The following is a 121,896-nucleotide window of genomic DNA, read 5'->3' as shown; positions in this document are numbered from 1 at the left end:
TTTAAATCTATAGATGGTGTAGTAATATTTTAAAATATTGCATGTATTCATAATTAAATATTGGATAAATTAAATCTTTTTATTTTATTATTGTTTTTATGTGAATAGATTTCATGCTGTGGCAAAAGCGACGGTTGTCATTATGCGGGTTGGCTTTTCTCTCTCTCACACACACTCCCTCTCCTTCTTTGTGTTCGTGTCTTTTATGTGCATTTTGTTTTTAAATCCATATTGGGTTGCCACATTTATCAAACGCCATAGCTTACCTCTATATATCCCCAAGCCATTTCTCCTATCTTTAAGGGAACGGAATCAAGATTATTAGAGTCACAAACAAAATGACATCGTTGTCATGGCAACCGATCTGTGTGTCTCCCATCACCACACACACACACACAGACACACACAGACACACCATATTGCTTAGCCAGCCATAATCGTGGCAAGGATGAGAAGTAGTTTGAGAAACGAAACACTTGAAGCGGTCGGGAATCAACGTATCAAACCCTCATCAACGCCGTCTCGCGAAACCAATAAACGCACTATTCAGCGCAGCGGACCTGTGTGAGAACACCCGCCTCATTCCACCGGTGTTTCGTGACAGGGTCGGAATGTTCTTGTGTGCACACTTTGCAGGCGGCGTCGATTAACGGCAACGTTGAGGAGCAACAATTCATGGCATCGGTCATTCTGCGCGCCATTAAAAACACACGAGGGACCTAGACAAAGGTGATCTCACCTGGAATACTTTCACAGCACATAACGTTACACGCAAATAAGTTGCACTGAAGGGGCAAAAATTGATGGTCTAATCTGTAGTACGAACATGGAAACGAGCGGGGTTGGTGAGAGAAAATCCTGGGAAGAAATGAGTGACTATAACAGTTGTTTTGTTATCAAAAAACGAGGCTGTCATCAGTAGGGGAGCGCTGCAACAGTTTGTGGGAATAATTCCTCAGCCATCATCGTCGCTCAGGTTGAATAAGATGTGAGACTGCTGCTGTTTGTCGTGAGGATCAGTGCAATTCAGTTCAGGTAAGTCTTTTAAGTTCAGCTACACAGCTGCATGTCATCTAAATGTCTTTATTAATGCGCGTTTTTCTGCGCCATGCTTCTGTTCTCATGGAAGTTTCGTGGCTTACGCTTGCAAAGGTGTTAGGCGAGACTATGTTCGTGTCACATCTTGTGTTTTGAGTGAGTTTCGGGCGTCCAGAGGAAGATGTTCACACATATGTAAGTGTAAGGTGGCTCCACATCAGCCTTCGTGCAAACATGCATTCACGCCTACGCAGACGGCCATTCATTGCGCTCGCGCTGCTTGTCATGTCCTCCTACTCACCCTCGTGCGAAGTACAGCTCCACAATCCGCAAGAGACACGTCGATACACGATACTTTCACCTTCGACTATCAGAAATGTATCAAAAGCTGTTGTTATTGAGGAACATGAGTGTAGCGAGAGCGTCTAAAGTCAGCTTTGCGCAGAGGAGTTTTCGCACGGTGTGTTTCTCCACAGGTATGACGCTCGCTCATTCTGCATGTGTTAAATTGACACAATCACAGATTGGGGGGATTTTTGCGGCCTACACATAATTAAACAACTTCTAAAATAACTATATATATATATATATATATATATATATATATATATATATATATATATATATATATATATATAGTTATTTTAGAAGTTGTTTAATTATGTGTATATATATATATATATATATATATATATATATATATATATATATATATATATATATATATATATATATATATATATGCTATTAATAAAGACATATATATATATATATATATATATATATATATATATATATATATATATATATATATATATATATATATATATATATATATATATATATATATAAAACTGTAAGGCATGATGTTATCAAGATGGCATCTCTGTAAAAAATGATGACAAATATGAGTTAACTTGAAAATACTTGAAGAAAGCACCTGCAATATTTGTTGTGTGTCATTATTTCTATATTCAAACTGATATGTCATTATTACAGCTCATACAAATAAAGCTGTTTGTCCTGTTTAGAAATCTGTGAAATTAGCTGTCATGGAGAACCAAGCAGAATTTGTTCTTGCTAAATGGCACATTTTGATGTTTTGCAACACGTTTTCCACTGAAGTCAGATTGTGCTTGGGGGGGGAGAGGACTGTCCATTAATGTGATAATTCCTCACCTTATTGCTTTAGTTCTGCAAAGCTGCACAAAAAAGTGGGTTTGTTTGGTTCCTTTTACCTTTCGCAACATTCATTTAACAGAGATTAAAAGTATTTTATTATCTAGCCTGTGGCATTATTCCAGCTCATGTAAATAAAGCTGGATTTCTTTCATATGACACATTTTGCAGCTCACAGCATTATCTTTTACTCATGAAATCATTTTCATGGGCCGTCTGCACCTACCTGATCTGAGTAAAATGCAACAAAAAAAGAAATGAGATTTCTATAATGTCATTTGTACTAAAATAGACAATTTCTAAAAGCAAGGCACATCCTCCCAAAAACTAATAAAATGCGTACCACTGGGACCTGAGCAGATCATCCCCAAAGTACAATTGAGATCAGACTGATTCATATAAATTAGCCAATAATGCAGTATCTGAAGAGTTCAGATGCAATAACCTGAACTTTTCCTCTAAATCTTGCACTTCTCTTAACCTCCTATGTTTATGTTCAGTTATTTCACGTTAAAGGCGATGAAAATAACCTATTCTTTGCACTAAGAGTAAAATGACTAAAACTACACACAATAGCCTGTGAAAATGCTGATTTTAGCTGAAAATTTCAGACGGCACTTGAAGGTTTTTCATTTAAACTTTTCATATATACAAAAAGCTGTGAGATTGTATTAATCTTTACCACTGACAAGAATTTTAACTTACAAAAAAAAATATTTTTTGATGCTTTCTAAAGCATTTTACTCATTAAACCAACCTGAAATCACCGAAAAAAAAAAATATACATGCTTTGGAGAATTGAGAGTCTCAGAAACTACGTTTTCTATAAAGAAGGCCCATCCCTAAACATGTGCGTCACTATGACGTGAGCAGATCATCCCAAAACATGCAAATTAATACAAATATCAGAATGTGGTCAACTTATTACAAACTGCCATGAGACTATGTTGGTTTGCATCTCTGACAGAAATGCTTCACGATGCGCACAAAGTGTATTTCTTTGGTCTCTTTCACTTTTCATTTTGTGCATTCTAACAAATTTTCCTTCATGCAGATTGGAAAAGTATTTGAAGCTCCAAGCAGAATTTAGTTTTTGAGACATTTTGATAATGCAAGCCCACAACTATTTAGATTCTGTAGCTCTACAGACCCTTACATTGTCCACGATGCAAACAAAGTGGGTTTTTAAGTCTCTTTCACTTCTGATTTCATCCATTTGACAGCCGAGCCTTTTAACAACATCAAGAACAAGGCGATTCATTTTATAAATATGCATTTTTAATAGGAGTCGATGGAATGTTTTAGGGCGATGGACTGCTAGTCGAGTCCGCAAATAGCCCGGAGCATCACAGGGGTATGAGGCGAAAAGGACAAACTCTTTGTCTTTCAAGAGGAGGGCAGCTTTTGGAGGGGAGAAGAAGGTTTATTCATCCTATCTATCATTCTCTTTCTCCTTCTTTCCTTCTATACAAGTCTGAACTACTGCAGTGCTATTCTGAGAGAGAGTGAGCTGCCTCAACCCACGCACAGAATATCACAGAGAGAGAGAGAGATAAAGAGAAGTCGACAGAATGGCCAAAACAGACATGTTTTGCAACAGGAATACAATGAAATCGAAGCAGAACGGCACGATTTCCTAAGATCAGATTAAAGGCAGGTGAAGCGTCCACGATTTTCTCAGCGAACTCATGTTTCCGTCAGATTTTGAAGCTGTTTGTGAATGCGCCACATCTTCAGTCGCACATCTCTTTAGAAGTCGCCCACAGTGCCTTGCTGATTGGATGCCGCGTTCTGGAAAAAAAGAGAAGCTAATCCAGTTTGTAGAGGCGCATACTGTTTCGCATAGACAAGAAGGTGTCGAAATGGCCTACGCTTTATTATAGATATGCAAATGAGAGGTTACTGTTTTTAATGTTGAAGACTGGAAACGGCCCACATGGATCACCTGCTCAGATCAAAGTCGCAGTTTTAAAACGTCTTCTCAGGTTGCTTCTTGCAGAACTTCATGACAAGTGTGAGGAAAGTACTGAAAAACAATAACAAAAACAACAACAAAAAACAACCCTAGTCTTCCCACGTAGGTCTCGCTGGTTGCTCTGTATGTGCAAAATCTGTAATTGAATCTGTCCTTTTAAAAGCTTGGCTATTAAATTCATCCATATTAATCATGCCTTAATTAAGGGGCAAACCCATCAGCAGGTTCTGTTCTGCTAATCATGAAGACTTCGTTAACAGGGGCAGTTCACGCATCCAGTGTTACACCGATAAGTCATTAAACAGTTGAGGCCAGAATTATTAGCCCACAGTAGAGTTTTTCTCTTTTTTAAAATATTTCCCAAATTATGTTTAACAGAGCAAGGAAATTTTTACAGTCTGTCTGATAATGTTTTTTTTTTCTGGGGAAAGACTTATTTGTTTTATTTCGGCTAGAGTAAAAGCAGTTTTTTTTTATTTTTTAAACACTATTTTAAGGTCAAAATTATTAGCCCCTTTAAGCTATATATTTTTTCAATAGTCTACAGAATAAACCATCATTATACATTAACTTGCCTAATTACCCTATTCTGCCTAGTTAACCTAATTAACCTAGTTAAGCATTTAAATGTCACTTTAAGATGTATAGAAGTGTCTTGAAAAATATCTAGTCAAATAATATTTACTGTCATCATGACAAAGATAAAATAAGTCAGTTATTAGAGATGAGTTATTAAAACTATGTTTAGAAATGTGTAAAAAAAAATCTTCTCTCCGTTAAACAGAAATTGGGGGAAAAATAAATGGATAAATAATTCTGACTTCGACTGTATGAATATATAATAATATGAATTATTATAATTTAGTTAAAGTCAGAATTAGGGCTGCATAATATTGAAAAAATCTGATATTACGATATTTTATTTTTTGCAGTATATATTGCAATATAAATATAATTCACAAGATAGTTTGAATTGCTGTATTTGACAATTTTCTGGGCAATCTGAAAGTATTCAGGTACAGAAATTGAATAATCACAATTCTTAAAATGCATATAATTTCTAGTGAAAATATCGAAAAATGTCTTAAATCAAGTAAAAAATATTGTTTAGCTTTCACCTTTAGAAGAAACTAAGAGTTTTTCCTTAAAACAAGCTAAATTCTCTGCCAATAGGGTAAGTAAAGGACTCAGTTTTCAGTCACTCGGTTTTCAGTTTGAATTCAGTTGAATGCCATATAAATAACTTAAATACAAGTAATCTTTGTTACACTTTCCAACATTATAATATTTTTGTGCCCAGATTTTTAAAACTCTCTTGAATTGTGCAATCAAAGGCAATAAAAACACATGCAGAGGATAAAGTTTCCCTCTATTATGTTTAAACTTACAAATCACATGTGTTCTGTAGCTCCTGGTCAACTACGATTCAGACTCAACATTGCAGATCCTGCGATGTGACTATTTCAGATGTGCACATTGCGATATCGATGCTGAAACGATATGATGTGCAGCCCTAGTCAGAATTATTAGCCCTCCTAAATTATTAACCACCCCCCGCCCCCGTATATCTTCCCCCCAATTTTCATTTAACGAAAGGAAGCACATATCTAAACACAATAGTTTTTATAATTAATAAACTAATTTCTTTGATATTTTCTATGATGGCAGTAAATAATGTTTTAGTGGATATTTTTCAAGGTACTATATTCAGTTTAAAGTGACATTTAAAGGTTTAACTAGGTTAATAAGGTTAATTATGCAGATTAGGGTAATTAGACAGGCCATTATATAACAATGGTTTATTCTGTGGACAGTGGAAGAAAATTGCTTAAGGGGGGTAATCATTTTAACCTTAAATCAACCATTTTGATTTTAAAGAATGATTTATTTAGCTGAAATAAAACAAATTAGACTTTCTCTAGAAAAAAAAAAGTATTATCAGATAAACTGTGAACATTTCCTTGCTCTGTTAAACATAATTTGGGAAATATTTAAAAAAGATTAAAAAAAAATCACAGAGGGCAAATAATTTTGACTTCAGGTGTATATACACAGTTAAAAGCACAGTTTTTAGACCCTTGTTTAATTAGATTTTAAAAAAAAATGTATTTTCCAAGTGGTGCTTAAAGGAGCAAGAAATTAGGAACTATTTCCTATATGTATTTCTTCTTGAGAAAGTCTAATTTCTTTTATTTTGGCTAGAATAAAAGCAGTTCTTAAAGAAGTAAGGTCAATATTATTACTCCCCTTAAGAAATACTATCTTTCAATTAGCTACAGAACAAACCACTGTTGTCAGATGCTTTGCCTAATTAACCTAGTTATAAACTAGCCTACTTAAACTAATTAACCCAGTTAAATTGCACATTAAACTGAATACTGGTATATTGCAAAATAACTAGTAAAGTATTATGTACTGTAATCATGGCAAAGACAAAAATATGAGTTATGCAAGCAAGCTTTTGTTTATGTAGCACTATTTAAATAAATAATGCAGTTTAAAGTGCTTTACAAGTGAGGCAAAAATGTTACATTCAATGATATACAATGGGACATTCTAAAAATCCTTTCATAAAAGATCTAATTTACATACAAATAAAACAGACAAAACGCGAAAAATGTATACATTACAAGGAAGTCAGACTGAAAGATGTTCCAGAGACGTGTGCATATCGGCTAAAAGCAGTGTGACCAGCAGTATCAGAAAATGGCTATTAAAACTATAATGTTAAAACTGCATTAAATTTTTCTGTTACACAGCACTTGACTAATAATAGAATATAATAGAATATAAAATCTTTATGTTTTTAAAATTTTGGATTTTACAAATGTCAATACTTTATTTAATGTAATATTTAATTTTATATAATATTAATATGCAAATTTTTTACATTAAATTGATTTGTAAGTGTTAGTATTAAAGATACAGTCCTGAAAGTAATCAAAGCACTTCACTTTTTTCACATTTTTTATGTTAAAGCCTTATTCCAAAATGGATTAAATTCATTTATTTCCTCAAAATTCCACACAAAATACCCCATAATGACAATGTGAAAAACGATTTTTTGAAATGGTTGCAAATTTATTAAAAATAAAAAACACGAGAAATCACATGTACCCAAGTATTCACAGCCTTTGCTTAATAATTTGTTGATGCACCTTTGGCAGCAATTACAGCCTCAAGTCTTTATAATTATGATGCCACAAGCTTGACACACCTGCCTTTGGGAATGTTTGCCCATTCCTCTTTGCAGTACCTCTCAAGCTCTATCAAGTTGGATGGGAAGTGACAGTGTACAGCCAGTCATTTTCAGATCTGTCCAAAGATGTTCAATAGGATTTTGGTCTGGGCTCTGGCTGGGCCACTCCATTTATATTTTGGCAGTGTGCTTTGAGTCATTGTACTGCTGGAAGATGAACCATCGCCCCAGTCTGAGGTCAAGAGCACTCTGAAGCAGGTTTTCATCCGGGATGTCTCTGTACACTGCTGCATTCATCTTTCCCTCTATCCTGACTAGTCTTCCAGTTCCTGCTACAGAAAAACATCCCCACAGCATGATGCTGCCACCACCATGTCTCACTGTAGGGATGGTATTAGCCTGGTGATGAGCAGTGCCTGTTTTTCTCCAAACGTAACGCCTGGCATTCATTCCAAAGAGTTCAATTTTAGTCTCATCACACCAGAGAATTTTGTTTCTTAATGTCTGAGAGTCCTTCAGATGCCTTTTGGAAAATCCCAGGTGGGGAGTGGCTTCCGTCTGGCCACACTACCACACAGACCTGATTGGTGGATTGCTGCACAGATGGTTGTCCTACTGTAAGGTTCTCCTCCACAGAAGTACGCTGGAGCTCAGACAGAGTGACCATCGGGTTATTGATCTTCTTCCTGACTAAGGCCCTTCCCTCCCGATCACTCAGCTTAGATGGTCGGCCAGCTCTAGGAAGAGTCCTGGTGGTTCCAAACATCTTCCACTTACGAATGATGGAGGCAACTGTGCTCATTGGAACTGTCAAAGCAGCAGATATTTTTCTGTAACCTTCCCCAGCCTTGTGCCTACAGACGATTCCTTTGTCTTTATGCTTGGTTTGTGCTTTGACATGCACCGTCAACACTGGGACCTTATATAGATGTGTATGCCTTTTCAAATCACGTCCAATCAACTGAATTTACCACAGGTGAACTCCAGTGAAGCAGCTGAAACATCTCAAGAATGATGAGTGGAATCAGAATGTACCTGAGCTCAATTTAGAGCTTCACGACAAAGGCTGTGAATACTCATGTACATGTGATTTTTCAGGTTTTTAATTTTGAATAAATTTGCAACAATTTCTAAAAACCTTTTGTTCACATTGTCATTATGGGGTATTGTGTGTAGAATTTTGAGGAATTAAATTAATCCATTTTGGAATAAGGCTGTAAATTAAAAAATGTCGAAAAAGTAAAGTGCTATGAATACTTTCCAGATGCACTGTATAATATAATATAATATAATATAATATAATATAATATAATATAATATAATATAATATAATATAATATAATATAATCTTTTAATGCATAATTTGAATTAAATTTTACAAATATTTGATTTTACAAATGTCAATAAATATAATAAAATTTTATTTTTTTATAATATTAATTTAATATTTTTTTGCATTAAATAGATTTGTAAGTGTGTGTATTAAAAGATATAATATAATATAATATAATATAATATAATATAATATAATATAATATAATATAATATAATATAATATAATATAATATAATTAATATAATATAATTAATATAATATAATGTGAAATAATTTACAATCTACATTCAATGGCAAGATTTTTGGTCTTTTATTACGTTTATTACTTTTAGTAAGAATAATTATATAGTGTTGTAATATTTTTATTAAACATTTCTGTTAAATTATTGGAAGGATTTCCCCCTATATTTTAAATAAAATTAATTTTTGCTATTATAAATTAATGTGTGTGTGTGTGTGTGTGTGTCCTTTGCATGTGTCTGTGTATATATTTTGTATTATTAAAGATTGCAGCTTTTGTCACAACGTCACAGTAGACACGATGCACAAGCATTATAGCTATGATGAATCCGCAGCAAGCAGCTTTATTTTTTGGCCATCCCCGTATCCCCTGCACATTCTGATGGTCAGTTTCCTTTGGTCACACCTGCGCCTCATTACATCAAACACATGCCGTCAGCCTCTCTCACACCATTAACCTGTTGATCTGCCACAACAGACATTTGGAGGGCTGCCGCATTTTAGAGGTGTTAAAAAAGAAGCACATTTTGTCAGCGTTTACTGTCTGCATGCATTGCAGTTTGGTGTTAGCACTGTATGTTCCTGCTGTTGTGTATTGTGTGTACTGTGCGCGCGTGTGTGTGTTAGTAAGTGGTGTCACTGAACGCTCTCCATTCTCTTCCACCCACACACTGCACTCCCACATACACACACACAGCACACAGCACCTCTCCGCTGTCATACCTCTGGCTCTGTGCACTTCTGCTTTGCTGTGCTCATATTTAAATCTCTACCCTGCATTTATCTCGCTTTTCTCTCGCACGTCTTTCATCTGCTCCATGGTTTTCCACAGGCCCTTGCAATTGTGAAAAATCAAAGCATCTAGGTATTTATTAGAGAATACTTTTTTTTTTCACAACATGGTCTCTTTCACTTCCTGTGACACATAGACCTACAGAGTCAGGAAAGCAGGATCTTTCGCTCTCTCTCTTTCGTTTCCCCTCCTCCTCCGTGTCGTGCATCGTGCTACGCTCTCTGAAAAGGACTGATCACTATTTGTTCAGATCATTGCCACTATTCACTTTTCTCAATGCTTCTGATTCATAGTGACTTGTTGTAACGCAGTAGACAAACGGTCATCACATCATCTCTCTCAACTCTGTGAGTGGGAATTTTGCAGCTGTACTGCATTTAATGAGTACAAATGACAGACTTAAAGGGATAGTTCTTGCAGAAATGACAATTTGCAGTTTACTTACCTTCAAGCCATCCAAAATAAGAGCGAGTTTTGTTTTTTCTTCAGTGAGGAGGACATTATAGAAGATTCAGGATGCTAAAATTCCTGGAAAAGGCTTGAATTTGAATGTAGTGTTTGAAAAACGGCTAGGATTTTGGATAAAGCTCTTAAACTGGATGAAGGTTTAATTGAATTGTTTTTAGAATAATCTAGATCACCAAATAGGTAATAGGGGGTTCATTCCACTGTGGTGACCCCTGAAAAAATAAAGGGACTAAGCTGAAAAGAAAGAAGAAATAGGTAATAAGGATTATTCATTCATTCATTTTCCTTCGGCTTAGTCTCTTATTTATCAGGGGTCACCACAGCGGAATGAACCACCAACTATTCCAGCATGTGTTTTATGCAGTAGATGCCCTTCCAGCCACAGCCCAGTATTATCAAACACTACAGGCTAATTTTCATTCATTCATTCATTTCCTTTTCGGCTTAGTCCCTTTATTTATCTGGGGACGCCACAGCGGAATGAACCGCCAACTTATCTAGGATATGTTTTATGCAGCAGATGCCCTTCCAGCTGCAACCCAGTACTGGAAAACATCCATACAAACTCATTCACACAGGAAACCCACAGGAACAGGGGGAAAACATTCAAACTTCACACAGAAATGCCAACTGAGCCAGCAAAGGCTCAAATCAGCAACCATCTTGCTGTGAGGCGATTGTGCTACCCACCCATCGCGTCACCCATGGCAAATTTTGTTTACCCAATTTTCCAATAGCGCATGTGTTTGGACTGTCGGAGAATCCGGAGAACTTGGAGGAAACCCATGCAAACATAGGGAGAACATGCAAACTCCACACAGAAATGTTAACTGGTTCAGCGGGGACTTTAACCAGCAAACTTCTTGCTGTAAAGCAACAGTGCTAACCACTAAGCCACCATGCCTATTAACTATCTGAAATAAAAACAATATTGTTGCGTAAAATTTAAAGCTTTTTTGTTTGTACCATTTGCTTAAACTGTGGAAGAAGACAAATTGCATGGTGGAGACCGGTTTATGAATGAACAAAGCATTAAATGAAAATAAATATCAATTTAAAGGTGAACTGTTTTCCCCGAATCCCTTTTATAAGGGGTTTAAACACAGCTGTGTGGTGACTGTGTTACTGTAATCAGCCAATAATGGTAAAAATGCATTAGTTTTATTTTTTATAATCACACTTCATAAAAACCGCCTGCAGAAACACTTTGACTTCTTCTGTTAGATGCGTCATTAAAGAGAGAAAGCCCCACCCGTTAGTGTTGATCTCTCCATCATCAGCATAGACAGCCCTGAGTGAGAAGCAGTCACCCACCAAATCAAAAAGATCATAGCCCCTTTCACACAGTTATACCGATAAATATCTGGAAAATTTCCGGACCGACTTTACCGGTAAATTCTAAAAAGTGCTGTTTACACAGGCGAAGACGTTACGAGATTTTCCCGGAAAAGAGCATTCACACATCTATTCCAAAATACCGGTAAATTCTGACGCTCTAAACGGCTGTGTTTGTATCTGTAAACATTTGACTACATTACAAACTCTGTGGATGGATTGTTGAGTATTGTGAACAACTTCAATGAAAACATATGGAGGAACACTTTCGCATGTCGAGATGTACATAATATGTGTGTGTGCTGGCGCTCACCGGCTGCTTTACGTGAACACGCCTCATAGCTTGAAGGTAAACAAACAGCGGTTTGTCATAAGCATTTTATCAGTATTTTTTTACACAGTTGGCATTAAGAAGGAACATAGAAGTGTTATCTGACTAACATCCAGCAGCTAACTGTGTCTGGAAATATATTCACAGGCTTTTATTCTCATAAACCGCGCGGACGTGAATGCATTCAGTGTTCTGAATGAATGAGTGTTCTGATTGGCTAAGTAGACGTCTTACGTCAGCGTGTTCTAGACATCCTTCTGCGTTCACACATGCGTTACAACTTCATTTTCCAGAAAATAGCCAGAACGAATTTACCGGTATTTTTAAAAAGGGCCTGTTCACACATGCAAACCTTTCCGGTAATTTTCCAGAAAGGTCTGTATGTGTGAAAGGGGCTAATGTCAATGACCAAAAGGATTTTTAAATGTTGATTTATAGGATGCACAGATGACCATCATAGTCTTCTTCCTGGACAATTAAAAAATTTTCACAGAGATAACATTAGTCCTGTTTTGAATTCGCCGCTATGAGGACACACAGGCATTTGTAGTTCCGTCCTCTTTTGATAAGAGGGCTGGGAACACAATCTCAATTGTATTTAAAGCAACAGTTCCCAAAACGACACAATTTGGATCAAAACCCTTAATGGGCAGATTCAAAGAGTTGTAAAAGTATACTTTAAACTGAAACTTCTCATTCACATTATATTAACATCAAATAATAATTCTGTACCTCTTGTAGAAAGGAGCATAATAGGTCTCTTTTAAGGTGACACATTTAAGTGAGTAAATTACGTTTAGTAGAGCAAATGACAGTAATTCAATGCTGGGCTTGGGGCAAACATGCCATCAAATCTTCCTAATAATATTCTATAGTATAGTATTAGTAATTCTAACAAATAGTAATTCTAACAAATAGCATCTGATTTATTGTGATGAAGAAGCATCTATTTGTATGTAAATATGTAATTTACCACACAATTTTAAAATGTTGTAAAAGTTTGAAAATGCACCTGGAAAGTGCTTGAAAAGTGCTTAAATTTGACTTTGAAATATGTGTAAGAAGAACCCTGAAGGTTTTTAGCTAAAACTAGTTCCTTGGTGATTTATAAAATGTAAGTCAACAACTTGCAGCACTTTTCAGTTTTAATTAGTATAGTTAGATGATAGTTTAGATCAGGGGTCACCAATCTTGGTCCTGGAGGGCCGGTGTCCCTCCAGGGTTTAGCTCCAACTTGCCTCAACACACCTGCTTGGTTGTTTCAAGTATACCTAGTGAGGCCTTGATTAGCTTGTTCAGCTGTGTTTGATTAGGGTTGGAGCTAAAATCTGCAGGACACCGGCCCTCCAGGAACAAGTTTGGTGATCCCTGGTTTAGATGATAGTTTTCTGAAATAAAACGAGTGGCATCAGCTCATGCACGAGTTTGCTGGCTCAAAACAACCCAGTCTCATTGAAAATAAATGTCTCAGCCTACATTTTTGCAAAAATACGTTGCACCAGGTACAATTTGTTGCACATTCCAGATGACAAATCTACTAGAGGGCACTGTGTAGAATTTTCCAAATGTGAAATACGTTACTTAGGTTACATATTGTTATAGGTTTCACAAACATGTCCTGTACACATCCACAAGATGGTGCAGCTTGTCCTACAGATCATCTAATGAACTACTGAACTAAACCCAACCAGTAGTGTTTTTAAAAGCAAACATAAGATAAAAGTGCTCTGCGACAAAATGGTTTTACCTTGATTATACATTGCTTTTATCTCACCAGACTTGAATCCAAGCATTCTGCATCACGAGGACAACATCGTATAAACACTTCTTGAAAGTTATCTATATGGAGATAGATATGTGAGGGAAATGTATTCAATCACAATTTATGGACATTGTTAAAATGTTTGGTGGTATTTATTAAGTATTGTGCAAAGAAATGCATGAAGAAAATGCTTTAATCACTTATAATATTTCCCTGTAAATATTATCAGTGAAGAAACAAAGGTTGTTGGCATCATACTGTTCTTGCAGTTTGACAATGTAGTAGGCTAAAGCCTGTATTTCCAATGAGCCTCTGTTGGCTCGTCATTATGCAAGAAGAAGATTGTGCTCCAGACTGTTATGAACAAGCTCATTTGCATACCGACATAGTTGGACGCTGCTAATGCACATCACTGTTGTAGCTAGATTAACTGTAATCCTGTGTAAGATGTTCATCTAAATAAATAGGAAACTTTCAGGCGTTGTGCTGTCAGTTTCAGGGCACAGTGAATATAGCCACAGTTTATTTACTCCTGTTTACTTAAGTCTCTTAAATCACCCTTCTTCCCCATTTTGATGCACGGTTTGAACTGCAGCAGATCGTCTTGACCACGTCTACATGCTTAATTCCATTGAGTTGCCGCCATATGATTGGCTGATTAGGAATTAGCGTTAACAAGCATTAGGATTGTACCTAATAAAGTGGCCGGTGAGTGTATATTGTCATAAATAACTTTGTACTCTGGATCACAGTGTGAATAGTCTAATTAGTGATGAATAATTCATTTCAATTATATTTTACTTTTCAATTAATCTTTTAAACTATTTCTGGAATAGCATAGAAGGTTTTTCAGAATTTGTGAGTCTGAACAGATGCGACAGTAGCCGTACTGAAACATCACAGATTCAATGTTCCATTCTGATTCAGTATGAATCAAAAAACCAGAGCTAATATGGTCCTCAGGGCATGTGTGGGTATTTATTTAACTGTAACGGCGAGTTTTGCTGCTGTTTATTGGAATGTACATTTAGGCCATAAGCTAATTTTAAGATTTTGATTTATGAGTTGGTATATTTATCTCATTTATTTTGCAGTGTTACCACATACTTTTTAGTAACTCTTATTGATTTTGAACATTGCTGAAACTGGCAAAGCATTGCTAGTAAGTATTAAAAATTATTACAATTTGAATATTTTTTGAGGAAAACTAACAATGATGTAAATATTAGTATTGTATTATTTTAATAAAAAAACAGAAGAATGTGCAATATTACTATTTTAAAATAATAAGATCAAATATGAATTTTTTATTCATTTTTATTTGTTATATTTAATTATCCATATGATGTACACCAAAGCAAATCTGATTTTCTGGTAGATATATCTGCACCCAAGGTGTAATGTTGTAACTAATGCTCAGTTTGTTCAGCACAGACCAATCGTTACATTTCATAAGTCAATTTCAGGAGACCAAGGTATTTATTTAGTTTAAACTCTATTTCTGGCTCTCAAAGTACTGATAATCACTGACTTTTGAATTACCAAGGAGCGCAGTTTCAGCTCAAACTCCTTTTTAAATATTACAGTAGAGAAAAAGTCACCTACATCCTAAATTGCCTGAGGGTAGAAATTAATAGCACATTTGCATTTTGGGGTGAACATATCCTTGTAAGCACAGATCTTGAGGGATAAATATTAAATTGAATCTTAATTTTGCTCAGTAATAATGTAGATAATGTTACATTTATTTTTTAACTGTAACCTCACTACATTTTAGTGCATAAAAATATGGATTATAACTACACACACCGGTCACTTTATTAGGTACACCCGCTAGTACTGGGTTGGACCCACTTTTGCCTTCAGAACTGCCTTAATCCTTAATGGCATATATTCAACAATGTACTGGAAATATTCCTGAGATTTTGGTCCATATTTTCATGATAGCATCACGCAGTTGCTGCAGATTTGTTGGATTCACATCTTTGATGTGAATCTCCCGTTCTAACACATCTCAAAGGTGCTCTTTTAGATTGAGTTCTGGTGACTGTGGAGGCCATTTAAGTACAGTGAACTCATTGTCATGTTCAAGAAACCAGTCTGACATGATTTGCGCTTTATGACATAGTGCATTATCCTGCTGGAAGTAGTCATCAGAAGATGGTTACACTGTGGACATAAAGAGATGGACGTGGTCAGCAACAAAACACAGGTGGGCTGTGGTGTTGACACGGTGCTCTGTTGGAACCAATGGGCCCAAAGTGTGCCAAGAAAACATCTCCCACACCATTACACCACCACCAGCAGCCTGAACCGTTGATACAAGGCAGGATGGATGCATGCTTTCTTATGTTCATGCCAAATTCTGACCCTACCATCCAAATGTCGCAGCAGAAATCTGGACTCATTGGAGCAGGCAACACTTTTCCAATCTTCCATTGTCCAATTTTGGTGAGCCTGTGTGAATCGTAGCTTCAGTTTCCTGTTCTTAGCTGTCTGGAGTGGCACCCGGTGTGGTCTTCTGTTGCTGTAGCCCATCCGCCTCAAGGTTGGACGTGTTCAGAGATGCTCTTCTGCAGACCTTTATTGTAGCGAGTGGTTATTTGAATTACTGTTGCCTTTCTATCAGCTCAAACCAGTCTGGCCATTCTCCTCTGACATCAACATGGCATTTGTGCCCACAGAACTGCCGCTCACAGGATATTTTCTCTTTTTCTGACCATTCTCTGTAAATCCTAGAGATAGTTGTGCGTGAAAATCCCAGTAGATCAGCAGTTTCTGAAATACTCAGACCAGGCCGTCTGGCACCAACAACCATACCACATTCAAAGCCTCCTAAATCAGTGTTTCTCAACCACGTTCATGGAGGACCATCAGCTCTGCATATTTCCATGTCTCTTAACCAAACGCACCTGATTCAGATCATCAGCTCATTAGCAGAGACCGAAAGACCTGTAATAGGTATGAAAGACAAAGGAGACATCCAAAACATGCAGTGCTGGTGGTCCTCCAGCAGTCTTAAATCACATTTCTAACCCCATTCTGATGCTCGGTTTGAACTGCAGCAGATCGTCTTGACCATGTCTACATGCCTAAATGCATTGAGTCGCTGCCATGTGATTGGCTGATTAGAAATTTGCGTTAACAAGCAGCTACCGGTGAGTGTATATTGTCATAAATAAATAACTTTGTACTCTGAAACAGTGTGAATAGTCTGATTAGTGATGAATCATTCTTTTAAAAATTTTTATTTTCAATTAATCTTTTAAAATAGTTCAAGAATAGCAAGGAAGGTTTTTCAGAATTTGTGAGTTCGAACAGACTGTAGCCGTACTGAAATCTCACAGATTCAATGTTCCATTCTGATTCAGTATGAATTAAAGAACCAGAGTTAATATGGTCTTCAGGGCACGTGTGGGTATTTATTTAACTGTAACGGCGAGTTTTGCTGCTGTTTATTGGAATGCACATCACATTTAGGCCATAAGCTAATTTTAAGATGTTGATTTATAAGTTGGTATATTTGTTGCATTTATTTTGCAGTGTTGCCACATACTTTTTAGCAACTCTTATTGATTTTGAACATTGTTAAAACGGAATGATTGCTTTTTTGCAGATATGCATATTTAATGTGTTCATACACTAATATTTCTGATTCTGGCATAGTTTCTTTGAACTGAAATATATTCTTGCTGTAGCTTTAATGTGTTTAAACATGCAGTCGTACCCCATAAAAAATCTCTTTTGTGCTGAATTCTATATTGATCGCATTAGTTGCTGCATACCTTATTTGTCTGTCACATCACATGCCATATGTGTCGCAATGAAAATAATAGGCTGCCATGCAGATGACAAGCTAACTATGATCTTTCAAAAACTTTCACAGATGTCTCTCTCTCTCTCTGTCTCTCTCTCTCTCTCTCTGTGTGTGTATGTAGGCAGTAACATCAGTGTGTTGATTTCTTTTCAGAGACACGTCGCTTGACAACCGACCACTTCATAACCGCCAACAGATTTCAAGATCAACCCTGCAAAAAACCAGAGGAAACAGCCATGTCCACACCATGGGACTTTAAAGCATTTCTCCAAGAGCTCCAGCAAATGGTTTCAAATGTTTCATCATTTCAATGAAAAGTGGGCTTATCTTTAAAGCTAATCTTCTGCGTGTATCTTAAGAAACTGGAAAGAGACTGGCAGGTTTACACACGTCCTTCTTTATTGTGAAGACAATCAGCCTTGAAAACGTTGTACGTCTTTACTGCCATTTACTTTTTTGCGTATGTCTGTCACAACTTTATTGAACACTCTTTAATAGACGTCTAAAATCTGCATAGGTAGGGCATAGTTTTGTTTTTATTCAACATGACAGACGGATCAATTCACACTTGATTCCTATTGTAAATTTGCACACAGAATTATCTTGGTAATTCTTCCCATGCCGAATGAGGAAATGCACATTCACATTGGTTCAGTAATGTAGAGGTTTATAAGACCAGGATGCTGAACGAAAACAAAATGATTCCTCATCACACCACCCTCAAACCCTTACAGGAGTCCGCCGTCCTGAGTAGTCCTGTTAACACGTAAACGAGATTAGCTCGATTTCTTTTTCACCAAGTGTATGGACGTTGTTTATACTAGTTAATAATAGTAACTTTCAGGGAGCATCACAGGTCAGGGAAATCTGCTTAAAGACTAAGTGCCATTGCTGAATGTAAGGAGTGCCCAAATACAACAAAAAATATATGTTAGCAAAACATTAGTTTACATTTTTAATGATGTTTACAGTTGCCCCTATCTCTTAGACGAATCTTTCATCCTGATAAGTGCCAAAACAAAGAGTTAAACCTGAATACTTTTAATGTACACAGCTGTACAACTTAATTGCCTTGATGTGTCCGTGAAAACACAGGATATTGAAATAATCGGACAGAAACGAGAAGCCATTTTGTTTGTCACTTGCTATGAAAATGTCTATTTTTGAAGGAAGCCACAAAAGGGAACATTTGCCTTGTTAATATCTGACAGTTTTTTTAATTTCCTGTTTACACAATTGTATGTTGCCTGCATTGTCAGCTTTTGGATTGTTTAACGTATTGTTCAGGTTTTCCAGCTGTATTCTGGACACAAGCGCTGCATGTTGAGAAAATATGTGTTGTATAACTCACCTTGAAGCTGAAAGCACATCAAGATAGTTATTCTCCCCCCTCTCTCTCTCTCTCTCTCTCTCGCCATCTCAGAGTGCGACCGTTCACTTTAGCAGACTTTGTAAACAGATTTCACTTTCGAGACTGTTTTAATATAGACTCAGATTTCATACGTCGGAGGGCTGCTACAAGATTATTTGACAGCGCTGAGCAAGCTGCTTTTACAAAATTCGGCATTGTGCGGTGGGTTGAGTCAGCGTGAAAAAAATAGCAGTGTTAGTCATGTAAAGATGATGCCCACCTTGGAAGCTCGAGTCCGTGTCATCATTCTCTTCCTGCTAATCGCTGTCCCACTTAACGCTTCCGCTGCGAGCGTCCCGGGCCCCTCCAGAAATGGGCCCATCACTATCACCCCGACTCCCAACCCAAGATCTCAGGGCAGGAGCTTTATGTACCCCCTTGCTAAAAACAGCGGTAGCATGCGAGGGAAGTCCATGAATCGTCGGCCAAAGCAGCCAGCTGGAGTGGCAGAAATGCCCCTCAGGCCGCTGCCTCAAATAATGCTGCCAAAGAATGTAACGACTGATAAACTGAAGGCCCCTTTTGGAGCGGCTCAGGTAGCTCCGCCTCCTCGCAAGCTGGTGGAAGTGGACGTGTGTCGAGGTTATTATGATGTCATGGGGCAGTATGACCTCACCTTTAACTGCTCCAAGGACGACTTCATCTACTGCTGTGGGACCTGCCATTATCGATTCTGCTGTCCCGACCGCTCCCGAAGGCTGGACCAGAGCATCTGCCACAACTACCAATCCCCGGTGTGGGCCAATACAGCGCCCCCTGTGACCAGGTCCCCAGCACCAGGCCTGCCTGACCAGAGCCGCATCGAACAGAGCAACAACACCGTCTACGTCATTGGTGGAGTCATATCGTTTACAGTAGCGGTGGCGGTGGCCATTAAGGTGGCGTTTCACAAGGCATCACGGCAGCCCAGGAACAGGGAACTGAACATGCCCAGGTGAGATGTTTCATCAAAAAAGGGATAGTTGACCACAAAATGAAAATTATCACATTGTGGTAAAGATGTGTAATTAGAAAAAAAACACAAAAAAACTTGTTCCTGGCACCTCCTAATCTCCAGGACCCAAATTACAAATTACAGGGTGGTTGACTACCCTGGTGGCACCTTAGTCACCCTCTCTGAATTTTATCACCTGAATTAATGGCCGATTGATGACGCGGCGGAGCAGTAGGCAGTGCTGTTGTCTCACAGCAAGAAGGTCGCTGGTTCGAGCCTTGGTTGGGCCAGTTGGCATTTCTGTGTGGAGTTTGCATGTTCTTCTCACATTTAGATTAATAGAGATTTAGATTAATAAAGAGACTAAGCCGAAAGGAAAATGAATGAATGAATGAATGAATGGCCGTCCTCAGTGGTTATCAGCTAATAGATATGGGCCAGTAGGGGCCTTCTGCGCCTACTAGTAGGCTTAGAATGCTGCTATCATCCATCCACATAGTTAATCAGCTATACTTATAGAGAAGACTTCAGTTTTTACATTACTCTGATAGTTGGATTTGGTTTTAGGTAGGGTTAATCAAATAAAATTAATGGGAAATTAAATAAATATAGTTGATTAATTATGTGGATGGATGATAACAGCCATCTGAGCCTACCAGTTTGCGCAGAAGGCCCATACTGGCCGATATCTATCAGCCGATAACCACTGAGAGTGCCCATTTAATCGTCAGATGACATTTGAATTGGCTGCCTTAGTGATGTTAAAACGAGAAATGTGTTTTAAATTGGAATTGATTAAATTGTGGAATTAGTTCAAAATACTTTAATCTGTATCCTAAATAACATTAATAATTAAAATATTACATAATATAAATATATATTTTACCAACCCTATGCTGGTTCATACCATAGTGGATGCATAATCATGTCCACCAGGCTATGCTTGAATTATTAGCCCCCTTAGATTTTTTTTCTTCTTTTTTAAATATTTTCCAAATGATGTTTAACAGAGCAAGGACATTTTCACAGTATGTCTGATAATATTTTTTCTTCTGGACAAAGTCTTATTTGTTTTATTTCGGCTAGAATAAAAGCAGTTATGATTTTTTTATGAACCATTTTAGGGACAAAATTATAAGCCCCTTTCAACTATATTTTTTCTCGATAATCTACAGAACAACCCATCATTATACAATAACTTGCCTAATTACCCTAACCTGCCTAGTTAACTTTATTAAACTAGTTGAGCCTTTAAATGTCACTTTAAGCTGTATAGAAGTGTCTTGAAAAATATCTAGTAAAATATTATTTACAGACATCATGGTAAAGATAAAATAAATCGGTTATTAGAAATGAGCTATTAAAATTATTATGTTTAGAAATGTGTTGAAAAAATATTCTCTCGGTTAAACAGAAATTGTGGAAAAAATAAACAAGCGGTCTAATAATTTAGGGGGGCTAATAATTCTGACATATATACATATATATATTAGGGATGCTCCGATTCCTTGTCATAGTGATCGGCTGATAGAGTACTGATTCTGATGCTTTAAGCTTTATAATGCATAAAGCACATTTTCCCCTCTAAGTATGATACTTAATGGAGATTTCGTCTTACTTAAGACAATAAATGAAGAATGTTGCATATAATCCCTTAAACACGTCTCTTATAACCATTTAGTGTTGACATGTCATGGTCCAGCCTGATCTCCCGAGAAAATGTAAGTATTTTACGTTTTGCCAGTTTAGTGGCTAATTCGTATGAGTTCAGTCGTACGAAATTGAACGATTTTAAAAAGGAGGCGTGGAACCTAACCCCACCCCTAAACCCAACCGTCATTGGGGGATGAGCAAATCGTACTAAATTGTGCGTGTTAGATCATACAAATTCATACGAATTAGCCACTAAAACAAAATGTTACGAACTGTCATGAGATTGTGTTGCATGGTCAGAAGCAGCTTTACAGAAAATAATAGATAAAACGGATAAAAACATTGGCTAGAAAAATGACTGACGATGGAGTTTAGAAACATTGCAAATGATGGAAGAATTCAACATGTTTCTATGAAGAAAAAGTTTGGAGTGTATATTTGATGCATAAGACATTAAAACGCACACCTATATGAATACATATTTGTTTATGGGAAAAAGTATATAAAAAAGGTGTATTATTAAATATTCAAGTTTTTAAAATATTGTTTTATATAAATCATTAAAATTTTCTATCAGGGTTTAGTCATCTTGCAATATTGTCAAAACACAGAACGCATCTTCCTCTGTGCGTAAAGCCGTAAACAAACCACTGCAATCTTTATATGAGATCGGCCAGATTGGTGAGTACCGATCGAGTCAAAAAATATGATTATAAGCTGATACCGATCTTTGGCCAATCGATCTGAGCATCCTTAATATATATAATTCATATAACAGTATAGTATGTATATTTTACACCGCTCTAAACCTTATGTACTCTGTCCCAGCTATTGGCTAATTTAAAGAAAGTAAAGGGAAAAAAGCTGCACAGATTCTTGCAGAAGCTCGTTATTTGTGACAAGAATGAATTGCTTTAGTTCAAGTTTATATGCAAATAAAAATGCAAATAAATTCTGTTCATCAGAAGACTTGGGTTAACCTCCCAATTTAAATGGAAGAATTTTTGTTTATCTCTTTATGAATGGTGAATAAAGTTTCAATGGAGGGACGGAAATCTCTCAGATTTAATTCAAAATCTTCATGTGTGTTCCAAAGATGAATACATTTCTTAAGGCTTTGGAATGACATGTCAGTGAATAATAAAATAGTGAGAAGTGGTTTTGTTTTTTAGGTGAACTAACACTTTTTAGATTGTATTCTCTTGACTAATGTTTACATACTAACCTGCAGGGCTCTTGTGGAAATGTTGCGTCACCAGTCGAGTCCAGTACAGGAAGGAGAGAGAAACAACAGTGTAGCTTTGGGAACTGGAGGAGGAGAAGGGACGCTTGGACGACCCCCGAAAAATCTCTATCCCACACTACAGAAAGATAACCGACGTAAGTTGGAAACTCGCATGATCTCCATATACATTCACTACGGTCTATATAAGAGTAAGATGAGACAAGCATATTTAGAATTATGATGTGTCATCTAATGTATGTTTGTAAGCTAAATTAATGTAAATATTAAAAAATTAATTTAATTCATCATATGGGACCAATTAGTGTCACAAGTCAAATACTCATCTATATTGAATGATCTTATGAATCTGAAATAATGTTCATGCTCCTGGTTGCAGCTGGAGGATGCGTCTGTCATACAGAGATCCTTTCATGTTCCCATCTGAGCTTGAGTCTTGTGAACTGTATAAATTCAGGACAAGAAAGAAACACGGAGAAGAAGCAATAGCCAAATGATGACAGGGCATTTGTGAATTATTTAGCACGGAGCTGTATATGATGGCATTAGAATGAACAGACGGTGTAAAATTCTCAGCACAGAAAGAGCTTAACAGGGCAACATTTGTAGTAGAAGATGGAATGCATTTACTTTGTTAATTCACTACATGTAAAATATCCTTAAAGATATACTTTAAAAACACACCTTATGTTCTGCTTAACAGTGGGGAATCTGCAGCATAACTTCATCCACACCACAGGCTCCAGTCCCAAACACACTGCCACAATCGGTAGGTAAAACCCACAGTTTTAAACCTTTTTTACACCTGGTATTGAGATATGGAGATGATCACGAATTGACTCTAAAAACAGGTGTAAATGGGGTCTGGAACATTTTGCGGTTGTCCACATTCGACCACTTTCAGAGGTAGTTAGATTGGATGGCTTTAGTGTAAACGCTCATGTGGTTGAATGTCTACAAACAGCCACAAACGACCTAATCCTTCAACATTATGTGACGTGTTTTTAAAGCACGCTAGCCAGATGCTATGATTTTTTAATGGGGTGGCACAGCTTTCATAAATGTTTTTTCCCATGTGGCCCTTTCACTGGTTCTTGGCCCTCCCAAGAACCAGTTAAAAGGCCCCAAGGGAAAAAGGCATTTTTAAATATTTAATAGGCTTATTCTCAGATGACAAAATCATTTAAATGTGATGCTGTTCTTAAACATTGCAAACTAAAGCAGAAATATGTAAGACTACCATGCATAAACTGTCTGTATTCAATACATGTTTACCATTCTAGATGTTAAAAGTGTAAAACCGTTATTAAAACACCACGTTTTAGCTTACCTACTTGGGAAAGTCAATGGCTATGTTTCCATCCACCTATTTTATGTGGATTTTCTTATTCCATAAGAAAAGATGCGCATAAACTACGACGGAACCACTTTTCCCTATAGGAAACTTCAGTATGCGCATTAAAGTCATTATTTTGTTATAAGAGTGCCTTTGAAAAAATCTCAGTGTGATGTCACATTGTAATCGTTTTAAGCCTGCAAATGTCATTACTCATTGCAGATACATCCCAATGGGTTAATGAATGATGATGATGTCATAGGATGTATCTTGTGATGGTAGAAATGTGTGTGAATGGATAAACCAGCAGGCCGAGCACATTGTAAAGCATCTGAAATGTTGTTTTGGTCATTCTAAAACGCCTTAACCATTTCAGTATTATTGTTATTATCCCCCTGAGACCCAAAGAATTTTTGTATTTTTTTTTCTTCTGTGATTTCCAACATCCTCTGGGTTAAAAAAAAATCTACAATTTAGAGTTTTTACAATTTGTTTTTATTTTTAATTTTACAGCATGTCCATTTTAGTTCGAAACGACCGCCACTCAGACAACAAACCTGTACAGGATATGGCTGTAAAGGAATATTAATCCAATATTAATGTAATAAAAACTAAACACAAGCCATTTTTGCCTTTTGTATTGAAATTCCTGAAACAGTTTTGTCTGAAAGAGAGCCGAACAAGAAGTGATGTTTAATCCAAAACAAATTTTACATAAAAGCAATTTAAAACTGATTGTCATTCTTTGTCTCTAATTCTCTAATTGTCTGATTGTTAGGCTCAAAATCAGAGTCTCCCTCAACTATCCTATAAAGATTCCTCTCTGCTTCAGTTCTGCCTCCTACAACATGCAATCATTAATTACATTAAGATGGTCCTGGTGTCCACTATAGTGGACATTTAAAAAAGGATGCTATTTTAAAACACAAACAAGTTAACAGCTTTGAAAGCTAAATGTATTGCTCCTGACACTTTAATAAACACATGTAATAACAGAAAAAAAACTTTTGAAAAGCTAAATTTTACATACCTCTCTCCTTACCATAAAATGTGCTTTTTTGTATGTCGGCCATGTTGGATGTGGTGTAAGAAGTGGTTCCTAGCATGCCAGCCAATCAAATGACATATCACTAGAAAGCCCAAGATGTCCTCTGAACAGTACAACAGGACTTGACAGAGCAGCTCAAAAAAATTCTAAGAAAATTCATGAAAACCTAATGTCCACTACAGAGGACACAAGTCAGGGTCTCCGGAGGTTAAATTACTTTTTACCTCCAGAACTGTCAAGAGCATCTGTGCTCAGCGTCTCATGCCTTCAAACACCACCATGTTCATTGCTCGTCAGCATTGTCTTCTAAGGCGCAAGTCATTTATTAAGTTTTTTACTTTTGATTTTTGCTGCCAGGTAATCAGGAAGCGGTGATATTGTTCACTTTGACTCATTGGATGGAAACGCTGCTTTATTCGCATGTCTTTTATGCTATATTTCAGTTTTGCACATATATTTTATTTACATCTGTGGATGAAAACATAGCTAGTGTGCCTTTATTCTTTTGAACAACAGAAAAAAAAGCTAACCACAGTTTTTATTTTAAGATGTCCTGGTGCATGTTGAATAATTAAGAACGAACTGGAGCTTTCAACATGCATAACGTATTTCAATATTTATAGGCCTATTATTATAATATATTACTTGGTGGTCTGCAGCTTCTACTGTGTTTGATCTGAGAAATTGACAGTGCTCTAATCCAATGGCGCTGTACTGGATAAAGGAATTGTCAGCGAGACAGTGAGTAGGTGTGTTCAAGTAGTGCTAGTTGTAAGATATTAAACGCACTAGAATTGCTCCCTTACAACAGATATACTCTGCGGTCAGGACAGATTTGCCCCTGATGTTATCCAGATGGGAAATACATTTTTAAGTTTTGTTTATAGGTGAAAAATGTTAAAGCAAATGTTCTCCTCAAAAGTATTAATGGATAAAAAAAACCATCTGGCATAGTTTTGTGGCCGTCAAAGCAGAAATGAAAGCTGATCCACTCTGCATTTTCTGCTGTGTTTTCTCCATTCATTTGTAAATTTCGCAACACTAGATTGAAAGATCAGAAAAGGTCCATACATAGACCATCTCCTCAGAAAGTGGTCAAAAGTGCGCAAAGGAGACGGATTAAAACCCCAGATGGAAACAGAAATCTACTTGTGATCCCATCAACCAAAATATGTTAATAATGAGTAAAATGGGTCTTACTTACAATGTAGAAGTAGTTTGAAATAACCAGAATTCATTTGATGTGTCTTTAAAGAGCGTGCACCACGTATGAACAACATGCAGCTGGCCATGGGTGGCACACTGAAGCCCAGTAAGCATACTAACGCCATGAAGCCCCAGCCGTCCTTCCATCAATCCCTACATAACCTGGCTCAGCTGCCGCCCTCGTACGAAGCCGCCATGAAGCCTGAAATCAACAGATACTCGTCTCTCAAGCGTCTCGGTAAGTGCTTTATTACCTGTGGAGAGGAAGATTCTTATCTTGAGAAAAGCATGTTTTGTAAGAATAACATAAAAGCTTGGCATGATTGCTTTCTAATTTTAGCCTTCGTCATTTCAAAGAATAATTCAAATTTATGAGCAATAAGGAGGAAAAATGGACAGATATCAAAAGCAGTGTGACATTTAGTACAGTTGTGTTTTAAAAAAGAAATTACCTGCTCTGTGATGAGGACATAGTCTCATGCAGGGTTTAGAACATTGCGTAAAAATGATTTATTTTATTTTTTTATTTAAACAGTGTGAGTGTTTCACTGGTACACTTGGGAGATATAAATGTTTGCTAAGGTCATTTTAATGAGGGCAAACCATTGCAAAGCGCCCGCAATCTTGCACAGACGCATACAGCCTTAAGGCCTTTCTCTCAGCTAGACATCAAACCTCCTGGGAAGTGTGAGTTACAGTTGGAGGACAAGAAAGTTCTGCACAGGCGAAGGTTATACAGGCTGATATGATGACTCAGAGTTAATCAGCTGAAAGATGAAATAATTCTGGGTTCAGATGAAATAGGATTGGATTAATATTGTTAAATTAATGAAATCAGGCTTTACGCAATAATCCTGGGACATAAAGGTTGAGGAATGTATATGTGCTAAGCAGCTGGTTGTGGTGAAGGTTTGATTTTTATGTGTGAGTCAAAAACACAACCAAAAAAAAGTATACCACATATTTGACCTAAAATTTTAAATAGTCAACTATTGTCAGCTATATGCAATAGTCAGCTATAGGCAACTTTCACTTGATAGATGAAGACAAAATATGAACATTATTGGAAAAATATTGGAAATATTCAATTCTAGGAAATACCAAAATGGAGAAAAAGATTTGGAATAGGGAGTCAGTGGCGCATAGTTTGAGACTTGTAGAGCTGCCCATCAATGGATTACTCTTCAGTGTTTGGACTCTCATCAGTAAATATTAAAACACACTGAACTGAACTAAACTAAACTGAACTTAAACTCTGAAAACTGAACTAACACTGTTTCAATTCACTATAATATTCTATGTGAAGCTGCTTTGACACAATCTACATTGTAAAAGCGCTATACAAATAAAGAAGAATTTAATTTAATTAAATATTTCCCAAATGATGTTTAACAGAGCAAGGACATTTTTTAAGAGTATGTCTGATAATAATTTTTCTTCTGGAGAAAGTCTTTTGTTTTATTTCGGTTAGAATAAAAGCAGTTTTTTTATTTTTTTAAAAACATTTTAAGGTCACAATTATTAGCCCCTTTAAGCTAATTGTTTTTTTTTTCAATAGTCTGCAGAACAAACCACCATTAAACAATAACTTGCTGTATAGAAGAGTCTTGGAAAAATATCTAGTCCAATATTATTTACAGTCATCATGGCAAAGATAAAATAAATCCGCTATTAGAAATGAGTTATTAAAACTATAATGTTTAGAAATGTGTTAAAAAAATATTTTCTTCGTTAAAGACAAATTGGGGAAAAAATAAACAGGGGGGCTAATATGTATGTGATAAATGTATATGCAACATTCTTCATTTATTCTCTTAGGAAAGGCGAGATCTCCCTTTAAGTATCATACGTAGAGGGAAATGGTGCTTTATGCATTATAAAGCTTGAAGCATTAGAATTGGTACTCTGTATCGGCCGATCACCATAACAGAGACCGTCCAAAGGGCATGTGCAGGATACATATTTTTGAAAAGCGGGCGGGGGGGTTGTCGCGCGCGTACTGAAGAGCGGTGTTGTTGCGCGCGTACTGTAAAGCGGGGGAGGGGGGGTTGAACGCACGTACTCAAGATCAATGTTGTCGTGCGCCTACTGAAGGGCGGGACTGAGGGTGTGTCGCGTCGCGGGGGCACTTTTGATCATTTTGGAAGGGCACTTTCTATCTAAGACTAAAAAGGGCATGCGCATTGCACAGGTTGAGCCCTATGTGTGCACGTGCCTGGTACTAGGTATCAGCTATAAAAATCCTGATCGGAGCATCACTATTTTAGAACCCCATTTTTCCTCTTTAAATTTGTTTCATTTTAAGATAAAGTCTTATCGGTTTTGTACAGAAATCTGATTAAGATCTTTTATTGGTAATTTGCCATTACATAAAAACTGATAAGTTGTTGAATTGATATATTAAAATGACACTGATTGCATAAAAATGTAATGTACAATAATCAACTCATGATTATATTGAACAGATTTTAAGATTGGAGAATTCCTAATGTGTATTTTGTTCTCATCCAATTTTCTGATTTCTTCAAACATGTTTTCCTGCGTCTACAGAAAAAGGAGGATTGGAGGAATATTCAGGTTACTGTACCACCAAGCGAAGGCCCAACAACGCCCGTCCTGACTTTCATTCCTCTCAGCATCACCTTCCCTGGGGTGGTGACTACACTCTGGGTGGAAGAGGCACGCTTCCTACCCATGCCCCCCGTCCTCGAATACCTCACCCACAGTCAGCCCCAAGCCATACCCCCAATCCTTACCCTCTGGATCCACCAGAGTCAAAGAAAAACCCAAATTATGATACGTTGTCTAAACCGCCACGACGCGTCAAGTCAACGGACCAACTTCTTGCCCTTGCTGATGGCAGCACCTTATCAAGGGTCCCGAAAAACCAGCAGCACCAGTACTACAAAGGCACATCATCCAAGAACTCCAACAACCAGAACACCTTGAAGAAGTCCAAGGAGAGGCTGCTCATGTCGCCAGAACACCTCGAGGAAGAGATTGGCGGGGTTGATTATGACGGAAGCACGATGGGTATGGGAATGAGCGACTACCAGGGTGGAGGAGGAGGCGGAATGGTGCCCACCCTTCCCCGTGTTAGCCATCAGAAAGCTCAGTCGCAGCAGAATGTTTGCGCTACGCCATCACTCGACCGTCACCACATGATCAAGATGAACTCGCACCCAACATCGGGGCGAGAGCAAGAGCGGAATTCAGCGGCAATGTCAGGCCACCTGGGTGGAGGTGGGGCTGGAGGAGTGGGATGGGGCGACATGCCAGGAACGGGGGTGGTTATGGGAACAGGGACTCTTGGTGGACACAGTGCCAGGAGGCTTGCATTTGCAGCTAAAAGGCAAAATACCATTGAACAACTTCACTTCATCCCCGGCGGAGGGGGAAGTGGAGGAGTGGCATCGAATCAAGGGGTTAGAACAGGAAGCAAGAATGAGGTTACTGTGTGAGCAAGAGGAGGGAATGGAGAAGATGGCTGAGGGATAGACTGTGTGAAGAGTTGGAGGATGGTAGAGGAACTGTGGGAGAGAGAGAGAGAGTTAGAGTGGGCGGAAGAGGGAGAGGAATAACGAGAGAAGAGAGAAAAGGAGTAGGAGGATGGTAAAGGAATCAGAGAAACAGATTTTGAAGTCGGGGGGCCATGAAGTGGGAGAAACTAGACAGAGAGCGAAGTGGCGCCATATTTTTACAGATATATATTGTATATAGTGGCAAATGCTCGAGATAAGATTAGATAACAGCAGTTATAAGTCAGGTTTGATAGAGCTTCAACGTTGTTGTGCTTTTTATGTTCATGAAATTGCCGCTACAATTATGATCAAAGCTGCCATATTATACAACTATTTATTTGTGTAAAGTTTGCCTATAAACCTACCGCATAGAATATCAATAGTGTAATATAAATTCCACATGATGTGACTGACATTTTTCATATCTTTACGTCATATGTTTTTAATCCTCAGATATTTCACATTATTACATATATATAGCTGCTATGGAGCCATATATTTTAGAGAACGACTTTCATCTTCTTACTATGGGAGACAATAATTAGAGGAACTAGTTGAAGGAGGAGCGCTCATCCCAATTGAAGAAGTGTAAAGCTACTTACAGTTGGACAAATGTAATGCTGGATCTTATCTCTTTTTAAACCCTAATCCACTTTGACATAATGAGGAAGTGCAGCAGGGTTTTTACAATATACGTCAAAATGAACAATGATGGGAGCACATTCATAAACTCGAAAGAATTTGATGAACTCATTTTGTACGCTGCGAGACAGAGAAAGCAAGCCTTATCATACGTTTATTCGCCTGCATCTTATTCCGTGTGAATTTAACACAGATGTACCAAGTGAGTATCTGTTCAGTTTGTTTTGTTGGGAAATATTACACAATGAGTTTTAAATCCTCAAGTTTGCCCTTCAGTACATAACTGGAGATCGCTTTGAACTATCGACGAAAGCCATTCTGGGACACTATCGGACAGAAAAGCCCAAATGAAAACCAAGAGAAATGTCTGACAATCATCTTTCTTCTCCATCTTAAAAAGACTCATTAATGATCAATGGCACCTTGTTTGGATTCTGAGCCACCACTTTCTACAAAGTCCAAGTGCTAGGATTTGTAAGGGAGATTCAACATGAGGGACGCTGGACTACCAAAAGCACAAAAATAATACATTTGATTCCAGTGATGCTGGGTATTTTTGCCCCTAGGTATACTGTGTAGACAAACGGTTCACCTTAAGCTATTAAATACGGATCTGAGATGAAGAAACTAACTCAAGAGTAAGGGCACTCATCAATATATTTGTACGTAATAATATTCTGGCATAAAATGTGCGCATAACATGGCAGTATCATTATCTCGCTCAGGTGTGGGTTGGCATTTGCATAAAGACAAACCTCCTGGACTGCTTTTTGAATCTCCATGATGAAGCCATGTGTATATGCTGTTAAAACTGAGACTCTCTCTGCGAACAGTCTTGAGGATACGAGCATGCCAAAACAGTTAACCTGTATGTTTTGAATCTGTTATTACCCAGATATGAGCACAACACTTCATACCTGGTCTCTTCATAACCAATAACGCTTATCAATATTAAGGGCTATACAACACACATGCGTTAGTGGTGCAGATGTTACAGACAGCTTACACATTATATAATGATAATAACAGCATTATTTACAACAACAACAACAAAAGATGTTAATGTAGTAAGTAAATAGTACAATTAAAAGTGTGAGATTGTTCGCAAAAGAGCCAGATATTTAATTATTCTATGGTTCTGACCTCTGGGAAATAACGCAGGTGTCGGGAACTCATTTTACCAATGAAAAGGAATTTATTTACATTGTAAAACCACCAACTTCATTTTTTTTTTTGGTCATATACTTTATACCTCTTGGTTGATTTTTCAGTGTAATGAACTTGAATAGTATACCCTACGGACTATTTATGCCTCCCAGTTAAAGTGTAAAGGAGTAGTTTATATCACATCAGCATCCGGAGGATTGGTGGTAACACATTCATTTACCTTTTCACTGGAACTAGTGTGTATCTTAATGAAATATGAATACAACTTAAAGACAATCTTCCTAACAGCTCTGTAATACATTGGTGTTTGTTATTGTCATTACTATGACAGTTAATATTATGGTTATTGGTGAAAATTTCTTCTTGTTGTTATGGTTCTCTTATGATTATGATGGTGATTTTTTTCCTCTGTGGTTTTAGTGTTAACTTGTTTTAGATATCTTTCTCATGAAATTCTTTTGGAAATTATGAGTAGAAAAATAGAAGCACAAACTTTAAAGCCACTCATTGTGTGCCGATTCTTCATGCATTCCTAATGATGAGGAGTGCCTTTGAAAAAAATCTCAGTGTGATGTCACATTGTAATCGTTTTAAGCCTGCAAATGTCATTACTCATTGCAGATACATCACAATGGGTTTATAAATGATGATGATGTCATAGGATGTATGTTGTATGTGTGTAACCGAATGTCTTCTTCTTCTTTTCTTTTTTTGTTGATTAAGTGAAATTTCAACTTCTTAATGTTTCTTTCAGGGACAGTTAGAACAGATGAATTGATTTAGTATTTTCTTTGTCATAAAAAGTCTGTAGCAATGTCTGTTTTGTATCCACAAGCCATAATTATGAAAATGTTTATGAAATCTATTCACAAGGCATATTACTGCAGAAAATATCAAACATTGGATGTGCAAATAAAGCCCTGAAGCATTTTAAAAGTTTGGTAGCTTACAATGGAATGTGCAATTGTTGCACAAGCAAAGCGGGACGATGAAGACTGAAACCCTTTGGGAAAACAGCACTGAGCTCATGTCTTGAAACGCTCGAGCACAGAAGCAGAACGGATGTTTGGGTAAATCGCTTCAGATCAAGCATTACCCCCATGATGTTTACACACACTTTCTATTATATCAAATCCCCTCAAGTCAGAAATATTTAAATACTGCATCCTCCACATAATTTCACCTTTGTAAAATAAAGTCAACTGATGAAACTGATATGCCTCGAATGTCTGATACACTGCAGAAAACACAGACTGTTTAAATTATGTTATAGTGTTTAATGTTAGCATTTAGTATCCTTTTTTACACGAAGACTGGAAAAGATTCCAGGCAGCCATTTTGATAAGGACCTGCCTTTGAATTTGAGCTGTCAGTATGTAATAAAATGGCCACTATAAGAGCTTCTTAGACACAAACATGATGCTAAAGGAGTCCTAAAATAAACGAATAGCGACTTTAGGACATTATGTCAGATTTATATTCGCCGATTTGTAATTCGGATTTAACGTTGCCTCATAAACAGCTCGTGTTGCGAACTTGCAAACATGTCAAATTCGACTACACAACAACAATGCTTACTTGAAAGCTAAACGCAGCTAAAAGCCGGACGAATGCTGTCTTATTACTAGCGCTACATTTATGAATATTAGCATTAGAAGTGCGCTCGCTTCTCCCGAAAGCAACCATAATAAATACAGAAACATAACGGACGGGGTAGCCGGAAGTGTTCCAAGGTCCGGAAACGACCAATGTTAAAATCTCACACGTCACTCGTACCTCTCTAAAACACCAACATAGACCGTCCAAAATATTATAGCCGAAAAATAAGCAAACGCTAAATAAAAAAGACAATCGGTCTTAAAGCCGTTTGATGCATTTTCCACAGGATATAACTTAAAAGTGAATCTGTCCTGCAATATAAGGGACCCTCGGTCTCATGCTATCAGCTCGGTTGCAATGGAAACAGAGTCTGCTTACTAGCTGTAGCTAGAAGGCTAACCACTGGAAAACAGCGCAGAGCTGCTGGGGTACATGAACGAGGGGGGCAGGGTGGGAGAGAGAATAGCAGGCCCTGTTCATCTTGACCAGGCTAAAAGATGGATGCGTAGGTAAAAAGGCCTATTTTATTGTTTCGTCTTTGATTTAATTATGATTAATTTCCGTGCTAAATGAGACAGATTTGCTCCCGGTTTGCTTTTGTTTGGTCGCGCATCATGCTAGGCTGCGTCCATTTGCTGAATGTGTAGTATTAGCCAGCTGTTTTGCATGCTAACATGTTACTCGTAGCCACAGCGCTAAAATATTTCGTGTCCGTTAATACGCCAGAGCAAGTTTTAGTGCACTATTGATATTCGGGGTGCGTTTTCCAGTCGTTGACTATTTTGCAAACACTCCCTGGAGTCTGTCGACATGGATTTTTTTTCTCTCTTCTCCTTTAGCGATACGCGATGCAATCGGAAGATAATAATTGCATGAAATTCACCTCTAGCCCTGACGATTCACTCTGCACTCAGCATCTTTTCTGCACAATGCCAACTGCATAGAATGTAAGATAAAGTCGTAGAAAACACTCGCTTATATTGAGAAATGAGAAAACTGTATAAATATCTTGACATGAGTCTTATCTTGCTGTTTTTCATTGCGCATATCATACGAGAACGTATTTTACGATACTTTTGGTTAGTGTCGTGTTGTGACTGTATAATGACATTCGGGAAATGCATCAGTACTACACAGAGAGTATCGGTTGAATATGCATGTTTATAATTTAGATGATGCTGATGGATACGACGAACAAATCTGATTAGTCCTAAATTCCACATGTTATTACAGAATACATTATGACCATTGTAGTGAGGATACATTTTAGGGTTCACCAGAAATAAACAGGCATTCAGTTTTTGTGTTATTACTGTTCATGCCATTATAAGGTACGTTCTTTTTGCTGCTGAAGAATACAAATGCACAACAGTTACAATTTGGTGCCAAACATATGTGCATTACATGTGTTTTTTTCTGTGTATTAAATATAAACAAACATTAAATGCTTACTGTAATAAGCTGTCTCTCTCTCTGTTGTAGTTTTTATAATAAGTTACATTTAAGGTTGTTTTTAGAACTGCATTTATTTTCTTGAAAGCAATAATTTAACATGTTGCTGATTTTTTGTCCTCTTACAGTGAGAAAAGGAGTGGCAGAAAGAGCACCTTTACAAGAATGGTAGTGGAGGATGTTGCTTCCAACTGTGGAAAAAAGAAGAATATATTAATGGAAACTTGGAAACGGAGATGTAAGCCATTTATACCAGAGTGGATTTAGAATGAATAAATATTCAATGAAATGAAATCGGGCCATGGGATTTGGAGGGATCCATCTTGCTGTGGGACTGTCATGAAATGAAAAAAAAAATGTAACCAAGCAAGTTTTTCAATGAATTTGAACCACATTGATCACATTTTTTACAGCACTTTCCAAAATGTGAATGCATAATTGCATCAAGTGGCATTTTTTCTGCCAGTTCATACATCTTTGCACTCTGATGGAACATTCAAACTGAAATTACAGTATCAGAGGTGAATTGTACAAAAACTGTGATTACATGGAATCCAGTGTGCAGCCAAAAGGAGTTGATTTTTATAATCCCATGAATGAAACATCCATGGAAAATGATTTTTTTGCAGAAATCAAAAATTCAAGTTACAATCAAAGCAAAATGTCCTTTTTAAATATTCACCAGAATATTAAAAAACATGGTGCGTGTTTAAGTGAAACAACATAAACATAAGGAACATGTTAGAAAGCACCATTTTGCACTGAAACTGCTGAAACTCAGTTGGAAAGCTTCAAACAAACATTGTTGCTGCTCATAGAGCAGAAGGTGTTGCCACTGCGCACCCATGTTTCAGTAACTGGGAGATGTTCCAGTTTGGAAAATACAATGTGGACATCATAGAGATGCTGAGTGGACACCAGTCCCATCAGTTTAAAAGTCTTGGATTAGAGCGACAACTTCAACACCAGCAACAAGTGCAGCTTCACCAACACCAGTTACAGCAGCAGCAACAGCAGCAGCAGAGTGAGACGTCTGGGTCAATTTTGTCTGGACTTGGCTTAGGCCCACTACAAGGATCTAGAGGCAGTGCGTTTACAGATTCCACATCAATTTTTGCAAAAATGAGTGCACCTCCCCCACCTCTACAACAACAGTCCTTGTCTTCATCTCAAAGTTTAAGGAAGTCAAGCAAAATGTCTGGAAGCAGTGGCAGTGGTGGAAGTCATGTGAGTGGGTACCCTCAGTTTTTGCGCACATTCCACCCAACTGAGACCACCCTTGCACAAGAGCAGTTGCATCCAGGAGTAGGGCGATTCGATCATTTTGCCAGCAGTAGTGGAAGTGGAGGATTAGTTTCATCTGTTCCACCGCCACCACCCCCACTGCATCCTGGCCTGTCAGTACCTCAAGCCGCCCCTGGTCCATCAACCTCCTCCCCGTCTTCCAGTTCTGTTTCAACGTCCAATAACCCTCCCAGCAGTAGTGCAGTAACCACCTTGAGCCATCAATTAGCAGGATCTCAGTCTGATGCCCGAAGCCTACATCAACAGTTTAGCTGCATGTTGGCAGCAAATCAGTATTTTCTTTCTGGAGTACCAGCCAATTCCAGTCTAGAACAATTTTTAGTTCAGCAAGGAAGTCATAACCACCTTGGGCTTGGACTGGGCCAAGCTGCAGGAGAGGCAAGTTCGGCTCTCGCTCCTCCCCCCGCTCTTCATTCTTCACACACTCATAGTCACCCCAGCACTCTATCACAGCCTCAACAGCCACCAACACAACAGCAGCAACTACCACCACACACTTTGTCTCACCCCCACCCACATCCACACCATCCACTGCACTCCTCCTCACAGCCTTCCTCACTCGGGGGCTTTGACTTTCAAGGAATCCCAGTTCTTTCATCCAACCAGCTAGCATCTCTAATGCAGCAGGAAGCTGGGCTGCCACTTCCTCTTCCACTACATCTTTCTTTATCAAAAGAGGAGGGAAAGGGCGATGGCGCTGCTGGAGGAGGTGGCTCCTCTGGTGGTAGGAGAAAAAAAGCTATGGCTGGCTACCTGCCACAGAGAAAGACTGAAAACAACAACAATAATAGCAGCAACAATCATAGCTCTACAAACCCCAACAGTAGCACTTTAAGAGCACTGAACCAAGAGAACACAGCAGGCTTGGATGGAGGTGGGGGTGTTGGTTTGTCAGGTATTGCTGGAGACCCTTCCTCGCACTTAACTTCTTCATCCTCTACTTCTGTTGTGTCATCTTCTGTAGCCTCTTCTACATCAGTCTTAGTGACAAACGGCTCGAAAACGGGCAGTCATGGTGTCATGCCACCACAATCCGAGACAGAACAAGAAGCCCTTTATCATTGTGGTGAGTGTGGCAAAACATTCACACAGCTCTCTAGTCTGCGCAGGCACCTACGTAGTCATGAATTAACCACAGCAGGCACAAGTGGCACAAGAAGTAACATTTTAAACCCAGTCTTGCATCCTTCTGATCCATGTATTCCGCACTCTACTCAAGAAAGCTCAGCCTCATCCTCATGTGGCAGTCCTGACAAGACTTTTCATTGTTCTGACTGTGGCAAGTGTTTTAAGAAAAAAGGACATCTCCTTCAACATGGTGTTATTCACTCAGGGGCTCGGCCCTATGCCTGCAGTACTTGTAGTCGTGCTTTCAATCGGCGTGAGTCACTCACCCGCCATGAAAAAATTCATGAAGAGAAACCATTCCGCTGTCCAGCTTGTGGCCGCTGTTTTCGTGAAAGTACGTCCCTATTGAACCATGCAGCCTCTGGCACCTGTGGCAAGTCGGGACGTACACCGAGATCTAAGCATGAAAGTAATATAGTTCAAGGCAAGAGCAATAAAGCTGGGGGCTCCCAAGATGGAATAGCGGCTAATGCAGCGGGTGAGTAACGTCTAGAGTAGTTTTTTTAGTAAACCCAATCAAGTCAAAATTTTTCATAGGCACTGTGAAATGTGTGTGCATAGCATTATTACTGTTTAGTCTGTTGTGCAGGTTCTTACCGGGGTGATGGTTTCAGTGATGACTACAAGGACCAGCGCTCTCAAGGTAACATGTATTCTGGAACAACCCCATGTGGTGGCAGCCTGACAGGGACTGCACTTAGGAAGGCACCATTAGCTCCTACTTTGCATCCACACTCACAAAACCCAGGCCAGCAGCATCACCAACAGCCACATCTCCCACTTTCATCTCTGTTAGAAGACTCTGAAGATGATGTCACTAGCTCCGTCAACAATGCCATTTCTGCTATCACTGCTGCAGCTGCAAATTGTATGAGTGGTGATCTTGCCCATGGTGGAGGCAGAGGGGAGGATCGAAGGGATATCATTGGTGGATTGCTTGGAGGTCTGGGTCTAGGGCCTCTTGCCTCACCTAGTGGTCAGTTATCAACATCTGGACTGGATAAGTCCTATAGAGGTAGTGCTGTGGTCCATAACCAGCAACCAAATCAGCTTACACCTGGTGGAAAGCCCAAGCGCCCTCGTAAGCCCCGCAAAAAAAAGGAACCCGGAGAGGTTGGTGCTGAGCCTCCTAAAAGAAGGCCTAACAGACTAGGAATGCCTGGTGGGGATATCAGACCATATTTGTGCAGTGTCTGTGGTCGAGGATTTGCACGAAGAGAAACTTTGCGAAGGCATGACAGAATACACACTGGGGAAAAGCCTCACCATTGTAGTGTATGTGGCAAGTACTTCAGAGAGGCATTTCATCTTAGCAAGCACCACACAGTGCATTCGGGAGAGAAGAACTACAAATGTATTCTGTGTGGAAAGGACTTTGGATATGCCCAGAGCCTTAAAAGACATGGCAAACTACACCAGAAAGGAGAACTGGAGGAAGTGCCAACAACGCCAGGCATAGAAAACCTTAACAGCTATCCATCCTCTGGTGGCAACTTGATTCAAGGGGGCCAAAGCAGCACTTCTTCTTTCTATCCATACTCTCAAGATGTCAAACCACATGCATCAAACACACAGCCCCCACCTAGACTGTACACTTGCGCTATATGCTGGAAATCATTCCGGCATCACTTTCATTTGACTGCGCATCACCAAACGGTTCACGAGGGTGGTGGAGAAAAACTGTTTTCCTGTGAAGTCTGTGGAAAGGCTTTTGCATACTCAAACAGCCTTACACGACACAGGCTTTCTCAGCATGGCTTAACACGGACTGGTCAGCCAGTTGCTCAAAGGAGCACAGGTGAAGAAACTAATGTTGGTGGTGCAATATCAGAGAGTGAAGCTGCTACAAATGCTTTGCTTCAGCTAGCGCCACCCAGTGGCACACATGGCGAACAGCATGGAGTTCTTCACAGCCACCATGCACCTCCCCAACCACAAGGTGGCTACTCCCCTCTGTTTTATATACCAGATGCCAATGCTACACACCCATCTTCATCTAATGCCTCCTCTTATTCTCATTCTCTGCCGTCAACTTCCTCAGGGCCTCTTCTTTGTAACCATCAGCACTCTGGGATAAAAGGTGAACCCATTTATCACATTGGTCACAGGCATACACTTGCTCCAAACATACCTGTGCAGTCCCTCGCTTTGCCCCCATCAGAGCCACATCAGCAACATCACAATCCCCAGCAGCATCCAGCTGAGATTCAATCTACACAGCATCACACTTTTCAAAGCCAAGAAGAGTTGAGGCGGCGCAAAAAAAAAAAAAAAAGACGGCAAGAGAGAAAGGAGATAGGCTACAAATGGACCCCGGCCGCAAAAGTACAGAGAGAGCAGCCGGAGGTCCCACATGGGGAAAGGCAGAGAAATGAGAAAAGAAATTTTCTCAAGAGAAAAAGGAGAGCAATTCACAGGACTCAACATAAAATTAAGAAGCGCATGGCTGTTCTTGTGAGAATCAGGCGTGGAAGTGGAGGAAGTGCTGTTTATGAACTGGGCCTTCCAGGTGGACTGAAGCTGAACAGGCTTCGTTCTCTCAAAGTTCCTCTGAAACGAAGGCCTTGTCCCCTTTGCCTTGGTGCTACCTTTTCACAACAGGTTGCACTAAAAGTTCACATAGCAGCTAGACATTGCCCCAAAGTGAGAGGCCTTCAGCATCGTTTGAAATGCCCAGTTTGTGGAAAACAGTCTCGCAAATTCCTCTCTGCTCTCATTCACAGAAGCTCCCATTTAGCCAACAGAGCTTTTTCCTGTAGACATTGTCCCTGTCGTTTCTGGAATTCAATGCTCCTCACACGGCACAAGAAGGTGTGTCGAGGGACCTTAGCTAGGTTTCAACAAGAGAGGGCGCTTTGTGTTAAATTAGTCATGGGATCCACATACAGGAGGTTCGAGTGCAAAGGGAACTCTTCGTCCTTACCTTTCTAATGCACTCAATTTTGTCTTTAAATTCATTTTCATATGCACTTTGAGACTAGAAATGTTGGGATTTTAATGACAAATATCTGACTGAGTACACCCTTTGCTCATGTAGACATTGACTTGTGTCATGAGAGCTTTTTCGTTACTCTCTCAATCATTTCAATTGCATTTCCTCTAATAACTCAGATCCCTGAAAACGAACACCTTCAGCGAACTCACAGATGTATTAAATGGCATTTGTTTTAAAGAAATGCTTAGCCTACCTATCTGTGTGGTACCACACCAGTCTTCTAAGTGGAAACTTTATCGAAATGATCCTTGGCTGGCAATAGTTTCACTGATTTGGCTAAACATGTACTGTGCCCTTAACAGTATGCAGTATGCTCACTATTCCTCAACCAATGCTCTGTAGAATTATTCTGTCTCTGATATATATTACCTTGTTGGTGTTCACTTAGAGCAAGTGTGGAGGTGTGGTTTTGTTAATGTAAAAAGTGCGATCAGTATACGAAGAAGAAAAAAGGGTTCTGTTAGGAATACAAGTGTTTTATTTTAAAGAGTATTTAAATTACTGCATGTTGGACATTGCTGTCCTTGTGTTGACAGGTCGAGAGGAATGGCGACTGGGGACAAATCCAATTGAAAATGTACCTTAAATCTTAATAGAGGAACCAAAAGTAACTAATGCATAATAACACATGGTGATTAACAATGTGTAATATCAAATGTGAGTCCCATTTGGCTTTATTTACTGTTTGAGAAGAAAAATACCATTAAAGTAACGTCAGCACTTAAACAGGAAAAATATAATTTTCCCAATAACCAGTCAAAAGACAAAAAATATTTACAAATTTAATTTACAGATTCTTGCCCTGAAGGCAAAGCCTTACCAAATTGTGACAATTATAACAACATATTATGGCTTGTACAATGTAGCGTTTAGGTATAGAGTTTAAAGGGTGGAATGGAGAGAAATGAGTGTACTGTAATGTAAATTGTGTCAATATTTTATTATGTTTTTTAAGGAAATGTCAGTTATCTTTTTATCATAGCTACACTTCAGGTAGTTGAAAGAGTGATTGTAAGAGTTATCACTTTAGATCAGGTCTTGATTAAGTGTATTAATGTGTGACACGGTCTGTCCACTTGCCAACTATGAACGTATCCCATGTACTTTTTTCACCTTTTATGTAGAGATGCCATACTTCTTATAGCCTCTTTTTTTTTTTAAAAGAAGAAAATAAGTACGTTTCTATCACTTTATTTACACATTATAAGCTGGTTGTTGATGATACCCAAGCATTTAATAAAATTTGAAAATGTTATATTCTCATTATTCCATGTACACATTTATGTTTTATATTTATTTGCTTTTTCATTAAAATTCAAAAAATATGCATTTGCATAAATACAAAAAATATGCATTTGCATACACCCACCTGTATTGGTATACAGGTATAATGTAATAATCAATGGAGTATATGCACATGGACTTTTAATTCCAATGAACTGCCTTTCCATTAAAAAAATCGCCCAGTTTAAGATCTGACTACTTTAAAAATCAGTGATCTTCACTGCCTTATAGATATTTTATATAAAGTCTGTCTCAGATTGGACAAGAAGCGCTGCATTAAATTCCATTTTACTTGCCATCTCTTTAAAATATGCATATTTTTTTTACCCCAGTATTTTGAAAAGAGTATCTGCGCTAGCCTGCTGTTACTGACAGCACTAGCGGTTACCAAGTCCATCATCTTCTTTTATGCTTGAACATCTAAATGAATGCTTAATTTTATTTAACTGATTGTATTTAATATACATTACGATGTTGATGCTGTAAAGGGAACCTTATAAAATTTAAAATAGCCCCATTAACCTTTCACAGAAAGTTTCCTATTGGTTGAGAAACAGTAGCTGTGCATGTAGCCCATTCCTGATATATTATGTTTATTATTTTTCATTTCTGCTTTTTTAAAATCTTTGTTACACTGTTTAAATTTTGTTTAAATGTTTAGAATCTGTTTCTTTAAGGTTATTAATTGACTCTTTATTAATGTGTTCTTACCTTATTTTTTTTATACCAAAAAAGAACTGTTGTGTGATTATTAGCCACACAAAAATGCATAAAAACATTGCTAGATGCACATTTAATCTTCATAAACACCTGCAGTGTCAAAAACAGTGTATGATTTCATACATTTTTTTATTATTGTAATGGTTGGGATTTAATTTTATTCAGTTTGCCTTTTTTTACCTGAAAAATGCACAGGTTTTGTGGTTGTAAAATTGGTTTCTCAAAAAGAATTGGAGTTCTACAGCTCTGGGAAAAATAACAATAGACCAATCAAACTGATTGGTTTATTTGAATGTGTCACTCTTAGGTATGTGTTTTGAGGTAAAATGTTAATTTGTGTTTTCTTAGGGAAATAACATTTTCCTTCCACCACCCATTTCAATGTATCTTTAAATTTTCAAATATGAATATCATAAAGTACTTATTTGCAGATATTCCATATTTCAGTCCTTCAATATTCATATAAAGTTGCATGTGTTTTACTGAAACACTTATAGGCCTAATTATAAACATATACATATACATGTGTGTGTATATATAAACACATGTATATGTATGTATTTATAGTGAGGCCCATTTGAGTAAAACATGTTTTCTGCAAACTACTGATGACATTTCTAATACATTTAAAAATGTTTTCAGTTACAGCATAAAATAAGAAGTAAAAAAACATAATAGCAATGTTTATCTCCACAAGAGATTTTACTGCATAATGCATTTTTTTAAAACACTACATTATTTTACTTTAATATATTATTAGACATTTATAGAAAAACTATAATAATTTACCCAAACATATACCTAATAAATCCAGCACATTCAGGAAAAAATGGTCCCTCTATTTTTTCTGCAGCTATTTTAATGTAAAATCCAAATTTAGGATACCGATTTGTGACAGATGTATTTATTTTTATCCCAGAACTGTATACACTATTATTGTAGCACTTTGCATTGCTCTTTTCCATGTTGATCAGTTGGTGGCAGCAAGGATCCTGCAACCTCTGGTGTGAAGCTGGAGCCCGGCAGCACAACTGTCACATGGATTAAAACGCTGATAGTGGGTGGAAAACAAGTATGAGCGTCCTCGAGTGTGTTTGTGCACAAGGGAGGGCAGAAATTAATTTGTATCCACTGTTTTTATTTCCTGTTATGGGTGAAGGAAACGTGTTGTCTATCATTATTTGTATCCATCTAATGTTGTTTATTAATTTTCTGATGTATAGCTGGACTAGTAATATGTTAAGCTATGAAATGGTAAATACCTGCATTAAGCATACTTGGATACTCTCGTGAGGTTGGGTTCATCAGGTTCAGCCACAGCCAATCTGTTTCCTTTATTTCTGAATGTTTTGTGGGTGTGTGCGCCACTCCGCCTGGATTCACGCAGTTTCTGTATTCTCACGCGGCTGTAGCATGGGTGGTTTAAATGGGCGGAGCGTCGCGCATTATGCTAACCAATGGCCGGCCGAGCCGGGAGGAGCCTGTTTTCTGTCAGCCAATCACAGCAATAAGCACTCGAGGCTGAGCCGCGTCTCCGCGTGCGGACACCATGTGCACTGGAGAGCGCGTCTGTGTTCCTGAGACACAACGTGTAGTTGCCATCTCCTCTCGCATGATGCTCACGTTTCCAGCGGATTACCAGTGAAGTGAAAAAGTGTGCCCGCTCGCTTGGTAGGTTTCCCCCAAAAGGTAGCTCTCTGAGTGATAAAACTCGACCGTTTGTTAGGTGAGATCAGCAGTCTATATTACAGATTATAAACATATCTGTGATGCTCTGTAAAACTGGCCACTCTCAAAATGTTCTCGATAAATGCCACACGTTAATGCTGTTTCATAGTGCCAAACGTAGGACAGCTGGGAATGAAATTATCGACCAATTTGTTTTTAATCAGTGCCACCCACCCCCGAGGAGCGTGCCTGTCACGAGGGGGCGTGCCTCATTAATATTAAAACTCCGTGCAAGTAGTGCCATGTTCGCGCTTCTAGACTGGGAGGTGTGACGTCACGTGAGCGGCCCGTGTTCGTTCCAGCTGAGCGAAAAGCTCGGACGGCTCAAGCTCAAAGCGTGCGACAACACACATGCAGAGAGAACTGAACAGAAGGGGGTGACCACAGAGGGAAAAAAGCGATTGAGCGACTGCATGGAAAAAAACGTCAACATCCCACCAATCGCGCTACGCAGCAGAAATTGACTCAGCAACACTTCGTTTTGTTTTCATTTGTCATTTTCGAGGCGACGCATTCAAGAGTTCCAGCAGTCAAGTTATCATTTGCGTTATTGGAGTCATTTATTCTTCCTGTTTCTTCGCCTGAGTCGCTGTATTTTGTTAAATTATTATCTGTACGTTGCGCTTGGAGGTCGTTATTCTGGACATTTGTCTATTTTTCTTCAAAAGTTCCGGCAGAACATAAACTGTCAAGAATTTCTGGGAATACGAGGAATGTATATTTCTGTCCATTCGTCTAATCTACCATCAACTGCAAGCAGAATGGCGCTCTTTGTTTAAAAAAAGGCTGTTTTCAAATAAAGGTAATTATACATTTTCTATCTGTGATCAGATGCTGTGGTGCTGCACGTGAGCGCGCAGGTCTTTCCTCCTCCTCTGTCTCTAAAGTAAACACGGTCTCGTGTTGCGTGACTTCACAACTTTGTCTACTTTTATGATACGAACTGCATTACATGCTGATATCTGTGATGTCTGAACACACAGTCATGTCGATATTAATGTATTTCTGCTTGCTTCCACTATGAATCGTCATGTGATTGATTTGACGGCTGCACAATAGTATCGAACCACGCAAGCATCTAGCGGTCAATCCGGCGGACGTTGGATGATGGCCAGGCCGCTTTCACAGCTCCTTCCCCCGGACCTTCCCTCTGCCGGAGCCAGTCCGCAGTTTGGCAACAGTAGCCAAGCAGGAGTCACACATAACGGAGGACACTTAAACTCCACAGGAAACTTAAAATCTCTCCTGCAGCTTCCAGTCAAATGTGATCAGCGCGTGAAAGACTGTGGTGAAATGAAGGGTGAGGAAACGCACCTGTTTTATATATATATATATATATATATATATTTCTTAATTTCATTAAGACTAAAATGTGCTAATATACACAACGAGAGTTAGTTTCTCAATTCCTAAGGTGGCAGTTTTTCTTTCATGTGTGGTTGCACATGTCAAATGGCAGGGTCATGTGCCATCGTGCATATCTCTCAGACGGGACATCACATGGGACTTGAAGAGATAAACAAGGCCAGGCCATTCAGCCACTTAGCGCACTACCCAGGTGCTTTGAGGTCAACTATTGGCTAAGCCATTTTGTTTACAGGCCTGCGCTGGGTACAGCCTAACCACACTGACAGAAGTTTTCCATTGCCTGTGAATATTGGAAAAGCTTCAGTATGGATTGCTGTCCGTGTCATTGTTTCGTACTGATTATTTGCTCGCCATTAATGCGAAATGACCCTGAATAGATGAGGAGCAAAATTGAATTGTGTGTGCACAGGATTTGTGAATCTTATTATGTAGTATTAAAAGCAGCACATTTAATTTTGAACAGTATTAGTGGTCATACTGTATTTGTCGATTCAGCAACACTTATAGTGTTTGGCTAATTGTTTTTAAGCGTAGGCAGTTTTAGGCGACAGTCTGCTGTGTTTTCATAGAGGAAAGACTACAAACTTAAAACCCAATTACATTTTTATGGTTTGTTTTTATACTGAATAACTCAACCAGAAATTGCAAATTTCAAACTGCCTTTAGTGGTTCTGGTTTCCACTCCAATGCGCCATAAAATGCCTGATTTAGACTAACTGGAGTTGTTAAGCGTTTAGACCTCACCCTAGAGTGTCTCAGACCCCACCTTAATACTTTAAGATGGAAACCTCCAGGCCTCAGCCATGTACTATTGCTGATATTGTGTTCTACAATACTCATCTGGCTTTGTTGTTACACCTGTTGTTTTTTGCGTCATTGCTTTGGTTCAATCATAATAGCGCAATTCTGTAACGTTTAGTCATTGTTCGACAACATTGTTGCTGTGCCACGCAGCTAAGCAGTGTCACAGCAGTGTAACAACATTGTAATCGCTTTACCATGGACTTTCAGACACATTAATCTTTTGCAAGTTTAAAGGAAGGTATTTCAAAGCCTCTTCATTTTGCATTGATGCACTGGGAGGCGCATCTATTCACATGTGTTGACATTGCAAAGGTAGCTCTCCCAGAGGGATGTGAAAGTTGCTGGGAACTGTTATTCCGCCCCTAACTGCGTAATCTCACAAACATTGCACTCCTGAAATGTAGAAATGTCATTATAAGTGTTAATTAGTAGTTGTCATGTTTTTTTTTGATGGCTTAGTATATATACCCAGATTAAATTGGATGTATTTTCTTTCTCTCACAGGTAAGGAAAGGTTAGATATCGATGAGGACTCTCTCGGCCGTTGTCCTCTGCGCAACGGTTGCAGCAATGGACTAGTCAGTGACAGCAATGGAGCAGGAACGGGCAGCTTCTCAAACAACAGCAACAACAACAACTCCTTCCTGGGCCCGTTGCTATGGGAACGAACATTGCCCTGTGATGGCGGGCTGTTTCAGTTGCAGTACATGGATCTTGAGGAGTTCCTGACGGAGAACGGGATGAGCAGCATGCACAATACCTCCAACTCCACCTCGGCTCAGATACCCTCGCAAAGCTCTCAGTCCGCCGTTCCCAACCAGGGCTCCCAGTGCCTCCCCACATCACCACCACACTGCTCCTCTTCCTCGTCACCAACATCCGCCACTGCCTCTTCACCTTCACTGCTCGGGCTGGACATGCACACGCCCCAGAGCATGATGGGATCTACAGACTGCTTGCATGGTGAGTTAGGCCCCCATTTCTACCAATCTACATTCATTTTCAGGTATACAATCACAAGCAAGATACATTATGGTTTTCGCTTGGTTTTACACCGGCCTCTTGAGACTCCCTGTGTTTGCATTTCGTCAAGAATCCTCCATTTTATTTGGACACATTCCACATCAGGTTAATAGTAGTTCGATATGCAGTGTACAACCAATGTTGTGTTGCTTTTAAGCAAGTAAACGAAAACGATGTGGATGGCAACTACAATTTGAATGCCATGTTTTGTTTACTCTCATACAGCATATCCCATAATGATCACATGTTTGGTCAATAGACAAAGAGTAGGTGGTGTTTTGTGGTTGATCAAAGACATTTGACCACATGAGTGTTTAAACTATGAAAGCCATCCAATTCCATTTTCAAATACCACAGGAAGGTGTTGAAAATGGACATGCCTTTAGTACTTTAGACCCCATTTTCACTTGTATTTAGCACCCACTTGATATTCAGCTTGATGAAAATCTATTTTAATACTGTGTAAACAAGACCTAAGAGCCATTTAATACTTAGCGTCAATTGGACGCTGTACCCCGTGTCATAATACGCAGCACATGTAGCCGACGCCATTTTGTGCATTAATACTTCTGCCTTCAATCTGTGTTGCTCTACAGTTTTACACCCAACAAACACAAGTTTATCTGTGTTCAACTGGTTTAAGATTTGAGTTTGGCCTACTACATGATGGAACTGAGCTGATTGTGTTGGTCCTGAAACTGATGGATGTTGAAAAATAGTAGCTTTAATTAAAATAAGTACAAACAAAACCAAAATAATGAGAAGGACATCCATTTTTTTTCTGTGCTTTCACACTGGAAATGCATTGGAGGAAAGTAATGCTACCAATTTTACCAATCACAGATCTTGCCATCACGTTGTTAGGATGCCAATTTATATTTTTGAGGAGTTTCGCTTCAGGGTACGGCGTAGGGTACACAACCATGCATAACCTACACCATACCTACTGTGTACATTCAATATAGAAGTCTACATTGGGTTTTAAATATAACTTGCTCTTGAAGATGCAAGCTAGAGAGGATGTTGAAAACCCACAAGACTAAGACCAGCTCATAGAGATTAGGAAAGGAAACACTATGGGTGGTAGATGAGGTTTCACTCAATTCAAACACTTCCTCCATTTTGCTTTCAAGAATTCGCAAGGATTTCGTTCTGTGAGCTGAAAAAAGTACCAGACTGTCCCTTGGGTGTGTGTGTTTGTGTATTACTGAGTAGTTTCAGAGTTTTAATGGTTTGGGTGTGTGTGTGTGTATGTTGTTATAAGTGTGGATTGAAGCTCATAGTGTGTATTTGTAGGCTTGACTATTTGTAGTGTCAAGAGGTTTGGGCAGTTTTTGGGAGTGAGTGTTCGAGGGTGTGCGGTTGTTTGTGATTTTTGTGAAGATGTTCATTTTGTTTTCTAGGTATGCGTTAATATTGTGCGTATTTCATGTCATCAAAAGGTATTTGAGTATGTAATGGGTTGTTGAGTAAAAGCTGAGTGTAAAGTTTGCATGTGTATTTGAAAACAGACTGGATCAGTTAGAAATGTCCTAAAGGAAACTGGCAGTAAAGGGGGAAAAAAGGGCACATGCAAAGACAAATGGGGATAACAGCACATGAAAAGAGAGGAAAAGATTTAGCTATAGAGGCTAGAAAAATACAGCGATTGAAAGGCCGGTAAGTAAACAGTGAGAGAAACGCAGGTGAGCCAGCAGCAAAGAATGAAAGGCAAAGACGGCGTGTGTGTGCAATTGTGCTCGCATGTTTTTAAATCTCTTCCTCTCCTCACACGTTGGTCCATGTGCGCTCGCTCAATCACGTGCTGGGGCCGAGGACAGGGGAGGAGCCGACCAGACTAGAGGAGGTGTGTGTGTGTGTGTGGGGGAGTGTGTGTGTGTGTGTGTGAGCGTGAGCAAGCGTAAGTAACAGACAGGGAGAGATTGAAAGATTGAGATGGAATGACTCAGTTCGAACTTGATACTGTACTTCCGATTAGATGTTTGTTTACATTTCTGAAGTGGCTAAAAAAGAAAGAGAGAGAGTGCGAGATTAAAAGTGCTTCTGGTAAATATTTAAAATGTTCAACCCGATTAAAAAGCACATGCAGAAGCCATCACACGTATTTGTACAGATTTTATCAAGCCGTCAAAAAAAAAAAAAAATGAGAGAGAGAGAGCCTGTGTCAGTGCATGTGCCACAGTGGACAGTACAGAGATGATCTTTGCCAAATGGGGTTAAAGTTACTCTTAAGGGCACTTTTACTGACAGTAGATTAGGTTTATGGCTCAACACATAGATTTTCATAACATAGCAACGGTGGATTTGATGCGCTGTCATGACAGGGTCCACTTAGATTCCCTAAAGCAAATTTGCTCAAGAGCCTTACAGAGAAAATAGATATTTTTGTATTTGTTTGCACACCAATATCTTTTGAGTTTTATTAAGGAGAATCTTACAAATTTATCGTCAGTAGTCAAACGTTTTATATATATATATATATATATATATATATATATATATATATATATATATATATATATATATATATATATATATATATATATATATATATATAAAGAAAAAAATATATTAAAAAACACACAACAGTTCTATCAGTTTCCTAAAACATGAATTCACATAGAAAGTAAATGTTAACATTATATTGAAACATTGGTTTATATTTTCCAAAACAACTGACCACAGAGTTAAGGGACCAGAAAAATATCAATCTGTAAACATGTGTTGTACTTTAAATGAGGAAAATAAACATGCCTTATGGATATGACAAAAAAAGTCTGCAGGTTTACAGTACACAACATACTTTTTGTGGAAATTCTGGAAATTAAACTACACAACCCAAAATAAATATTGTTAATCAAAAGGATAAAATATGTCTTTCTAAAGAACAAAAATGATTAACTTTTATTTTATTTGACTTTTTGGATTTTTAAGGAAAAAGTGTCGGTATGGATGTGACATCTCTCCATTATGAATGTGAAAGATGTGACAAATTTCCATTTATGTGACTTTGTCAATGTTTTCAAACTATTATATTTGATTTACCAGAGAAATTTTTCAGTATTTATTTCTAAAGTACTGATAAATACAAGAAAACAAAAAACAGAATTGGTTTCCATATTTTGGTGAAATCTTAATTTTTTCAAAGCAAGGTTGACATTTCCATGGAATTGCTCATATATATATATATATATATATATATATATATATATATATATATATATATATATATATATATATATATATATATATATATATATATATTCAACATTTATTTAATTAAAGAGAGACAGACACTGATTTCAAATATAATATAACAAATTATTTGCATCAAATTCATTATCAAATGAATCATTTCTAAAATTTAAACCCCTCCATCTCGTGGTTTTGTAATCCCTAGCTCAGCCTAGAAATATTGGAAAATGGAAAAACAAGGGACGGGCTGCTGGAGTTGCTTTCTGTTAGCTTCTACTGCCCTCTTGTGGCTCTTTTGGTTAGATTATTGTGAAAGTGCACACACACAGCAGCGTGACTGAATCAGGGCATGTTTTTGTTTTGTTTTTTATCTTCAGGCACTCCGCCAGGCAGCTTAGAGCCCACGCCTTCACCTTCCTCCACCACATGTCCACCGCTCCCTACTCCACCCGCCACCAACTGCAATGAGCTGCTGGCGCCATTTGACCCCGATCCAGCGGACGTGGCGCTATCCAGTGTACCTGGACAGGAGGCCTTTGATCCACGCCGACATCACTTCTCTGATGAGGACCTCAAACCTCAGCCCATGATTAAAAAGGCCCGTAAGATGCTCGTCCCTGAAGACCTGAAGGTGAGAAGAAGTTCAGCTTATCACATTATTGGACAAAATCCTCCATTATAGAACAGAATTCATGCAGTAGTGGTTAAAAGTGAAGCACTGTAGGTGAAATTGCATAATATGTGATATTAGTGACCCTACAAGCTTTATTAGACCATTAAAATTTGAGTAACATGTTATATTGCAAAGAGATATATTGGATATTGACTTTTACTGACAAAATTATTCAGTAAAAAAGGCAAGTTTACAGATTATAATGGAAAATAGGTTTTATTTTACTATGATAACATGCCAGACATGCATAAACTTACAAAGAAAAGAATATATTAACCACAATATAAAGAATTAATGGTCACACTTTAGTTTACTGTACAATTAACACTACTAACAAACCATCAAGACTTTTTAGCTCAATAAACTACTAATTAGCTGCTTATTAATATGTAGTAAGGTAGGTAGTTGGGTTAAGGTATTGGGTAGGATTAGCGATGTAAAATAAGTGGTAATAAACAGTTAATATCTTAATAATAGGAATAAATAATATAATATAAGTAATAAGCCAGAAGTAAATGGTGTGAATTATTACTTAAACTGAAGGGTTACTGTAATTATTCATATATATATATATATATATTATAATGCTTATTCCCCTGCACATTACTCAATTTTCTTCCATAACAACAAGTAAAACCATTTAAATGTATAGTGGAACTATATCCCATCATTTTACTCCTTCCAAGCCCAATTATGTGCTTTGGAAGGTTTCTATTAGCAGAACCGTAGCTGTGTTTCCATCACCCTGTGTTTAATACAGATTATCAAGTATTGCGATAAGTGGGCGATGGAAACAGCAAATTTTAATTAGCAAAAAGTCTTTAGGCTTAAATGAGGTGCTTTTGGACTTGGAAATGCATTTGTAGAATAAACTCTTGACGTTGCGAGAGTTACACACACCTGACTAATCTTCTTTGTTTACTGTTGGTAACTACGTCACCAATACTACAGTCGGCCACTCTAACAACTTGATGGAAATGCACCTAATTCATATTTGGATGAAATATGAAAAGATATGCTTCACATTAGGATGGAAACCTGTCTAGTAACATGTTTGAATGAAGTGCAGAGATTTAATAGACATCACCTTTGGCCACTACTGTACACTGTAAAACATTACTGTTGATTTTCTGTAGTTGGTCATTGATGGGTTTTCCATTGGGTGTTTTGATTCATGGATGCATTTATATTGCATTATTAAACCTTGATGGACAACTTTTGAAAAGTTGAACAAATTGAATTGAATTTATATTTTATTGTAGTTTGAAATGATACATTTGTAAACTATGGTACAAAAGCTGGTTATTATATATATTCAACTGTTGAGCAGTAATATTGTAGTAATATCTACCGAATATGTATATTGATGGGTTGCTTATATCCAGATCTTGGACATTATAGGGCCCAAAGCCTTGTAGGGCAGTGTTATTCTGCAGCTGTCTTTCTAAGTCTAAGTTTAGCAAATGACTTTTAATTATTTTAACCACCCATTCATTTTAATTCGATGTGATATTAGCTAAAAGTTCCACTTTAATTGTGGTGATCAAGTCTGATGTTCTTCCTGTCTCTATGCAAATGATATTTGCATCAGTATAGACAGTAACACTGTGTCAGTGATAACAGTGGATTTCAAAATGTGAAAAACCAAAGTGACCATGAGTACCCATGACCAGCATAGTTTTAGTGTTATGAAGTAACAGACAGTGATTTATAAAGCATGTCACATTGACTTCATCGGGAATGGCACGCGAATAATCTTCAGATCTCAGTATTAAAGCAGATCTCCTGGAAACCGAGGAGCTCAGATTCATCAGCTTTAGTGTTACAAAGGGCACAGCAGTCAAAAGCGGGAATTCCTGTGTAATCACACTGACCTCTTCTCCGGGAACTAATGGATGTTTTGGATAGTTGGAGAGAAAGCAGCATTCTTTATCATCAACATCTTATTTTTTCTTTCTCATATTTTTAAAATATAGAAGTCAAAGTTACCCAGAACATGAAGAATGTCGTCATTTATTCAACTTGTGCAATTGGATCTATGCAGGGTGGAATATAATTTCTGAATAAATTTAACTTGAAATAATTTAGAGCAGTTTAAGTATTAAATAAAAATGTAAAAATTTTTTTTTTACTATATTTCTTTATTTATTCATTTGTTTGTTTGTTTGTTTGTTTGTTATAATAATTGATAACGTTTATTCATTTTGCTGTTGAAATTTATTTCAAGTAAAGGACCATGTTTTAGTTTTACAGTTTTAGTTTTAACCATAGTTACTCTGGTCAATGAGGGAACAGATGCAGATTAAAATCTTAAAAAATTGTAACAAAAATGTCACTTTTTAATATTCATAATTAAAATGCACACAGAAAAAGGAGTTTACTTTCTTGTAATGTGAACACTAACCAACTTTAGAGAACTATGAATATGCAAATGATCGAAATATTAACCATTAATCAATACCTTTAAAATATTAAGGGTTTTTAAAACTTGAATGTATAACTAAGTAATAGTGTAACGGAATAATAATAACGGAATAATAAGTTGGATTTGGAAATCTAAAAGAAGTGCATGACATTATGGGAACTGCCTGATTTATGAGAATGCATATAGTGTTTTGAGACTTGTATCTGGTTTTCTCATGACCACTAACTTTAACTGTTGGTCACTGCAGTGGTGTGAACCACAGGCTTGTGTCTGGCACTTGAGGACATTCAGAGAAAACAGCAGATTCATGTGTAGTCAAACCACATGCTATCTGCTGCTTCAGTGTGTCTGCGGGGTCTTAAAGCCTTAATGTCTTAAATTTTCCAAAACTAAAATTTAGTTCTTAAAAAGTCACTGAAATATGACATTGTGTTTCCTAAATACTTTTAAACAGGTATTAACTTTCCTTTGTTCATGTAAAGTTTCCTACTTGCTACAACCAACAATCTATCTAAAAAAACAAACACAATTAAAAAAAGTTAAATTGATAAGTTCTATTTGCCATTATGGTTTAATTATCTTTCTCACATCCTTACAGTAACATTTCTTTTAAGGTTATCCATGTATTTATGCATAAACGTTTGTTGTGAATAAATTGAGTTTATTGTATATTAATTATTGTAAAGTAATAAAAGTATATACAGTATGAGCAAATGTTCACGTCAAACAGTTTTTGAAAACTAAAATTGATTTATAAATGTATATTAAATATTTCTAACTATCTTTTGACTCGATATTTAAAATATGTGGGTAAGTAATAACAAAATTTCAGTTTTAATGGGGCAAGTAAAAAAAATCCGCTGGCCATTACAATAATTCCTTGGCATTTTGGCCTGTAAACGTCTGAATGTCAGTCTAAAAGTCTTAAATTTGCTGAAACCCTGTGCTTCAAAGATGTTTCTCACTGTAATGTCAGCTCTCAAATAGATCTTTTATTTTTCTTTCCAGGATGAGAAGTACTGGAGTCGACGTTGTAAGAACAATGAGGCAGCAAAACGCTCTCGCGACGCTCGCCGGCTGAAGGAGAACCAGATCTCAGTGAGGGCCGCGTTCCTGGAGCGTGAAAACGCTGCTCTCAGACAGGAGGTGGCCGATATGCGCAAAGAGCTCGGCCGCTGCCGTAACATCCTCAACAAATACGAGAGCCACCATCTGGATCAGTAAATGGAGAGGAGGAACATGTGATAAATGCGATGATGGATGGAGAACGCAATGAATGTCCTGTGATAGACACAAGCTAAGAGACAGAGGAAAGTGCATCGATTATATTGAAAGATGTATGAAGACCGCACAAGCTCAAGTTGTAAACTGGAGAGAGAGAGAGAGAGAGAGAGAGCATGTCACCTCTCTTAATAGTTTTTCTTTTTCTTTCTTTATTTCCAGTAAGGTACAATGGTAAGATTTTAATTATGGAGAGAATTGTATATTTTTATATGATAGAACGGGAAAAGGAAATTTTTGAAATTAATTTTTTGTATATTTTCTATATCTTCGTGAGGGCTGTAAAGTACTGATGGAACGGGTCGAGGTATCACTGTAATATAAAATCAGATTTATGTGGTATTTTTGAAGCAATCAACGCTTAATCCCAAAGTATACTTGAGTTTTTACACGTACGCACGGGTCTTTGTACAGTAACACAAACTTTGTCATCATTCAGGACGGTGTACTGTACACACGACGCTCAATTTTTGTAAGCACGCATACAATGTACATGTCGCTAGCACATGCTTTTGGAGCGTTTTTGTAAAATTTTCCACAAGGCGTCAACACTGAACCAGCCACTGTAAAAAAACGATAGACTCTACGTGTGAGGTGTTTTTATCGCTCGTAGAGAGAAAAGATGCAGACAGTGGTTGACAATGACTCCGTTTAGTGTGCCGTATGTAGAACCTCTGTGCTAGTGCTCAAGTGGATTATACTCTGAACGATTGACTGTGCTACATGCTAACGTATGCATACAAAACAAAGTATACTTGGGGCTTTCGCAGTTGAAGACTTTTTATTGTCGTGAAGGAGAAGAGCGAGCAGCAGAATTTTAACCTTTTAGAGATTTAGAAAAGATCTTTCTAGAGAACTTAAACTGTAAAATACTGAGAATAAGATATACATTTAAATTTGTATAGAAATGTTAATATAGATTTATTCGAAAGCACTTGTGATAAACTTGTTCCTAATATTTTGGTAAAGGTGAACAAACATTGATGATGGGACATGATTTGGGGGGAAAGCAGTTCATCAGTTCACTGCTTAGGGGTGTGTGATGTTTATCATTTACCATACTTGCGCAGTTGTTTTAATTGCTTGAGAGATGACATTATCGGTAATGCAGGAGTCCAAAGAGAAGAAAGAGCCTCAGGTTACGAATACGATATGATACATGCAAGACTTTATATTATAAAATACTTTAACAAGAAACATGGTTATATTAAGCTGCATTTTAGACACACAGACTTCTATTTGACTACTTTGTGGGCAAAAATCTTGCAAATTTTAATTCCTAAATGAATCTGTTTTTGAACAAATCATCTGAGCCAATGTTTCCAAATGAATCAGCCTTTTGAACAAATCAATTGAATTAACAATTGAATCAGTCCCTCAATACACTTTTCATCACACTGTGTGGTTAATTAGTTCTAACTACATTTGTTTTTAGGTCCTTGTTACTTATTAAACTAAGTTAATCATCGTCTAACTTACAGTGCTCAGCATAATTAAGTACACCCCATTTTGAAAATGAATATTTTATTTTTTATTTTTCAGTGAATATAGGCTATATATTTTGGTGCATTTAAACAAAAATAGATTTATTAAACAGATATTTATTTAAATAGTATTTTAGTCACCAAAATATATTCAGAAATTGAAATATAATACAATTAAATTCATGCAAAATATTGCAAAATTCCTACAAAATATTCCTACAAAATAAAAAATTTTTTTTTTTGCTTCTCTTGATTTCTTTTTACCCTCTTCTTTAAATTTGTATTTAACATTTTTCTACAACATATAAATTTGAGTGTTCTAGTTTTTGGACCGTTATCATACATTATTTTATTAGATCTAGTCCAGATTTGGCTTCAGTACTGACAAATGTAATGTATTTGCACAAATATAATATTAAAAATATGCATTTAAAAGAAAGATTTCTAAGGGATGCACTTGTATATGCTGAGCACTGTATATTTACATGATACACAAACTGTTTTAAGTTAGTTTAATATAGTTCAATGAACTCATATGGTTAAATTGATTCAGCTTAAAAATTGAAGGCAGCCAGGATTATTTCCAGTGCACCTACAGATGGTTTTAGTGTCGCAATTGTCCTCAACAGGCTTAAACAAGCAGAAGCACCATTACAAAAATAAACTAATGGGTGATATTGTTTAATTATTATATGAATAAATAAATATCACACACCCCTATTTACTGCTGATATTTATTTGCCATTCTCAACGCAAAACTGAACGTGTAATGATGGTTTAGGAAGATGGTGAAGAAAGACTTGCATTAAGTATCACATTTTATCGGCATTTTTGTCTTGATTTTTCTTAAACGGTGAACTCGGTTGCATTTTATTTCTCTCTTCCTCAAGTTGCTATCTCCTGTCTACCGTGTACTCCTCTTTTTATAGGAATCTGACTCATGGTTGAATACTAAAAACGCTTTTCAGCAGCAGCAGCAGCAGCAGCACACATCCACAACATGCAGATCTTAAGAGTGAACTTTCAGAGGCTGTTCTTGCTGTGCAAAAACACAATTTGAGCCTCGACGGATTGAATATATATATTTGGGACGTGACTCTCATCTGATTGTATGAAAAGCTATTGGATGCACATTTCAGAACAGGCTGACATTGAGACATTTGTGCTATTGCTGGTTTCGCACCTGTATATGCAAAGACATTGAAGCGCTTTTACTTTTATTTGAACAATATTGAATTTTTACAACCTGATTACTGGTGTCAGTACGAAATCTGTTAGTTTTGTGGTTCCTCATTTCTTTTGTCTGTCTGTTTCTTTCCTTAATGACCATTAAAGTAACTTCACTTATTATGAATTATTATTGATCTGATTGTTGTTCTTACTATAAATGAATTATTTTTCTTGTTTCGTTTCCTTGATACTTTCAATGTTCCTTTAAAGACTAATGTGTCTCCTTTTGGCCGTGGAGATTTTGTTCTGTTTGTTATCGCGTTCATCTTCAGCATCGGTTAGAAGAAGTGTGTCATGACTGCAGATCAATCAATGGAAATAAAACGGATCCCCAAAATGGATTTCTTTTCCTGTACACTAGCATTATAAAGACCATCCTAATACTGTTTGCTCCGTCTTTCTCTTTTTTCGTGCATGTAGGTGTTTGAGCGAACTGCCTTTTTTCTGCCCAGTAATTTGCCGCTTGTTTTTTTTTTCCATCAGTGACAATATACTTTTTTCATATGGATTATGGGTAATGTAGTCCTTACTTTTCTGCACTTCCACATGTGGATGACTATGAACATTTTGTGTTGTGACTCTCTCTTGTTTATTTTTTTTTTGATGTACAAATGCCCTAATGCATCAGTGTTACCCACACTGCACCTAGCCAAAGTAATGCAGGGGAATGTAGTCTTTTTCTCCAAGACCACAAATAAAGTATTGTTCTTACTCACTAAACGCTCTCTTGAGTATGATTTTGTTGCATCTTATATAGGCATGTTATGTGTGTCACAAAAAAATAAATAAAACATCCAGTCAGTGGCTACAGTCATGTGACTTGGAGGTTCATTCCACTATGACGACCCCTAATAATGAAGGAAAACGAATGACTGAAACATTTTCGTTTTTGGGTGAACTATTCCTGCATGATTCCTGTATGGCACTAGCTTGCTAACATTAATAGCTAATAACATATTTATTATCATAAATATGACTATTGCTTTGGTCAAAACCTAAATAAACAATTTTAAGCAATTAATTTTTATGGTCATCAACAGAAATGAGTTGGAGTGGGCATTATGACAATATACAGAGGTTGGATAATGATGCTGAAACAATGGGCAAATTAGTGTTGGAGGTTTCATGGCTGAATTTGACCAGTCTGGTGGCAAATCTTTATTGATTCCACATTCCACCATCAAGAGCAGCGTGGGAAGGTTTAATTAGCAGAGCAATAGCATAGTTTTACTTGACATATTGCAAAGCAAATGAAGTTATGGGTGACGTATCAGAGTTCAAAAGAAGGTGGAGAATGTCTCGCTGGCGCATCTGTGACCAAGACAGCAAGTCTTTGTGATGCATCAAGAGCCATGGTATCCAGGCTAATGTCAGCATAACACCAAGAAGAAGAACCACATCTTACAGGAGTAACTGTGGACGTAAGAGGAAGCTGTCTGAAAGGGATGTCCAGGTGCTTACTAGGGTTGGGTACCCGGCCAAGTCAGCATATGAATTTCGCTACTTAATGTGCCATTGGTTCTGCCACAAGAACGTAAAGCAGGTCGCACACCACAAGCACCACTCGACGTTGCGCAGCGCCATGCAATTTAGAATTCAGTCAGTGGATGTCCACGGCATCCAGCCACGACTCAACACTGTTCATATTTCTACCGTGCCACAAAGCGCCATCTTAATAGTTTCATTTTAAATAACATGCCTTGTGTCACACCATCTCAAAATGTTTAAACAGATTTGAGGGATATGGACACCACCAGCGATGTCAGGTGTTTGTTGTTGTTGCTTATAGAAGGCAAAGTGTGCAGTATGGCGCATGCGGCGAGTGACTCACTTCATCAACACGCATGATCGCATTCATCTAATTTGCTTAAACTAAGCATTCTACAGTATGGCTATATTTTACAAGCAACGATTCTGACACACCAACATGCAGCAGATGCTTTACAAAAGTTGCGTGTAGGGGGGGGAAACATGTCAAACTTATGAAATGTGAGGAATGGACTGTCTTTGACAGCTTGTGATATTTCAGCGGGAATGTTCACATGGACGCCAATACTTTGATTTTAATATGATTAAGACAATACTCTGATCAAGAGTCTCCCACGTAAACAGTGATTTTTGATTACCTTAAAGGACCACAGACACAAACAGCGAAGGAAACATTTATAGGCTGGTGACGCAATGATGTTAATGGATCTGTGCTTTAACATGTAACTGGGAATCATGAATGTAATATTCAAGAAGCAACTCATGTGAACACCTGAATCATATTATTGTCTCATTCAGATTAAGGCAAATCATTAGATCAGTGATGTCAATGTAAAAGTAGTCACAAGCCCCAAACCCAGAAAAAGGGTGTAAAATGGCTAAAAAGTATCGGTTCAGGCACCATCGTAACGAAGTGGCTGACACAGAGGGATCTATTTTCAGTATTTTTAAACAGTTTAATAACAAATAGCACACAGATGTAATGCGCGTGCGAACTCACATCAAACACAGTAGTATATGGTCGTAGGGCTGGCGGCAGGTAAACCCAGAGTGAGTATGCAGGCATGGGTCAGAGGCAGGCGGCTAATATCAAAGTCGGTGTGCAGGCTAGAGTTCAAGGCAGGCGGCGAGGATCAGAGTCGGGATTCAGACAAAGGTACAAGGCAGGCGGCAGGCAGGACAAGGTCAATAATAAAAGCAAGGTAACAACGGGGAAGCAGGTAAGGATGAGAAATGCTCAGTAGTGTTAGCCGGGGCAGAACAAGACTTCGCCATGAACTGAGGTGTGTGCTGCTTATATGTGTGAGCGTGGGTCATCAACTGAATGAGCTGCAGGTGTGCATGCTGTCAGTGTAAGTGGATGACGTAATGTTTAGAAGTCCAGTGATGATAACCTCTGCTGGCCAGCGAGGGGAATGACTGACACGTCGGTGACAACCATTTTGGCACCAGCATTATTGAGCCATTTTTGTGTTTTGGAGGTTCATTTCAGTTTCATTGCCCAACCCCTGCAAACTATGATGCAGGACTGCTTAAATTTTGACATTTTAAAATGAAATAAACATACATGAATGAGTAAATAAGGCCTAGGATCTGCAATAAGCACCGACAAGTAATGTAATACAGATTAACATTCTCCAATATTAAAAATGCCACAGGAGTGAAATAAAATGATTTTAAATTTATTTAGTCACAGTGGTATTTTGTATTTAAACCCTTTCGGACCCTGAATCCATTAAAATGAACATCACATGTCAGGTTGTGTGTGCGTGTTTGTGTGTGAGCAGTTCACCTAATTTAAAGCCTACTGTCTATGATATTGGACATTTATCATCAAGTCAAACAGCCGAAGGGCTCTGACTGTGGTAATTTGAGGAATATCCACTATGATCAAGAGAAGCATGACAGCACTTTGTTCCAATTAAAGAAACAATATATTCAGTGGCTTTACACACATTTATTGATACGCTGCAAAAAAAATCTTAGAATTTCACAACATATTACTGTAATTGTTTTGACAGTAAAATGCATTAGTATCACTTTACAGGATTTCATTGTAAAAAAATGTATTTATGTACTTTATTCATGTGTATTCATGAAATTCTGATGTAAAAATTCAGTAATAGGAATTCAAACACTTTTTAATTTATTCAACATATAGCAATTAAAATGTGAACTTTTACATTAGTACAGGCATATATATATATATATATATATATATATATATATATATATATATATATATATATATATATATATATATATATATATATATATATATATATATATATATATATCCTGTTGAAGTCAGAATTACTAGCCTTCTTTTATTATTCTTTTTTAAATATTTCCCAAATGATGTTTAACAGAGCAAGGAAATTTTGACAGTATGTCTGATCATATTTTTTCTTCTGGAGAAACTCTTATTAGTTTTATTTTGGCTAGAGTAAAAGCAACTTTTAACTTAAAAAAAAAACATTTTAAGGTCAATCTTATTAGCCTTTTTTAAAGCTATATATTTTTAATAGTCTACAGAACAAACCATCGTTCCACAATAACTTGCTTAATTACCATAATCTGCCTAGTTAACCCAATTAACCTAGTGAAGCCTTTAAATGTCACTTTAAGCTGTATAAAAGTGTCTTGAAAAAATATCTAAAAATATTAAAATATATTAAAATATTAAAATGTTATTTACTGTCATCATGGCACAAATAAAATAAATCAGTTATTAGAAATGAGTTATTAAAACTATTATGTTTATAAATGTGTTTAAAAAAACTGCTCTCAATTAAACAGAAATTGAAGAAAAAATAAACAGGGGGCGAATAATTCTGACTTTAACTGTATGTCTTATAAGGGACAGTGGTGTCAGATGTTGAAAATGTCCGTCCTATAGTCTCCAGACAGTGGGTTCTGTGAGGTCCATAAAACATACTTCAAAGATGAAGTTATGTTTCATATTTCAAGTTTGTAAAATTCAGGAGTAACTATAGGTAAACACCAACAATTTGCATTATTTTATTTTTTATTCCTCCATTTAATTTTTTCAGCTTATTTTTATACTCGTCTCGTTTATGGAAGACCTAGAACAGAGAAAATGGTTAACTCAGAAAACATATTCAGGTCTGAAGGGATTTACCCAACACGTTTAAAAGCGAGTATTTGTAGCTTGTCACAAACACCTTTTTAATGTATTTGTTCCCATGTCTGGCTGAGAGAAATAAAGAGATTGTGTTTCTCACAATGTGTGACATTCATCAAAAGAGTGAGATGTAGAAATAAATCAGCGGACTTAACCTGAATGTGCCTGTTTGTTTGTTGGCTCAGCTGTTCGCTCTGTGTGGGAGCGCGTCACGTTTAACTGTCAAAGCGCGCGCGTGTGTGCGAGTGTGTGTTTACTCTTGTTAAAAAGGAAGTCGTTTCCCTGCCGCCTGTGGATGCTGAGTTTAACGGCGGTGCGCTGAGATGAGTCAGTGTCAGTCAGGTCACTCATACTAATACACACGCTGATACTGGCATGGTGTGTGTGTGCGTGTGTGTGTGTGAATGTGGAGAAGAGTGTGTCCACAAGGCCTGTCATTTGAGTGTTTGAGCTCATTTGGCATCAGAGGAATTGGGTGAAAGGTCTTTCTCAACCCGGCGTTCAAAACACTCCAGATACGATCCAGATGTGTGTGTGTGTGTGTGTGTGTGTGTGTGTTCCTGCTTGTACGACGGCTCCACTCCTCCCTCGCCATCACACATCAGAAACCCCCCTCCTCCAGACTCTCCCCATCTTTAAATCCCCTCTCCTGTGTCACCAGCTTTTTCATAACCTCTGCACTGAGAGTCCGGGAAAGATGGAGCGATCTCTGCTCGTGGCTTTTGTGTGTGTGTGGGCCCTCAGCAGCCTGTCTGCAGCATCAGGTGAGTGTGAGCTTGTGCGGAGGTGTCTGGGAGAAAATACTGAGAAAATGCTGGGTAGCTTTTCAAATAACAGTCTTTATATCATTTAAAAAAAAAACGTTTTGTGTGTGTGTGTGTGTGTGTGTGTGTGTGTGTGTGTGTGTGTGTGTTAATGAATAGTGAATGAATTACAGCTTTTGTAACTTGTAGGAGAAACATAGACTATATTTTAATTCTCAGAATTTATTATTCATATTTTATCATATTTCTATCCTAATTTAGTCACACTGTAGCATAACTTTTTATAATGGTTAATGTATTTACTAACATGACTTACAATGCTTGTTCAGCAATCATAGTTCAACACTTAGGCCGACTAATGCATTATTAAAACTTTAACTACCCCACCAAGATAACATATTAACATTAAGTTACATTTTTTTAAACATTTTTGAGGAATTAAATTTAAACATTTAACTCCTAATGTTGCTAGTTAACACATCCAATAAATTATTTTTCAATACATCCCTTAATTTCTAAAATATCAACCTCTACTAAATGGTTGCTATGTCGGTTTATGGTGAAAGTACTGGAATTCATATACTATGAAGAATCAGAAAATATAAAGTGTAAGACCAATTTATTCAAAAACTAACTAACTAATTTTTTTCATTTAACATGTTTTCTTGTCTTTTTACATCAACATCAAATCAAGTGGTGCAACAGGACGATGTTTGTTTGATTTTTTTTTTTTGTAAATCAACAATGGTGTGTGTGAACCATTATTTAAAACTGTTAAAAGTTGGTAGAACAGGCAGTTCAAGGGTTAAAATACTAATTCATGCTTGTTAACATTAGTTAATTCACCATGAGTTAAGAGGAGCTATTAAACAACTTTATTTCTGTTACCAAACATTAACAAAGATGAGAGTAAATATTTGTAGTACAACCTTATTGAAGTATTACCCATATAGTTTTAAAACACATTTCAGTCTCCGTCATTTTCCATAAAATTTCTGTTCACCCAAAATCAAAAATGCTATCATCATTTACTTCATTTTGCTCCTCTTTTGAATTCATATTTTGAAGAACTTTTTGCCACTATACTGGAAGTCAATGGGGTTCAAAATAATTGTGGATTCCACTGGCTTAAATTGTTGGAACAAAAACAAGAGAGACATTAAAAGAAACTTTATTCTCACAAAAGTATGCAATAGGAACTTTTCAAGATAGGCTCGTTCTGAAAACGTAGCCCTATATACATTTCTGGCGATCACGAATTATGTAGCCTGAAGTACTAATGGCTGCATTTCGTCTTCAAAACAAATGCTACGGGGCGGTATGATGCTGTTCCTTTTCGCGCTTACCAGCTGACCACTTACCTCCGTACGGACGGCTTTCCTGTTACCAGTTTGTCCTGTAGCTTGCCATGTACGTCGGCAGACTTGAGATGCAGAGAGGAGTTGACCACAACAACAAGGTTTGAGTCCGGTTTCAGAAAGTGGGTAAGACAAAAACGAAGCCAAAAAAATTTAATAAAATAAACAAGTAAACAACAGGGTGAGAATAGTGGTAAAGTCTGAAAACGTAGTAAAAAGCAGACAAGGGCTTTTCTTTTTCTGGATTGCTTTTGAAAACATTGTCAGCTGGGTTTAGGGAAGGGTGTGGGTGGGTCAATCGGTGCTTTTGAAAACACTGTTGGTTGGGTTTAGGCAAGGTGGAGGGTGGGTCAGTAGATCGGTCAGTCAGTCAGTCAGTCAGTCAGTCGACAGCAGCCTCTGGTAGTTTTATACGAGAATAGCAGGCGTGAATGGCACTCGAGAGAGATATTTGAGATCTCAAAAAGGTACACAGCGGACTCTGGTGGATTCGTGAAAACAAAATAAACCCAAAAAGCTCCTGGGATGTATTTGACGCTCTCCAGTAATGTATCTAGCGGTGCTTTTCAGAATGAGTCTGGGTTGGAAGTTTTGCAATAACATGGGTAAGTAAACAGAATTTTAATTTCTGCTTTACAAAAATGTCAATTTTGTTACTGTTTACTTCCATACCCTCAGAAAATTGCCTTGAATCTGTTTTTAGAGCTAGTTTTCCATGAATTTTGCATACATATACAGTGAATAATCTTAAGTTTCTATCTAAAATGTGCAACTGTGTTAAAAAAAAAATCATTATTTCAGGTGCTTCCAAACCTTTTTTTCTTAATTCTACTTAACAAGAAAGCTGAAAACCTGTAACCACTGACTTCCATAGTAAAAAAAAACTAATATTATTGAAGTCAATGGTTGCATGTTTCCAATGTTTTTCAAAATATCTGCTTTGCTTTTTAACAGAAGAAAGAAACCCAAACAGGTTTAATACAAGTAAAGGCTGAATAAATGATGACAGAGTTTTAAAATCTTTGGGTGAACTATTCCTTTAAGCTCTTTATTTTGCTACGAGCGTTCTGTTTTGTTATGGGCTTGTAACATTTAATTGCTGCATCCTGTTTATGGGTGGGCTACATTCATCACTGTCTGCTTTATGTGGACATATTGTGTTTAACACCTGGTTTCAGTTCAGTGAACAGTGTTTTGGGCAGATGGCCAGACATTTAAGAGCACGATATTTTATGGCACAGAGTAAATAGTTAGAAATTGCTTTTGAACATTGTATTTAAAGAGTGAGGAGTCGCCTGCATGCCCATTACTAGCAAAAGAAATATAACTGTATGCCTTTGGAGTTATTCTCTTATGCATTAATTAGGTAAAAAAAAAAATAACTAATTCAAAGTGGTACAGTACTTTTATTTAGACTTTTTCAAATAACACCTCATGTCTCATATTTGTAAATCTAAAAGGTCCATCAGTAACTGATGTATGTATTTTGTTGGATGCCAAGGAACAACTTTGAAGAAGCATTTACTGATGAGTGATTTATTCTTGAGCGACTTCAAAAACAGTCCTGTTAATGCTGTGTTTCACGGGTAAAATATGAATAAACCCAGCAGTTGTGTTAAAGTTGAGCTCTACATTTAATAAAAAAATTAATTCCAGCTTTTGGGATTGCCCAGGCCATGTTTTTACCAGTTGTCCATGTTTGATCAACATTGGCTCAACATTTTTAAAAGCAAGAGTTCAAAAGTCATATTTGGCCAAAGGTTTAGCCAAAATTTGGCTTAAACATAGACAAACCTTTTTTTATCATTAAGAATTTACCCAACGCCTGGGTTTGTCCATGTTTGACCCAATTTTTTTCGATAACATCCCAACTGTGGCTATTGTGTTTTCGTACAATTGTACTATTTCTTCACAATTTATCTTGAAGAAGATGCAGCGGAGCAGTGCCCAGAAAGAATACTGGGTAACGAGAGAAGACAGACATGCCCAAAAAAGTGTCAGCAAGATAAAGACTGCGGCAACAAACGCCAGTGTCTCTGCGATGGCCAGTGTGGACTCAGCTGTGTGGTCCCAGGTCAGAGCTGCAAACATCTGAACACACAAACATTTACAATAAGCTTAAAAAAAAAAGAAACTACAAACAACTGTTAAACCTATGATACACTAAAAGGAAGTTTTCAAGGTTTTCGTGTGATTCTACTTTGTGAACAGGTCGTATGTGTCCGTGGCCTCTACCGCTTGGAAAACATTCTGATATAGTTCTCCTTTCCCCTTCACCCTCTTTCTCTGCCCTGCTTGAGGTTCGTTGTAAGTCTGGGTACACCTTGTCAAACGGACTGGACACTACAATACGCCGCTGCCAAGGTGACCGGCAATGGAGTGGAGATGAGCCTGTTTGTACAGGTAAGAAAGAGTCATTTAAACATCTATGCATCCATACATCTTGCCATCAATCCATGGCCCAACACTAACATTTTATACTCATTACTGGTCAGTGACTTGAGAAATTTTACAATGCAAAAAGCACTGCTCAAACTAATTGAACTGCAGGCAGATTATTTAGCTTGTTTTAAGTTAAAACTTAAAACAAAAACTTGTTTTTTTCCTGAAAATATATTTTTTCTTGTCTAGAAAATGCGGTCCCACTTTATATTAAGTGACCTTAACTAATATGTACTTACATAAGAATTAATAGTTTGTTACAATGTACTTATTATGTAAATACATGTATTTACCGTGTACTTATGCTTGATTAAATACATGTATGTAATTACATCTGTAATTAACTTTTGTAGTTACATCTGTAATTAACTTTTGTAATTACATTTGTAAATACACTGTTGACCATCCCTTACACCTTAACCCACCCTTAAACCTACCCATACCACCAAACCTCTCCATAACCCAACCTCTATCCCAAGTCAAAAGCACCACAAGTGTTCTCAAATACATTATAATCACAGTAAGTACATTGTTTTTACATCAAGTACATTTTTTGATGTAAGTACATAGTAGTTAAGGACACTTAATATAAAGTGGGACCGAAAATGCTACTTGATTTAAGAATTTTTAGATATTTTAACTTTAAAAAGACAAAACTTAAAGTATGAAAAGCATTTTTTGTAGTGTAGCATTCATAATTATATATATTTTGAGCCAGTCATACTTGTACATTAATTATTTACAAACTGGGGAAAAACACATTTGTTATTTTCCATAATTAGTATTATGATTGTTCAGGTTCTTATGGGTTTAATGTTGTTGAAAAATCAAAGTTTCCTTTTGAAATGTTTCTCATTTGATGGCAACAGATTTATAAAGTATTATCATTTCGAGGATATTAGGTACTTGTTCAATTTTCACACTATGAGCAACTTTTTATTTATTTATTTATTTATTTATTTGACATAGACATCACAATTACAGCGCTAACATTGCATCAGAATTAGCAGACTTGCTAATTCTCAACACCTGTGAGACTTGACATAATGACATAATGAAAATAAAAAAGATACATATACATTATAATTCTTCACATAAAATTACTGAAGGCAAAAGCAGAGGTGGCATGATCAAACAAACTAACAGTAGTTTATTTGTGCAAACACTGCTGTTTTCTTATAACTGCTTTTTAAGAACACTACTAAAAATATTTATATTACTTTCTAATTTTAGGCTAACAGGTAAATCATTCCACAGTGTGACTCCCTTAAAAAAAGAATTGAGACTGACCAAATGAGCACTTTGGCACTAAAAGTGACTATTAGCAGTCGCTCGTGTGACACTGTGAAAGGTTTGATGCCTACTGATTAGATTAGAAAACAGCACTGGAATTTGATTATTTAAACATTTGAAAAACAATTTAGGATAATTTAAAATAATTAAACATCAAAATTAAATAACTATGTTTACATAAAACATCAAAATGATGCCATCGCATAGCCTTTAAATCTATAATAGAACTTTCAATTCAATTCAATTCAGCTTTATTTGTATAGCGCTTTTACAATGTAGATTGTGTCAAAGCAGCTTCACATAAATGGTCATAGTAACTGGAACAGTGTGGTTCAGGTTTTAGTGTTTAAGTTCAGTTCAGTTCAGTTTAGCTCAGTTCAGTGTGATTTAATCATTACTGAGAGTTCAAACACTGAAGAGCCAATTCATCGATACGTAGCTCTACCAATCCTGAACCATGCGAGGCAGTGGCGACAGCGGAGAGGGAAAAAAAACTTCACCTGATGGGAGTGAAGAAAAAAAACCTTAAGAGAACCAGACTCAGTTGGGCACGACCATTTTAATTTCTCCGCTGGCCAAAAGTCTTGTGCAGAACTTCATTCGCCGTGGTTTAGGCTGGAAGATGCAATTTATATGCAATTTAGTCTTAAACCAAAATTTCCAATTGATATGAAAGTTTAATTATCATTAATAGAGAATTTAATTACAGTTATCAAAAAAAAAAACATTTGGACAGTACATTTACTGTCCATCATTAGGCAAAGTCAACATGTGTTTTGTTTTGTGTAAAAATATGAATCTACATTTTCATTCAGACTGCAGTTTTTGTTCAGACCATAGTTAGTTTAAACCAATGTATACGTTAGAGAAATACGTAAGAGATTTAGCTATTATATAAAATTATTAAACAAAAATAAGCATATAGTGCGCAGAACTGTGCATTAGGATGTTTTTAGGGATGCGGGGTCATTTAGGATTTTAAATGTGAAACTTGTGAAAAATGTGAAAACAGATTGCAAACAACTGAACCATTGAACCATTCGAGACAAGTAAAACAGTTATTATAAGCTGCCCACATAAAAATAACAAAGCACCGCACACCAGATTACATATTCTTAGAATTACAATAGTGTTTTCAATTGATAATCATGCTTGAACATACTGCATTCATATTATTGCTGTATTGTATTTTGTTGTATTGTATTTTAAGGATTAAAAACGGTATTGGCAAACTGGTGAGTAACTTTGTTACTCACATTTGGAGCTTATCTTAGGTCCTCTCTTTATCTATAACAGTGGTCTCAAACTTTGGGCCAAAGCTCTGCATAGTTTAGCTCCAGCCACCTCCAACTCACACCTGCTTAATAGTCTCCGGTAGTTTAACACCTTGATTAGTTGGATCAGCTGTGTTTGATTAGGGTTGGAGCAAGCTTGGGGGGTGGGGGATTTCTCCAAGCTGCCCCTAGGAAGATCCCGGCTTGGGGGATCGCTCACATTGCCCATGCCTAAATCGGCCACTGATCTATTGGAACTTTCAATCTGGAACTCCGTTATAGAATCTATCCATAAGGTAAATTCACAGAGAGCTAAATTTTATTATATTCTCCTGCTTGAATTTACACTATCACAAGGTGCTCTGAAGTGATGTAAGTCAGTTGATAGCACTATCAAATTTGATACATCATAAAAATTAGCAACTGGAGAAAGTTGGCTGTAAATTTGTTGAATTTATTAAATATTTGCAAACAATCTGGATTATCAGACTTTCAGATATATTTGCACTAGTGAACCCCATTGTGGTGAGCAAGAAGTACTGTGAAAACAGTATATAAATGCTGCTTTGTTTACTGTTAGTATGTGTGCAGCGCTAGCTCCAGTTTCCAACTGTGAAATGACAGTACAGATACTGCCACCTGCAGCTATGGAGAGATACATCCTCTCATGCAGGAGCAGAACATGCGTTCTCATTTCAGTTGGCTGTTGTCCATTTTGGCCCAATCCCAATTCTATTTTTGTACCCCTACCTCTTCCCCTTCCCCTTGGCCCTTACAAGTAAAGGGGAAGGACTTCAAAATGTAAGAATTGGGACAGCATTACAGTACCTGCACATGTCATCACATGTCAGGGGTGGCCAACCCTGTTTCTAGGGAGCCACCTTCCTGCAGATTTCAGTTGCAACCCAAATCAAACACACCTGCCTGTAATTATCAGGTGGTGTTCAGGTTCTAATTAATTGGTTCAGGTGTGTTTGATATGGGTAGCAACTGATATCTGCAGGAAGGTGGCTCTCCAGGAACAGGGTTGGCCACCCCTGTCATAGGTCGTCGCAATCTCTTGCTTCATATGAGTTCAGACGATCGCGAACACTGTAGGTATTCCAGTTGTGCTATTTTTTGGTCTTTATCTTCAGGAAATCACTGAAAGCATATTTTATGTTATCATAACGATCTAATGTGGCAATAAGTTCGTAACTATACTGCGCATTTACACCGTAGCCATATTCATCTATGTAAACACACAAAAACAACACTAACATTATAGCAGACACTGTAAAAAGCCAATTCCCAGCCACTAGACATTACTGACAGGGTATTCGAGAGTCATTGAGTGACAGAATGTCGTGGGACTGCTATACGGGAGTTATGATTAGGGATTATAGATCGCAAAATTTAGTGGTTTTTATTTTAGCGTTTTTTTTTTTAAAGCATGACTGTAAAACATGAATGTAGTAAAACATATGCTTGTTTGTTGTAAAAATTTGTAATAATGACAAAAAATACCAATTTGTCGACCTCCTTACTTCCGGGTGCAGTGATCCTGCCGTTGTGGCTGCTGTATTCTGGGAAATTTTCTTACCCCATGGTTTCGAGTGTGGTCCTGAAAAATCATCATTCAAAGGGGTATTTATCCCTTCCCCTTAGCTCTACACTAGAGATCTGTGCGGGACTAAATTTTGAATCCCGCTCCCGCCTGCACCCGCCAGGTTTTTGCCCGAACCCAACCGCTCCCGCTTATATTAAGAATTTATTGTCCCTCTGCCCGACCCGCCCCGTTTTCTGCCCGCCATGCCCGATCGCGCTAAAGAGCGGGGGAGAACAAAACCGAAAATCCCCCAGCTATACAGTCCAGACAGCCAAGCTGTCTGTATAAACACACACACACACACACAGCACCAAGCACACACACACAGACAAATCTATCTCTCTCTCATAAGCGCACGCGCGCGCACTAACACACACACAAGCACCAAGCAGACACACAGGCGTTTGGTGTTATATCAACTCAAAGGCTTGTAATACCATGTATCAAGTACCAATGTAATACCAAAAGGTTTTATATAAAGGTATATAAATACTGAGTCGCGCTAGCTCCGGGCCGCAGCGCACATTACTCTCGGGCCGATTCCGGCGCGGATGTGGCAGCGTCGGCTCGCTTACGGCCGCCGCATCTGGCCCGATTGATTCGGGCCGGAATCGGGCAGTGAGTCCACAAGCATCCGGAGTCCGGCAGCCGGAGCCGGGCTGAGTGGTAAGTCTCTGGCAGGCCAGAATCTAGCCGAAACGGGCCCGAGTGTATTATGCTATCTAGGAAAGCTCTCTCACTCTCTCTCACTCTCTCTCTCTCATTCGCGCGCACACTAACATACACACACACAAGCACCAAGCACACACACAGGCAAAGCTCGCTCGCTCTCTCTCTCCCTCTCTCTCTCTCTCTCTCATAGCAATATCCGCGATATTGCTAGACAGCCCGCTCCCGTCCCAAATTAAACCTGTTACCTACCGCTCCCGCGATTTATTCGGAAATTTGCAGACCTCTACTCTACACCTTCAAGCTAAAGAGAATTGGGACATCTCTATCCCTTGACAAGAACAAGCAAAACGAGGGGTAAGGGTAAGGGAAAGGGCTAAGGAGTAGAATTGGGATTGCGCCTTTGTGAGTTCATATGTAGCTTTTTGGTATAGACAAGACCAGACATAGCCAAGGCAAGTCGACAATACAGTCAGTTTTCGACACCACCGTTTTTTTTTGTCCTAGACTCTAGGTGAATTAGGAGCGATTTTAGTTCCACCAAAAGGTGTTCCTTTATCTAAAATAGGGTCCAAAACTTGGTCCTGTAGAGCCGGTGTCCAGCAAATTTTAGCTCCAACTTGCATCAACCCACATGCATGGATGTTTCTTAAAAGCCTGGTGAAGCCACAGTCACACTACACTTTTCACTCCATAGACTTCCATTCATACGCATGCGAATGCGCCAGACCAGAAATGCAAGCTCATGTGACAAGTTTTGCATGTCGCTGTGTTGCAAAGTTCAAGCATGGTGAACTCTGACCTGCAAAATTGCATCTCGTGATTGATTGAGACCAATAGTGTATCAAACATGACCTCTCTGTACAGAAAAGTAAAAAATGGCACAAACCTAAGTTAAGTGCTGGGGGCGTTGGAGGAGGGTGTTGGGTAGTTTATTGGTCGTGGATGTAAGTTAAGAGCGTGGGGATTGGTGGATGGGTGGGAGGGTTGTGGACAAAAGTAAAAAAAAGGGCAGGGGGGGGAGGGGGGAGGCAGTTGGTCGCGGATGTAAGTGAAGAGAGGGGGGCCGGTGGGAGGGGGGATCGGTCAGTCATGGGCCCCTAATAATATCTCTGGGCTTTTTAAATTACTATTGGTTGGGTTTAGGGAAGAAGAAGTGTGGGTCAGCCGATCAGTCAGTTAATCAAACAGTCAGTTAACAATGCTCTCTGGTGGATTCACGCAAAAACAGCAGGTGCAAATGGTACTCGTGGGAGAAATTTAAGATCTCAAAAAGCATACACAGTGGTCTCTGGTGGATTCACGAAAAGAAAAGAAAAAAGTGGCTCCTGGGACATATTTGGCACTCTCCAGAAATGGATATAGAGGTACGTTATCAGAATGAGCCTGCCTGGGTTGCTCAAAGACTTGGTAGGGGTCCTTGGAATTGTAATATTTGAAAACTCCTGATTTATACTGTTATTGCAGACATGTACAGCATATAAAGGCTCAGTCTCCCTTTATTGAAAGGTGGAAACAGATGATGTACATGATGTACTTTACTCTGGTGATCATCTGCACTGGTTAGTGTCTCATTGGGTCGGACTGCCCTCATCCTGTTTGCAAACTGTCAAGTTGTTGTCAGATTTACGCAATTCAGAGAGAATGCTACATAGCAACAAAGTGATGGTGGTGATATTGAGGACAGCCAGCCATGAATGCGAGATAAAAATGAGGAATATGTGTCAGTGTCTGCATAGTAATGTGTTTTTTTTGGTTGTTTATGGAACAAATGCTTAGAGCTTGTAGACCTGGGTCACTGCTTGTTTCTGGATGGTGGGGTTTTAGTCTAAAGACTCCAGCTCTGTGGAGAGGAGGCGTAAATCGGCTGAGCTCCAGGCTGCAACATTCCCAGTATCACCCCCTCTATCGCATGCACACATTTACACTCACATTTCCTGGAGTAACATGAGAGGTATTTCTAGGAACGAGCTGTCAAAAGAGCTGAGGTGTGGGCGTTTGGGGTCTGTGAAAACTGTCCTGCAGTACTCTATATTTGCAGATCAGTGGCATGGAATATTTCACAAGCAAAGGCAGGCATGAACATACGCCGGATTCACACACAAAGTTCAAGCTCATTCAAAGCTGTACAATGGAAGTTTGGTGTGTGTGCATGTTGACTGTGTGATTTCCTCCCCCTTCATTAATCAGTCATCCTCACAAAAGGGGGAGAGATTTGATACATAACTGCATGAGTCAACTGCTCAATAGGGAATGGGAGAACAGCTTGTTCCAGATGGATTTTTCTGATAAAACTCAAAATCGAGCCACGCATTCTGTCCATCCATCATCTGGGTACCCGCTCAGCCACACGGTGACCTGCAAATCCATTTGTCAACCCTAAATATCCATCTGTCTATTCACCCTGTCATGTATTTGTACTCCTGCTTCGTAATGTAGTGGATAAAATCCCCAGGCTAGTAGTCACAGGGTCATCCATTTAGATTCCTGTCCTGACCATGTATGAAGAGACTGAATAATGGACCTGAAGCTGAATAACAGAAGCCCTTTGGGTGTATTTACGAGCTTTGACACTAGAGTAATGCCTTCATAGTCCCTGTAACCGTTGGTGGAAGTGGTGGCTTTTTTGCATAACCTTTCTGGGGAACTAAATTAGCTCATACTTTAGTGTAAGACACAGGTGCTCCAACTTCCAATTGTAATTAAACACACCTGATCAAACTAATTGAATCATTCAGGCTTGTTTGAAACCTACAGGTAAGTGTGTTGAAGTAGGGATGGAACTAAACTGTGCAGGACTGCGGCCCTTGAGAAACTGAGTTTGACACGCCTAGTGTAGGGTCTAACCCAGTGTTTCTCAACCGCAGTCCTGGATGACCACCAGCTCTAAACATTTTTCATGTCTTCTTAACCAAACACACCTGATTCAGATCATCAGCTCATTTAGAGACCTAAAATGTTTGTGACACACATCTAAAACATGCTGGTGGTCCTCCACGTGGTTGAGAAACACTGGCCTAACCCATGACAATAGGAACTTTAGGGGATGCAAATGTACATTGATTGGATAAATGCATGCCACACAAAACAAACACTGTATTTTAAAGTGTAGCAAGACCTACACATACAGAATGCTAACAGACAATGGTGACCATGGTGATGTGTCCATTTCTCTATCTTGATGATATGTATCACTAGTCGTAGTTGTTGTTGGAGATTTCTTTGTCCTTCTTTTTGCTCTTTTAGTGACATAATTTATGTTTACATTCTGTTACTGTTTATCCCAAGACACACTAATAAGCCCTGCGAATGCAAATTAGGGAAATGTAGTTCTAGGGAGACTAGCCTGGTGGCTAGGTCCTATAACTGCCTGGTGTGGCACACTTTTACTCTCTGCTCTACACCAAGCGCTTGTTTTAATTCCCAAGATTTTTCTTAAGAAACTTTGCATTCTCTAGCAAAACTTTTGAACTGCCCAAAGAAATTTTGCCTTCCAAAATAGTTTTGGATTTGCTCACAAATATTTTGCAATCTCTCATTCTTTTAAATGTACTCTGCAGAGCCAATTATGGCTAATAAAGGGTTGATTTAATATGTGGCCATGTTATATCAACAATATTTGCTTTGATATGACTCTTGGATGCAGGAGAAATGGGAAGGAATAAAGATTCCATTGATTCGTCAAGGGCCAAATTATTATAGCAAAGAAACTGGGTGAGAGTGCCTCTAAAACGGCAAGGATTGTGGGTTGCCCCCGGTCATAATAAAAGTGGTAAGAATTTACCAAGAATTTCCAGAATTTGTCTCATAAAAAACAAACCACAAACCAGCAACACGGTGCTAAACCCAAGGTTCATCAATGCTTGAGGGCAAGGAAGCCTATTCTGTCTAAACCAGAACAACTTCAGTGTAACCTTTTTATCCCCACTCCAAGCAAGAATCAAACCAAGGTTTACAGCATAGGAGTGAGCACTAATGGCAAAGATTAAAAATAAAAATAAAACTAAGACCGCAGCCTATAACATCAGTTTCTAATGCATGCCATGATGAGACCTGGAATTAAAGTTTACCAGCTCAACATCTACTACTGGCCACAGTTATACAACCACCTCAAACCTCACTGCTACAGGTCACGACACCAACAAAACTCTTCAATTTACACCTCCCACTCCAAGCAGGACTCAAACCAGAAAGAGGAGGCACTAACAAACACTCTAAAGACCCCAGCCAATAGTGCCAGCCACTAGTGCGCCTCTGGAGGCCATGGGAGTCACTTAAAGATATGCCTCAAAAAGGGCACCTCTCAACCTCTCAAAAAGCGTGTTTAGGGTGATCGGCCCCTAAAGCTGTGTTCACACCAGACGCCGAAGAAGCATCAAGCGCAAGTGATTTACATGTTAAGTCAATGCAAAGGCGTGAATAGACATCCTGTGGCGCGATATGCACAAATGGTGCAACGCGTATTGAGTGTTTTGCGCTTTTGATGCTCTTAAAGCACAAACTGCTTGAGTTCGAAAATTTGAACTTCAGCAGACATTCACGCCGCTTTAACCAATCAGGAGCTTGCTCTTGTGCGGGTGTGATTATGACGTTGTCGGTGTCCCGGGGGAATATCCTCCTGCACACACTGACAACAGTTCATCAAACTATGCTCGGCTCAGTCAGAAGCACCGCTGAATGCTTCTTTCAACTATGTACAGTTTCTGGAGGAGTTAATGAGCTCACAGAGCTGGGTGCACCTCTGAAAGGATCTAGTGGACTCAGACACGGTTCCGAACGAATCAACGCTGTTTTTTTTAGCATTCATAAAGCACATAAACACAGTTATTTTCTCAATAAAATTCATGTTAGCCATTTAGCAATGAAGCTAGAGTCACCGGGCAGAAAGAAGCCCTGCCCATGACATGAATGCGTGTCTGTTTTGATGTGAATTTGACTCGCGGATGAAGCAGATTTGACGCATGATTGAAGCAAGTAAACTCAAATGTTTACGCGTCTATTTACACGCGAATAGCATGATTTATATACGCTTTCCACATCTGGTGTGAACACAGCATAAGGGTGACAGCATAAGGGTGTCAGTGTAAAAGAAGCCACCTGGTGGAAGCTGTACATATAAGCTTCACTCCCCTGCCTCCACAGGTGCACTAGTGGCTGACACTATAGACTGTGGTCTTTTGTTAGTGCCCTCTCTCCTCTCTCTCTGTTGGAAAGGTTGGTTTGAATCCCGTTTGAAGTGGGATGTGCCAAACTGAAGGAGTTACATTGGTGCCGTGACTCAGATGAAAGTAAAATTTGCAGTGTTTGCGTAACAGAGGCCAGCTAGTGAGAGCTGTACCAATGAAACTCATTTCCATGGCCTCCAGAAGCACACAAGTGGCTGGCACTATTGGCTGGGGTCTAAGAGTGTTTGCTAGTACCCCCTCTTCCTGGTTTGAATGATTTACTAACGGCTTGCATGCTGCTTATGAGCCCTGCGTGCCTAGCATTGTAATCTCCTGCTGCGCCTTGCGTTTTTTTCATTGTGCATTGTGTGCTCAACATACAGTCAACTTTGAGTGGAAAAGTGCGTTACATCAGTCGCATCTTTTTTATTCTCCAATCAAATGAAAGCAGAGTCAGGGTTTCTGTTGAAATACCTGCAGTGTTTGTGTTGTCAAGACGACTACAGAGACTTTTGAAGATGGAGGAGAGACTTGTGGTTGCTGTTTTGAGTTAAGCCTGGTTTATACTTCTGCGTCAATTGACCGGCGTAACCCATGGCGCATGCAATGCGCGAAGCTGTGCATTTATACTTTTGTGCACTGTCTCTGTTGGTCTGCATTAACACTTCCGAAACGCTAGTTGGCAGTGAGGTGTTATTGTTCCTCTGTGTCGAGTTTCTTCGCTGGTATTTAGTTTTTTCTGAACGCTTCCTGAATGTACAAGTGGCTCAAACTCACTTATTTTAAGGCAGGAACCGGCGGACATGCAACAACTTTAACTATGAGGTAAACACAAAACAAAACTTTCCATCCGGAGCTCCTTCACGGGACTCCATACTTGTAAACAATCGCTCCATCGGGCTCGCGCAAATCTCAGTCCCACCCTGACTCGTCAGTGCTACCAAGCCGACCAAAAACAGAGCTTGCGCTACGCGTCGTTGCGAAGTGTATTTAAATTTTTTGAGAGGTGCACGTCAGCCGACGGCCACGGCGTAGGGCTATGCGTCAACACGTAGGCTGCACCATAGCATACGCGTGCGCTTGACGCAGAAGTATAAATCATCCTTTATTTTGTGCTGTATGACCCACAAATCTTGAATTTGCAGCACTCGTGCTCAATACACAGCTAATTCAGTCCTTGCCTAGTGACATAAAAAACAAACTGCGCTTCATTTTCTTTTCAACAAAAAAGGCAGTGTGGTGGACCTCAGGTTTTTGGCTGATGTATACTTCTGCGTCAAGCCCTACGCCGTGGCCGTCAGCGTCGCTGACGTGCACCTCTCAAAAAATGACGACGTGTACCGCAAGCGATGTGATTGGTCGGCTTGGTAGTGCTGAGGAGTCTGGGCAGGGCCGAGAGCCGCGTGAGAGGCGCGAGCCCGATGGAGCGTTTGTTTACAAGTGTCCTGTGAAGGAGCTCCGGATGGAAAGTTTTCTTTTGTGTTTACCTCATAGTTAAAGTTGTTGCATGTCCGCCAGTTCCTGCCTCAAAATGAGCGAGTTTGAGCCACTTGTACATTCAGGAAGTGTTCAGAAAAAACAAAACACCAACGAAGAAACTCGAAACAGAGGAACAATAACACCTCACTGCCAACTAGCATTTCGAAGTGTTATTGCAGACCAACAGAGACAGCGTGCAGAAGTATAAATGCACAGCTACATACTTTGGATGCGCCGTGAGTTACGCCCGTCACTTGACACAGAAGTATAAACCAGGCTTAAACCAGTCTTTTTTATTCAAGTCACAGCACCAGTGTAACTTCTTTGCTTCTGGAGGCTAAGAGAGTGAGTTGCAAACCCACATAGCTCCGTTACCTCAGGAAAACATGTTAATACATTTTACTTGATTGATTTTTTTTGTCCACCACACCAACAAAGCATTTTAGTTCAAATGCTCAAAATAAGAGATAAACAAGTTATTTTGATTTTCCCATCAGCCCCCCCAGGTGGAGATGTTTCAGCAGGGCCGGGTCTGGTGCCTGATGTGTCCTGTTCATTGCCTGAAGATGATGATCTGCTCTCTGTGCAGGGCAGTGCCACCACGGGATCCACTATCAAGTACCGATGTGCATCTGGGTGAGACTGAATAGAAAGAATTCAACTGGAAAGAGATATCTGCCACTGATATAAACAGAATGTCTTGTTTTTTATGCTTATGCAATCTACACACCTCGTCCTCTTTCCCATACAGATCTGTGCTGATTGGAAATAGTGAGAATATCTGTCATGAGAACCAGACGTGGCAATACCCTCACCCCATCTGTCGCCGTAAGTGTGTATGTGTGCGCATGTCTATGTAAACACCTTCATATGGGACTGATTGAGACAGAAATCTTGCTTAAATGAAATTGCAGGTGTATTAGAATGTGTATGGTTGGGTGGAAAATGTTGAGCCGAACTGCTAAAGAGATCTTGGTTGTGTGCTCTTGCACGCCATGCTACAAAGTAATGAGATGAGAGGGACAGCGGGAGAGAGAAGAGCAATAAAGACTGTGTGGGCTTGTGAGTAGGTGGATGGGGCACTATGTGTAAATGAATTTTTGAGTGTGAATCGCTACTGAAGCCGATGCGGGCTTGACTAATATATGGTGGTGCAATGCTGCCCCCTGTTGGTTATGTTATGCCTTTAGGCCTTACAGTTTTGTCTGCCGTTCGTCACCTTAGCATTATAAATCTTGACATTTTTGTCAATTGAGTTACTGCCATATTCTTATTAAATGACAACTTAATTACATTATGGGATGCTACTAGTTGTTTACATTTTAAGACTTTTTATTTGAAAAACAAATGTTACACACATGCTGTTTGCTATGGAATGCAAAAACTTTGAAGCTCAATATCTCAAAACCATTCAAGTGGTGTTTACTGCAGAGCCATTTGGGCAGAGCTGAGCTCCAGCGAGGGGGAGCTTGAGCTCTCGCTCCTCCTTTCTTGCACTTCTTCTACGAGTGATGTCACTGGGGGTAGGGTTAGGGGTGGGGTTGCTGTACGCATTAAAACAGCTTATAGGAGGAGGAGCGAGAGCTCATGCTCCCCCTCGCTGGAGCTCAGCTCTGCTCAAATGGCTCTGCAGTGAGCAGTGTCTCAAACCATTCAGAATGCAGATAGGACCTTATAATTCCAAGGTGATGCTTCGCTACATGGTCCAGATAAAAACTTAATAGCTGATACATTTTGAATTGTAATTGGAAACCAGTGAGTGTATTTTCTCAATATGAAAAATTTATAAATTTGCGTATCATTACTTGAATCATTTAATCAATTAATTACTTAAATGTATTGTGGACGGAACAGTTATGTAACCCAACGGAGTGCACTTTCTATATTGATAATTTTTGTAGTAAATCTTAACTGCAAATACTCTCCAGTCTCTCAATATACCGTTTAATGTATGAATGTTTTCTGTTGTTTTTATAAATGGATATGGAAATCTGCAAAAGCATATAGGCCTGAGCATTTTCAGTCAAAACCAAAATTGTAGGCATAGTTTGCATCAGGAAATACTAAAGAGGGCAGTGTTAAATTGGATAAACATTTGTTAATGAACAATGACACAATTATTTGTTATTTATTGGTGTTTGGCCCTGATTTTTTTATTGATTGATTCATAAATATTTCCTTTTAAGAGATGAATAGAGATTTTGAGCATGTTACAGGTGTTTGCATATAAACCACTGAGTGTTGCTTTTACTGCAAGTTGTTTTGAGAAACACACTAATGGTTTGCAAATGTTAATGATGCTTCAAAAATTGTCCCTGTTCTTAAGACTTTCATAAATGAGAGAAAAAAATAATCTTGAAAAAAACTGACATCAGGTCCAAACTGTTGTACATTGATAACAATAAATCAACATAAAATTAAATATAAAATAATACAAATTGTTGATTTTTTTTGTGAGGTAAAAACATTGAACAACCCAGCAAGCACACAACGTTATAAGACGTTAATATTAGGTTAGATTTAGGTTGCGATGTTAGGTGACAAAAATTCAATGTCTAGCTAGCGTCTAAAGACATTATAATTTTCATGTTTAATAACAACGTTAAAAGATTGATATTTGGTTGATTTTAAGTTGTGTTGGAAAGTTACCAAAGTCCAACATCGAGCCAGCATCTTAAACCAACGTTATATTGAGGTCAAATACTGACATTTAATTGGCCAAAATCCGACGTCTGATAAATGTCATAGTGGTAACATCCACACAACGTCAAGCTGTAACATCAATAGACATTGATATTTAGTTATTTTAGGTTGGACGTTGGACATTGAACTGACATTGGGTTCTGCTGTCAACCCGATTTTCATTTACAAACAAAATGCAACGTCCCCACAACGTTGTTGTACAACGTCAATCTGACATCATGCTGACATCAAGTGCCTGCTGGGAATATAAATGTAATTTTCAGGTTTTTGTTTTATAAACTGCACATCATTCGAACCCACTGTACACAATAATGGAGTGTACATTCAAAAATATCTTGTCATCGTTTACATAGCCTTTACTTGTTTCAAACTTTCAAACACAAAATAAGCCGGAAAATGTATTTCCACAGTTTTTGTTTTTCCTACTGTGGAAGTCAATGATTACAGGATTTCAGCTTTCTTTAAAATATCTTCTTTTGTGTTTAACAGAATAGTGAAACTATGGAACCATGTGAGGGTGTGTACATGTTATTTTCTGGGTAACAAATCCTTTTAACAAATTCACTGTCCATTATAATGGGCCAACATATTTAAGGTCTAAACCCACATATTTAAAAAAGAAAAAAAATCTGCATTAAAAGCTTGCAATTCAACAGTCGATTTTTAACTTTAATAATCAAATTGAATCCTTCTTTTTTCAATACAATTCATGAAATATTGGCAATCATGTCAATAATTGTGATTAATAATAATAATTATTATTATGATCATTGTGTTCTTGGAACATCGTGTGCCATGCTTTTTTTGGCCTAGTGGACATTTCTTGAATTACAACAAGCAGTCTTACTGTCATTTGATGGAGAGATTAGATGATAAAACGCTAATATCATAGACAGCAGGCTTTAAATTTGCTGAAATACCCTAGAACCAAAAATAATAATGATAAAACAAACATGACCTGAAGAATTTCGGCTCATAAATGGTGATTCTACTTCTATTCGCACATACTGTTGTCGTGGAAATCTGCTAAATGACTTCAATCAGACAAGAGTTAGAGCAAAGCAAAAAAGCTGTTTATTAAAATAATTCTGCAGGATGACACCTGTTACACATACACGCGGAGTCACCCATCTAGCAAAATTCATGTGACAAATCCAGCCCACACCAGGGTCTGGGCCACAAATAAGCCAGCAATATTAGATATTAGCAAGAATTCAACCAAATGAACCAGAACTGACCCTACTCTGGGCCACAATTTACTTTTATTCATATACTTTACACTTGCTGGATGTGGCAAAGTACAAAAATCCCAGCATGCATTGCAGTATGAATACATTGTACAGCTTATTGAAGCTCCAGTTTTCATTATTTGCTTTTGATTCTGCTGTTTATGTTGACGGTGTTGATTTCGTCACTTTTAGCTTACTGTGCCAAATATCCCCAAAAGTGGCCCACATATGTTTTAAAATAACTGGGCCACGTCTGCCATATTTTGTTTTGGCCACATTAGGCTCACAGCCGCAATAGCCAGAGCTTACTGTGCCAAAAATTTGCCAAAAGTGGCATACATATGTCTTAAGATAACTGGGCCACATTTGCACCTACATGTGTGAGCCACTTTAGGTTTAGACTTAGATTACCTTTAAATGACTATGCCACATTTTTACCATCTGTGGCCCACATTTGTCCTCCATCATATGGGCCAAATTTATCATTTTTCACATGGAGCACATTAAGCTCACATTCAGATTACATTTTGCCATAAGTACCAAATCTTTGCCCTAAATGGCCTATATATGAATTTGAATCTTTGGCCCCCTTTTGCCATTGTGCAAGTGTGCTACTTTAGGCTCACATTCATTTTGTCTGGGCTGTAGGAATACCACCAGTGCCGCATAACTGCCTAAAGTGGCCCACATTCATATGCTATCTGGGCAGTCTTCTCAACAGACAGTTTTATACCCATCAGTGCACGTACACTCACATTTGTGCCAATTAACTCCAGGAAAGAATTTCTGGTGGGAAAGAAAACCTTTGCCTGTGGCCAGTACCAAACTGCTTAGTTTCTGACAGCATTTTACAAAAACATGTTGTTAAATAAAAATGTCCATCACACTGTAGAGTGAAAAATGAACAGTGCCATGGTTTTGCAAAAAGGAACAAATCTGACAATTAGGATGACTGTGTGACAATGGGTTTTCTGCTTAGACCCACATCTACTAAATAGCCAACACAATGCTATAGTTTTAGCATCTTAAAACAAACTAAATCAATTGTCTTCAGCAAAACGGCTGTCTTTCCCCTAACAATGACTGTATCCATATTCTCCTACTGTATTAAAAAAAACAACAACTGCCAAAATATGCAAACTGATGCCATTTTACTGTTCAATAACAAGTATCTCCACAACTTACAGTTCAATAGATGTCAGGATCATTCAGTCTACATACATCTGACTTATTAAACTCACATTGTGATTTGTACTGGTCTTAAATTGCTGAATAAGCTGGCACTGTTGAAATCTTAGGTGTGTGCATATGTATGTTCTCAGGTGTGGTTTGTCCTCCTCCTAAGGAGGTTGCTGATCGTGGACACCTGGTGGCCGTCCAGAGAACTGAATATGATGTTGGTGACACTATCTATTACCTGTGCAAAAAGACCTTCTTGTTGGATGGACCAAATCAAGTGACGTGTCTACCTAATGGGACTTGGAGTGCAGAGCCTGCTTGTAGAGGTAAGGAAAGCTGGAAACAACACAGAACATTTAAAAATATTTGTCAATCCAAGGATGTTACAAGTGTAAACAGTCTAAAACGTTTTAAGCTTGTGCATGCTCAAACACTTTGAGAGCAAAATTTGATTGAATTGTGCTAGATGTTCATGTAGTCAAATGCATTTCAACTCTCACAAAAGACCACCTACTCGCTGCCTACCGACTGATCAGTATCTGATCATTAATTTTCTTGTCGGCTTAGTCCCTTTATTAATCCGGGGTCGCCACAGCGGAATGAACCGCCAACTTATCCAGCAAGTTTTTACGCAGCGGATGTCCTTTCAGCCGCAACCCATCTCTGGGAAACATCCACACACACACTTACACTCACACTCATACACTATGGACAATTTAGCCTACCCAATTCACCTGTACCGCATGTCTTAGGACTGTGGGGGAAACCGGAGCACCCGGAGGAACCCCCCGCGAAGGCAGGTAGAACATGCAAACTCCACACAGAAACGTCAACTGAGCCATGGTTCGAACTAGCGACCCAGCGATCTTCTTCTACAGTACTACCTACTGTGCCACTGCCTCGCCTCCTGACTGATCATGTGATCATAAAAAAACAAGCTATTTAACACACGGATTAAGATCAAAATTGTTGTGTTCTGCTTGCTGCACTATATATCCCGAAATTACTGTTATCACGATAGTAGTATACAGTATGCAAAATACCTATCTGAGACATGTGGGATAAATTACATTTATTTGATGTATTGGTTGCTTTTTTTAAATTTGGCCAATCAGATGGGGCCTTACTATTTTATCCCCACCTCCCTACAAGTTGCTGTTCTGCTGTTGGCTGGAGTGGCCCAAAGGTAAACCCAGAGCTGAAAATAAGTGCTTATGGCAGGAGTCAAGACAAGAGAAGAAATTGGAGTATTGAACCTCAAAATTTCAAAGACTTTATTTTTGCACTTTGACTGGATTAGAATTAATTAGATCTGAAAAAATATTTTGCTGGTTTTTCTTAATATCATTAATTAAATAAATAATTTAAAAAAATGTATAGGGAAATGATATATCATAAGAAATATTGTTATCGCAATACTAAACAACAATATCACATATCTTTCCAGTATCGTGCAGCCCTAATTTGGTCCTTCATTGTTGCTTTTGTGTTGCACTCTTGTGAAACACAAGTGGTCGCAAGAAATGCACTTGAATGCATGTTAAAGGTGCAGTAGGTGATTGTCTTCAGAAACATTTCTTTTTGTGCTGGATCAAAGTCTCATCACATTCCAATTGTAATGATTAAAGTAAATGATCTAAATGTATTTATATGTATTTTTGTATTCTGGGTAAGGCATAAGACTAAAAAATGTTCATCCAATTAAAATTTGTTGGGCCGACAATTTCCACAATTCTGATAAGTAGCTCAAACTGTCTGTACACAAATGTAGATTTGTACATCTGTGCACCTCTGTTTACACATTTACGCCATTTGCAGGTGCATACAAGAGAATGACAGTAAAAAAAAATGCTGAACCACAACTTAATTCTCAATATTGTAGTTACTTTTGCACGGTGGAGGAAGGACAACACCATGGCAACACCAAGTCAGGGCTGGACTGGGGCAAAAAATCGGCCCTGGCATTTTGGGCCAGAGCGGCCCACTACATTCAATCAAAATGCTATCTATCTGTGCATGACCAATATGTTTATCAACTCCTATTTTATAAAACACAAAAGCCATATATATTAAATAGATAAATAAATACAGACATTAATGTCAACTTCTGTACACTGTCCATAAAGATATTTGTTAAGTTTCTAAAAAATACACTATCATTCATTTATTTCCTTCGCCTTAGTCCCTTATTTATCAAGGGTTGCCACAGGGGAATGAACTGACAACTATTCCAGCATGTTTTATGCAGCAGATGCCCTTCCAGCCACAACCCAGTATCGGAAATCACCCATACACACTCGTTCACACACACACTCATACACTAAAGCCAAATTAGCTTGTTCAATACACTATTCACTCAGCCTGTATTTAATAATAAACATAACAAAAACATCCTGCTGACGCATGAGTAAATCTTCAAAGGGAACAGTGTATTTTATAACCTCATTCATCTGAACAATGAAAACATAATATAAGGAAATTTGTTTCATTTTGATATTATGATTAACAGACACCAAACAGCCTCGTGGAGCTACATATTTATATGACCGTCATCTTCACTCTGCATTCTTATTACAAAACAGGTCTTAAATATAACTGCCTCCTTTCTTTTTCATTGAAAAGAACGAACTTTACCCCGTCTCTTTTGCAGAATTTCAGTTTTAATAATCAATAATGGCCATTATAAAAGTATAACGGTCAATAAATGTATACTATGAAGGTAAGCAATCAGTCAATGTGCAGAATCAGTGTACGTGGTTACATAAATTAATATATTAGCTTATCTTTGCACTCAGCCAAAACAGAGTTACCTTAGAACAAGTGATTCAAAAGACCGAAGAGTCGTTAGATAGAGACAACAAGATGAATTCAATATCCAATTAACAATTATAGTGAGATGAGATTCAGCAGATAGTTGATGAACTGTCCGACATGCACTATATTCTCACCTGGGGTTTATGCTCAAAGCACCCGCGCTGAACTACTGGGTGCATCTCTAGGCAGAGTGTGTGTGTGTGTGTGTGTGTGTGTGTGTGTGGTCACGTGATTTGCGTTTTTAGCCGTGTGCGTTTAGCCTTTTTGTTTCTTCTCTCTGACTCTCGACTATTTTGATATACAGACAATGCACGCTCACACAGACAATGCACGCTCACACAGAGCCCAAAATACTAGGAGTTTGTGATTGGGTCAGCCTAATGTCAATAAAGAAAAGAACCAATGGGCTGCAGAGTGTCACATGGGCCGGCCCGGTCTGTCTGTCTGGAGAAAAAAGCATCTTACTTTCAGAGAGTCACAGATCACAGCATCGTCAATCAATAAAGATAAAAACGATAGGCTGCTAAGCCTTTTATGGGCTGATCAGATCTAAGACGATGATCAGCCCGGCCCAAAAAGTGCGTCTGCCCAGCGGGAAACTCCCCGGTCTGCCAGATGGCCAGTCTGCCCCTGCTGAAGTATTTCTTTTTGACAGGTAATGTTCTGTTTTAAAACTCTTTTAGTAGAAGTAGATTGTGTTATGTTACAAATAGTTTATTTGCACAGAAGTGTTGTTCAGTAACTGCAGCTACTGAACAATGCCAGCAGCTAGCTCTCTGCAACTCTCACATGGTCGCCCACTGAAGCTAAGCAGGGCTGTGCCCGCTCAGTACCTGGATGGGAGACCACATGGGAAAGCTAGGTTGCTGCCGGAAGTGGTGTTAGTGAGGCCAGCAGGGGGCGCCTAACCTGCGGTCTGTGTGGGTCCTAATGCCCCAGTATATGCGCTATACTGCTCATTGAGCGCCGTCTTTCGGATGAGACGTTAAACCGAGGTCCCGACTCTCTGTGGTCATTAAAAATCCCAGGATGTCCTTTGAAAAGTGTAGGGGTTAAACCCCGGCATCCTGGCCAAATCTGCCCACTGGCCTTTGTCCAACATGGCCTCCCTAACCATCCCCATATTCCAATTGGCTTCATCGCTGCTTTCTCTCCACCAATCAGCTGGTGTGTGGTGTGCGGTCTGGCGCAAAATGGCTGCCGTCGCGTCATCCAGGTGGATGCTGCACACTGGTGGTGGATGAGGAGATCCCCCCATTGTGTGTAAAGCGCTTTGAGTGCCCAGAAAAGCGCTATATAAATGTAAGGAATTATTATTATTAGTAACTAAAATCTTCCGGTGAACGATTGATGTGACTATTTTCAATTTCATAAGGGAACTTTTACTGCATTGATGATGCTGATTTTTATTTACGTTAACAACAACACATCGGTAAATAGCGCTATTCCGCCTAGCCTGCTTTACTGAGGTGAAGTTGCTTTTATATTCCACATCACATTGGTTCATTTTTGAACAATGAAAACCTGTGACGCGCTCTCTATATTGTTTACCGTGTTACTTTAAATATTCGGTCTGAAATAGCATGTAAGTGTGGCTTAGTAATAAGTGTAATTCCTGCATGCTGCAGGCCAACCACTAAGCATACAGTAGTTGCTTTAGGACAAAGCTTGTGAGAGAGTGAGACCAGCGATCCTTGCATGCATGAAATATTGCACATTATGACAAGATTTGCTTGCTACACAATTAAATACGTGCTAGATTTTAGCGTTTCCTTCAGAATTGTAATATTATAAAGTACTATAAAGTTTTTTTAACTGGTGATTGACATGATCTAGTAGTGGATTGTCTACTGTCATCTTTAAGTTGCACGTTCATGATATCAGGAGGCGTGGCTTTGGACAGCAGGGTAAGGAGATAGGTTTTAAAGATATTATGCTAACGAATAGCATGTAGGCAGATCACCTACTGCACTTTTAATACTGCATGATGCATCATGGCTGACCACTTGTGATCAAATCATTGAATATGCATGTTAAAGCAGGGTGGAGTCAGGGCCATGGATTCAAGGTTTGGAATGTTTTGCTTTGCAGCCTTAAATCATAAACCTTTTCTCTTTGTCATGACAAATTTGTCTTATCGTTCTTTTTCCTCCCTCATCTTTCCGATCAGCCCGCTGCCCAGTTCCAGCTCAGCGCAGCAGGGTGATCGTGGGAGGAGTAAAGCGTTGGCCATATGATCTGACGGATGGTGTGGTTGCTCATGGAGAGAATGTGACATTTTTCTGTAAACATCCAGAAAAACTGTGCAGCTTTACTGCCACTGAGGTCTGCGTAGATGGGGAGTTAAAGGCACCTAGCTGCTACCTTGGTAGGCAATCAACACAGTTTCACAATTAATATATTCAATTACATTTTTAAATTCATGTTTATTTCTATAGCGCTTTTACAATGTAGATTGTGTCAAAGCAGCTTAACATTGAAGTTCTAGCCAACTGTTTCAGTCCAGTTTTCAAAGATGAAGTTCAGTTCAGTGTGGTTTAACTTTCACAATAACAGTACTAATGGTTCTCTGTTGATAACTAGTTGTATTTTCTCTCTTTAGATCCTACCTGGCTGCAGTTCAAGCTTTACCCTCATCGACTGGTTTCTGAGATTGACGCATGTGATCCTGCAGATCTTCAGTGATCTCATCAAAATATATTCATATTGGCACATGACTCTCAATCTGACTCAAGTCTGGTTTAACATAAATTGTCTTAATGTGCCAACTACTTTTTGATTTTCCGGACAGGATCTCAGCAGGATCTCACATGCGTGCCTCATCTAACTCTTATGTCTTCTATTTGATATTTTTCTATTGTTGCTTTGACAAAGTTACCTTAAACAGAAGTTATGTCATATCTGATGTATGCAAACACCCTCATACTTGCTGGAGGTTGTGGATGCTATTAGCTGCTCCCTTGTTATGTCGTCGTACAAAGTGTAAAACTGCTTTTGAAGTAACTCTGGCGTTTATCTTATTATATTTTTGTGTTAAAAGTGTTTTAGCTGATACATTCGTCAGTCACACAAGTGCTTCCAGGCTCCGAAATTGTGCCATGTTGTGATTCTTTCTAGATTTACTTCATTCCAAAAGCAGTTTTATGAAATATATAGCATTAACTGAACTTTGACTGAACTGTTTGACTGGATTACATGAAGAGTAGAGTAGACCTGTGTGTATTATAGCATAAAAAGCCTTGCTGAAGCAGCTTTGCTGAATGATTGCTTTCATAAAGGATTTTTTGAATGTATTTTCCTCTCCATATCTTATAAATCTACAATAAAGAAACTGGAAAATGTTTGTTGTCATTAAAAGAACAGATTTGAATTCAATTAACCATGAATTTGTGTTAACACACAAAAGCCGCATTAATTAGTGGCTACACACTGGCCCCTTCCCCAAGACCAACAAATCAGCCTTTTTAGTGGTGTTTGTAGTGGAGATTTAGTGCACTCAATCAATCCCACAATGCACAGCAGTAACGAGTCTACAACCCATGTACACTCAACAGCTAGGCAATCAAGAGGGGTTTGGATGCAGACCTGGTGCAGTGCAATCTGAGCTGCATCCAATGCTTTTTAATGTGCTCACCTAACCCCACCCCTAACCCTACCCGTCACAGTGACGTCACTCACTCCATTGTGTGCATTGTGTCTGACAGTGCATTGGTGAGTGATGCCATCTCAGCTTGCATCATAAATGCTGCATCCAGATACTATTGGGAAAACCCCTTAGTACACTGTGAGTTCATGCACCATATGGATTTCCGCTTCTGACCACAAGATGCCATCTAAAGTGCCATGTTATCGGTGCAGGTTTCAAAATAAAACATTTATTTATTCATTTTCCTTCGGCTTTGTTTCTTATTTATCAGGGGTCGCCACTGCAAAATGAACCATCAACTATTCCAACATACATCCTTCCAGTTGCAACCCAGTACTGGAAAACACCCACACGCTTATTCACACACTCATATGGCCAATTTAGTTAATCCAATTCACCTATAGCTCATGCATTACCGTGGAGGAAACAGGAGCACCTGGAGGAAGCCCACGCAAACACAAGGAGAACATGCAAACTCCACACAGAAACGCCCACTGGTCCAGCTGGGACTTGAATCAGTGACCTTCTTGCTGTGCTAACCATTGAGCCACCGTGCCACCCCAAAATAAAGTATTATTTAATTAAAGTAACATTTATATACATAAATCAAATGTCTTTGTTTCTTTACTAATAGACTAATCACTAAGTGTAAAATAACCTTCACAAACAAAACAACATTCCTTCTAGTGTATTAAATTAACTCACTCCTTCAAGTGGACAATATCAGTGGACTAATGTAGGGAACAGTGAATGAGGGTATAGGGGGTGATTTTGGATGCAGAAACCATCTCAGATAATTAAACAATTAAAGCCAGCCTGTATAAATTCCTGAGTGCAATAGTGCATTCAAGTCAAGTTAACAAGACAGGAACTCTGGATTTTACTCTCCGAGTTTCCGAGTTGTGGGAGTGTCCCTAAGAATGTCCCTCAGAAGCAATGGATGAAGCATCTTGACAGTAATTTGACAGTAGAAAAAAGCAAAACTGAAGCATATTAGTGATTGTTCATTTTGTAGATGTACAGTTCACATTTTTCTAAATGCATGTATAAAATGTATCTTTTGTATAACCACTAACCACTGGGTCATTGTGTCGTCCTAACTTAAACATCTCAACTCATAAATGCAAACACCCCAGAAGACCTCGAATGCAATACTAGTTGACTGTGTGTAAACCATAGTTAAAGGCAGGTTCAAGTATCAATGTCTTCAATACACTTAGCAGAGGATGAAAGGATTAGAGTGATGACATGCCAATAAATGATGCCAAAGAACTAGCGCTAAGGAAAGCAGACTGTGGGGTTGCCTCGTGTCACCTTGCAAAGCCTTCGTCGGGGCAAACCCAATGAGCAAAACAAGTTAGATTGCACTCACTGCAGGAGAGAGTGAACATAATTCTCCCATACCATGCGGTGGCAGTAAATAGTGCTGGGCTTGTTAGCTCTTGGTCTTCTTCTTGGGTATAAAGAAAGATTAAGAGCACAGCTGTTTTTGTGTGTGCATTTGTATGTTTCTTCAAAAGGTTTTGAACAACACAACCTGAGGATTTAATACAGATGAAAACCGAGACTGAATTTTGTGATCTATTCAGCCTGATCTCACGATAAAACGTAAGTATTTTACGTTTTGCCAGTTTAGTGGCTAATTCGTACGAATTCGTATGAGTTCAGTCGTACGAAATGGTTCGATTTTAAAAAGGAGGAGTGGCACCTGACCCCACCCCTAACCCCAACCGTCATTGGGGGATAAGCAAATCGTACTAAATTGTACAAATTAGATCGTACGAATTCATACGAATTAGCCACTAAATGAAAAAGTTACGAATTGCCGTGAGATTGTGTTGGATCTATTCTGAATTCAGAATATATTTATCTTCTTTTAAGGACAGCCACTTTTTAAAGATTTGATCCAATCCAATGGCCAAATTACTAAACAAATCATTGAACAATTGATCTCAGTCACATCAACGTGTACAGAATATCTATATCTTTGTATACATATAATTTCAAAATTCTGCATAGGCCCAGATGGAATCTGTGCTTACAAAAATCTAAAGCTTTTTGAGACCATGATGAGTTTATTTTGTCTATTTAATGTCCAATGTTCAGATGCACTTTGGAAAAAAAAAAATATATATATTTTTTTTATCTGATAAAGCTGTTGAAGTCTCTATCAAAACCATTCATGATTGCTGCCCAATAAATACCAAACTAGCTAAATCTAATAAGAATATTTCCCCTAAATGCTCATTTTGTACTTAATATGACAAAACCTTAAATCATTTATTTTGGAAGAGTACTTACTGTAAAGTGTTTTGGGTTATCTTTTCCAATTTCATAAAAAAAAACTTTGTATATCCCCAAAAATTGTATGCTTTGCTCTCTGAACTTAGATCCTTCTCATTGTAAAATTATTATTAATTTTTTGCTTTTTCTGTCTACATTTTACATCCAAAAATTTTCAAAGAAACACCCTTACCTTTTTAATTTTTGAAAGGATTTTGATTTACATGTAAACTCCTTTAAAAGACATTAACAATTATATTGCATGTCAAACTCTTTCTTGATGTAAATCATTTAAACTTGTTTAATTTGCTGGAATTTTATTTAGGTAACCCTTGTTGTCTCTTTGTTTATATTGTATCTTTGTGAATGTTCTTTCTTGCATAATAATAAAAAATGTTCAGTTGCAAATGCTTAGATGATTCAGACCAGGGATGTCCAAACTTTTTCTTGGGCCAAAATCTAAACTTAATTGAGGTTGGTTGTCTGGAGGTAACTATACCAAAATGTAAAGTTGTCTATATAATTTCCTAAATTGTTATTAAAATTCATTATATAATTTATAATATAATATAATTAATACTATAATTTAATACATTTAAAATACTTCAATTGTATTAATAATTATATATTTTTTACATTTTATAATGAACATCTTACAATAAAAACATGAACAATCCTATTTATAACACTAAAAAACACATTGCCTTGATTCGCTTGCTGATGTCTTCTGCAATGTCCACTATCTATCGTTACTGTATTAAAAATAATAATAATAAAAAAATCTGATTCATTCACAACATTTAAATAAAACATTTAATTTCAGTTTGCTTTTTGTATCAACAGTTAAAAGAAAACAAAAGTTATGTTAAATTAGAAATGACAGTCTCTGTTAAAGGCATTTCCCATCATTCTCCTTCTCTTCTCAGAAGGGATGGAGGGCCAAATCAAATGTTACTGTGGGCCAACTACACAGGGGCCTTAATTGGGCGTCTCTGATTTAGATGAAAGTAATATTTTCTGTCTTTTATTAGATACGAGAGACTTGATTTGATACCAAACAAGTTCTAATAGGATTTGAACTGCAAACCTTAAATAAAAGTTAAATAAAAAAATTTCCATGTGTTTTAGTTTCTGTATTCTCATAATAATTTCAGATAAATCCACAGATTTCAATATTATTTATTTATTCATTTATTATTATTATTTTTTTTTACAAAATCCTGTGCAGAAATACAAAAAGAAATTCAAAATAAATCAGAAGATTGTGTCTGGCACTGCTTATTACAAATAAATGTTCTATATTCCATATCAAAACTATCAAAAGGATTGATTATTTTAGCATTGTTGTGGCATTTTTGTAATTAAGCACATGCCTCCTCTAATTTGCATTACCAAAATTGTATACATTTTAACTAACTAACTAACTAACTAACTAACTAACTAACTAACTAACTAACTAACTAATAATAATAATAATAATAATAATAATAATAATAATAATAATAATAATAATCTGAAACTAATGTTCTAAAATATATATATTCAGTATTTATATATATTATATATATATTCAATATTTTCATTAAATTACAATGTTTGGCGGTTCATTCCGCTGTGGCGACTCCTGATAAATAAGGGACTAAGCCGAAGGAAAATGAATGAATGAATGAATGAATGAATGAATGAATGAATATAAATTGTTTCAAAATCCCAACCCTAAGCATGTCCAGGTCGGACGCAGAAAACTGCAACACCACGACACCCCCTCCCCTCTGCTCGCTCAGCCTCTCCGCCCAGTCATTCATTCATATTTGGTCTTCCGGAAGTGTCTCAGGGTCGGGCCAGTCAGTGCCTGCGCGAGCTGACTCGTGGGGTGAGAACAGTTTCATATTCAATATTTCACTTAAAAACAAGCAATGTGTGCGAATGGCTGTGCGCTTGTGGGACTGAGCGTGTGTTCTTGCGGCTAGCAGTGAAAGAGCGCTGGTTGTCTGAGAAAGTTTTGAAATATTGTTTCCAGGGAAGCGGTGTGTCTGAACGCTGTCACCGGGCGGCTCGAACCCTCGGTACGCAGAAAATGGCTGGCCGCGGGTTCGAGCGCTGTCAGTGTTTTTCCAACCGAATGTGTGGATAATTGGCCGTGTCTTCGAAATACTCACGTTGTGGATGGGTATATTCTTTACACACACACTTTTGTGCTTATTATGGCACGGGTTCGACTCTCTGTCAGGACGTCAAACGCGGTGTTTGTTTTTTTGTATTTATTTTTTTCTTTAAACGAACGCGTAATGGCGTCGAAGGTCCCCGTGTCGAGCTCTAAACTCTCTCGGTGCGGCATGGCTGAGTGTGCGGACAAAAGACATCGGTGTCAAACCCCGAGCCGCGTGCGCTGACAGATCAACGGGCTTCATTTGTGATCAAATCCATGGGCAGGAGGAGGAGGAGGAGTGGAGCTGCTGTCCTGACAGCGCGTCGTCGAGCTCATTGCGTTACTAACTGCACAGCTTTTGAGCGCTTTTAAACATATTACTCAAATTAAAAACATACCTATAATACCTGTAAAATATCAATTATTATAGTTCTTCGATTTATCGATTGGTGTTGGCATCCTTGTCATGCTTTTCTTTTCCATGTTTATGTTGATAAAGTGGAAACTTCTCAGGACAGTGTAATTCTTAAGTAATAACACATTGCAGTCATAACCTATGCCAGTCATTAAAAACGATTTTTTAGATGATTTATGTTTAGCATTCTTATGTACATTTTTTGTTTTTGTTTATTATCATTTTGTCTTAATGTCAAAACAACTTTTATTAGATCTGACATAGAAGGAATAGTTCACAAAACTAAAATTGTCATAATTTACTCAAACTTCACTTGTCAGAAATTGAGTTTCTTTTGAACAGAAAATAAGTTGTTTTTAAACACGTTGGAAACCTGTAACCATTGGCTTCATTTGTTTTTCCTGTGATAGAAGTCTGTTATTACAGTTTTATAACATTTTCAAAATATCTTCTTTTGTGTTCAACAGAAAAACTAAAAAAATAAAGGATAGGAACCACTTGATGGATAGCAAATTTTCTGTTTCTTTAAGGTGTAAAATAACACAAATCTAACATTTATATAAATTAAAAGCTTTATACTATAACTAACAAAATGTTACCATAACACTAATGTAGTAAATAGAAAAAAAACCCAATAAAGTATTTTATGGAGAATATTGTTCAGTTATTGAATGTTTTTAGCCCCTTGTGCATCAGTTTAAACATTACACATAATTCCTTCCTATAGAGGACAAAAATGTCCAGGCAATAGAAATGTTATTAAACTATCATATTTTAAAATATATTTACCTCACTGAAATACGTTTCTTTACATCCGCATCAGTCCCGATGATAACCAAAGACTAGAATACATGAGACATGTCACTCGTATAGTTTTGAATGGGAAAAGTGTAACGGTCACCATGGCGAATGAAACCCCGCTTACTAATACAAGAACCAATCATCGATCGATATAGATTGATGATTCTCGGGGGGAGACGATGAGATCTCACAGCAATTCGTTACTTTGATTTAGTGGCTAATATGTATGAAGTCGTACTATCTAAATCGTACAATTTAGTATGAATTGCTCATCATTTAAAGACAGTTGGGGTTAGGGGTGAGATTGGGTGCCATGCCTCCTTTTTAAAATCGTACATTTTCATACCACTGAACTCATAGAAAATTTGTACAAATTAGCCACTAAACTGACGAAACGTAATTTACTTGCATTTTCTTGAGATCAGGCTGGGGGAGCTCGGACTTTTACAGCAGTAAAACTGGAATTTCAGCGAATACTTTCATATAAGAAATATCCATATAAATACATAAGAAATAAATCCACATAAAGCTTGAGCTCTTTACTTTTAAATTAGTCAACTATACTTAAAAACAAACTTTTTTTAGTTTTGCAATCTGTATGAAATGAACACGAGGTACAGTCCATCCTGTCAAATCACATGATAGCAACTCATGCTCGCAAACAAAGTGCAAATGACAATCATTCAAAGGACAATAATGTACTAATGTAACGGCCATAAATGAGGCCGGTGTCCCGATCTTGTTACTTTTGAGTGCGCTTTTGAGTGCGCTTTTGAGGGAAAACTGAATAAATTCAGATTTAGTTTGATTCGAATGTTTGGAAACAAAACTTACCAGATGGTTGTTGTTTAATTTTATTGGTGATTCTAAATATGTAATGTAATCGTACGCTTGGCAAACAGTTTTGGAGAATTTGATGTTTCCCCATTCAGACAGAATGCCCGGACATACTGCTGGAGAGGCGTTTCAAAGATGGTCGCCGAGTGAAATGACTAGTCTTAAAGAAACTTTGTTATAACTACAAACAGAACATTAAGCTGATGGATAAGTTAACGATTGGAAACTCAAACAATATGCATAAATGGTTTATTGATTTTATTTAATGTGATCATTATTACAGTAGTCAACATTTAAAGTGGATCAAAAAAGGTTTTTCAAAATTGTCCTAAGACAACAATGGGTGCTGTTCAATAGCTTTAGGACAACTTTAATGAAATCTGATCATCCGCTTTAAATGTCGACTACTGTACAGTATATGAATAATTAAGAAACAGAGTTTAAAAATATTATAACAACAATTCTGTCAGTATGTGTGCTGGTATACAGTACACAATATTATGATAGAAATTCATTAATTTTCTATCATTATCTATCAAAAATCTGTCATTAATTTTTTTCGGCTTAGTCGCCACAGCGTAATGAACCGCCAACTTATCCAGCATATGTTTTATGCAGTGGATGCCCATCCAGCTGCAACCCATTGTGGGAAACACTTATACACACTCATTCACGCACATACACTATGGACAATTTAGCTTACCCAATTCACCTATACCACATGTTTTTGGACTTGTGGGGGAAACTGGAGCACCCAAAAGAAAACTTGTGCGAACATGGGGAGACATGCAAACTCCACGCAGAAATGCCAACTGACCCAGCCTGGGCTCGAACCAGTGATCTTCTTGCTGTAAAGCGATTGTGCTGCATGATAGAAAACTATATCGTGCTTTTAAACTGAGGATGCTAAAAATCTATCAGAAAAAGCTGTTTTGGATTTTACTTGAATTCATTTATATGTGTATGTCTGTGTTTTAATAATAAAAAACTGAAATTTAACGATGAACAAACTGGTTCATGTTTTATGCTTACTTTTTTCTATTTTTATTTAATTTCATATTCTAAATAAGACTCCCTCTCTCATCATCTCTTCTGTCTTAGTTTAACTGCAATATGTTATCATTTTATTCTGATTGTGAAGTGATTCATGCACCATGGTTTTAAAACAATTCCTTATCGCTAGGTTTGTACACAATTCAAAAGGTCCTCCACATCCATTTTATTTTATGTACTGGATGACATCACATATGAAAATGTGCACAACAGACAGTGCAACTGAATTAATGCGTCAAACACTATTAAATAATGATGAATATGTATTAATAATACTATTTACATAAGTACATAGAGTGGCTGTACATTTACAAATATTAATATTGTTTAAAGTTTCATTTAATTTCTAAATTACATCACTGATGATTTTTGAAGGATTGTTATTACTGAGTGTGTATTTTAGTAGGGGTCAGTATTAAATGAAGATAACTTAAAAAATAAATGATGCTGTTATCAAAGGTGAAAACAGATTTTTTATTTTTGTGTATTGTTATTAAATTATTAGGTCTGTACTTAGAGGAAATAGACCCTTAGAGGCAACATTGGTCAGCTTAATAAGAATATAATTATTTATATATTAACATTAAGCTGCCCAATATCACCTCCTCTTTCTCTTCTGTTCAACTGCAACATCTATTATGATTCTGTTGTGCTTAATAAATACTTGCATACAATTTCTTATTGCTACCAAATACATTTTTTTTTTACGAACAACATGAGAACCTCACCATACTTTTGTATTTAATGTGGGATATTTTCCTTTATGTATTTAAATGCACACCACAAGCATTATTTAATTGCAAACAACAGAATTAAGCATATTTAAGTTATTGATTTTTAAATATAGCATTGAATGTTGTAATAAGTAATTATGGTTATACAGTGTAAATTAACTTGGTTAACTTGGCACATTACAGTACTAATGTTGTTTTTTTTCCCTGAAGGATTACTGGCTTTAACAGGTGATCATTTGAAATTTGTCATTATAATTTGTGTTCTGTTCGTTTTTATCAAAGAAAGCATCATGTTATATTCTTTTTTTTGTGTGGCCTTTTTCAGATTGAGTCCTTACATGAGACATTCATGACTGATGGCAGTGCCAGAGGCATGGGTGAATATCAGCAGTTACATCAGATGGACAAGGAAATGGTACCATTACATGGATTATGCAAGATTTTGTGGCCCTGTCAGGCAATATTTCGATGTTCTCTCAGGACTGACTTACTCCATGAGTACTGAATAATGATTTCTCTACTGCTGAATGTACTGAGGTTGCTATGCGAAAACAACAAACATTGGACAGCTTAGGTGGGATCATTTCACAAAATAAATGGACTGATCTTACTGCAACCAAAGATTGTCAAATGTCTGTGGGTCAAGAAGGCGAGTCATCAGGTGAGGGGCTTTCATTGAAGAATGAACATAAGGACAAGGTGCCCCCAGATGGGTTTCCTGTCCCATCACAAGATCAGACAGAAAATGTAAAGGATTACAGCAAGCAGAATTCACCAAAATATACATCAATCTCAGACCAGATGAGTCCTCTTGAAAACCAGACGCCTAAAAATAAAGGTGTCGCTTCTGAGAAAAAGACAAGAAGTCTACCAACAAACATGCAGCTGATACCCAAGATGAAGTCTGATAATGCTAAGACAGACATTTGTGAAGTAACAACCAAAGCTACAAACATTGTTAACACCTCAACAAATGATTTTCTAGAGGTTAAGGTTCAACGACAATCTGTTCTGAATAAAGATTTTCATAATGACAAGCTAGTGTCATCTGATGGATGCAACCTTTTTGAGAAAAAGACGCAGGTCGTTGATGTGGCACATGCAAGAGGTAGTAAACCTGGCATTGACATGAATGCAAACATAGAAAATTTAGAACATACTAAAGAATGCACCGAAGATGATAAAACACAAACTTTGGGTAGCGTAGGAGAGGATAGACTTTTTCTCAGAACAAACTTGGCAATGACCAGTGCAGGAAAATCTCTGGGACAGTATGATCAAGACGAGGTATTAGATTTAAGTCTACCAAAAAAGAAAGATCGCAATAAGGAGAGGCAGTGTGAATGGGTTGTAGACCCTGAATTTGAAGGTTCACTTCACATGGAAGTTGACGAAATTGAAGATGAACCCCAACATGATGAAGTGGAGCAGGAGGATGATATTGGATATTGCTGGATGCCTTCAGTAAGTGATGCTCACGCATATCTCCCACAGCCTTGGGATGCACATTTGTCCTCCCCCTCGCTTGAAGCCATGCAATCTTCATCGTACACCAATGCCATAACCCCAGAGCCAGCGGATACTCTACTTATAGATGACCAGGGCATTCCTTACACACTCACCCTTGATGGACAGAAAATGCCACAAATTGATAATATACAAGATGCTGAAGGGTTCACTGAACAAACAGCCCACAGCCCAAGGCAAGCTGAAGATAAGCCCTCTTCATTTGCTGGCGCACAGGATATTGCAGACTCTAGACAGCAGACACAACCTAATTCACTGTGTCCAAATATGTCTCTTGGCCTTGTCTCTGAGGAAGCCTCACAAGTTACCTCAAACCAGGAGACTACACCTTCTTCCAGTTCTGTAACTCGTGCAAAACCCACAATCATACCTGCTGTGTCTAACTTGGCATCAGTTCCCATTCAGATCGTGGCCAATACAACAGGGTCAAATACTCCCATTCTTCTCCTTCCTCCATCTCAGCTTCAGTCACTTTCCTCACCAGCCTCTAAGGCTAACCCAGGACTAATTACCCTTTCTTTACCAGTTTCTCTTAGTCAGAACACTCAGTCCTCCCCCATGTTTTTAGTTTTGTCATCTCCTCAGGTGTCTTCAACTCCGAGTTTGTCCTTGCCTGGGCAATCATCTCAAATTTCCTCCTCTTCCACTGTTGCACTTCCCTTAGCCACGTGTCCCCTTGATTTGGGATCTACATTAATTTCAAATTCGTCACTTCTCAGCCTCAGCACGGTTTCCTCTGCCACAGCTAAAGACATCTCAGGATCCAATAACCCCTCTAATCTTCCTGCTAGCCCTACCTCATCAACTGCTTCCTCTAGCACTTCAACAGTGACCTCTACAAGTCCAGCCAAGCAATTCAGCACTGATGCCTGCTCTGACACACCAGTGCCCACTTCCTTTCGGGAGGCTCTTCTCAGATTGGCTGTGTCTGTGGAAAAAAAACAGGAAAACCAGACTGAGGCTCAATCGGTCATTTCACCTTCCTCATGTTCAGAAGCAACCAAGCCGGATTCCTCTGCCACAGTCCAGGAAATTAAAAACCAGGAGGTAAACTGTGACGGTGAAACTGAATCTACCTGTGTGGACCAAGCAGACTCACTAGATACCACCTCTTCCACCTCTCCCCTTTGTCCTGTATCACCCACCAATCCTTCAAAGAGCCAAGACTCTTTAGGGCCACGTCGCATTCTTTACTGTCAGTATTGTCCTCGGATCTTCTACTATCTCTCGGACCTTGAGCGCCATTCCATCACACACTCCCAAAGCAAACCCCATGTGTGTCAACTCTGTGGCAAGGCATTCAAAAGATCAAGCCATCTTGAGCGACACAAACACATCCATACAGGACAGAGAAACTTTGTGTGTCAGCTTTGCCCAAGGCGTTTTCGTGAATCAGGGGAGCTAATGAGACACCAGAGAGTACACACCGGTGAAAAACCCTTTCAATGCTTAATATGCCATATGCGTTTTGCAGAGCGCAACACACTGCGACGTCACACAAAGCGCAAGCACCAAGGCCAGCAGCTGGAAGCGGTGGACATGAAGGAGAAGCTAGAAAGTGGAGGGATTTCCCTCGCTGGTGTGCAAGCAGAGGCAGAGGAGAATGCAGAGTGGTACAGTTCAACAGTTCCTGAAATGGAGTCCGACAGTGACACAGGGGGAGAAGGAACTACATGAGGATATAAACAATTAGGTCACTTTTTTTTTTTTTACAAAAAGGTTAGATATAAGAATAGTTGTATATATATATTTAATTTATTCTGTATTGATATAACAATTCCTTATTTCTCATTAGTTTCAGATAATTGTCTACATTTCATTCCTTTGATACTTGAGGCTATTACTGCTGATGACTGAACGAGGCAATATTCACTCAATCTTTATTCTAATATGCTTTAGTTTTAAGATATTGAGTTGCAAATCTTCAGTCAACTATTCATTTCATTTTTTTTGCATGCATGCACGTCATCTTTCCTCATGGGTGTGATGTAGCTTTTGTAATAGACTAAAACACTCATAAATGCTCTTTAAAATTTTACATTGTGGTTCCTTGAAGTAACGAAATAGTAACAAGGATTTGCCAGGTCACTATATCTTTAACTCTCCAAATTATTTGGCCAAACTAGGCCTCACATATGCTTTTCTTCGCCATTTTCTGCGTATCATGACTAAAGTGACCATTCTTTTGTGACAAGAAGCTTGGGAAATTTGCCTCTAAACATGTTCAGTGCAAGCTCATTCTTACTGCTTTGTTCATTGTAACCTGCAGAGGGCAGTTTAATAGCACTGTGACCTCATTATGCCTTTTCTCATTCCACACAGCCATTGCTTTCATTTACATTTTTGTCATCTGTTGTGTCATATGCATTTTCCATAATTTTCGCTAGTTCTTCAAATAACTACTGAGTTATCACATATTGGATCTACTGCTAATTCAGTTCCATGCATTTGACAGAAGGCTCACTTTGTGCCTCATGAGAAGAACCAGACAGACAGCGGGCATTTTTTGCTATTTCTGCTGAGAATTTTGTTACAAATCTGCGGATTTACACGGAATGATTTTGGGAGGATCTTAATAAAAAATTTAATATATGAAAAAAAAAAGAATACATTTTAAACTTTTATTTCATGTTTACAATGCACATGCAATTAGATACACTTTATTTCATAAACAAAGCCAGGCTCTTATATCTTATATCTATTAAAAGACAGAAATGATTACTTTACAAACTATATTGTGCATAAATCATATCAATATTTTCATGTTAGTCAGTAATATTACTGAATTTAATTTAAAACTTTAATAAATACAAATTAAAACACATTTACTCAAGTAAAAAAACAGAATCAACGATGGGCTAAAAATCTGTTGAACTTTGCGTGCGTAGATTCTGTGTGGGCCTACTCATGAGCAACACTGATAAATACCAGTTTACTGTGGACAACTGAGGTTTTTAACACATTTGATTGTTTTTGTAGAATCTGCTGTACATCTGTTATGTACAATTAAACAGGCCTAGGTTTTTTTTAATTATTGTTTTAGAACATCCTCAGATTTATCCGCTATAAAACATCTTGCTGTGTGTTCCTTTTGGTTTCTGCCTCTAGGTTTTTCTATATTTTCAGAAGGGAGCATGTGTGTACAACAATATTTTTCTTTTGCTGAATGCTAAATGCGGTGCTTTGTTCTTTTCTGAATTATTACAAAACTCTGACCTTCTTTCAGGGTCTGCTTAATTTTCATTGCTTTAAATTATGATTTTATATGGACAAAGAAGGTTTTATTACATCTTCTGAACTATTGCAGAAGGTTCTAGTTCATCTGCACATATTATTTGTGATACATATTATTTTAACTATTTATATACATTTTCACAGTGATGTGCAGATATAATTGTCTGGTGCTCTTGCACTTTTCTTTTTATGCTGATAATGTTACATTTAAACTTAGCAGAAAAACTAACTAGTAGGTTAAAACCTGAATAAAAACAGCTTGAGTGACTGAAAGGTTTAACCCTTGATGAACAATTCTGTTCTTGCAATTTGCCAACCAAACTTTAAATAACCAAACATCATGCACAGAATGACCACCTTGGGTTAATATAAAATTCTGTTGGTTAAACTTCAGATTTGATTATGAATCAGAATATTTGCACAGGCTAAGTAAAGCTTGTCAATCCCATCTTTTTTTTCCATGCTCAATTAACTTTGCTCTCAGCTCATGGCAGCACGTATTCTAAAGATATTTTATGCGCTGGACAATATCACTAAATTTGATTCACACAGTTGTTTACATAGCTTTTTCATATATATTAAGACTGGTTTAGTGTGTTTTATTATTGAGCTCATTTCACTGTTTAGCACTTGTTTAAAATACATATTTGGTTCTTTCTTACAAGTTAAGAAGTGTGTTGTAACTGACTAAGAACAATCTTGCACCAATGAGAACTATTTATTTATGGTGAAAATGTTATATTTAAAATGGTGTGTTATGTCACAGAACACTTATATATTTAATACACAATTTAAAAACAAGACTGTGGATATTTAAACAGCCTAATTTCTGTAACCTGTGTCACAGGATTTTAAATAAAATGAATCAAATTCAGATGCTTCCAGGCCATGCATTTTTTTTTCAGAAAAAAATATTTTATGCTCTTGATTTACTTTTATTTATTTATTTATTTAATTTTTTTTTAATTAAGACTGATGCCTATATTGACTCTGATACAGCATATCAATGATAATTCTGGCTTGAAGTGTTTATGCATGGATGTGCTTCGCCTCCTTTAACCTTACAGGCTGTGCTAGACAGGAGTGTCTGTGTACTTGTGATTGACAGCTCAGATGTGCTCATAGGGTCGCTGTTCCATTTGGCAGCATCAAGGAGAGCGGCTCCCACAATCAAGCTGACAGCAGGTGTCTATAAGTGTTGGGTATGAATGTGTGCATTTGGATGTGTGAGAGCGAGCAAGAGAGAAACAGTATAGAAAAAATGCAGGAGACTTGCATTTTTCTGAGCTTGTTACATTGATGCCTGGCACTTTCCGTTAATAAGACATTTGCACAATAATGGGAATGAGTGTGAGCGTGCGATAGTCTCTTGAAATGGATATCAGGCAGTATAATGTGAAAGAATTTCCTCATAATGAAAAGGAGTGCGAAGAGGTAACGTTTTAGACATGGCTCATGGTTTGTTGGCAGGAAGAAGCTTGCTTTAGTGTAGTCAGCCTTAGACATCACTTCGTGGACCATTGGCTGATTCATAAGGCACACAAAATGGAAGACATTTTGTGAGCTTCGACGTTTACATCTCATTAAATTCTCCAGGATTTCTATGGTTGTCTTTTTTTAAACAAAGCTGTCGTGATGTCAAACCCCCTCATAGAAGAAGAAAACTATTGTGACTACGCATTTAACAGGATAAAATAAACACTGGATTTTCTCTTTACATCTAAACACTTCAGTAACCGAGCACTAGTGTTTTACTGTAGGGACATTAAGCCATTTGGACTTTGACACCTTTAAATGTGATTGACTTCTTTACATGTTTGTCAGCTGACCTGTTGGGTGGTCCCTGGTCAGGGAAGGCTATAGAGTTTAGTTCTTCTGCTGTCATTGTGAAGGTCAGGCCATGCAAGGCTTGCAATCTGCCTCTGCAGCACACTGTGTGGGAACTATCATGTCCATCAAATAAAAAAGTTTGTTTCAATCCAAAGTATTTACAACTGGCCAAAGAAAAAATTCAAATTGTAGTATTTTTATGGGCACCTTATTCTCCCACACTGAAAACCCTAAAGTTGTCTTTACTTAAACAATTAAGTAAAGTTGACTGAACATATGTTTTTTTCACATGTGGAATTTGTGACAGATAATGCAGGACAGTTTTTCCCCTATATCCTTCAAGCTCTTACATCGTATTGCAGAGCTCTTTAACCCTGTTCATAGAGATCTACTTTTTCTGCAGAATTCAGACCAAACCTTAACCAAACACAAATTAACCAACTAATTAGGATCTAAGGCACTTGATTGTTCTTCAAGCTCTTGACTGAACTTGAAAGGAAGGTAGATCTCCAGGATTTCGGTTGTTGACCTCTCCTCTGGTGTAAATATTGTTAAGGGATGGGCATCTTCGATCTACTGTAGGGCCACTGTCCTGCAGAGCCTAGCTCCAACTTAATCAAACACACCTACCTTGTGTTTTCTATTAGCTTACCTTGAAATTTTTTATTAGCTTGCTCAGGTGTGTTTGATTAGGGTTGGATCAAAACTCTGGAGAACACGTGCTATTTCTTAATTCCAAGAACGCAGAGAATGAACTTGCAATCTTGTGAAGAATTTGCCAGATCACCTTAAAACAACAAACTCGGGAGACTGAGAACACAGAACACGTCCTGTGACAAATAAGATGCTGCGTTCTTTCTGAGTTCTGCCTAATATTCACAAAAAAACTTGTCAATATAGTTTGCACAATAGTAATAACACAGATTTAATTAAAATTTCTGCAAAAAAAAAAAAAAAAAAAAAAACACCCTTTATGGTTTATAGCTTTATTAAGATTTTTATGGCATTGTTTACTTTCAGTGTCTCGTTTGCGGAAACTTCTGAGATAAATAAGTTATATATCTGAACTTTAATAATAAGTCTATATAAAATGCTGCACTCCCCACCTCCTTTATTCAGTCGCAATGACTTCTGGGACTTCTAGAGTTAGTTCGGTGCTTAAGTCTGCATCGGTGCATTCTCCAAACCAAGAGCACATCTGGGAACTTTCACGCGTCCTCTGTTCTTGCGGTCTTGAGTTTTATAACTGATCTTTGGCAGTTGATGATGACGTTATACGAAAACGCATAATTGAGAAACAGCCAATGACTCTCCTTAATCAAAGTTGCCCGTCCCCATTTTAAAGGATTAGGACAGGGCTGTCCAAACCCTCTCCTCAAGGGCCACTATCCTACAAAATTTCATAATTAAAGGCCTGGATGAAGCTAATCAAATTCTTCAGACCAAAGCATATGGATGCCAAGCCTGCAACCTTCAAACAAAAAAGTACTGTTAAAGCTAATGCTCCAACTTTACCACTATACAAGCAAGGACAAAACAAGCTGTTATTTGTGCTATGGATGTTAATGAAGGAATATCTTCCTCATGCTAAATAAACGGCTTTTGTGTGAGAAGATCTTAAATGATGTATAAACAGTATATTGGGTAATCTTCCAAATGTTTCCCATTAAACATTATTTTTATCTGGTTTTAAATTAGCTGTTTATTAGAAAAGTCACAGACAATTTTGCGACAGGCAGAACTCTAGAGTATGCCCATGATCTTTCATTACTTTGTTTATTTTGCAAACATCAACTAATGTTGCACAACTCTGACAGAAAGTCAATGGAATTGATTATAAAATGCACACATTGTTCAGGTTTTTCAATACTCTTTCACTCTTCTATAATTCAGACCTTCTCTGTTCAGACCTGGAACATACTGACAAGTGTGTTGAAGCTGGATGAAGTCCTTCAGCACAAGACAGGGCATCTATTAGTACATTTGAGGGGCTTTGGCACCAGGTAGCGACAAGAACTCACTCATAAGAACTATCCACCAAATCCTCCTTGCCTTCACACTGCAGCAACTCTGAAAGTACGCAAGTAAGCCAGAGGTGACATCAATCTCTGCTTTTAACAAAATCAACAACGAGAATTATAAAGGCCACCATAATCAAAGCTGTTTTTATTGTCTTTTGCAGGTTTTGTATTAACAGTGATGGAACGCAGATGTACGAGTTCTGTGGTTGAAACAGCACAATGGGAACTAAATCCCCTCTTACACAAACACAAAGCTGCTGACAAAAGCAACAGGTAAAAGCCTCTAACATTGGTGTTCTGAATGATTGTCGTGTGACACTTTAAAATACTCTGTAGATGTTTTGTATTGAATGCATTTGCCCAAAGAATGCATACTTGCGTTACTGCAGTTCTGGTTTCACTAATGCTCCCTTTAACAAATTATAAGTTACATTTCAGCTACATGACAAGTAATTCTCATTAGAGTGTTAGTTGACTGTTATATTAGTTGTAAGGTTAATGCAAAGTTCTTTATAGTTAGAGCACTGTCTGTCGGTATCAGAAGATACTAAGCAGACAATCTACTAATACTCATTGATTTTATAGTGCCTATTGTAAGGATTGACCCTGCTCTTAAGCTAATTTAGTGTTGTTCCGACTGTCCAAATGATTTTCCTAAAAACTTGTAGCATTATTGCCAGTTTCTGTTGAGCAAACATAGATACACCTACCTCCAAATACTGGAAAATAAGTATTAGTTGCTCCAGTGCAGAAGCTCCAAAGAGCCCTTTAGTTTAGCTTATGAAATGTTTATGGAAGAGGTAATATGCTGGTGGACACACAGAGTACATTTTCCGAGAGGTAGATACTAAGGCTAGAGGGATCAGGAGATACACAGTTGAGTGGTGTTAGCATAGCTGTGGCAAGTGAAGCCATATGATTGGAGAAGTGGCCTGAATGTCCTGCTGCTGACGCATATGATGGCTGGTTCAAGCAAAGAGACTTCCATAACTAGAGATGAGGGACCTGGATGCAGTGCATTTCCCAATGCAGGAAAGCACAAGGACAGAACCTAGCATATTGTATGATGTTGTTACATATTTATGCCACCAGAGGGCAAACTCACTCCAAGTTAAGCATGCACTCCTCAAGCATTTACAGTAAGCAGCCTTGCAGCATTTAGGGTTGTCCATCTTTTCTGTTACAACGTTTTTTTCAGCTGGTGTGCTTAAAAATGGGTTTCAAGAGTGTTCCTGGATATGCTTTCTGACACCTTGTATTTAATGACTTGTGTAAAAACTGGGTCTTAAAACTATATCAGCCGAGAACCACTGGCCCTATTTGCACTGCTTTGGATCAATAACAAAAAAGCTGACAAATAGTTTTTTGGTTGCACATTATTTTGATGGTCCCCTTTAGGCATTCTGTTAGACTATAAATAACCGCAACTACATGTCAAACAGCAGCCATCCAAGTATTAATAGATCGCCTGCTTATTTTGATGGTTCCCAAACAGATAATATGCTCACTATATATTAATAAGTATCCAGACTTAACCCTAACAGTCCACTAATACTCTAATAAAAATTTGATGACAGGTAGGTGCTTATACACAGCAGTTTCTTTTCTGTTGCAGTGTAAAAGGGACAGTTTACCCAATTCTGTCATCTTTTACTCACCTTTAACTTACTACAAACCTGTTTGACTTTCTTTCTGTGGAACACAAACAGAATATATTTTAAAGAAAGCAGAAAACATGTAACAAATGACTTCCACAGCCACAAGATGACGTCAGATTAACGCTGTACCCTAACGTAGTGGGACAATGAAAATCAGGTTGAAGTCCGAACCCAATGTCTAACATCGAACAGATTTTGGATTTTGATCACTTTCCAACAAGACCTAAAAACAACCAAATATCAATGTCATTTAACGTCGTTATTGGACGTCAAAATAACTTAGACACTGGCTAGACATTGAATTTTGGTCACCCAACATCATGACCTAAGTCTAACCTAATATTAACATCTTATGACGTTGTGCACTTGCTGGGTACTATGATGTCAATGATCACATGTTTTGGCTTTCTTCAGAATATCTTTCTTTTCAGTGGTGTAAAGTTACACATTATAAATAATCAAACTACTGTAGTTGAGTAGTTTCTATCAGCAATTGTAATTTACAAAGTAGTTTTAAAAAATGTGTACTTTTACTTTCACTTGTTATTTTTTTCCACTATTTTCCTTCAAACTGCAGTCACTATCTTTTCTTGTATATGGGGATTAGCTGAGAAGAAAAATCTGTCTTGTGATTCCTGTCCAATCAATTTGCACATATTACGTAAATCGCACCATACTGAACAACCTCAAGACATGGGCTCTTTATAAAGGCAGCAAACCGTTTTAAAGCATTAAAAGTGTCCAAGAAGATGTCCAAAAGCTTTATATGCAATGACTCGGATACTGTTTAGACACATGACACTAATGACAACATGAAGGATGTTTACTGTTTGATGACTGAAATCACCAAATGGCCTTAAACAATCACTAAATGCACTACAGAACGTTACGTTTTCAAACATGCACAAGTTGCATGTAAACACATAAGGCGTTTACATCGTAATACTCACTACTCTCTAGTCTTGAGTATTTTTTTAAAGGGCTACTTTTTACCCATAGTTTAAGTATTATTTACAACAGATATTCTTACTCCACTTGCACTACATTTTTGGTGGTACTTTTAGTTGAGTGATTTTTCAGGACTCCTTCCACCACCGCTTCTTTTGTGTTCAAAAGATGACAAAAACTCAAACAGGTTTTGGAATAAGTGAAGGGTGAGTAAATAATGACTAAATATTAATTTTTGACTGGACTATCCCTTTAAGTTTTATATTTGTTCAATTTAAAATGAAAAGTATTATAAAATTAAACTTTTCGTAATTATCATTCTGACACAGTTATCAGATCTAACCCTTTCCCATTTTCTGCATATATGATTGCAGATCGCCTGGAGAATGGCATAATGAAATAGAGGTTCCCACCTTGTGCGCGCAGATATATATCATTTTGACATTCTTCCTTGCATCTCTCAAAACCAATTAGACGTGTGGCGTCGTTAGAATGTATAGAATGTGTTGTTTCAGTTAAGCTGCGCATGCTGTGACACAAAATGACACAAGCTAATAGAGGTGAGCAGGGAGGGATGACGAGAGAGAAAGAGAGACAGAGATGGACAGTAACAGGTGTTAATCACAGAGGGATTCCCGAAAGGAGGGGTCGATGGAAGTAAGGGTCATTACATCACTTTTCCCCCAATAGTACTGTGAGGCGTAAATTCGCAAGTGCGTCATTCAATAATAAGCCATTTTTTTTTTCATATCATTCACGCTTATAATAGTTCCAATAGTTGTATTCGGTTTCAAGGTTGAGACAATGTCTGTAGCTAAAATGGCTAATATTGGCTTTACCAGCTGCTCTGCGCTGCTATGATCACAATCCTATAGCCTGTGTGTCTTTTCTGTCGTACCGCTTATATGTGGTGTACAAATAGATGTGCACTCTGTTTTAGAACTCTTGTTTTGAAGCGCTTTGCTTTTTATTTCTTCTCTGCGTCTCTTTCTCTGTCACCCGCTGGCCATCTCTGACCTGCTGATGCAGCAGCACACACCAACCTGTCCGTCAAAGCCACCAAACAGGTGGTGCAGTAATGATCTCCCTTTCCCAACCCCCTCCACCACCAGCCGGCCTCCGTCTCTCACTGGCAGACAAACATAGTCACATGTTTGTGGATTTACATTGAATCTAATGGCTGATTTGATATGTTTAGTATTCTCTGTATTTGTATGTCTATAAATGTTGCGAAGTCATGTTAGGGTATATGTAATAGGTATATTTCATTTAAAAGTGACGTGGCATTATTTGCTTGCCCTCATGTTGTTAAAAACCAGCTGCTTTCTTCTGTAGAACATATTTTTGCTCCTTTAAATGCACAATATGTCAGATTCTTATTAATAAAATATCTAAAAACCATTTGAACAGCATCTCAGATTTTGAATACTTTAGCTCATCAATGAACATGATTTCTGCAGGGGTTACATAGGATGTAACAAAGACCTATAATTCCCATAATTCCACACTGGAGTTATCAAATTGGTAACACTTTATTTTGATGGTCCATTTGAGACTGTTAATAGACTAACTTGACTGTTAGTACAGTGTCTGCTTAATATCTGTTGATACTGCTTCTTCAACACATTTAACTGACTATAAAAAACTTTGCAAGTACATGTCAACTTACACTAACCCCAACCTAACAGTCTACTTATAATCTAATGAGAATTAGCTGGCATGTAGATGGATTCATTCATTCATTCAATCATTTATTAAATTCATTTTCTTTTCGACTTAGTCCCTTTATTAATCTGTAGTCGCCACAGCTGAATGAACCACCAACTTATCCAGCACGTTTTTACACAGTGGATGCCCTTCCAGCCGCATCTCTTCTTTGGGAAACATCCACACACACACTCATGCACACTCATACACTACAGACAATTTAGCCTACCCAATTCCCCTTTACCGCATGTCTTTGGACTATGGGAGAAACCAGAGCACCTGAAGGAAACCCACGCGAACATGCAAACTTGACACAGAAACGCCTGACCCAGCTGAGGCTCGAACCAGCGACCTTCTTGCTGTGAGGCGACAGCCCTACCTACTGCGCCACTGCATCGCCCATGTAGACTCAATGTAACTTACATTTAACAAATGGACCATCAAATCAGACATTTGTTTGTTGTGAATACACGCCCTCTAGTGGTGAAAATTATATACACTCGCATCCTTGCCAACTATTTATATTCTTTTCAAGAATACATTAACTATGTTCTACCTAGTGCTAATGAATGCTGTTACAAAATTCTCATGTTTTTTTAAATATGGTTAAATTATGTTTTAAAATAGGATTTTTGTTTTGAATTGTGATTAAAAAGCATTTAGCCTAATATGGTATATAATTGTCAATATATTATTTCAAACCGCTATAAAAGTTCATTTGATAAACTTGCTGGATCCAATAATGCAATTTGAAAGCATAAATAATTGAAGTCACTCATTAATAACATAAGTAAAATGGATTTTACTGGCAATGTATGCTATTTCTAAAAGCTTATTTAAAAATGTAATTCATTCAAAATTCAAAAATGTATTACTAAAAAATAATACATGTAAAAACATAAAATAAAAGAAATATAATATAATACAAAATAATAATAATACTGAACACAGAAAAGTACAAAGCAATCTCATGGCAATTCATAACTTTTTGATTTAGTGGCTAATTCGTATAAATTCGTTATTCGTATGAAATCTTATTCATACATTTTAGCACGATTTGCTCATCACCCAACGATATTTGGGTTAAGGGGCGAGGTTGGGTGCCACGCCTCCTTTTTAAAATCGTTCATTTTTGTACGACTCAATTCATAGGAATTCGTACAAATTAGCCACTAAAGTAATAAAACTGATAAAATACTTACATTTCCTTGTGAGATCAGGCTGGAAAAGTACTATTTATTTTAAAGACAATTGAATGTGGTGCTCATTACACATGCTAACTAACATTAGCTGCAAACCTCAACAGGAGAATCAGGAGTTTCACAGACGTCTGCCAATATATCAGCATGTGTGGATGGAAACAGAACAAGGTTGAGTATACCTTGAAAGCTTTATAGATATGGCAGTGCACAAAATTGAGTGAAACTTGGAGAAAACGTTATCTCAATGCCCTAATAAGAGTTACATGACATGTAGCTGCAGAGTGACTTATAGTCAACTGAATGTCTAAAGGGGACCATCAAAATAAAATGTAACCTTTTTTCTCCCTGTTCTGTTTGTAGCTTTTCTGCTGTACATAATGTGCTGCTGAAGGTCACTAGTTTTTACAAGCTCTATCAAGTACCTGTGGGGGAAGGTCTGGCCTTGTCACCCCTGTGAGAGAAAGAGGAGATAGGAGACACCGCACGTTACCCACCCAGTAGTGTCGCCTCTCAATGAATCTGTCAGCAGGTGTGCGTATGTGTGTGTGTGTGTGTGTGTGAGTGTGTACTTGTTTTGGTGGATTACAAGTACACAAATTTCTATAGCGAAATGGGTATCACAACTTTAAGGTGGTTTATGAGGACACTACATGTAATTTAAAATAATTAAAATTTAAACTTAGCAGGCTTTTTTGACATCCAAAATCTGCCACAGGTTTTCTATGAGAGTTGGGTTTGGGGGTAGGGTAAGGCCATATATTAAGCATTTTTGCTAAAGTACATTACACCTATGTAGAGTCCTCATTAACCACCAAAACCAATGTGTGTGTGTACATGTTTGTGGTTTATGAGGAAAAAAACGTGTAATGACATGGATATGACCTAGGTATTATAATGTTGATGTGGTTTATAAGGACATGCTTTGTGTCCTAATAATTTAAAACTGCTATAAATTATACATAACAGGGTCTTTTCAAATAATAAAAAAAAATCCACAGGTTTCCTGTGGGTGTTGGGTTTAGGTGCCGGGTAAGGCCATATATAAGAAGTGTTTTTTACTGTATAAAATACATTTCGTCTTTGCAGAGTCCTCATAAACCACCAAAACCAACCTGTGTGTGTGTTTTACCTGTTAATGTGATTTATGAGGACAAAACATGTTTAATGACGTGTATGACGTTGGTTTTACAGTGTTATTGTGGTTTAAAATGTCTTTTAATGTAATTATAATTTTCTAAAATCATAGTAAATAGAATCTTTTCAAATGTAAAATTTTACTTGAGGGTTGGGTTTAGGTGTAGTGTAAGGCCAAATAAGAAGCAGGTTTACTGTATATAATACATTATGCCTATGGAAAGTCCTCATAAACCACCAAAACCAACCTGTGTGCGTTGTGCCCTCGTAATTTAACACTGTTTTTAAAATAGTTAACAGTGTTTTTTTTGTTTTTTTTTATTAAAAAGTTTTCTGTGACGGTTGGGTTTAGGGGTAGGGTAAGACCATACAATAAGCAGTTTTACTGTGTAAAATACTTTATGCCTACAGAGAGTCCTCATAAAACACCAAAACCAACCTGTACGTGTGTTTACCTGTTCATGTAATTTATGAGGACAAAAATTGCATAATAACATGGGTATTACCTTGGTATTACAGTGTTAATGTGGTTTATGAGGACATGCGTTGTGTACTAATAATTTAAAATGGTCTAAAATCCAGTGTTGGGCAAGCTACTTCAAAAATCTAGTGAGCTAAGCTATTAGCAACTCTACTTAAAATAGCTTTACTACACTAAAAGCTACCCCCTGGGAAATGTAGCAAGCTAAGCTAAAAGCTACAAGGCAAAAGTAGCTTAGCTACATCTAGGATGTTTTTGCAATTTTCATTTTTAAATCAAAGCAACTTAAATCCAAGTCAATCATATCTTAGTGATCAATAAAACTGTCAATGAAACATATGAGGCATAGTAGTTCAGTTCAGTTATTTACTGTAAATAATATGCTGTACCAAACAGAAACAAATTATAACAGCTAAACCAAAACATCCAATAAAACCAGGTGTTACACATTTAAAATACTATAGTAATTTATAGTAAAGTTAAATATTTTGGAATAAGTGTTATATTGAATACATTATATGTTATGGGCACGAGGAATCCTGCTTCAGAAATAACTGGTCTCCCCTGTCATCTTTCCATCAAGCAAGTTTCGGCTGGCGACATCGCCAACCAGAGGTGGCAGTAACGCACCAAAAACTTTGTTGTCGAACACCGTAAAACAAAAAGAAGAATTCCTCATTCTCGCCATCCCATCGTATGGCTTTACTTTTATCGGCTAGACACCGGCCTCACAGCTCCGTGAATGTCGGTGCCATCACTGATTGATCCGCAATCAGTAAATGTAACTTGTGTAGACATGACTGCGCTACTTGATTTGAAAAATAGCTTCGCTACGGAAAAGCTATTTGATTTATAAAGTAGCGATGCTACTGCCAAGCTACTGAGAAATGTAGTTAAGCTAGTGGCGTCACTACTGCCCAACACTGCTAAAATCATAGTTAACAAGTTCTTTTCAAATGCTAACGTTTTCTGTGGGGGTTAGGTTAAGGGGTAGAGTAAGGCCATATACAGTTTCACTGTATAAAATACATTATGTCTATGCAGAGTCCATATAAACACCAAAACCAACCTGTGTGTGCGTTTAACTGTTGATGTGATTTATAAGGACATAACATTTTTAATAACATGGGTATGACCTTGGTATTACAGTGTTAATGTGGTTCCTGAGGGCATTTATGTTTAATTTAATTTAAAACTGTTTAAAATTAGTTAACAGGGTATTTTCAAACTTAAAAGTTTTAGTGTAAGAGTTGGGTTTAGTTTTTTGAGGACATGCGCTGTGTCCTTGTAATTTAAAACAGTCTAAAATCATAGTTAACGGGGTCTTTTCAAATGTAAAAGTTTCATGGGAAGGATGAGTTTTAGGGTAGGGTAAGGTCATTTAATAAGCAGTTTTACTGTATAAAATACATTATGTCTATGCAGAGTCCTCATAAACCACCAAAACCAACCTGTGCATGCATTTGCCTGTGAATGTGATTTATGAGGACAAAAAATGTTTAATGACTTGTGTATGACCTTGGTATTACAGTGTTAATGTGGTTCCTGAGGGCATTTATGTTTAATTTAATTTAAAACTGTTTAAAATTAGTTAACAGGGTATTTTTAAACTTTAAAAGTTTTAGTGTAAGAGTTGGGTTTAGTTTTTTACTGTAGAAAATACTTTATGCCTATCGAAAGTTCTCATAAATTACTAAAACCAATGTGTGTGTGTGTGTGTATGAGAGGGGGCAGGGCAGTGCGTCAGGGTGCTCTTTTGATAGCCCAGCACAGTTGGCTCAACCCCACGTGTGGGGCTAGAGAGAGAGAGAGAGAGAGAGAGAGAACGAGGTGCACAGGGTGAATTCGTCTCGGAAGAAAAGAGGAAGAAACACTGGGCCCTTTTCTCCCTAGATTCACCTGTGGAAGGGAATGAGCAAGCAGGCGAAAAAGAAGATAAGGAACAACCTTGTCATTGAACGTGCCTTAAGTTCTGCCCTTATTCTTCACCTCAATCAGAAGCAGCTTTCTCTCTCTTTCTCTCTCTCTTTTGACTTTAATCTCTGTTAAACACCATTCTGACAAAACTTGTGGGAGTGCAGTCTGACTGTGAGTATTCATTTCCATTTATTCTATCACGTTCCTGCATTTATCTGCGAGTGTGTGTGCACTTTTGTCAAAGTATATGGGTGCATATGTCTGTAATGCCAGACATTTTTGTGATCTTCATCTAAGGATAATTTGTTGCTTCAGTAGCTGCAGTTAGTGGGTAGTGCAGTTCTTATTAACCCATGAAGAGAGATCTACAGTGAAAACGTTGAAGTACTTGAAATCCAGCTCTGGGGCACATAAATAAAACCAATTATTTCTGTAACTCAAGCCTGTGCACATGCACTCACTCTCATCTGCTCCGACGGGCCATTATATCCTTGGCTAGTTGGGCACAAAATTCCTCCCATTGGAATAGTTTAAAAAGACCTTAAAATGAAAACGTTGTCTTTGTTTACTCACCCTCATGTCGTTCCACAGTCATACGATTTGTTTTGTTTTGTGGAAGAGAAAAGGAGAAACTTTAGCTTCAATGTACTATCACTGTTTAATATACCATAGTGAATGGAGACGGGGACTAGTTCAAAATTAATATTCTGTCTTGATTTACTTGCCACAGAAATACACAATGAATGTTCCAAATGGGGGATTTTGCAGTCATGCTGCAGAATAAACATTTTGGGATCTCTTTTAAGGGATCATTTTAATTCTTAGTTTGAAGAACATCTTTCGTGTAACGGAAAAATTAAGTGGATTTTAAAGGTCGTACATTGACCAGAAAATAATGTTTATTATTAAGAGTCTTGAATGAATATTTTAATGAAACAGGAGAATCTAGTTATTTCCATTAGAAGTTTTTTTTCAATTTATTAAAAGACATCATAAATGTATTTAAATTGAACTAAGTGGTTTGAGTGGTCTTCAAAAATAAACAAAAACCTTGTGGTTTTGGGACAACATAAGGATAAATAAGTGATGATTTCTTTTTTATTTGTGAAATAGCAATTTAAAATTTTTATATATCAAAAAGTTATATATGAAAGTTTCGAAAGTTTCAAGAAGGTTGTCAGATACCCCATATTTAAAGTCTGTTTCAGTAATGGACCAAAAAAGTTAATTGTATGGTGTCCGAGAGAGCTTAATGTGCTGCGATTTAAGAAAACGCATGCAATTATAAAAAAATGCCATCAAATTGAGAAAAGATCTTCATCCGTTTGATAGCACACATGCTGCAAATCCTCAAAACACAAACACATTTAAAAAAAGTGCTGCATTTTCACACAACGCAAACAAATTAATAAAACGCGCTACATTTTCTCACAACACAACGGAAATGTTTCAAGGAGACCATAAAACAGGACAGACCCATGCTATTTAAGTTATGGTTACTAAGGCTAATAAATACTAAAGACAAGGGAATCGAGATATTAAAATAAAACAAACAAAAAATTCCCCTTTCTAAGATCGCCTTCTTTATCACTGAACAAAAGTTATGGCACAGCGGTGTTCGTCAAGTTTTTAAGTCTCCTTGAAACATTTCCGTTGTGTTTCGATCTTTTTGCGCTGTGAGATAATGCAGTACGTTTTATTAATTTGTTTGTGTTGTGAAAAAATGCCAGCGCAGTTTTATTATTTTTGTTTGTGTTGTGAGAAAATGCAGCACGTTGTATTTGTCTGCGTTTTAGAAAATACAGCCCTTTTTATTAATTTGTTTGCGTTGTGTGACAAAAGCAGCATGTTTTATTAATTTGTTTGTGTTGTAAAAAAATGCCAGTGCAATTTTATTTGTTTGCGTTTTAGAAATAATGTAGCGTGTTTAATTATTTTTGTTTGTGTTGTAAGAAAATACAGTGCGTTTTATTAATTTGTTTGTGTTGTGAGAGAATGCAACGCGTCTTATTTGATTGCATTGTGAAAAAATGCAGCTTGTTTTATTAATTTGTTTGCGTTGTAAAAAAATGTCAGAGCAGTTTTTTATTTTTGTTTGTGTTGTTAAAAAATGCAGCGCGTTTTATTTGTTTGCGTTGTAAGAAAATGCAGCACGTTTTATTAGTTTGTTTGTGTTGTGAGAAAATGCAGTGCGTTTTATTTGTTTGAATTGTAAGAACATGCAGCGTGTTTTATTAATTTGTTTGCGTTGTGAGGTTTGTTGTGAGTATTTGCAGCATGGGTGCTGTCAAACAGATGAAAGTATTTTCTCAATTTGTTGGCAATTTCTTTGTAATTGCACGTTTTTTTTTTTAAATTGCAGCATGTTAAGCTCTCTCGGACACTGTTTTGTTGTTTGTTATTCAATTCACTGTGAACTGAACTCAAAAACCAATCATTCACACACAGGAAAAAAAGAACGTATTAAAAAAGTGTGCCTCAATAGAATGATTTGTTTACAGGTCTCTACTTCTCTATTTCACATGCCATTGTCAATGTTTTCTTGAATGACGAGCAAATGTTCAGTTTCACACACAGCTATTGTTTGGCATTAAAATACTTGAAATGGACCACTTCCTTTTTGAAGCTTAATAGCCTGACTTACTGTTAAAAGCATGTTGGAGATCTGTGGGGTTTTTATTAAGCAAAGCTGTTTACTGTCAAAGCTGTGATGCTGTCAGACTTCTGATTCCTCCTGTTTCTGTCAGTCACTCACAGACTACACCAGTTGCCTGTGTTCCTGATAGCAGCTCTGATAAGTTCAGGCCTCCTATGACTCTCCTTTCCTTTCTTTCTCTGTGCAGGGAGAGGAACGGGCGTAAGAAATCATCACAAGTATCTGCTCTGCAGGAGGAAGACGTATCTTTTAAAGCCCCCTCCACTTCTTCCTCTGCGGTCTCTTCATTATGACCTTGCTGGCGTCTGAGAGGTCACTGCTCATCCGCAATAAGTTCCGCTCAGGTAAGAACAAAGGCAGGATCTGAGCTGGGGTTTTTTTTTTCGCTGTCCTGTTCACTTTGGCTGGTGACTGGAGTTCAGATGAGCATACTGGTGGCTGTTCTGGTCTCTTTGCAGCTTTGCTGAATGTCTAGGCGAGCAGTTAGCATAAGATGACCGTAGACTGACACAGTAATTGGAAAAACAGTGATTACTGTAAATAAAAGCAGCTTCAGTTCAAAAATACATTTACATTGGTTCATGTTTTAAAGACTGAAGTTTAGTTTACAGTAAAATATATATTTCTGTATGTTGACTGAAAACTGAAACACTTGTGAAAACGGTACAAAAACACACAATGAATCTAAGTTCATTTTAAAAGAAATGCTTTGATTTTTTTTTTTGTTTGTAAATTGGCTTCACAACCGTTCTAGAATTAAACAGTTGAGTTTTAATATTTTTGAATCCATTCACACAATGGATTTCACACAATTTTTGGGTCTGGCAGAAGTACTTTTAGCTTAGCTTAGCATAGATCATTGAATCAGATCAAATCAAATCACTTTTATTGTCACATCATCAGCAGCACGTGCGGCAAAAGCTTAGGTGCCAGCTCCAGACAGTGCAAATACAACGACAGTGCAAAATACGGACAGTACAAAATACAGACAGTGCAAATACAACGACAGTGCAAAATACAGACAGTACAAAATACAGACAGTGCAAATACAACGACAGTGCAAAAGACAGACAGTGCAAATACAACGACAGTGCAAATACAACGACAGTGCAAAATACAGACAGTGCAAATACAACGACAGTGCAAAATACAGACGGTGCAAATACAACGACAGTGCAAAATATAGACAGTGCAAAATACAGACAGTGCAAATACAACGACAGTGCAAAATACAGACAGTGCAAATACAACGACAGTGCAAAAGACAGACAGTGCAAATACAACGACAGTGCAAATACAACGACAGTGCAAAATACAGACAGTGCAAATACAACGACAGTGCAAAATACAGACGGTGCAAATACAACGACAGTGCAAATACAACGACAGGGCAAAATAAAACAGCATACTCCCAAAAAAAATATATATATATTGGCAGTGTTGACAGCGATATGTACACGAATATGTGTATCCATAGCTGTAGGCAGTATTGTTTTAAGTATGGGTTGGTTAAAGTTGGTTAACGATTGGTTAAAGATTAGACCATTAGCATCTTTCTTAAAAAAAAAAATACAAAAATACAAATACAAAATATACAACGACAGTGCAAAATACAGACAGTACAAAATACAGACAGTGCAAATACAACGACAGTGCAAAAGACAGACAGTGCAAATACAACGACAGTGCAAATACAACGACAGTACAAAATACAGACAGTGCAAATACAACGACAGTGCAAAAGACAGACAGTACAAAATACAGACAGTGCAAATACAACGACAGTGCAAAAGACAGACAGTGCAAATACAACGACAGTGCAAATACAACGACAGTGCAAAATACAGACAGCGCAAATACAACGACAGTGCAAAATACAGACAGTGCAAATACAACGACAGTGCAAAAGACAGACAGTGCAAATACAACGACAGTGCAAATACAACGACAGTGCAAAATACAGACAGTGCAAATACAACGACAGTGCAAAATACAGACGGTGCAAATACAACGACAGTGCAAAATACAGACGGTGCAAATACAACGACAGTGCAAAATACAGACAGTGCAAATACAACGACAGTGCAAAATACAGACGGTGCAAATACAACGACAGTGCAAAATACAGACGGTGCAAATACAACGACAGTGCAAAATACAGACAGTGCAAATACAACGACAGTGCAAAATACAGACGGTGCAAATACAACGACAGTGCTAAATACAGACGGTGCAAATACAACGACAGTGCAAAATACAGACAGTGCAAATACAACGACGGTGCAAATACAACGACAGGGCAAAATACAGACAGTACAAAATACAGACAGTGCAAATACAACTACAGTGCAAAATACAGACAGTGCAAATACAACGACAGTGCAAATACAACGACAGTGCAAAATACAGACAGAGCAAATACAATGACAGTGCAAAAGACAGACAGTGCAAATACAACGACAGTGCAAAATACAGACAGTGCAAATACAACGACAGTGCAAATACAACGACAGGGCAAAATAAAACAGCATACTCCCAAAAAATATATATATATATTGGCAGTGTTGACAGCGATATGTACACGAATATGTGTATCCATAGCTGTAGGCAGTATTGTTTTAAGTATGGGTTGGTTAAAGTTGGTTAACGATTGGTTAAAGATTAGACCATTAGCATCTTTCTTAAAAAAAAAAAAAAAAGAGCTTAGATAAATATTCTATTTAAAACTTGACTATTCTGTGGTCACATTGTGTGCTAAATCCGATGGAAAAACGTTACAGGCAGCTACAGCTAGAAACTCTACTCTCATTCTGGGTTAATAATCACGAGACTTTGCTACCATAACATAGCTTCAGCAGGCTCAATGATATTATGAAGCACCTGAAAATAGGCTCAACTTGATAACTGAGAAAAAAAGGTCTTGCTGGACAATTTTTAACTATATTGAAAAATATAAAAATTTGCTGAAACAGCATTAATCATTAGCATTTCAAAAAGAAAGTGCAGATACCCCCAAAGACCACCGCCATTGGACTATTTTATTACTTCTGTTTCTTCACAACTGACGAAATGATCTACAAACAGCATGTACAGAATAAATAGAACTAACTTTAAATGAAGTTACACAAAGGGTGCTGAAAGAGGAGGAAATGGGATGAATGCAAAGCTACCAAAGGCGACAAACTTTTTTGTGGGATAACAATGTAATAATTAGAATAAGAATCAGTTTTATTGCCAAGTGTGCTTCACACACAGAAGGAATTTGTTTTGGCTACAGAAGCTTCTAGTGTACATAATGTGACAAATGTCAACACAAAATGAATATGGAAAAAAGAAATGCATTAAACAGAGATGCAGTTAGTCAAGAAATCTGGATGTTGAATTGTATGTACAGATTTGTTATAAATATACAGGTTATAAGATGCTGTGTACGGATGCGTATGAGAAAGTATTGCACGTTTATTGAACAGTAGGGGAATATTTAACTGTTCATGAGGTAGATGGCCTGAGGAAAGAAACTTTTCCTGTGTCTGGCTGTTTTTGTGCTTGGTACTCTGAAGCGCAAACCAGACGGCAACAGTTTGAACAGGTAGTGTGCTGGGTGTAAGGCATCCAAAGTGATTTTGCGAGCCCTTTTACTCACTGTGAAAGAGTACAGTTCTTGAAGTGTAGGAAGGGTAGTGCCAGAGATTCAAAAAAATAATGTTTAAAACATCATGTATGAAACATCAAAGTACCTCATATAT

The 121,896-nt window shown here is 37.8% G+C and overlaps 7 protein-coding genes across 15 annotated transcripts in view; all 7 read left to right on the top strand.

Annotated features, from left to right (window-relative positions):
• The first annotated feature begins 416 nt into the window (after nt 1-416).
• shisa7a (shisa family member 7a) lies at nt 417-32,848 on the top strand. 2 transcript variants are annotated; one of them, XM_021466870.3, is made up of 6 exons: nt 417-1,035; nt 17,626-19,817; nt 22,702-22,850; nt 23,417-23,482; nt 26,353-26,541; nt 28,854-32,848. In XM_021466870.3, exons 2-6 carry the CDS (start codon nt 19,093-19,095, stop codon nt 29,762-29,764), a joined length of 2,040 nt encoding a protein of 679 aa, XP_021322545.2. In that variant the 5' UTR covers nt 417-1,035; nt 17,626-19,092; the 3' UTR covers nt 29,765-32,848. The 2 variants fall into 2 exon arrangements, with proteins under 2 accessions (XP_021322545.2, XP_021322546.2); XM_021466871.3 differs by lacking the exon at nt 417-1,035 and adding an exon at nt 1,265-1,514.
• An 842-nt stretch (nt 32,849-33,690) lies between these two features.
• Nucleotides 33,691-41,367, top strand: si:dkeyp-69b9.6. Of its 3 annotated transcripts, none has more exons than XM_021466868.3 (3): nt 33,691-33,737; nt 34,813-37,595; nt 37,707-41,367. In XM_021466868.3, exons 2-3 carry the CDS (start codon nt 35,549-35,551, stop codon nt 40,046-40,048), a joined length of 4,389 nt encoding a protein of 1,462 aa, XP_021322543.2. In that variant the 5' UTR covers nt 33,691-33,737; nt 34,813-35,548; the 3' UTR covers nt 40,049-41,367. The 3 variants fall into 3 exon arrangements, with proteins under 3 accessions (XP_021322543.2, XP_021322542.2, XP_021322544.2); XM_021466867.3 differs by having other exon boundaries at nt 33,691-33,741; XM_021466869.3 differs by having other exon boundaries at nt 33,691-34,179.
• A 2,307-nt stretch (nt 41,368-43,674) lies between these two features.
• On the top strand, nt 43,675-58,047 carry dbpb (D site albumin promoter binding protein b). Of its 3 annotated transcripts, none has more exons than XM_073925222.1 (5): nt 43,675-43,787; nt 44,904-45,144; nt 46,521-46,979; nt 50,612-50,865; nt 54,341-58,047. In XM_073925222.1, exons 2-5 carry the CDS (start codon nt 44,949-44,951, stop codon nt 54,554-54,556), a joined length of 1,125 nt encoding a protein of 374 aa, XP_073781323.1. In that variant the 5' UTR covers nt 43,675-43,787; nt 44,904-44,948; the 3' UTR covers nt 54,557-58,047.
• A 4,577-nt stretch (nt 58,048-62,624) lies between these two features.
• Nucleotides 62,625-89,258, top strand: ntd5 (ntl-dependent gene 5). The gene is given in 8 exon segments (NM_001386345.1): nt 62,625-62,724; nt 66,010-66,156; nt 66,294-66,485; nt 78,490-78,628; nt 78,744-78,820; nt 83,247-83,429; nt 88,088-88,285; nt 88,520-89,258. Coding segments are annotated over 8 exon segments (1,086 nt in total). The 5' UTR covers nt 62,625-62,657; the 3' UTR covers nt 88,603-89,258.
• A 4,404-nt stretch (nt 89,259-93,662) lies between these two features.
• Nucleotides 93,663-103,470, top strand: LOC101883024 (uncharacterized). Of its 2 annotated transcripts, XM_021472970.3 has the most exons (3): nt 93,663-93,719; nt 98,046-98,063; nt 98,161-103,470. In XM_021472970.3, exon 3 carries the CDS (start codon nt 98,379-98,381, stop codon nt 101,037-101,039), a length of 2,661 nt encoding a protein of 886 aa, XP_021328645.2. In that variant the 5' UTR covers nt 93,663-93,719; nt 98,046-98,063; nt 98,161-98,378; the 3' UTR covers nt 101,040-103,470. The 2 variants fall into 2 exon arrangements, with proteins under 2 accessions (XP_021328645.2, XP_021328644.2); XM_021472969.3 differs by lacking the exon at nt 98,046-98,063.
• Nucleotides 103,471-115,418: 11,948 nt separating this feature from the next.
• Nucleotides 115,419-121,896, top strand: part of si:dkeyp-69b9.3 — a 40,433-nt gene continuing 33,955 nt past the window's right edge. For all 3 annotated transcript variants that reach the window (XR_012392047.1, XR_012392046.1, XM_005157904.6), the window contains exons 1-2: nt 115,419-115,665; nt 118,338-118,494. Coding sequence is in view for 1 of the 3 variants with exons in the window: in XM_005157904.6 (XP_005157961.2) it covers nt 118,440-118,494 (55 nt within the window). In the remaining 2 variants the exon portion in view is untranslated. The remainder of the gene's footprint in view (nt 115,666-118,337; nt 118,495-121,896) is intronic.
• On the top strand, nt 118,644-121,471 carry LOC141378342 (uncharacterized). The gene is made up of 3 exons (XM_073926783.1): nt 118,644-118,649; nt 119,006-119,504; nt 119,767-121,471. Exons 1-3 carry the CDS (start codon nt 118,644-118,646, stop codon nt 120,369-120,371), a joined length of 1,110 nt encoding a protein of 369 aa, XP_073782884.1. The 3' UTR covers nt 120,372-121,471.

The sequence above is a fragment of the Danio rerio genome, chromosome 16, assembly GCF_049306965.1.
Source record: "Danio rerio strain Tuebingen ecotype United States chromosome 16, GRCz12tu, whole genome shotgun sequence".
NCBI classification, from domain to species: domain Eukaryota; kingdom Metazoa; phylum Chordata; class Actinopteri; order Cypriniformes; family Danionidae; genus Danio; species Danio rerio.
Note: the sequence above shows the minus strand (reverse complement) of the source record. Positions and strands in the feature narration are given on the sequence as shown.

Bases quoted from the DNA above. Each gene is read 5' to 3' on its own strand.
- LOC141378342 (XM_073926783.1), top strand. The intron at 119,505-119,766 runs GTGCAAATACAA...TGCAAAATACAG, and splicing joins GACAGTGCAAAATACAGACG to ACAGTACAAAATACAGACAG.
- shisa7a (XM_021466870.3), top strand. From the start codon at position 19,093: ATGATGCCCACCTTGGAAGCTCGAGTCCGTGTCATCATTCTCTTCCTG. The intron at 19,818-22,701 runs GTGAGATGTTTC...ACTAACCTGCAG, and splicing joins AGGGAACTGAACATGCCCAG to GGCTCTTGTGGAAATGTTGC. The intron at 26,542-28,853 runs GTAAGTGCTTTA...CTGCGTCTACAG, and splicing joins CTCGTCTCTCAAGCGTCTCG to AAAAAGGAGGATTGGAGGAA.
- LOC101883024 (XM_021472969.3), top strand. From the start codon at position 98,379: ATGCGAAAACAACAAACATTGGACAGCTTAGGTGGGATCATTTCACAA.
- dbpb (XM_073925222.1), top strand. From the start codon at position 44,949: ATGATGGCCAGGCCGCTTTCACAGCTCCTTCCCCCGGACCTTCCCTCT. The intron at 45,145-46,520 runs GTGAGGAAACGC...TTTCTCTCACAG, and splicing joins AGACTGTGGTGAAATGAAGG to GTAAGGAAAGGTTAGATATC. The intron at 50,866-54,340 runs GTGAGAAGAAGT...TTTTCTTTCCAG, and splicing joins TCGTCCCTGAAGACCTGAAG to GATGAGAAGTACTGGAGTCG.
- si:dkeyp-69b9.6 (XM_021466868.3), top strand. From the start codon at position 35,549: ATGTTCCAGTTTGGAAAATACAATGTGGACATCATAGAGATGCTGAGT. The intron at 37,596-37,706 runs GTGAGTAACGTC...TCTGTTGTGCAG, and splicing joins AATAGCGGCTAATGCAGCGG to GTTCTTACCGGGGTGATGGT.